At 43.4% G+C, this 121,896-nt stretch overlaps 4 protein-coding genes across 10 annotated transcripts; 2 read left to right on the top strand and 2 right to left on the bottom strand.

Moving 5' to 3' along the window:
• The first annotated feature begins 454 nt into the window (after positions 1–454).
• PRG4 (proteoglycan 4) lies at positions 455–18,476 on the top strand. Its single transcript, XM_054515744.1, is given in 13 exon segments — positions 455–551; positions 2,847–2,969; positions 5,004–5,123; positions 8,421–8,522; positions 10,039–12,692; positions 12,695–13,883; positions 13,886–14,125; positions 14,980–15,066; positions 15,483–15,622; positions 16,291–16,447; positions 17,015–17,194; positions 17,316–17,441; positions 18,373–18,476. Coding segments are annotated over 13 exon segments (5,319 nt in total).
• Positions 18,477–18,520: 44 nt separating this feature from the next.
• TPR (translocated promoter region, nuclear basket protein) lies at positions 18,521–51,862 on the bottom strand. Of its 4 annotated transcripts, none has more exons than XM_036387781.2 (51): positions 51,712–51,862; positions 49,704–49,808; positions 49,206–49,279; positions 48,122–48,218; positions 47,792–47,895; positions 47,155–47,319; positions 46,832–46,924; positions 46,633–46,713; positions 45,532–45,619; positions 44,915–45,055; positions 44,040–44,131; positions 43,108–43,305; positions 42,512–42,619; positions 41,776–42,002; positions 40,547–40,710; positions 40,328–40,467; positions 40,089–40,237; positions 39,671–39,833; positions 39,306–39,440; positions 38,433–38,573; positions 38,129–38,297; positions 37,492–37,658; positions 37,127–37,279; positions 36,505–36,621; positions 35,647–35,850; positions 35,371–35,555; positions 35,038–35,185; positions 34,537–34,674; positions 33,798–33,929; positions 33,409–33,539; positions 32,843–33,053; positions 32,543–32,689; positions 31,970–32,168; positions 31,125–31,330; positions 30,573–30,634; positions 29,477–29,685; positions 28,901–29,173; positions 27,963–28,111; positions 27,076–27,159; positions 26,565–26,765; positions 26,097–26,228; positions 25,451–25,541; positions 24,818–25,005; positions 23,843–23,911; positions 23,155–23,264; positions 22,390–22,496; positions 21,613–21,708; positions 21,272–21,428; positions 20,505–20,623; positions 19,571–19,669; positions 18,521–18,729 (listed from the first exon to the last, which is right to left on the bottom strand). In XM_036387781.2, the coding sequence occupies exons 1-51, from the start codon at positions 51,860–51,862 to the stop codon at positions 18,674–18,676; spliced, it is 7,125 nt and encodes a 2,374-aa protein (XP_036243674.1). In that variant the 3' UTR covers positions 18,521–18,673. The 4 variants fall into 4 exon arrangements, with proteins under 4 accessions (XP_036243674.1, XP_036243677.1, XP_036243678.1 ...); XM_036387784.2 differs by having other exon boundaries at positions 23,155–23,249; XM_036387785.2 differs by having other exon boundaries at positions 23,155–23,246.
• Positions 51,863–52,207: 345 nt separating this feature from the next.
• ODR4 (odr-4 GPCR localization factor homolog) lies at positions 52,208–68,632 on the top strand. 4 transcript variants are annotated; one of them, XM_036388108.1, is made up of 14 exons: positions 52,208–52,291; positions 54,304–54,437; positions 54,536–54,670; positions 55,038–55,133; positions 56,047–56,153; positions 56,874–56,910; positions 57,016–57,156; positions 57,712–57,807; positions 58,266–58,331; positions 59,621–59,749; positions 60,430–60,520; positions 61,478–61,663; positions 66,646–66,738; positions 67,394–68,632. In XM_036388108.1, exons 2-14 carry the CDS (start codon positions 54,339–54,341, stop codon positions 67,459–67,461), a joined length of 1,344 nt encoding a protein of 447 aa, XP_036244001.1. In that variant the 5' UTR covers positions 52,208–52,291; positions 54,304–54,338; the 3' UTR covers positions 67,462–68,632. The 4 variants fall into 4 exon arrangements, with proteins under 4 accessions (XP_036244001.1, XP_036244002.1, XP_054371805.1 ...); XM_036388109.2 differs by lacking the exon at positions 52,208–52,291 and adding an exon at positions 52,493–52,513; XM_054515830.1 differs by lacking the exon at positions 52,208–52,291 and adding an exon at positions 52,788–52,806.
• A 4,400-nt stretch (positions 68,633–73,032) lies between these two features.
• On the bottom strand, positions 73,033–77,345 carry PDC (phosducin). The gene is made up of 3 exons (XM_036388043.1): positions 77,270–77,345; positions 75,486–75,646; positions 73,033–73,580 (listed from the first exon to the last, which is right to left on the bottom strand). Exons 1-3 carry the CDS (start codon positions 77,328–77,330, stop codon positions 73,056–73,058), a joined length of 747 nt encoding a protein of 248 aa, XP_036243936.1. The 5' UTR covers positions 77,331–77,345; the 3' UTR covers positions 73,033–73,055.
• Between the last annotated feature and the right edge of the window lie 44,551 nt (positions 77,346–121,896).

Genomic DNA, 121,896 nt, shown 5'->3' with positions numbered 1-121,896 from the left:
CTTTTAGCCTATGTTTCCATTTGACATATTTCAATGTTAGGTTATGGTTCATAAAATTATGTTGCTGAATAACTAATATTCTGTCAGTATTTGGTTTTATTATAGATTTTCATTTATCAGTATTATAACTTTAAACATAGTTGTGCTGAAGTTTGTGTTAGAAGATTACTGTGACTGTAGTCTTCATGTAACAGAATTCTGCAAAAATTTATTTCTATTACTTGTTCATAATGAATTTCTATAGTCTTACTGCAGAATTTAATGGCTAATTGACTAATAATCAAGAGGGAATTTATGGAGAAAATCTAAATTAGTGATTTTTCCTTGAACAATTTTATTATTTATTTTACATTTTTATCAAGTTAGTCTTTATCTATAAAGATATGCACAGCATTAAAAAAATTATGAATTAAGTGAATTGCAGATAGTGATGTGAGATTATTTCTTTTTAGGAATGATGTCGTACCTGAAAGTTATGATCATATGGAACATACTATGCCTATCCCTGGTGGTCCTTTCACTGTCCTTGATTCCAGAGGTGTCTTCTCAAGGTACTGTAACACACAAAGCTGAAGGGAGGGTGTCTAGGAGTGTGTGCCTGACACACATTAAGAATATTTCAAATGCATCTTCATAAAAATACTACTTTCTAGAACTTTATTCAGATAGGAAATATTATTCAGTTTTATCATCACTGAATAGTTTCATAAATAAATTTTAGTGTAGCATGGTCCTCTTTTTTTGAGGAATAACATAAAAATATAAATATAATGCAAAATGTATATTGCAAAATGTATATGAATCTATTACTTTTTCCGTAGACAGTTTACAGAGCCTCCTGCCTTCATACTAATGTATTTAGCCCTAGTGATTTGCAGTTTGATTTAGAAAGAATCTAACATGAGAATATCCACAAAGGTTGGCTAAAAATATTTCAGTAAGCTCAGGGAAAGGAAGGTCTCTACCCTGCTAAGGGCTTTCCCATTAAATGCACCATTGTTACACTACTGAGGCAAATTTGGGGAATTATTTCTCTAATGATACTTCAAGCTCTATGATTGATTCCTTACTAAAGTAACACTGTTACATGAAGCAGAACATAACCCCTAGCAAATCCTGTGCTGTTGCAGTTTTCTAATAGCTCTCAAATTTTCAGGGGGATGACACTAGGTATTACTTGCTGGTAGAAAATGATTTATTACTACTTGATAGCAGAAAGCACAATGTCATGTATCCAAGAAGTTCCTCAGGGCACCCCCCATGCCAGAGGTAACCTTACGTTGACCCCTTGATAAGTGATGCCTTCCCACCAGTTTCAGCAAAAATCAAGACTTTTGCCAACAGCAACCAGGACCATTCAGGCACTTTCCTTACAAGTAACTCCATAACTTACAAGTCATAAACTTAAAAGAAACAAATGAGTGAAGAGGTGCAACTATTGGACTACTACATATTATCCATATAACTATTGCACTTATTTTCTTTCCATAAAGGAAGAAGGGTTTAATATATTTGGCATATACCCATAAAGGAAGATGTCCATTTTGTCTTTTCAACTGCTGTATTAATAGCCCAGTAACTCAGGTCCATTAATGTCTCCAGTTATCCACTTGGTTCCACTTTTCTATTTGTAGCAAAGTGATAACAAGCATTACAAGTACTGTCTGAGAATCACTGTATATGTAACAGATATAATATTTGTTATCCCATGCTCTTCCTTCAGACACACACACATGGAGTGTGTGGTGCTAGAAATTGTCTTTGGTGTTGTGTTGTGTTACATGTTATTTCCATGTTGTTCCTCAATGTTTCAGCTGATTATCTGTTTGGGCTTGCTGATTGTTCAGCTTCTTTGTTTGTATTTAGGGACGCTTCACTTGCGGTCCTGCATGTTTCATGTCCAGAAGAAGCTGTTAGCTGGTTGTGTTTTCAGAGATTTCACAGAGGAAGGGAAGGGTTGCAGGGTGAATATCTGATTTGGCAGCAGAAGGTAGCAAGGCACTGCTGAGCTGGAATGCTCACAGGTTAAAGCAGGACACCTCCTGATGTCTTGTTTTGCCACCTGTTATCTGCACCATTTCTTGTTATCCAGCATTTCCTAGCAGTCTGGCAGTAAAGCCATTATGGGATGAGCTTTTCTGTTAGTCTGCTAGTACATAATCTTCTAATTAACAAAACGTACTTCATAGGAGTTACAGGGCTAGATCCCAACTGTTCTTAACCTGAGAGCTGATACCAAATTCTTCCTTGACATCAGGGAAAAAAATATAGTGTAGGGAGTAGGCAGATTTTGAAACTTCCAATAAAAATGGTTTCAGGGACCTGTATTTATTACGACAGCGCTCTCCAGTTTCCAAGCTTGCCTGATTAGATGGGTTATTAGGAACAGCATTACCAACAGTAAAAATCAGACATCTAGGGGGTCTGTCAGGTATGGGTGTGTAGATGCACACCTATTATCATACAGAAGGTGAATCAAATTGGAAAGTAAATCAGCAAAGCTGATATATTGTCTAAGGGGCTAGTTTGGAAGTCTGTGGTCATACTACAGAACCAATCCTCAAGGATTCCTTAATTTTCAGACAAAAAGGGTTAAGTTAGCTCAGTGGAAGACCCCTCTAACCTGAACACAGGCTGCTGCTGGTCCTCAGGCTGGCTCAGAGCAAACCTCTGCTCCCCACACCTTCAGGAGGGGTCATACCAGGCCCTCAGCTTCTGCAGTACTGAGTGAAGAAACCACATTCTGTAGGGAAAAGAAGAGAGAAACTTTAGTCCTTTTCCATTCAGCATTTCCTTAAGGACCGTTGTGGTTGGGCAATGCTTACACCAGTGTTGTGTGATTTTAGATGTATCGAGCTGTACAGGGAGATGTGGGGCAGGGTATTCTAGAGAGCATGACTGCCAGTGTGATTTTAACTGTCACCACTACATGGAGTGCTGCCCTGACTTCAGGAAAGTCTGCACAGTGGGTAAGTTCCCAAACACAGCCAGTTCCTCTCCTCAAAATTCCCCTCCCATCTCCCTACCACACCAGTGTCTCCTCTGAATGCTTAAATGTCTGTTGGTTTGCTGTGTCCTTGTTCCCTCTCATACATGTATTGTTGTTCCCCTCAAATATTCAGGATAACCTCTTGCAATCCAAAGAAAATTGTGTATTATTGCCAAGCAAAGAATTTTGCTTTTTACAAAAGCAGAACTAGGCAAGATTGGCAAAAACTGTTTGTTTTCTACTCCTTAGTGCATTTGTACTGTATGTGTCTGTCTCTTATACAAAGAAAAAAAAAGTGTTAAAAGCCAATTTAGGGTTTTGCAGAAAGAAATTCTGACATATTCCAACTCAAATTTAAGAAGTATGGATGCTGTGTGGTCTAATCCAAAGCCAGGGTGTCCTTCCATGGACAGAAATTGACTCTGGATCAGAACCATGTCCAGTCTGCTGGAAAAGGTGTTTGGATGAGTATTAATTTATGCTTTATTTATAGGCAAAACTTCACAATGTAAATAAAAACAGATTATTGCTTTACTGAGCATTAAAAGCATTTTCTTAGGAATCGCCAATGTCAGAAACGTCAGCGATTTGGGTAACAGTAGTTTATTATACTACACTGTGGTTCCAGTAGGGTTACAGGAGTAACAAATACTTCTCAGAACCAGCTACACCACTGAGTGTTGTTCAAAATGCAGACTTAGCACTCCCTAAAATTCCAGTTCTGCTGCCCTGACACACACTGGGGACACTTTGCCTTTCAGTCTTCCCCATCCTCATTTTGCTTTGTGGGGGACATCAGCATTTCTCACAGCTGAAGATGCAGAGTGTGGCATTTTAATATGGAGGCTATTTATTCATTGTGGGTCAGATTCAAAAGGTATTCTGGCTTCTGCACAACATTTAACAAAAGTTTAAGGCTAGAGGAAGTCTTCCCTGTTCTACTCTAAATCAGTGAGTCCAGGCAAGCACAGCAGGTGCCATCCTGAAAGGATGCAGGCAGGCATGTCTAAGGACTGTTGTCCAGCTAGTGTGGAATCAACACTGACTAAATGACAGAAATGCCAGACATTATTTATGAATAAAAATTTCCCTAAGATAATAAAAATAACTCTCACCTGTGCATGTGGGATGGATCCATTGCCATCAACGCTGATTCCACAACTGCACTAATCCAAAGATGTTCAGAATTTGCCTATACAGCAATCCTAATTTTTCTTGATACTGATTTAATTGTATAACACGATTTTATGCCTTGTGTGCCACAGAGGCAATGACTTCAATTGAGACCTACATAGAGAAAGTTCTTTTTCTGAAGTCTAATAGCTGTGCACACTCTTTCTAACACAACATGGTCATTATTTGATATGAAATGGCGGTTTGGTCAGTGAAGTTTCAGAAGTTAACCAAACATGAAATATTAAAATCATGTGGTTATTAATCATGTCAAAACATGGTATATAGTCCTTTAGTACTAATAATTTAAGAACTGTACTAAATAATTCCAAACTGGTCTCTTGAGGTAACTTGGATAACCTGTTCACACAATTAGGTTGCAGCGTTTGCCTGGACACACCAGGTACACTCGGTTGTGACCTAATTAAGTGAATTATTTTTCAGAAATGCTTTGGTAGACACATCATTCTTGTTGCAAAGGGATACCCTGGTGAACACTTTCCTGCAAACCCAGCCCAGAATCTCAAGATCACTCCTGAGATCACTGCTCTGTGGCTGGGGAAGCAGAAGCCTCCTACGGTGGGACCTGGCTAAAGTGAACGCGGCAGTCAGGTTTTATCGCGCTGTCAATCCAATGTCACTGCCATGGCGCAGTGCCCTTCTGGTGGCACTGCCTGATCCAAACCCCACATCACAGACAAAGCCTGGATCAGACCAGGATAAGCGCCTGATTTTACGGAGCTGCTCTTGGCACAGCTCGAGCCAATGACTTCACTGTAGAGAGGTCCCAGCGTTGCCGGTGAGCTGGCCCAAAGCCTGACTGTGCTCTGTGTCCCTGCAGCCGCCTCCTGCGAGGGACGCTGCTTCGAAGCCTTCGAGAGGGGCAGGGAGTGCGACTGCGACGCCGACTGCGAGCGCTACGGAAAATGCTGCCCAGACTATGCCAAGCACTGTAAAGAGGGTAAGGCATTTCTCCAACTGCTTCTCAAAGACATGTTTAAGCACAGGTGCTTTATCATAAACAAAACTCTGTGGGCTTTGGTGACAACTGAAAAACAGAAAACAGAACAAAACAAACAAAACCAAACAAAAGAAAATAGAACAAAAATAACAAAACCTAATTTCACAAACAAATTGGCCAGCTTCTCAAGCATGAACACTTTACAGAAACATCCAGGTAGATGTCCTGGAAGTCATCACCAAGATGTGAATTCTGAGGTTAAAGTTGTATTTTACATTAGGCTCTTTTGGCACTAGCCATGCTCTGTCAGAGACCTTACTCAGAATACCATGTGTAAAGATAAGGTCTGCACCTCAATAATAGAATTCAGCGAGAGAAGCAAGGGAATCAGAACAGATTTGTTTGGAAAAGATCTTTTGAGACCATTGTATCCAACCATTCCCCCAGCACTTCCAAGGCCACCCCTAAAACATGTCCCCAAAGTGCCACATTCACACAGTTTTTAAATCCCTCCAGGGATGGGGACTCCACCCCTGCCCTGGGCAGCCTGGTAACCTAAACCTCCCCTAGAACTCCTAGGGGTCATTTCCTCTTGTCCTATCCCATGTTCCTGGGAGCAGAGCCCGACCCCCCGGCTGTCCCCTCCTGTCAGGAGCTGTGCAGAGCCACAAGGGCCCCCTGAGCCTCCTTTGCTCCAGGCTGAGCCCCTTTCCCAGCTCCCTCAGCCCCTCCTGGTGCTCCAGCCCCTTCCCCAGCCCCGTTCCCTTCCCTGGACACGCTCCAGCCCCTCAAGGTCTCTCTGGCCACGAGGGCCAGAACTGGACACAGCACTCGAGGTCCCTCAGCAGTGCCAGCACAGGGCACAGCCACTGCCCTGGGCCTGTGCCCACACCAGGGCTGGCACAGCCCAGAGGCCATTGGCCCTTGGTCCATCTGGGCACACCTGGCTCACATGTAGCACCAGCACCCCCAGGGCCTTTTCCACTAGGCAGATGAATAAATGAATTGCAGTAAAATGTTTAGTTCATCTTATAAAAACAAGGTGGAAGGTTCAACCCCCTTAAAATCCCCACCCATCCAAAAGTGGGGAATGGCTACTCTATGCCTTGGGATTGTACTACCTGGAGCTCCAGACCACTTGCTTGAGGCTACCACAGTCACTGGCAGCATACTAGAGATGCACATCCTGCATTCTCCCCATCTCAAATCCAACATGGGAAGAGCAGCCCAACACAGAAACCCATCCTGCAGGGTAGGAGGGAGGAACTGCATGTCACATGTTCACAGTGTAGCAAGAAAAAATTTAAGAAAACACACATTTTACCTTTAGGCTGCAAGTTCAGTCCAGGGCAGAATCAGTCACTTTTGTTCTGTCCTTTTCTGCAGAGCCTGGTGGGGTTTCAGCTGAGCACAAAGGCACAGATCTGGAGGTGCAGTCCCGCCCTCACATAGCTTTAAGGACACCAGCAAATGAACTCTAAAAAACAACAACAGGATATGTTTAATTCCATCATGTCCTTAAACTTTCTGGTACCTACAGACCTAAATTAATTTCTGTCAACACACTTGACAAGTGTGGTTTGGCACGAGGTTGTTGCATCCACAGAGCAGCCCACCTCCAAGGCAGCCAATTCCAAAAGCCTGCAGTGTAACACACAACACAAGTCAAAATTATCATTTGGTTCTCTTCACCCAAGTGGTCCCCAAGTGCTGGGATAGTGGCTTGGCTTTGCCACACAATTGCACAGTAATTTAGGCTGAAATAGAGTCTATATCCAGCAGACAGACTCTATGTCTTTTGACTGAATATCTAGAGAAGTGTCTTGGAAGCATATTGAGGTGAATTTGCTGCTTATGAGGCTGCTTAATGTTTCCCTCTTTCTGCTCAGTTTATCACACCCAAACACTCACAAAACACTGTTAAACCATTTCACTTCTTCAGTTAAAATAGAATGAAGAATTAATCAACTGTTCCTAATCTTGAATAATTTCTTCTGTGTTGTACTAAACTTTGCTATCATTTTTTGTCAAAAAATCCAGCAGAAATCCCCCAAACCACTGTACTCAGTATTTTACTATTTATGTTATGTTTGAATAACTGAGAAACCTGTTAAACCTCCTGGAATAAATCTGCTGTTTTAGCATCCTCTGAACATTTTTTCCTGTACAGTAAAGGCCAGTGTTCGATGCATATCCAGAGCTCACTGTTAACTTCCCCGTTCTCCAGAAGTGCTTTAATCCCTGAATACATGTACACACATAAACAAAATGTTCCCCTCCCCAACAATTGGCTTTCAAAAGAGTCATTCAGCTTCAACTACAATTTCTCTGTCTTCCTCAATAAATGTTTCAGGAAATAGTGCAATACCCAACCTTCCTTACTTTGAGCACTAGCTCACTGTGAAAGTAAATCTTTTGACACCATGGTCATCCCTTGGAGACAAAAATCCATTCCTTTTGTAAAAAGCTGATTACACACACCTCTGGCAGTTACCAGCTCCCTTGGCTGGATCAAAATAATTTGGCCAGTTCCCTGAGCTCCACCACATTTCCTTCACAACTAACAAGTTCCTTCTACAAGGCTATGCCAGTAGCTAATTTCTAATTATACAATTTAGCCAACAATTAATTACAAAACATTATCTGGCTCTTACTGGATACAACTGAATTTCCATTCACTCTTCAGAGCTGAAAAATCTGAACACAACCTCCTATTTCTCCTAAAACTCAGCCTGCTAGAAGTTACCTTAATACCCATGTTGATTTCTTGGTCCACGACTGCTTTGTAGCTCCTGTTTCCTTCAAGGAAACCATTTCTTTTAAAATATCTCTCCAAAACAATCATTTGTGTAGAATTATCACATCTGAAGAGCTGCAAGGATTATCAAAGTAAATTCTTGGCTAATGTGACAGCTCTCCTATCTACACTAGAGTTAGTTATGTATAGTGAAAGTCAAGTAGTAAAGTCATCTGTAGTGAAAAAAAAATAAGGCAAATTTTCAGAACATAGAGCTCAGCTCAGAATTAATTTCTTTTCCCACCTCAAAGTTGCCATTAGCTAATAATGCCTCACCTCAAACTTCTGGGAAAAATATTGCTCCCATCTGTGATGAAACACTTAAGGATCAAAAGGGTATTTTTGCTCTTTTTCACACAAATAATTGTGTAAAGAATCCTATAAATGAAAAGAAACTTAGTGTTGAGGTCCTGAAATGTTGTAATCACTCTTATACAGTTGACACCAAGCACTTATAAAGATAAAATAATCTGTTAATGGGAACAGCTTCTCTCTTTCAGCACACACAGAAAAGCCAACCCCAGAGACTCCTCCAGACAACAAATCAACATCTAAAAGGTCCTCCACAGATGAGGAAGAGTCACCAGAGGAAGCTGTGGAAGGTAGGCAAGTATATGGATGCACCAGGATGGGTGTTACCTGAAGGAAAATTAAAGACCATTTTCCTGCTCTGGAAATAGAAAGCTGATCCTAGACATTACCAGACAGTTAGCAAGCTTGGAAGCACTTGGTTTATAAACTGATTACCTCACCAAGCCCTCAGGACTTTGGAGAGTTCACTCAGCACAGACGGTGCAGAGAGGTGATGTCTCCTGTGTCTCTATTGGATCATCACACACATCCTCCAAACACAGGGTACAGACCATTGTCAGTCTTGGACAGCATCCATGGCTGGAACAGGAAGGGTGGGACAGTGGTGAACTGGCAGCACAGGAAAATGTCCTAGCAGGTTTCTTTAGCTTCAATCAAGCCAGCCTTATGCTGCTTCAGAGAACACATTTATTTATTTATTCTGACTGGAAAATATGCTGCTTTCCTGTGTTCTTTGGTAATGTGCTCCAGAGTTTGAAGTGATAACTCAGGAGACCAGTTTGAACTTGAAGCACAATTGAAAAGACACTAGAAGTCAGTCAATATTTTAATCCTCCCACCCTCTCTTCTTATTTTTTGTTTTAGATTTGGAGTACTTATTTTCTGCTGTTCCAATTTCCTATTACAAAAAAAAAAACCCAAACAAAAAAAAACCCCAAAAAACAAAACAAAACAAAAACCAACTAAAGAACCCCCCCAAAACCCTAAAAACCTTATAGTGGGTTAAATGAAAGAAAATTAAAGAAAATTCAAATAACCATTAATAGGATCTCGGCTGGCTTATGGTATTTCAGATGCACGTGATGGGAGTGAAACCTATTCTGCAATGTTCTGCTCATACTAAACACACAACATTTGTGAATGCAGAACTAATCTGCAAAATCTCAGAGAGAGAATACTTAGGGAGAGATTGAAATGCAGAAACATTTACTCTTCTTCTTGCTGAATAACAATTTGACTGATATCAATGTAACTATAAATACAAGAGAGCCTTAAATCCATACATCACAATGAGGAAAACAACCCAAGGAACAAAGATACAGCAGGAGATGCAGTCAGGGCTCTATGTTCAGGAATGATTTTCATCCTGCTTCCCTACCTCTCTCCACTGATTCCAGGTTGTTGGTGCAGACTAAGTTATAATGTAGGGCAGTGGAATAAATCAAAATAACAGACTGAGAAGGGAAGTGTTCTGTTAGAAGGACTATTTTTCAAAGTGGCTTCCTTTCCATGAAAGCAGCAGGAAACCCCTGGCAGCTCCACCAACAGGCACCAAACTAAACCCTGAACTTGGGGCAGCACCAGGTTGGCCAAAAGGGACCACCTAAAACTGAGCTGAGCTGCTGCAAAGTCCCATGCAGACAAAAGGAACTCCTATTTCACCAGGTCCAGGTTAGTTTGGCTGTTAAAAAAGGACTTGCTATTCCAAAGGAAGCACCTGTAGCTAATGGGTGTAACACAATAATGGGCAATACCTACCTTCATGGTAAGTCCAACGGCTGAATTGAATTTGTATTTGTTCTGTAGATCCTGAAATCCAAGTGACCACTCCTGCCCCAACCACAGAACTTGCAGAGACAACCCCTGAGGCCACAGAGGAACCAGCGACCGAAGCAGAGCCTCCCACTCCGGATACAGCAGAAGATGTGACCCCTGACACCACAGAGGAGCCACCGACTGAAATGGACCCAACCGACCTGCCCCCAACACAAGACCCAACCCCTGATGCCACCGAGGCAGCAGCAACCGACAGTGAAGCTCCCACCAGCCCCACACCTGAGGAGACAACCCCAGAGGAACCAACAACACCAGAGGAGACAACCCCAGAGGAACCAACAACACCAGAGGAGACAACCCCAGAGGAACCAACAACTCCCACACCAGAGGAGACAACCCCAGAGGAACCAACAACTCCCACACCTGAGGAGACAACCCCAGAGGAACCAACAACACCACCACCAGAGGAGACAACCCCAGAGGAACCAACAACACCACCACCAGAGGAGACAACCCCAGAGGAACCAACAACACCAACACCAGAGGAGACAACCCCAGAGGAACCAACAACCCCCACCCCTGAGGAGACAACCCCAGAGGAACCAACAACACCACCACCAGAGGAGACAAGCCCAGAGGAACCAACAACACCACCACCAGAGGAGACAACCCCAGAGGAACCGACAACACCACCACCAGAGGAGACAACCCCAGAGGAACCGACAACACCAACACCAGAGGAGACAACCCCAGAGGAACCGACAACACCACCACCAGAGGAGACAACCCCAGAGGAACCGACAACACCACCACCAGAGGAGACAACCCCAGAGGAACCGACAACACCACCACCAGAGGAGACAACCCCAGAGGAACCAACAACACCAACACCAGAGGAGACAACCCCAGAGGAACCAACAACCCCCACACCCGAGGAGACAACCCCAGAGGAACCAACAACACCAACACCAGAGGAGACAACCCCAGAGGAACCAACAACCCCCACACCTGAGGAGACAACCCCAGAGGAACCAACAACCCCCACACCCGAGGAGACAACCCCAGAGGAACCAACAACACCAACACCAGAGGAGACAACCCCAGAGGAACCAACAACCCCCACACCTGAGGAGACAACCCCAGAGGAACCAACAACACCAACACCAGAGGAGACAACCCCAGAGGAACCAACAACCCCCACACCCGAGGAGACAACCCCAGAGGAACCAACAACACCAACACCTGAGGAGACAACCCCAGAGGAACCGACAACACCAACACCAGAGGAGACAACCCCAGAGGAACCGACAACACCACCACCAGAGGAGACAACCCCAGAGGAACCGACAACACCACCACCAGAGGAGCCGACAACACCAACACCAGAAGAGACAACCCCAGAGGAACCAACAACACCAACCCCAGAGGAACCAACAACACCAACCCCAGAGGAGCCAACAACCCCCACACCTGAGGAGACAACCCCAGAGGAGCCGACAACCCCCGCACCAGAGGAGACAACCCCAGAGGAGCCGACAACCCCCGCACCAGAGGAGACAACCCCAGAGGAGCCGACAACACCAACACCAGAGGAGACAACGCCACCACCAGAGGAGACAACGCCAGAGGAGCCGACAACACCACCACCAGAGGAGACAACCCCAGAGGAGCCGACAACACCAACACCAGAGGAGCCGACAACACCAACACCAGAGGAGCCGACCCCAGAGGAACCAACAACACCACCACCAGAGGAGACAACCCCAGAGGAACCGACAACACCAACACCAGAGGAGACAACCCCAGAGGAGCCGACAACCCCCACACCAGAGGAGACAACCCCAGAGGAGCCGACAACACCAACACCAGAGGAGACAACGCCACCACCAGAGGAGACAACGCCACCACCAGAGGAGACAACGCCAGAGGAACCAACAACACCAACACCAGAGGAGCCGACAACACCACCACCAGAGGAGACAACCCCAGAGGAGCCAACAACACCACCACCCAAGGAGACAACTCCAGCAGAACTGACAACTCCCACGTCAGAGGAGACAACCCCCCCACCAGAAGAGACCACCCCAGAGGAACCAACCACACCAACACCAGATGATACAACCCCCCCACCAGAGGAGCCAACAACACCAACACCAGAGGAGCCCACCACCCCCAAAACAGAGGAGACCACTCCAGAGGAGCCCACAACTCCTAAAGCAGAAGAGACCACCCCAGAGGAGCCCACAACTCCTAAAGCAGAGGAGCCCACAACTCCTAAAGCAGAGGAGCCCACTCCAGAGGAGCCCACAACTCCTAAAGCAGAAGAGACCACCCCAGAGGAGCCCACAACTCCTAAACCAGAAGAGACCACCCCAGAGGAGCCCACAACTCCTAAAGCAGAAGAGACCACCCCAGAGGAGCCCACAACTCCTAAAGCAGAAGAGACCACCCCAGAGGAGCCCACAACTCCTAAACCGGAAGAGACCACCCCAGAGGAGCCCACAACTCCTAAACCAGAAGAGACCACCCCAGAGGAGCCCACAACTCCTAAAGCAGAGGAGCCCACAACTCCTAAAGCAGAAGAGACCACTCCAGAGGAGCCCACGACTCCTAAAGCAGAGGAGCCCACAACTCCTAAAGCAGAAGAGACCACCCCAGAGGAGCCCACAACTCCTAAAGCAGAAGAGAAGAGACCACCCCAGAGGAGCCTACAACTCCTAAAGCAGAAGAGACCACCCCAGAGGAGCCCACAACTCCTAAACCAGAGGAGCCCACAACTCCTAAAGCAGAAGAGACCACCCCAGAGGAGCCCACAACTCCTAAAGCAGAAGAGACCACCCCAGAGGAGCCCACAACTCCTAAAGCAGAAGAGCCAACTCCTAAACCAGAGGAGACAACCCCAGAGGAGCCCACAACTCCTAAACCAGAAGAGACAACCCCAGGGGAGGTGACAACTCCCAAACCAGAGGAGACAACTCCAGAGGGGCCAACAACTCCTAAACCAGAAAAGACAACCCCAGAGGAGCCAACAACCCCCAAAACAGAGGAGACAACCTCAGAGGAGCCAACAATGGCAGACTCTCCTACTACCCCAAAACCTGAAGAAACAACCCCAGAAGAGCCAACCACCAAGGCAGACTCTCCCACCACCCCAAAACCTGAAGAAACAACCCCAGAAGAACCTACAACAAAGGCAGACTCTCCCACCACCCCTGAAGCAGAGGATGCTGATTCCCCAACTACCCCTGCAGCCCCTGAGGCCAGTAAAGCCACAGCTTCTCCGAGTAGTGCTGCACCCACAACAGTTGGGAAGGATTCCCCCACAACTGGGGCAGCGACAATGCTTTCAGATACCACAATGGAGATCAAGGAGACAACAACACCAAAGAAAGACAGAACTACTCTGCTTAAAGACATTTTCACAGCTGCAACTGGGAAAGACACAGTTACTGTAGCTATGGTGACAACAGCTAAACCAGGTGATTCTCCTAAAGGTATGGATGATGTTCCAAATGCAGCTCCTATGGCCAAGGAACCTGTCACTGCAGCAGCTGAATCAGAAACAACTTCTACCGACACCAAGACTGCAACAACAGCAGCCACAGCTCCCTTGCCCAGTCACACTGTGCTGGTAACAACCATCGAGGAAGATTCAACTCCTCAGCCCAGTGAGGCTGTAACACCAAAAGAAAAAGAGACAACTACTGACACTGAGCAGGCTGGGCCAGCAGCAGACAAAGAGAGCCCAGGTGCTGCTTGTGTTATTGTGGAGATGACAACAGCTGGTAAAAAAGAGGAAACAACCATTCAAGAAATGGGCACCACACCTGGAAAAGAAATGGAAGATGTCACTGAAAAGGCCCCTGGTACTGCCAAAGAGAGGTAACTACAGTTACCAAAGAAACCACAACAAGGGATAAAAAGGACACAATAGAAGAAATGTATCTTGTGTCTAATGGGACATCCAAGCCAACAATACATTTCCAGGAGGTCACTGAGGCCTTAGAAGAACCTCATCCAACTGAACCTGAAACTCTGCCAGCAAAAGAAGAGCCCGAGATAAACAAGCCTTTAATACAAGTTGGGGACCTGCCAATGTTCCCTGGAGAAACACCAGGTAAGTGCATTCCAGCAGGTACAAAAGCATCAGCAGCTGTGGAATTAATTAAATCCTCCAGGTACTCTAGAACACGATCTACAATAATTGGTTTCAGTAATTGGTCCTACTGAAAATTGTTTGCTATAAGTTTCTCCTCCTCCTGCTTGCTATTGCAGAAGATGCAACAGACAAAAAGTCAAGGAAAAAGATGACAAATTTCTAAATCCCATGAAAAAATTGCTAGAAGTCAGGCTGCATACCCACCCTCCCTCATGGTACCTAACCTGGTATTTTGTAGCCACCAAGTAAAAATATCATATAAAAGAGACAAGAAGTCTCTTGCCTTGCTTTCTGCCACAGCCTTTTTCATGCCTTCTCTTTATTTTAATCAGACATAGCCTGCAGGTTCTTGAGCAATTTTTGAATCAGATACTGAAAGATGTTTTGGGGGAAAAAACTAGGGGTTTAGGTGCAAAATACTTGAATTTCAGTCTAAAAGAGATTCATCCTTCCTTTATATTTAACTGCATATATATATATATATTTAACTGAAAGGAAGCATAAATGCTTTTTTTTAATAACAAGAGGGAGAGAAGCTGCTAAAGTAGCTTAAAGGAACAATAAAATCCTAAATCACGTAGCACATAAGGTGTTTGTAGGCGTTTGCCTGAATTATAGGTACTTAGGTGGCAACAAGCAAGGACACCCACACCTGGTCACTCGGCACTGCCGGGGCCATAGCACCAGAGCCGACCTTCCTGGGAACACGTCCCCAATGAGGAATTAATCCCTGGCCCACCGGCGGGGCCGAGGGGAAAGCTAAGGCGGTTCTTGTGGAACCTTAAACAAACCCACCTGGCTGTGTTTTGCAGAGAGGAACGACGAGAAGGACCTGTGCAGCGGCAAGCCAGCGGACGGCATGGTGGCCCTGCCCAATGGCACCCTGGCCGTCTTCCGAGGTGAGGCTGCTCCGAACATCCTCCACCTGCCCCGGCGTGGCCCCGCTCCTCCTTCACCGGCCCGGCCCGGCCCGGCTGGCTCGCCGGCCCTCCTCCTTCCCCCGCACAGCGCCAGAGCTCCTTCCTCACCTGCCCCAGCCTTCTTTCTCCGCCTCTCTCACCTTTCCCGAACCTAATCCTTCATCTTCATCTTCACCATCACTTCCTCCTCTTCCTCCTTCACCTGCCCCGTCGCTCTTCGTCCTCTTTCTCCTCCCTCACTCGCCCCGGTGCCACTCACCCCTCACGGAACACTCCCGAGCCGAGTCCGTCCCCTCAGACCCCTCATGGGGCCGGCTCAGCCTCGTCCCCCGGGGGCAGGACGGCGCTGTCCCTCGCTGTCCCCGGCGCCCCTCACGCCTGTCCCCCCCCTCCAGGCCACTATTATTGGCTGCTAAACGGCCGGAGCCCACCGACCACAAACCCCCGCCGGATCACCGACGGCTGGGGCATCCCCTCGCCCATCGACTCCGTCTTCTCCAGGTGCAACTGCGACGGAAAAACCTTCTTCGTCAAGGTGGGAGTGGTCCCGGCCGGCACGATAGGGCGAGGCTGATGAGGAGCAGCTGGGGAGGCTTAGCTGGGGGAAAAGGAGGTTCAGGGGAACCTTCTGGCTCTGCTTAACTCCCAGACAGGAGGGGACAGCCGAGAGAAGTCGGGCTTTACTCCCAGGAATGAGAGAAAAGGGCCTTAGGTTGCACCAGGGGAGGTTCAGATTGAATACTGGCGAAAAAGATTGCCTAAAATTATTTCTAGTATGTTTCCCAACCTGAAAAAAAAAAATGCTAATGAAATACCCATGCCTCATTAAAGCTGTTAGCAGTTACTTCCCCATAAATCACTCAGTCCTGGAATTCAAGCTGCTCGTTATATCTATGAAAATTTAAGAGATTTAGAAAGGAAACCCCTTTATTCAGTAACCCCCCCCCCCCCTTAAAAATTAGCTTTTAAAATACTCTAGCCCTACTCAAAGGTTAAAAGGCTGCAGGAGGTACTTAATGAAGTTGTAGTAGTTTTTTCTCATCTGTCTGGATGTAGGAGTGATTCCAGTCAGATTTACAATGTAGCTATTAAAGTACTAGTAGTGCTTGTTTATGGATTATTCTTCATGTTTGTTTTGCAGTTGAAATAACCAGGAATTAACTTCCTCTAAAGCTCTTTTTTTTTTTTTCCTTAAATGCTCAGGGTCCCCTGTACTGGCGCTTCACTAATGGCGTTATGGATAATGGCTATCCCAAACCTCTCGCAACTGGATTTGCAGGGCTAAGTGGGAGAATAGTAGCAACCCTCCCTGTGGCAAGATACAACACCAGACCAGAATCTGTTTATTTTATCAAAAGAGGTATGTCTTGTATTCCTGAAGTTCAGGGAACATCAAAAGATGCTTGAATTGCCTTGATCAGGCATAAAATACTGTTTCTCTTGACCCAAGACCTATTTCTTTCAAACACAGAAACTCAAATGATGCCAGTGTTCCAGGTGTTCAAAAATAGCCTGAAGCTTAAAAAAATTTATACTAGAACTTGGAGGTCTTTCAGTGCATTTTTAACCAGGTCTGTAAGGGTGAGAATCCAGGAATCCAGCACTGGAGTGGCTGAACATTGCAATAAGTTTTATCTGGTGGTAAAGCTACTTTAGTCTCAAGTTAAGTAGAGAAGGCAAGGCTTTAATCTTGCTAGTTCATAACTATGTGTGGAAATTTCCATCTCCATTTCTGATTTCCTATTTTGAAGTAATTTCCTTATCTTACATGAATGGTGTGTGGGCTGTACAGTCACCACAAGAATGTCATTGATTTCTTGTGTGTGATAGGAATATAATGACATTTTCATACCTAATCAAGTTGAGTGTTTTTGAGGGGGGGGGATTTAAATTTTTTTAAAACTAACAAAACAAACGTGTGTTGTAGATGGGAACATGCAGCAGTATGTGTACAGACAAGAGCCAGCCAAGAAGTGTCAAAGAAGAGCCCAGGTCACCATCAGATACCCAGCCTTTGTCCCCAGAGTTGTCATCCGGCGGCGCTTCCAGCGCGCTGTGCGAATGCCGACCGTCATCCGCACCGTCAGGATCAACCCCCACCCTTCTGGTAAGGGGACATTAAGGCTCTCTTACACAGGTGCTTTCACCTCTGACACAACATTGTGCTTGGGAGGTTTTAATGGCTGTAGGGGACACAGCTCCTCACAGAGGGCTCCTTTTGCTTGCAGGAGTTCTGCGCAAGGAAGTCCAAATGACAACGTACTGGAGAGGGCTGCCCAAGGTTGTCCACTCAACTCTCTCCATACCCAACCAGAACAAGCCCGATGGCTACGACTACTATGCCTTCTCTTACAGTAAGTAAAACTAAAGCACATCACTATAGACCTCAAAAGGGAGTGGGGAAGAAGCTCCTGTTATCACTTGTAGTACTACTTTCAGCACTGCTAAAAAGTCCCGAGAATTAAAATGCTGCCCATAATCAAGAGATGTTTCTATTAAGAATCAGGACAAGGTGCAGCAATGAGATACAGAGGTTCAAAGCAGCCAGTTGGGGAATGCATTGCCAGGGAGTTCAGCCTTGTAAAGGGACAAACCTTTAATGAAGGATTATGTTAATGACAGACTGAAGTCTTTGGATCACAACACAGCAAGTTTTTTAATGGCTTCTAGGGAACTTTGTTTCTGACAAAACACAAAAAGGAGGGAGATAAACCACTTAACTTAGCTCAAAAAAATTATTTACAATCCTAGATTAGGTAGACTCATTCCCCCAGCCAGGATCCCATATAAGCATTCCTCAAGTTTTCAAAAACCTAAATAGCTCTATGAACAAGCCATACCCAAATACGGGCTATTAAAGTCCCTGTCAGTAAGATCCAATTCCTCATCTTGGAGGAATCAGCCTCACAGGCTCATTCACACTCAGGGACCATGGACTTCCCACTTCTGTGGTGAGTGCAGGATTGTTGTGGATGTAGTTAGTTTGATTTCCAAATTCTTAAGACTATTTCTGTGTTCTAGCAACACAAGAACGTTCTTCCCTGCTCCTGGGACAGATTTAATTATTAGCAATGCCATAAAACTTACTACAACCAAGGACACCTGAAAAATAAAGCTGAGGACAGAAATTTATTGTTGGAGCCTCTCAGCTCCCTATATGCACATGGAACAGTAAATCTGTTATCCAGGCCTAAGCGACATTAAAATTCAGGCTTGAATTTGTGAATTTTTCTCATGAATTAAATGTAGTTTCTGGAATTTAATCCTGACCTCTCTTCCTTTCAGATCGGTACTACAGTTTGGATATTGGCAAAAGAATAGCACGGCCTGTTACTGCTCTTACAGGAAAGACTGTAACCAAAGACTGGTACAACTGTCCCAGCAAGTGATGAACAGCAGACGAGTTTAAAACAAGATGCCATTTGGATGTCAATGTTTTTTCTAATTTTATTAATAAAAGACATTGAAATATGTGCACACAACTCTAAGTATTAAAATGCTGCTTCAAGCTCTGGCTTCATTACACTAAGCAATCACAGGCAAACTGGCATTTTGTATACACAGCTGGAAGTCCTTTACATTTCATTTAACTAATGTTTCCTCTGTTCAGGCCTCCTCTGCCTCCCATGGCATGAGTTACACCTGTGCAGGGAAAGAAAACAAGTGCATTAGTATAAACCCTTTTCATCAACCATTGCACAGGTGATACTTCATCATTCCCTAAGGAATTGTCAGGGCAGTGGAGTGGTTCCTTTCTGATACAGTTCAAGTTTCCCCTTTCTCCCCCTCAGCCTGGTGACACATGTACATGTCACCTGTGTCATGCAAAAAGCTGGGGGTGACTTGTGATCCTGAGCCAAACCTATGAGCAGAGGATTCTTACCTCATCTGAAATCACTTAGTCCCTCCTTCTTGTTATTAAAAAAAATGGTGACAGATGGAAGAAAATCTATCCTAGTCCCACCTCCTTATTTTTATCCCCTTAAAATACCAGCTAATCTATATTTCAATGCTAATATTGAGTCCTCTACAATGTTAAAATAATGCAAAACAAAACAAAATCCAAAGGTTTTTTTTAAGTACAGAAGTTGCAAAAATATTTTCTTGCCATGGTTTAACTCCATTACATTGGAAAACCTGTAATACTTCCAATAAAGCTTTTTTCAATGAGTACACATTGATATAACTGGAATCCTTAATGTACCAAATGGAAGCTCCTCTAATGCTAAAACCAGAACTTTCTAAACTGCTGTCCTAACAGACTTGTGGAACCTTCCTTTAAAACTTTGAAGATCTAATGCCCTTTACATTCTCTCTACTGATAAGAGCCAGGTGCTACTGCAGAAGGAAGTTTGCCTGTCTGAAACCCACTCAGCCTAACACACTAAACCCAAACTAGAGCTCAGGGTCATACACCAAACCAGAGGGCAGGGCTGCTGTGTCACTCACTCACTCCCTGGCTGGAGCAGCCAGGAGCACTTACCCCTCTGCCTGTTGAACTGCCGGCCACGCACGCCCGTCCTCAGCGTCGGGGGCTGCAGCCGGACACGGCGCAGGGACTTGGGCTGAGTGCTGCTCGTGTCTGTGGGGAGAGGCAGTGCAGAAAGAAAGGGTGGCTGTGCCTGCCAGCTTCTCATCTTTACATCTTTTGATATGGGTTATGCTTTCTTTACTTTAGAATGATGGAGGTGCCTCCTTATTTCATTGACCTCTAATATAAATAAAAGCTTCAAAACAAATAAGTTGCACTTCTCTTGTTCTCTATACAAGGGGTTAATTGATAACTCAGTAGAGATTAACTTATTGTTGTTTCACTATTTAATTAAAAATATTTTAAAGCTGACATCAAATATGCCAGTGGATAAACCACCAAAGTATCAGTAACATTTGCTCCTTGAAGTGTTATTCTTTTTTGGCCTACTCCAGTTACTGCAGTCCAAGGAAAAATGGTTTACCAAAGAATCTATAAGCATCAAAATATGATCTTGCTCTTACAGAATCTGGGGAGACCTTAGTGACTAAAGGGGCTCCAGGAGAGCTGGAGAGGACTTGGGACAATGGCCTGTAAGGACAGGACAAGAGGGAATGGCTTCCCACTGCCAGAGGGCAGGGTTAGATGGGCTATTGGGAAAGAATTGTTCTCTCTGACAGTGGTAAGGCCCTGGCACAGGGTGCCCAGAGAAGCTGTGGCTGCCCTTGGAAGTGCCCAAGGCCAAGTTGGAACCCAGGTGTCCCTGCCCATGGCAGGGGTGGCACTGCATTGGCTTTAAGATCCCTTCCACCCCAAACTACTCTATGAGTCTGATTCTAAGAGTTTTATCTTATTTTGTATATCCTGGCTACCAGCCACAATACTGGACAAGGGAATTCCCACTCTTAATGAAAAGGTATGAACTATTATTGTGATTATCCTGTACCTGCAGATGAACTTGAAGGAGGATCCTGACTAGTTGAAGGAAGATCTGACTCATCAGATGCTTGAACAGATTCTTCTTCTTGCTGGCTATCGATTTCTAGACCTGCTTCTGAAGTAATGCTAGAAGGGAGGGAGGGGGAGGAGAACCATGTAAGTGTATTTGCATAGTTTCAAAAAGGTCCAGAAAAAAAAAAGACCTGTCTTGGAACACAAAGATCTAATGAAAATCAAAAGTAAAATATAGCATAAAATGATAAAGTGTCCCCTTTTAGATCTTTACTTCACCATACTACAAAATATAGCAATTATTATAAATATTAAAAATTGCACTTGTAAAGCAAATGACAAAATTATTTGTCTTCAAAATTCACTAAGAACTGCTTATTCCAGCCCTGTGCTTCATCTTTTGTACATGCACTGTATAAACTAGGTGAATTAATCATGTATGTGTGCTTTGCACGAGGAGTGACTTTCTGTATTACACAGGAATGCCTTAGTCTTTATTCTACAAATTGATCCTTCAACCCATGCCTTTAATATCAGTATTTGACTATTGCAGAGTGCTCTGCATTCTTAAAAAATAATTTTTTTTGGTGACTTTTATATTAACTTTGTAAACCCCAAGGAGAAGATCAGCAGAAAACCATTGGTTTTGGATGAAGACTCAGATTGTCCTGCCTCACAGCACTACAAAACGCTGTCTGAGCTGCCCCTGGGTGACCATGAACATGTCAGCAGTGCTAGTGAATCAAACCAGTGGTGCTTTACCCCTCAGACTCTGCCTCTGCGAAGACCTCGTCGGCATCATCGCCGGCGCCGGGCTCGGTGGTGGTGGACAGGCTGCCGGTGGAGGTGGTGACCATGGGCACGGACTGGGACGCGTGCTCCGAGGCGTCGGCCGAGGCACTCTCTGTGAACACCGTCACTGGGGAGCACAGACACCCTCAGGCCCTGCCCACAGAGCCTGTAACAGCGCAGCAGCTCGGGGACAGGCTGCCCAGTGCTGCTGAGGAGCGGCAGCACTGCACCGACCACGGGGAATCATTGCCGGCTTTGCTGTGCAAAAGCACCTGCACCTCTGCAAAATTCCTTGCGCCTCTGCCACTTACCCGGTGCTGCCACTTGTAACGGTGTTGTGGGGACACTACGACCCCCTGATTCCTCCTCGTGGGCAAGGAACAGTGGGGTTTCATACATCCCTAAACCTGCAACACAAAATTCCAGTGACAATCCATCCAAATGAGTGGCTAAAAAAAGGATTAACCAATGTCTTCCCTCTGGCTATTTGATACAATCCAGTCACTTGTATTTAAGCAGATTGTTGTTGTTTTGTTTTGACTTACTGCCAGAGCTGATCATGATTTATTGGAAGGTAAAACCTTCATGAAAATATTACTGCCTGTTTTCTTAACTTTCATCCTTGCATTATGCCATTATTTTGCTATGAGCTTTCTTCAGAGAACAGCCTGTGGTCCATGCCAACAGGGATGCCAGGAAAGGGACTGATTCAGACCAACAACAAACACAACAGCCTGGCCATCTCTGAGCAGATAAGGATATAGCCCAAAGATTTCTTTGCATTTAATGCTTTCCCCTATTGTTTCACTACAGGTAAGCTACAACCAATAGTAAAATTGAAGTTAAAAACCATTCCTTCAATATTTCATTCAATTTCAAAATCCCAACACAACTATAAATGTAGCAGCTTGAAGATAACACCTTCTCAATTTCTGTTATTCTCTCCTGGCTGGCAATTATTTAAGAGTTGCAGGTTTCCACACTTCAACAATTTCCTGAAACACTGTGTGAAGAATTGTGTTTTGTCGAGTGAAAAAGAGAGAATTCAGTCAAAGACCCACAGAAAAGAGAGCCCAGAAGTGCTTTACCTCCTTGTGATGCCAGCTGCCCAAGATCAGAGTGACTGGAGCTGGTTTGTGGCATATCTTCAGGGGGCCCAAATCTGAACCGAGGAACTCCAGCTACCTGGGGGGAACTGGAAAACACAGACTTAAGGAATTCTGCAACTTCCCCAAAGATCGGGGCAGGGGGGAGAACTTTCTGACCAAGAGAACAAATTAAGCATGAGACAAAATGAGCTAATACTGACCATAAAAATCATCTGAGCTACTGCTAAATAAACAGCAATTAGCTCTCAAATTATTAGGAATGCATTCAAAATCAGTACAATACAATAGTCCTGAAGAGAATATTCTTTACTTATCCATTCTATGAACTCTCACACTTTTAAGTGGATTGCTGGACATGTCCAGAATATTCCAAAAACAGAAATGGGAGCAACTTTTCCTATTTTCACTTTCAATATTAATGGGGAGGGACGAAGAACAAGGAGGGAAATTTGATAGAACTTTTTTGTTTGTTTAATCTCTTCATAAATCACCGGTTACAATACATGGGAGAATATTCAATTCCTAATCTGCTGATCAGTTATATGACACACAAGTCAAACAATAATTACTTATCTGCACATGCACATATCTATCCTACCTCTATCCTACTACCTACCATGTTACTTCAATCACAAGTTCATTTAATTTAAATTTATTTTCATTTCACTGAAAAACAGAAAGAAAGAGAATAAAGAATAGAGAAAAAGCCTTTTTTTTTTCCTTTTTCTTTTCAGATCTACTTACTGAATAGCTTCTGCAAATCCATCTGTACGATGTGGAACTACAAGAGTTGGTGTGCTTGGAACTGTCCTGTCCTCATCATCAAAGAAGTGCTGCTGCTGGAAAAAAAGAGACTGATATGAGAGCCTACAATGTATTTCCAGTTTTTACCAGCTGAGTTAAAGGTTGATTTTTCCACATAGTCCAGCAAAACAAAAGCAGATTTAACTCTAACAAAATTCTTGTTTAATTTCAGACATCTAAAGCTGATGCCTTTGGTCTCACAGAAGGTACTTAGTCTCTTTTCTCTCACTGAACCTGCATTTGTTCTGCCAAATACGGCTGAATAAAGGGTTCAAAATTAGCTGATAGAGACAGCATAAATTAGTCTTGTTCCTTTACAATGAGACTGAACTTAGTGTTGTTTTTTCCAGCAACACAGACACTGACTGACTCTAAAAATAAGTAAATAAAATCACCTTAGACAAAACCAATTGAGCCTCTTTTGAAGCCTTTTGTTACCTGGGAGTTTTCTAATCTTTGCCTTCCATTAATACACGAATTAACAGGAGCAGGATATTTTCTGCAAGACTACAGAGACCATCCCCTCCCCGAAATTAGCAGCCAGGTTTCTTTAAAAACCAAAGTAACCCCAAGAGTCAGGAATGTTCCCTCAAAGCAGGGCATTAGTAGTAGACTCTGATACACTCACCATTCCACCTATCCCAGGGGTCAGCTGAAGCCCTCGCCCCACCGACTGTCTTCGAGTCATCTGGATTCTCTTTATGGGAAAGAAATGGGGGAAGTTGTGTGAATGTGGTCCTGGAATTCTAACAACCTACAAGTGTTCAGTCATAGCCAAGGATAGCAGCTAGATGAGTAAGTATGGCAATCATCATGGAATCACAGAATATCCTGAGCTGGAAGGGACCCACAAGGATCATCAAGTCCAATCTCTGCATGAAGGACAGGCCCAAGAAACCCAGGAAGAGCCTGAGAGCATTGTTCAAACACTCTTGGAGCTCTGACAGCCTTGGGACTGTGCCCATTCCCTGGGGAACCTGTTCAGTGCCCCAGCACTCTCTGGGGGACAATGTGTATATTCTGGGCAAGTGACAGTAATCTTCTACTCAAGTCTCTACTGAATATAGAAAACATGCACACATTGTGATCTCAAGCCTCAGCACAAGTTAATGGTAAAGGATCATTTCAGTCAGGGTATTTTTTGAAGAATTCCTGTTGTGATGTTTTAACTTACAAAATCTACATGTCTTCAACAAGCACAATCATGGGTCAGGCACTGACTGTGAAAGGTTTAACTTGGAAAATAAATGGCAGCATTCCTTTGCCCCATCTACATTGGGGCAGCTCATAAAAACCCTTCAAATCTGAGCTACAACCTGGCTAAGAAAAGCTTTTTGAGTGGAAGTATCATCAGCCACTGATTGACATAGCACTAGTATAATATAATAAGAATTCCAAAATAAAAAGCAGTAAGGCACTGGGGATGGATTTGTATGTTTCCTGTCCAGCCATCATCTGCAGGGTGACTAAACCCCTCTGCTCAGCTACCACTTCTATCATGCTGAACAGCTGGCAACATTTTTCCCAATGGATTTTACTGATAAGAAATCATGCAGCAATTTTTTTTCCCCAAGTCTCCTGAGTCACTGGAGCTGGTTTGTACCTGCACTGGGGGCCCCAGCTCCTGGGGAGGGGCGTGGATGGTGAGCCGTGGGGGCAGAGGGTGCGGGGGCCTCCTTGGGGACTGCGGGGGCCGCGGGCCCTGGCGCTCGGACGATGCCGATGACGGCTGCTGCTCCCGCAGGCTCTCGTGGGCAAACGTGGACTCTGCAGCACTCGTGCTCCCTTCTCCTACAACACAAATATACAGGGTTTGGAAAACCCTAGGAACCAAGCTGAATACCTGAAGGCAAATCTTCCAATTCTGCCACTAATTAACTCATTTTTCCCTTGCAAGCCTGGGGATAGCCCAGTGTTGTTATGTAAAATCACTTGAAGAGGACTTGTGCCAGCTACAACTCCAGCACTGAAACAAAGTGTTAATTATTCAGATGCTGATTTAGAGACCGATTAATCCAGTGAGCCATTAAGTTTCCACAGAAACCAGAGCTTGCAGGATTTTCAAAGGAATTTAGAACAAATGCAGAGAAGATAATTTCAAAGGAATCCACACTGCACAAATGGCCTTAAGTATTTCACTGATTTTTTAAGTGCAGATTTTAACACATGGAAAATAGCTTCTATATTTCCCTCCCCCTGCCTACACAGACTGTGAAGAAACATGGAATAACTGTACCACTGTTTTGGGAATCTGCTGCCCTCTGGTTGCTTTCAGCTCCTCCCATGCTCTCTTCAGTCTCTGTTCCAGGATCTGTACCATCAGCACCCTAAAATTCCACATAAACAGAGTGTGACTAAACAAATTATAGGTTGTAAAGAGAATATAAAAGCAGTAGAAAAGTATTCAGGAAGTAAAAAAGTCAAATATATGACAATCTTAAAATATTTTTGTATCTACAGCATTAGGTAAATATATTCAACTGTATGAGATTTCAGAAGTTTTGAGTACCTGTGCATATACAAACCTGATGTAGCCACCATCATTTAGTAACAACAGATAGTGAAATATCCAGCTTTTCAAAAGCCTCACCAGTTTTGCAACTACAGTATTTGCTGCTAGCTCCTGTACATTGTATTTTCATTCAGCCCTCTTAAACATTCCTAGTTGATTTTTCTTGTGAAAACACCAGTTGTAAAAAATTACCATGACCCAGTATCATCCTTCAACTTTTGGGGATGAATTCATACCAGGATTTTCTCTTCTAAGCATTCACATTTGTGAATGAGTATTGGTAAACTTCTTTCAACAAAACAGTGAGTATTACAGCACTGATTTGTTGCAAGAAATTTACCAGGCTACAAAAGAAATGTACAAATCTCACCTCAGCATCATCTGCTTCATATCCATCATTGCCATCAGCACTACCAGTTCCTTCATTGCTGTCATCACCTTCATCTCCCATGCCTGTGTCTTCATCATCATCCTCGTCCTCCTCTTCCTCATCATCATAATCCTGTGATGAGACAATAAAAGAGCCTTAGGGAAATGCAGAGAGGGGAGTGGAATAGGCTGGATGCAGTACACAGATCAACACCCACCCAGACACTCCCTTTCTCCCTCTTCAACAGGACAAGGGTAGGAAAGAAGATGGAAAAGCCTGAGAGTTCAGATAAAGGAAGGTAAAAGAAAAATTCAAGGTGAATTAGCAGGTAGCTTTAAAACACTACAAATTCAGGCAACATAAATACAGACCAATTACTCAGTCAAAAATATTTTGATTAAATTAATAATGTCTGGTAAGCTTTCCATCTGATGAAAGACAAAATCATAAAGGAATTGATATACATACTTCCTGCTCCCCTTCATTTTCTTCATCATCATCATCTTCATCATCACTATCAATTACAATCACATCATCTCTCTTGGACTGGCCATCCTGAGATGAAGAGGTGTTTTGTTGGTCTGACTGAAGGGACCCCAGGTCTATAGGGATAGACTGGGAAGTCTCCTCGCTGTCCTCCATGGCCGCGTACTCCCCCTGTGTCACACCCTGCCAAAGAGCAAAGGCAATCAGCAGCACAAACAAAACTCACTGCACCATCATCAACAGCAAGAGAACCAGACTCTGATGCTCACAGGACAGCTATTGCTGTTCCTTAAAAACTGACCAGAGGAGAGGACAAAAGAGAATGTGACAGGTGACTGTCAGTGACTGAACAGTTCAAGTCTAAACTTTAAAACATTTTAAGTGGTTTCCAATGGGAAACCTGAAGGATTCTATTTGAGATTTCACTTCTAAATATACTGAGAGTTTTTGGGGCAGATGGCTATTTCTGCTGAAGCTCTTTAAATATGCTTACTTCTCCAATGGAATCTTGTGAGTCTTGATTGTATGTTTGTGCCTCCACTTCTCCATCAGTGCTCTCTTCTGCTGTCACTTCCTCCTGGAACAACAAACATTTTTCTCATTTAAAACATATCATTAGCCCTAAACATGCTTGAGAGTTTTGTTTTTTACTTCTTTAATAAAAATTATCTTTTTCCACAAAGATTATGGGCAACATTTTCTCCTGCTTCCTTAGCAATGCTTTTATCAAAAATCTCACTTCCCTGCCCTAGAGAAATACAACTTTCGCCCACTAGACCTCAGCATACCTCCATCTTTTCAGGACCAAAGACAAATCAAAGCTTATCATCCTACCTCCAGCCTCCCAGATCCTTAAGTGGCAATGTTCTTACACAATCCTGCCCTTTTCTCTTATGAACATCCCTCTCGCACAGAGTTAATAAAATATCCTTGGCTTCCTTAACACTGTGAGGTTCTGTCTCATCAATTTTATTTTATCCCTTTTGTTCACAGCACATCTCAAATCCCTCACACCAACATTCACATGCGTCTTCTGTAGGCTTTTCCAGCAACTCTTCCTTGCTTCCCATCTCCTAAATCCCCTGTATTTTTGTCCAGAATTACTGTAGATAAAGACCTTCTGAATGACACTGAAAGAAGTTTGAACTTCTTCCTCCTCAATCCTAGGATACAGCTCTCTCTCCCATCCTACAGGTTAAGATTTACATCATTCAAATTGGTTGAACCTTTGCCTTTTTAGATACCCAAAAATAATTGTTTCCTCCCCAACAGATTAGGAAGTCATTTAAGAATTCACTGATTTGCTCTGAAGTAACACAATTCTTCTTCCCATTCGAATCCTACAAAGATTAAGTAGTAGCACTTTATGTTTGTGCAAACCTCAGGCCCAACTCTCTGCATGATTCTCAGTTTCTTTGAAGTAGGTGCATCCACTGTTTCCTCAGAGATCTGGTCTGAGTTCTCCACAGTGTTGTCCTCCTCCTCCTCTCGGGAGCGTTTAGACAGTGAGGAACTGGGGGTAGCTGAAACTGCAAAGACCGCTCAGTTATTTTCAGAACAACACATGTGTAAACCAGAAATCAAAAGCTTTGGTGTTTTCCTCTGAAGATCACCTCCATGTCTGCACTAAATGACAACAAATCAGAATTGCACTGAACTGTTTCCTAGGCCAGGAAAACATCCACCCCTTGAGTTACAAGTCTTTACCTCTCAGGCCTTTATTCACAACTTAATTGACCCTAAGTATAAGACTCAAAGTACAACCCAAATATTTCTTCCAACATCTTTGCTTTGGACAAGTACACCCAAAATTTTAAAGAGAGTATCAGCTGGAAAAAGAGAACCCCAACAGTTTGCAGAAATGTTTTTTTGGGGAATAAATCTCCTATTTACACTGTGTAGGACAAACAGATGTGCAAGAGTGTATTACAGTGTATAGCTTTACAGTACTTCCTATATTTTCAATCCAAGCTTAAGTAGCTTACTCATGGCTCCTAGAATTAACCTTGCTCATAGTGCCATGGAAACAGAGCCAGCAAGGTGTTTAATGTATTAAACTCCAAAGCTGCTCTGAAAAAGACAAACACAAAGTTTTATTTTCTTTCTACTTTAGGGAATGCAGTGCCAACAGCATTTCAGAGGCACCATTTCTGACAGCTCAAGAAGGAAGCCTAACTTCAGAAGTTCTTAAAATGTACAGTAAACTAAGGGAGGGGGGAAAAGGCTCGAACTGAAGTGAGGCCTGGTTGGCCAAGGGTCCAACTGGAGCTACCTACAAGGAACTATGGAGCAAAGCAGGCCTACAAAATGATACCAACCTGTGCCAAACACGGCTGTGGAGGTGGAGGGCCTCTCTATCTGGGAGCTCTGCACCACCTCCACGATGGCAGGGGCTGGCTCCTGAGCTGCAGGCTCGATCTGAGCGTGGCTTTGCTGGGTGGGCTGCACGAAGGCAGTGGCCTGGGTCTGCTGCTGCACAGTCAGGATGGGCTGGGGCAGGGATGTCTGCACGTTGGGGCTGGTGGAGCGCACGGAGCCGCTGGCACTGCCGAACACCGGGACGTGCTCCACGGGTCCTTCCGACTGCATGGCTGGAAGGCAAAGAGCAGCACAGTCAGGGTCTTCATTCATCCAGCACAGCTCACATTCTCCCTTTCAGGATGCCCTGAACAAGCACATTCAGTGTTCTGCAGATGAATTCACGTTATGTACATCTCCAGCTGAGGAACCATGAATTTTGCTGCAAGTAGAATGGTCATGGGAGTGCAACACTCCAAGAGATGCAGGGACAGTGACACTGTCTGTGGCCCTTCCAAACTGACTGCCACCAACCTTTCAAGGCAAAGGCAGCACTTCTGAGTACTGAGGATCCTTATGCTACACTAAAATCTCACCTTCCTGAGTCTCCACCTGTGTTGTTGGCATAACTGTGGCTGTGGGGGTAGTGGTGGGATTGGTGACTGTGGCAGGAGTCACCATGGGACGGATGCTGGCCCTTGGAGTAGACTTATTCCCAGCCATTGCAGCAGCAGTCACTTTACTGGGAGTTGACACAACAGGAGTTGGTTTAATGTTTGCTGTTGGAGGATCTGAAGTGCTGGCACTGAAAAACAGGAGATTGGTTTCATCATGGTACAGAAAGCAGACTTTAAAAATAACAAACAAGTATATTTTCATAGCCAGAAACACCATTTTTTTTTAAAGCTTTTAAATTTAAAAGCCTGAGAATAGCCTATGGAATTGTCTTCAAAACTTTTTATAGTTGAGAAAGAGAGACACACTATACCATCAATAGCATTTTATCCAGCTTGGAGAACTGACAAGTTTCTTCCAAGGTAATCAAGAGGGAATCCAGTAACAGATCAAAATGTTTGTACTGTTGGCTGTGCTGGAACTTTATTACAGTGAATAACACATCTTACATCAAACTGATTCACTCAATACAGAGTGACATCATCTCTTGGCAGAGACAAGGGGCAGCCAAATTTTAAGAGACATTTTTTAAGTCTTGCTGTCTAAAGGATGCATTTCCTAATAGCTGAGAGAGAGTTTGTTATCCCAGCTTAGTAGTACAGCAATATTTCTCATTTCAGAGCTTAGGCAAATGACTGTTTTATCTTTTAGAGTTATCTGTTCAGTCCATTTCTCATTCTTGCACAAGGAAAATCCTTCCCAAAACCAGAAAGGTTAAAGTTAACAATCAAAATTACACAACTTCAAAAACCTTCAAGTCTGAAAACATTTTTTAAAAACCTCCCATGTTTCCCAGATACCATGTTTCTCGGGGCTAATATGCCAGCTTGCAGCTTAAAAGCCCTATTGATTAGATGTAGCTGAGAAAACAGGAGAAACACATTATTTCAGTCAGTATCTTCACAGTTTAAGAAAAAATTATGAAAAGCCAGTAGTTTGCTAAAAAGAAGAGCAACTACACTATGATAAACCCAAGAAGTATCAACCACAGAAACTCTGCAAACCCCTTGAACTCACATTCCTCTTTCACCTGAAGCTGGAGTAGACTTGAGTGAGATTTGCCTCTGCTGTTCTGGGACCTATTAGGTAAAAACCAGAAATATCATGTCAGGTACACGTGAAACAGAGAAAGCAACATGGAAAACACTTCAGCACTTTGCTAACAAGTCTGTGAAAGAAATGCTAGTTGGGTATTGTAATTATGGCAAATTCCCCGAACCAAATCATACCACCCATACCAAGGCTCGAAAACAATTTGGTAACTGCTCAGGTATTTTCTGAAGCTTTGAGACATGAACCCATTATACAGAATGCATGAATAAAATACAAAAATGGAGGGCATAGGACGAACAGCTCCTTGACTGATTCACAGTGAATGGCAGAACTGCCTGCTTGTTAGTGCTGGGAACTCTGATTAGAGCAGGAAATTTAAATGAAATTCTGAACCCTTACTGAGGCCAACCTGTGTATTTCCAAGAGCAGGGCATGGTGGCACCTGAGTCCAGGCTGGGCAGTGGTGGCCTGGCTGCTGTGCCAGGGCTGCCTGGCAGGACTGTGCACATGCTGTACCTTGTTTGTGGACTCTGGGGGCTCATCCCGCTGCTCGTGGTGCCGCTCCTGCTGCTCCCGGAGCTCCCTCTCCAGGCGGCAGATCCGCCCCTCGTACTGGGACTTCAGGGCGCTCATCCGCACCTCCAGCTCCGTCTTCTGCTCCTCCAGGGAGCTGCTCTTCTGCTTCCACTCCTCATTCTCCTTTGTGAGCTGCTCTTTTGTACCTGGTGGAACAGGAAAGGGTCCAGCCTTGCTGAATCTGCACACTGAACACCTGGGTGTTTTACCAGGTCACTGAAGTATTCTGAAATCCTAAAAATGTTAAGCTATAAAAGGAGATCTGGGAGGCAATATGGACATTTTTCTTTTCAATTGCAATTAAATAAAAAGAAACTGAGATAGAAAAATATGTAATAAAAATAGATAAAGAAAAACTTAAAGAAGTAGTCCCAAAAGAACAAGATGTTTTCAGCAAGCTCTTACACCATCATTCCTCTCAGTGACATTTAAAAACAGAGGAGACAATGTGTTTTGCAACTCTGCATTTAGGGAAGGGGAGAATAACCAGAGTTATTAGTAGAGCCAATCTGCTCTAATCAATAGAAGGATCAAAAATGTTATGTTGGCTGGCCAAAAGTAAGCAAAATTTTTTCTACGTCCAGTGTGCAGCTACTTATGTACTTTTATCATCCCCTGGAGGAATTAAATTTTAAACTTTAGAACAATCCCTACAGCATTTAGTCTAGAAAACACTTTTCAGTAAAATATGAAGCAGGCCATATTTTTCAAGCATCCTGTCTAAAGGTTTTTCCATAGAAATAATCAAAAATCTCTAAGGACAGAAAAAAAAAGAAATACAATACCAGCTAACTGTGCTATTTTCTGCTTGGCTGCAAGCAAGGTCTTCCTTGTTTTCTCTTCCTTCTCTGTGATCTGTTGCCTGAGCTGTTCTTCCTGTGTAGTCTTCTCTTGCAGATCTTGATGGAAACGGGCCAGTTCTGTCTGTAGCTGCATTATCTGCTCCTGGAGATTTCTAACTTCAGTTTCCTTTTCTGTTATTGTCTAGGGAGAGAGAAAGATCGCAATTGTTGGCCAAAACCAACTACTTTGGCAAACACAGGGCCCAAGTTTCCAGGAGCTGGTATTAGCTGGCCATTGGATTAAGGTTAAAAGGCTTCTCAACAACAGGAGTTCAGTCCTCTCTGAATGCAAGAGATGGAGAACAGCATTCTCTTTTTCACTTATTCCAGGAAATAATGTGAGACACACTAAAATTTACACCAGATTTAAGATTCCTCTTTCCCAAGAAAGTAGAGGCATATTTGGTCACTTCCCATATTTCTGTGACACACATCAAAACACCCTCCCATTCTTCACTGTTACACACTTAGGACTGCAGTGGAGAACAGTACTCTGAAATTACTCACTGTTCTTACCTTTTGTAAACTTTCAACCTGAGTCTCCAAATTCTTTGTCTTCACCTCAGCTTGACTGAGAGTGTCTTTTAGCTCTTGTACTTCCTGGGCAGAAACTTGGTCTTCTTGTGGTTCTGCCAAAGGCAGAGTTGATGATTCAGCAACCATCTGAAAGGCATCAAGGGGTACAAGGCTGAAGGGGACTATCTGATCACAATGTTATTACTTTCACAAGATGCCTTTGTGTCCCAAGTGATTGGTTTAAAAGTCCTGGGCAAAGCCCAGGAACACTAAGGAATGCTCCATTTCAGTTCCACCTACCTTATCATGCTGTGCTTTCAGCTCCTCATACTGAGTTTTGTACCTGCGACCGATTTTCTTGACCTGTGTTATAGTTTTCACTTTTTCCTGTATGTCAGCCACTTTAGCATCTAGTTCTTTCTGCAAAGCGTCCTTTTCTGTTCTTATTTTAGTTACTTCATCCTTCAGGCTCTGAACAAGATTCTGGCTTGTAGTCAAGGATGCATTAGTTCTAAATGACAAGAGATCAGAGGGAGATGCAAATGAGATGCTTGAAAACATATATACATTTCAATATCCTTTATTTATGTAACATCACAGGCCTTATCTGTAGTGGATTATATTTTCTAGGATTTTGCAATACAGAATAGAAATTATTCTACAATACATTACTTTGGAATAATTTCAGCTAATAGCTTGCAAAGCAACTCTCACTTCACCTTACCCGCTTGTTATCAAGCCACAGAAAGAATACCAAAAGTTTCCCAGTTACACGGAGACACTTAAGAAATTACACTTTCAGATACAGCTATAATTAGAATATTTTGCTTTGCACCAAACCTTTTAAAAATTGATCAATACCACACCTGGCAACTTCTGCTTTAAGCCTGCCTGTTTCTTCACTCATCTGCTGGACACGCTTGGCATTTGCCTCCTTCTCAGAGAGCAGCTTTCGATACTCTTCCAGATCGGTGTCCTTCTGCTGGCTCAGTAAGTGCTGGAAGGGGAAGAAAAGAGGGGCATTTTTGTAAAATAATTACACAGTTATAGCCAGAAAATCTCTTTGAATTAGACCCACTGCTTTTGCATTTTGATATGGAATAGCCAGCTTTGAAGCTGCATGAATAACGTTTTATAATTCAAACATATTTCTTAGTTTTTTATCCTTCATAAGAAAATATAGCAGTTTTTTTAGTTGTTTGACTGGTGGGCCTTTTTTCCACATTATGTTCTTCAAAAGGAGGCATTTCTCCACCTGAGTCCGGGCTTTCCAGCGTTTAACATCCTCTTCCAAGAGCTTCTTCTCTGCCTGCAGCATTCCACTCTTCTCACTGAGCTCAGCATTGGACTCTTGCAGGGGCAGGATGTCTGCCTCGAGCTTGCGTACCTGAGAAAGCACAGCAAGGGGTTACAGTCTGCAACTCAGAAGACTGAAGGAATCCCTCAGGAAAAAGTCATGACAGCTTCTGTCCTAACTCTCTGCCAGCTGGAGGAAGAGAAAAGGACAAAGACAACAGCAGAGGATGATCCTACAGAGAAAAAAAAATATTGGTGCAACTTTCCAATCTTAGATGCTCGCTCTGTACTTTGGTACAGGAGAGATTATTAATGTTAAAATCCAATGCATTTGCTACCATTAGAACAAGCAGTATCTCACTTTTAAACTCTTAATAAAGCTGTGGTCTGTTTTATATGCATTCTTGTGCCATTTTTAATGTAATTGCTGATAATATGATTGCTCCTGGTATACCTCTAGCTAAGAATAAACACTGACTTTCAGGTTCATCTAAATGGAACTGAACTTCAAGCTTTGCAATACTGCAGATGGACCAAAGTCTTTTAAAATTGGAAATGTAATGTTTCCTCATTAGTGTATGACTTCAAGGAATAATTATAATGTAAATCACATATTTACTGTAATTAGCAATGGTATATCCCAACATTTAACCCATACACTGAATATCTGAAAGGCTTATGTGAAGCTCAATACTAACTTTTGCTTGTATCTGCTGTAGCTCTTGCTCCAGCCTCTCCTTCTCTTCCCTTAACATCTTGTTGGTTTCTATGAGTATGTTCATGGTCTCAGTTTTCTTCATTAATTCTTCATGCTGTGCAATGGTTTTTGCTGTTACCTGTGGAAAGAGTCAATCATTTGTTTTGCTTGCACATGCACATATACTCCACCTGGATCTGGTATAACACCATCTTGGAAAGCTATCATGTCATTCATTATTTTACATGTACATTCAAGACACTGGGAAGGAGGAGATGGGAGGAAAAAAAGTAAGATAATTAGGGTAAAATAAAGATAATTTATGAGATTTTGGAATTGCCACACTCTCTCACAAGACTTGGAACAAGATACTCCATTTGGTTATAAGCAATCCCAGTTAAAAAAAAACCCCAAATTCTTTCAAAAATTCATTTTTGGGGACAGGCAGCCCCAGAAGAGCCCTGTACTCATTGAAATCACAAGCATTAACCCCAAGCCATACCTGCACCTTCTCCCTCTCAGCGTTGAGGCTGTCCTGCAGCTCCTGGAGCTCCCTCTCCAGGTGCTCCACTCTCTGGCGGTATCGCAGGCTCTCCACCTGCGCCACCTCAAACCTCGTCTCCGCAATCTCCTTCTCCCGACGGATAAACCTGCAGGGAGGAGTTCAACACCACTTCACACCAGGAAAACGTTCTCAACTAGTACAACCACCTCCCATCTGCAATAAAGCACTTGGATTTTTAACATTATCCTTCAAGTATAAAGTAATACAGAATCATTTAAGTTCAAATCTAATTTATAACCCCCAGGAGAAGGAACCAAGAGCTAAGGTTACCGAAGAATTTCTAAGATTTGTTCCTGGGATTTGCCTTCCTCACTGAGAGAAACATTTGCTGCAGTTGGGATGGCTTCTTTCATGGAAGTCACCATCTTATTGCTCATGCTCTCCAGCTGCTCATGTAATAATCGATTTTGTTTCTCCAGATCCTCACAGCGGGATGCAAGTTTTGAAGCTTCATCCTACAACAAAATCATTCACTGAATGTGATTTCTGTGGCTGAACTTCTGTTAACTGAAAAAAACCACACTGAAACAACAAAGCCCATCACACCTTGATCATTCTCTCTCTCTCTTCCCAGGAGGCTTTGGATTCCAAGAGCTCAGACTCTGCTTTCTGAGCAGCCTCCTCCAGCTGCTGCCTCACAGCTGCATTCTTGGCGACTTGCTCTTTGATGGCCTGTAGTGCCTCCACATCAGCAGCATGAAGCATCAACTCCCGCTCATATTTGTTCTGAGCTTCAGAAGCCATCATTGCCTGCACAAAACCAGAATAAATCAACTCTGCTACCCTTAATTTGTGTGCTTGATCTGTACAAAGAGACAAAATCAAGTGACCACAGTGCAAGAAGAAAACCACTGCCCAAAATCTCTGCTATTCTCAAGCACAGGAAACATGGAATGCCCATCTCCTACATTTGGGGCTGGATTAAACAGCCCAAAGTTTTTTTATATCCTTGAAACCAATTAGTGCTGCTGGAATTCTCATCTGCAGAAAAATAAATTCCCTTTAAAAAATGGTTGGTAACAGGACAATCTTACCAGCTGCTGCTAAATATCACACTGCCCCACAGTCATAAAAGATGACAATTATCTATTGGGTTAGAAAAATACTTTCCCCATTGTCTTGTTGGGAGCATTTTCAGCCCCCTCCTCAGGGCATGAAGGCAACAATTCATTAAAATCAGTTAATTACATTCCCAAGCCAATCTTTTTACATAATGAAACAGACCTTAGAAACAGAAATCTATTGCATTCAATAAGCAGCTGCTCCCAAAATAGAAAATGTGCTCTCCCAGCATTTTTCCCACCTCCAGCAGTCCCTGAGTAACAAGTTTAGTTTTGAGTTCAATTGAAAGCTAACAGGAATTCTGCTGACCCTGGCTAAAATAGGCAAACACCACAAACTTACTTGCTCCTGGCAGTCCCTCCTGGCCTGTTGTTCATTATTCAAAGCTGTGCTGGCTCTCTGAAGAGCTTCCTGAACTTCTGACTGCACAGCTGACAGACTCTTCTTCAGCTCTGAAAGCTACAGTGACAAGGGAACAAACAAAACGAAGTAAGAACAAACCCAGGACTAAGTGGCAAAGTATGTGCAGAGTACTGAACACAGTCATTCATAATGGTGATTATTTTATTACTTATAGATTAAAATTAGTATTAAAAGAGACAAATACTTTCTATATTTTGACTTATTAGTATACAGAGGTTTTTCCCAGTAAAAATATAATCTTTTACTTTCAGAGTTGGGCCTGCAGTAATTCTAGTTACAGTAATTTTGTTTCCTTCTGAAACCTCTCACAAAGGCTGTTACTTTATGTTTTCCTGCTCAAAGTTCAGGCAGAGAGTGACAGCTTTAAACACAGAATCATTGCAGTGAAGTGACACTGTCAATATACAGCTCGTGTTTGGAAACCTCTCACAAATTCAGGCAATCTGGGAACACTCTAAAAGATTGGTGTGAAACCCAAGTGAGCTGAGGAAGCTTTGTGAAAGGCCATTCCTTGGGGCTCTCAGGGAGGGTCAGTGCATACCTGCTGCTCCATGTTCTCCACTGCTTTACACTTCTCCTCCTGCAGTTCCTGTTTTTCTTTTTCTGACTCCATCAACTTCTTTTCCAGCTGTGCCTGATATTCTGAAGACTCCTTCAGACGAGCTTCAACTGTTGTACGAACTTCCTCTGTCACCTTCATTAAAATCCATCATGAGATCCATTTTTTATCCAGTTAAATACATTATTCTGATACAAAACTGGAATTTTGTTAACAATTTAAAGCCAGAATAGGTATTCTCATCATCTAATTTAGAACAATAACACTGAAAATGTGGAAAATCACAAACAGCAGTGAATTTTTGCTCAAAAACACAAAGTAAGTAAAAATAAGTAATTACTACTTACTTGTTTTTCCTTATTGAGGGATTCCTCCAGGCTAAGAACCATGGCCCTGTACTGCTCCACATTACTGGAACTAGTCTTGAGCCTTTCTCTTAGGTCATTGACTTGCTCCTCAGCTTGTCTCAGACGACTTACAAGATCATCCACATCTTCATTTGTACTAGGCTGACCTGCAGTATTAGAATACATTCATTAACTCAAGTTTAATTTAGTCTTAAAACCACTGTTCTCTTGAAAACTGAAGTAATTTTTGCATAATAACATGATAAAAACAATTATTTTCACAAAGCTCCCCTAAATTAAACTGTAAGCCCTCACCAAAATAAAAGCTTATAATAAACATTGTTGACTATTTAAAACTATGTAGCCTAATACATTTAAGCTCCTTCAAATAATAAAAAGAATCCTTTAAGAAGTTTTGCACTATTTTTCCCCTTTGTCAAAGACTGCTTGGATGTGAATTTTACATTAACAAATCATGCTGATTATCATCTGTCTGAATATGTGAATGCAGTAACAAAGTGATTTATTATTTACTGTACTGCTGTCCCAATTCCAATTATTATGGACTGTGAATTTTACTATTCTGAGATGGCAATGCTCAGCATAAAGAGAAATTAACTGTAGAGGAAGATTTTACCTTTCCCTGGAGGCCTTTGTGAGGACTGGGATGTGAGCTGGGCCTCAGTGTTGTTCAGCTGCTGTTTCAGCATGGCATTTTCCTTCTGGGCGTTCTTCAGGAGCTCCTTTGTGTTGATGTGACGGTTGGTCTCTGTCTCCAGCTGCCTCTTCAGGTCCAGGATATGAACCTGCAAGCACAGGGCTCTCCAGTTTGCAATTATTCCCAAATGGCACAGAGGCCAAGTGTGGCTCTGCATGTCAGGGATGGAGAAGCACCTGGGGCTTTATTTTCTTCCAAACAAGTGCAGCACATTTACACTCACCTCCTGATTCTTGGTAAGGGAATGTCTTTGCTCCACCTCACTTTCCAGTTTCTTCTTCAGCTGAGATATCTCACGTTCAAGCTTTTCTATCTGATTATTGAGCCTCTGCTTTGTTTCTGTCTCAGATCTCTCAAGTATTCCCTGAAAAAAGAGCACAATGCATTTTGTTTACAACATACCTCAATAATTTTCTTCTGAATTACTGCAGCACTTCATACAAACGTGTCACAACACTTCTCCCACCCCAAGAATAACTAAATAATAGGTAGATACAAAAAATGATGAAAAGTAGTGCTTACAATGTTTGACTTAGCTTTGAAAGGTTTCATTAATGATATTAATACAATAAATATTATTAGAAGAATATCTACTATCCATGCATTCTAATGCCGTGGACTAAAAAAATCTCCACAAGATCTACCAGAGAAACAGAATTCAGTCACGTGATAAAATCTGCATCCTTAAATACATTCTAAGTGTCAATATACATGATAATAAATTATATAAATGTATAAAAGTAAATATAAGGTAACAGCAAAATCAACTACCATGCCAGGCACTGTTAAATTTTGCTATTATTACCATTACAAATTCTTTTCTTTCACTTTGTTTCACATGTTTTGTTTCCATTTGAATCCTTCTCATCAGCTCAGAATTCTCAGGACTTTGCCCAGGTAAATAACAGAGTATCATAATGTAGGATAGGAATCCCAAACTCGCCGAAACAAGTTACTGAAGTATTTTATATTGTGTTGATTTGTAACCACAAAAAAGCCCTATATCAAGACCCAATCCTTTGAATCTTTTATTTTAATGGGTATTTATTGAAAAGCCTGACAGACCCAACCTGGGCATAAGAATAGCACCACATACCTGAATTGTTCTCAAATTGGTGAGCAGCAAGTTCTGTCCTCTTTGTTCAACCAGCAGAGAGTCACGTTGCTGAGTCAGGCGCACATCTGACATCTTCAGGATATCCTTCTCTTTTTTCAAGTTTTCTGCTCTCACCTTTAAGACAACATATTATAAAAACTTTGTTGTCAATCCCTAATCCATCCATTGAATTTAGTATTATTTAAAAATCTGTGTGAATTAAGCCAAGAATAGTAAGAATAGACCTACTGGACATTCTGCTTTCCACACCTTGGAATGCTCTTACATCTCCACTCTTCACTTGAGACATAAGGAAAACTCATGCTGCCCTGGCATACCCCACAGTGCCACACACTGTTACTGACCTCTGCCACTGCCAGTTTTTCATTAGCTCCCCTCAGGTCCTGAGTCATGGTGTTAATGATCTGCTCCTGCTTCTGAGTTGTCGCTGTGAGTTTCTGGGTTCTCTCGTGCAGGGAGGTGATTTCCCGGCGATAGCCTTCCACGTTATCCTGCAGCATCTCGTACCTTCCAGGGAACACAGCAAAGCAAGTCTGCCCCTGTCCAGCTCAACAGGGGCATGCACACTGCTGTGTGCTTCATGGTTTTATACTTCAGCTTGCACAAATGTGCCTCACTCAACCACAGCTTCTGCTTTTGAGCCCACCTGCATTATTTCCTTTATGTTCTTACACAGACTAGACAGGATCAATGTTTAAGTGAACAAACAAAATCAAGCAGCCAGAGAACATGTAAGGCAATGATATTATGTAGCTGAATTACCGTTTGGAGGCAAATTCCAGCTGTGTGGATATCTTTGCATTTTGTGACCTCAGGTCTGTGACCTGCTCCTGAAGCTTTTCATTCTGCTCATTCAGAAGCTTGTCGTTCTCTGCCTTTTCTTTTTTATAGTTCTCAAAAACTTCTTGTAACTGCAGAAAAGAACAGACATAAAAGTAAGGACCAAAAGCAAGTAAAAATAAACAGGGACACCTTTGTGCAGTGTCTACTGAAAAATGTACCTGCTTAAGAGCAGCCTTGGCCTCCACAGTCTCCACAGACTCACTCATGGACACTGGAGCAGGAGTTGCCATGGACTGAGGTAAATTTGGGCGCTTTGGAGTAGATGTAAGACAGATCTCCTCTGGTAACATACCTGAAGCTACAGGAAGGTAAAGGGAGTTTTAAAGCAACTCTTCTGCTTGCCACAGCAGATCACACAGCCCCTGCAGCCTGGGTACCTTGCAGAGGAATGATGGCCCCCGTGGTCTGGGTGAGCAGGATGCGGAACATGTCCCGCTGGCGGATGATGGACTCCACGAGCTGCAGCTGGTGCTGCCGCGACTCCCGCAGCTGCTGCAGCTCACTGAGGGCCTCATCCAGCTGGCTCTGCAGCTCAGAGATCCTGAAACAACAACAACAGCCCTCAACATCACACACAGGCATGCCCAGGTGTTCTGGGCCCCTTCCTTCTGCAAGGATGGTGAGGGGCTGGAGAGTGTCCAGGGAAGGGAATGGAGATGGAGAAGGGTCTGGAGCACCAGGAACAGCTGAGGGAGCTGGGAAAGGGGCTCAGCCTGGAGAAAAGGAGGCTCAGGGAGGACCTTGTGGCTCTGCACAACTCCCTGATAGAAGGGAGCAGCTGCGGGGATGAGGCTCTGCACCCAGGGAACAGGGATAGGACAAGAGGAAACGCCCTCAAGCTGTGCCAGGGGAGGTTCCAGTTGGATATCAAGAAGAATTTTTTCACAGAAGGGGTTGTTAAGCAGTGGCAGGGGCTGCCCAGGGAGGTGTTGAAGTCCCCATCCATGGAGGTGCCCAAGGAAGGCCTGGACGTGGCACTCAGTGCTCTGGGCAGGTGACATCTGGGGCATAGCTTGGACTCGATCCTGGACATCTTTCCCAAACTTAATGATTCTGTGAACCTATGACAAAATCCTGCAAAGCTCCAGAAGACAGGCCTTTGGGCTGCCATTTGCAGATGAAAAAGAAAGCAGGCCTATTTCCTGAACAGCAGAATTCTATCCATGTGAGTAACTTCAAAAATGTCAGTAGCATGAGCAGAGAGTCATGCTAAGAACCTTTCACACAGAATTCTCACTCACCTCAGTTAACCTGTGGCCTTTACAGTAGTGATTTAGATTTGCACACAGGCAGTTTTTTGTTCAGCTAACAGGAATAAAAACTTATCTTTTTGAAAAACAGCTCTGTAGTGTGAAATCAGTCACTAGAAGACTGGCAATTATTTTTACTTCAAGTTTTGATGACAGGACCTATTATAAGATATAAAGCTATAAAGCCATTTTAATAGAAACCTGAAGGTCCTGTAGCTTAATAAGGACTTGCTTTTATGAGTTATTTAGCTGCTGCACACAATTAATAACCATCAGAAGTAAAAAAATGAAAAGTGCTTGAATGAATCCCTGTTACTAATTAGTACAAAGTTAATGAAAAGGAAGAGGTGACCTACTTAGATGATGTTGTTTCTTGCTCCTCTTTTTCTCTTGCCTCCCCCAGCTCCCGAAGAGCCACCAGGAGACGCTGATTCTGCTGCTGAAGCTCTTGGATATTTCTGTAGGAGACCAGGTGTTGAGTGATCACTTCAGAAGAGCTGCTGATGTCAGCAGAGCTCACTGCTTCATCACGGATCACGTGGTTGCCTCTGGCTTCTTCCAGTTCCATTAACAGCACACAGATCTGAAAGAGAACAGTCCTTGTGTAAGGCCTGCACAGACTCTAAAGTTTGCTGTGAAAACCAATATATTGGGAATAAAGGACTTGGAAATTAAGGGGTTTTCCCTAACATGTGCAAACAATTATAATCAATAAATCCTTGTAAGATAATTATATGGCTTATAAGAAAAAATAGCTTGACAAAAGACAACAAATCAAAAGTACATGAACTGTTCAGTTCTGTGAAGAGATCACAGGACAGTCCAATCTAACAAAAAAATTATATACATGAGTTTTCCATGTCAGATGCTTAACAATATTATCCTAAAGCAGCACCACTTCTATCCAGCTAAACTTATTTCAGTTCTGAAAGCCGTCCTGAGGAGATGCTTTAATGTCACTAAGGTACTCAGGACAACCAAAGTCTCCATGACTGTGGCTGAATGCAACTTCCAAGTAAACATCTGAAATGCAGCAGCACATGAATACACAACTGCAAACAGCCCATTTAACCACAGCAATGTTTCCTGTACCTGCTGGGAGAGATCCTTCACTCGCACCTCCAGTCTCTGGCTCTCCCTCTCAAAGAAGGAGGCGTGTTTGTTGGCCTGGTCAGCGCTGTCCTGCAGGCGATGGATCTCCTGCAAGAACACCAATAGGAGTAACCATCACACCTCCACTGGACACATTCCTTTCCAGAGAGATAACAGCATGTGCAGACATGCCTGGGGAACCTTAGAGTTACACAACCAAGGTTAAACTCCAGGTGTTCCGAAATCAAAAGCCACGTTCTTTTGTAATGTACTGGTGTATGCTTTAAAATCATTGGGAAGGGAACACTGAAGTCAAATTTTATGTCAAATAAACGCTAAATTTTGTTTACAGTGAATCTACTCTCCCAGAAAATCAGAGACAAATCACCACTATAAAAAAACTACAAAATATGTTGGTTCTGTAAAATACTTTGTACAGTTCCGGAAATCACAAGGCAGAAAGTCCAACACATATTTTCCCATAATAAAAGTTGACTGAAAGATCCATTTCATCCACTTACAACAGCAATTAGTTTTAAAGATTTTTAAGGTAATTTGTTTTCCAAAATTATAATGCTCTTTTATTTTATACCAACCTTCATAGCTTGTTCAAGCTTTGCAGACAGACTCGCAACAGCTTTTTGGGAACGCTCAAATTCTTCACGCTGACGTTTTAAGATTGGGGCTTTGGCTTCTACTTCCTGCACTATTTCATCCAAATATTTATTGATTCTCCTATTCTCCAGCTTCTCCATATGCAACTGATCCTGAGTTTCTACATAGGCATTGTACAGCTGCAACAAAAAGGTTTTGGTTTGGTTTTGATATGCTTGTACAGATCTGTTTAAAAAGAACCACTGATAATGATACAATTCATACCTTAAAGCACTGCAATTTTATACAACTGAACTAGTTAATTCATAAAAACAAGCTGGACTTATAAAATATGGTTCTAGGACTCATATCATAGAAAAGAAATTTCACATATTAATTTTAAAATGGCAAACTGTAGAGTGCAACTGTCTGCAATAAAAGAAGTCTACATAAAAGGTGTACGTTTAAAGCAAATTTAAGACAACAGAAATATCAAAACCAGTAACACAGCATAAAGGAATTTGATGGCTGGACAAAACAATCAGTAACAAATAATAACAACACAAATTGCATAAACAGAAGTATAAAACCCCCTAGAACCTGTATGACCTATTGTTATGCTAATTGTTTCCAAGTACAGGCCAAAAGCAGAGCCATACAGATTAAACTATTATCTCAGTAAGCAAAAAAAGGCTGCTCCTGCCAAAAATGCATATAGAAAGTAAGTTTATATTAACAAAACCCACCTATTTCTGAATTTGATCTACTAAAGAAAAACTGTAAGGCATGTTGAAAAAAATCCCAGTAACTTAGCAAGTGACATCAGGCATGACCCCAAACCCAAAGAGTGCCCTAAACCTGAACCTTTCTGTTCTCAGTGTCACTGATGGCATCCAAGGGCTTTGCTGCTGCTGGAGAGGTTGTGCTCACTCACCTCAGTTAACTTCATGCCAGGCTTGACCACTTTGGCCACTGCTGCAGCAGTGGGAGACATGGCTGCCAGCTCCTCCTCGGACAGGATGGCTCCTGGAGACACAACCCCACAATTACCATCCAAAAGCTGCAATAATCCCCACCAGAAATACTCTTAAATATCATATCTGACTGGCCTTATTTGAATTGCTGAAAAGCTGTTACTACTAGGACTCCTGAAATGCAAATAATTTCAGAAAATGAGCAGTTGAAATAGCTGGAGCAAAGCTTAACCTCAGGTTTTTAGCACACTGTCAGAGGTCTGGAGCAGCAGAGCACTGGTTTATTTTCATTAAATTAACAAAGGGATAGAGCAAATGTACTCCATGCCTCTGTTCCTTCCTGCTCTCTATCCTTTAGAAACTAGGGGTATGAATCTAACAACAAAAAGAACATAGCTACAACAGTGAATACTGAGCAAAATTTAATGTCAGACAGAAATTTAAGCACAAGAGGTATGTTCACTGCTGCCTTTTTTTTAAAGAGGAAAATAAGACTAGTTTATCATCTCCACTTCCCTCTACAGAAAACCACTAAAAGCAGGCTGATTCAGCCTTGAAGAAAAGTTTCCTCTCTATTTATTTGAAAAGATAACAGATTAACAAAAGAACTTCAAAAATGTATGACAGAAACGCACTTTCTGCTGAGGGGAGCATATTTATACTCATATATAAGCATATGCATATATATGAAATACCTTCTAAACTGAATTATTAGAAATTACCAAAGATGACATTAGATTCATGCAGTTGGTTCTTAAGAGAAATTCAGCACAATATCCTTGAAAGATCACAAAAGCCCAAGAGTTTCTGTATTTCAGGTGCCAGCTGCTCCCACCTTTGCGCTTCGTAGCCGACAGTAAATCATTGGCATTCTCCAGCTCCTTCTCCAGCTTACTGATCTTCTCTCTCAGCTCCTTCTCCATGGTGGCTTTTGACTCCTCCACCTCAGCCAAATGCTCCTGGGCTGCTTTATTAGCTGAAATTCAATCAGACAAGCAGGTTATGTGTTGTGATTGATTTTTATTTTAGAAGTATCAGAATTTAGCTGTGTACCTTAAATTTTACTTTATATGATCTGCAGAAGTTCATGCTGATAAGAAAATTCAGCAGTGTGAGAAAAGCATGAACCACTGCCTATCACCCTTGCTTAGAAATGGGAAAAAAATATCAACTGTCTTTGGCAGTGAAAAGGAACCTAAACTAAAAAGCTAAAGTGAAGACATATCTAGCAAAATTATCAAAATCCATACTAAAATTCCAGGTGTACTTGAAAATAGCTCCCCAACCACGAGTAAATTCAACTAATCAGGCACAGTTTTGTTACAAAGGAACTGGCATTTCCATCACCCCCAAAGCCCAATGAAATTCCTTTCAGGAACACAAAAACCCCATTTTTCAGAGTATCAAGGTACTCCAAGGAGCCCAACTGCTCTCCTCCCTTTGCCAGCTTACCTTCCCCTGCTTCCTTCAGGAGCTTGTGCAGCTCTTCCACTGCTCCTGTCAGCTCATTGCTCTTTGCCTCTGAGTCATCAGCAGCACTCTGAAGAAAGCATTTTAGCTCACCTTTAGTACACAGCAACAGCAGCCCCGTGTTTACAAGAAAGCCTAAACTGACCACAAATTATGAACACAGTTTTCTGCAAAAAATGCTGAAAGAGTCACTCAAGCTGGTCAGTCCTTTCCATGTGAATTGACTCACTGATGCAAACTGCTTTAGAGTAAGAAGCATCAGACACTGATTTGATGTGGCAATTCCCAATACAATCTATGGCCTTTAGCTGTTTACAGCTGCTGCTGACTCTTTCCTTTTTCTGACTAAAGAAAACTGGGAATTTTCAGTACTCTATTTCAAAGAGTCTGAAAAAATAGTATTTTTAGGGACTCCTATTATATAACAGTTTATGTTTCTTTGCTTCCAGCTTGAGATCTCCCAAGTGCAAAGCTGCACAATATTTATTTGGTGTTTGTGCAAGAAAGATCACAAAGCAGAGCTCAGTACCTGTGCACTAAAATGTGCAAACCAAAGAGCAAAAAGTTGTACATTTCAGCTGAGTTAGTCAGTAGGTTACAGGGTATTTTTCACTCTTTGAGCAAACAGAACAAATATTACTTGTTTAGATGGTGTGTCTTTGACACAGTACAGGACATTCAGCTGGGTCCTAACCAAGTCACCAACACTTGCAGTGTTCAGAAATGAACTTCTAACTCAGAAAAATCTCTTGCACAGTCATACTTTCCACATCAACTTTTACCTTCCAACAGATCCTAAGACATAACCACATTTTTACAACATGAAGCCTCAAAATAGTTGGCATAAAATTACTATTTCAACCCCAGTTTTGCTTTTTCTCCAAGATGATCCAAACAATGTAAGAGTCTAAATGCTGACTAAGACAGCAGCAAAGAAAACAATGTTTTGCATGTTTCACAAAGTCCTGCAATGGAAGATAGCCTTTCCACATCCAAATTTTGTGGGGGGAAAACCCTCCAAATTGGCCTGCATTATGTAAGATTTGGACCCTACTAGAGTTATAATGGAATTAACAAACTCACCTTATACAAGTTGGATAATTTCATGTGGGCATTCAGTTCATTGTGGAATCTCTCTTCCATGCTTGTCTGCTGCTCTTTTGCCTGGCAAATGAAAGAGGAGAGGGTAGGGGAGCATTCCACTATTTCTATTTCACTCATTTTATTGTTTGATTTGTAGGACGAACTGCAATGCCATTTAACATATTTCAAGCTGTCTCACCTCCTTTAGTTTATTCAAAAGTTCTTCAACATGCTTCTGGAGGTTTTCATTTGACTGTTTCAAGCTGTTCACCTGCTCCTCCATTCTGGAAACCTATTGAGAGAAGAAATAAAGACACTATGTAAGATTTTTAGCTCCTAGCCCAGTTTATTTTGGAAAATATTTGTCTAATTGTTTTTAACTTAAAAATAAAAACAAACCCAAAAGCTGCTGAAAGAGCATATAAGGTCACTCAAATACAGTCATTAAAGTATTGGCTTTGTTTAACACAGTTAATCAGGTGGTATAATTTCTAAGAAATGACAACTCAGTAATTACATTACCTCCTCCTTTTTGTTCTCCAGACTGCATTTGAGCTCCAGGATTTCATTGCCTTTCTCCCTGGCAGTATGGAGCAGCTCATCTGTTTTAGCTTTCAGCTCAGCATTCAGCCATGTGTTCTGGTTCTGCAGCAGCTCCTTCTCTTGCTCCAGCCTTTTCTCCCGGTACTGAAAAGAGAATTGCACAGTGTGATTGTAGTGGTTCCTGCCATTTGAGTTAGTTTCCCCCAAGTTTAAATTAGTTGAGAACAAGAACAAGATTAGCAGCCTTTTAGAGGAAATATGATATTGAGATTTTTGTCCCTTCCTCCTCTCCTTATGGAGCTTATTCTGCTCACAGAGTAACGGTACAGGTTCACAGCTCATTATTTTTCTCCTTTCCACCTCCCTTCATGGAGCTGAAGTCTTTCCAAGCAGACCTTCCTTCCACTGCCACCAAGAAGGCCTGGACATGCTTGCCCAGCCTGATACCCCCTGTCTTCCAGGAATACAGATCTCACTTCTAGTCACAGCCACCAATTTTATAATGAAAGAATTTGCTATAAATAACAGACACTCACTTGACCTACTTTCCAAAATGGTGATTACATCACACACAAACAATGCAGAACACACACTGTGCTTACAAAGCCCTTCTCACCTTCATGGAAACATCTGATGTTTGAAGCTCGTCCAACTTCAGCTGAAGTTTTGCCTTTTCTGTGTTGGCCTCTGTGAGCTTTTCATTTAAACGTTTAACATCCTCTGGAGGAGGGAAATCAGTGTTAGAAAAACCTGTTGTGTAACAGCTTTAATTACTAAATTGTAAAGAATGACAACAGGCAAGATACTTTGTATGTAATTGCATGTTGGGCACTAAGATACTGCATAAGGCACATTTTTAAATGGAGAAAAACAAGCACCAAAGTGGTGTCTTTGTGCAATGACTGTGTTATTTCCTGGTATTTATGGACTGTGCTCCTGGCTGTACCATTTAAATGTTCAACTTCCTGAGATCGCCTTTCAGTGGTTCGGACCAAGTCTCTCTTCTCAGCTTCCAGTTCTTCCTTCTCTCGAATTAACTGGCTCTGAAAAAGATTGCCCAAGGGCAATTAAGAAATGTGATCAGCTCTCTGGAACTGTTTATAGCCTCTGCTTACACTCAGAACCACACAGCAGTGAGCTAAACCTCAGTGAGCTACCCCAGCCAACTGAACACTGGGATAAGAGGCTTAGAGTGGGCATGGAAATCACAATGGAGCTGTTCAAAACTGCATTTCATTTTAATATTCTTGGAAAGACAGCTGTAATAGTCAAGAATTTCCTGAAACAGCTTTGTTTGGTTAAATAAAAGGGGTAAGAGAGTAAACAAGGAATGACAGTGCAATTTACATGCACCAATAAAAACAACCAACAATGCAATTTACATGCACCAATATAAAAATCAAAACAAAGCCAACAATCTTGGATCATTTACAGACTACATTGTCTCTCAAGGTATCACTACACTTGAGGATGCCCTCAAGGTATCACTACAAAGCACCTCAGTCAGGCCCAGGTAAGCTCCTTTGGGGGAACAATGAGATCCACCTCTCATTGTGGAAAAATCAAACTAATAAACTTGTTTTAGCTTCCTGCTTCAAAATTACTGTTCTGCTGGGTCAGTCAGTTCAAGTGACTCATCCTGCAACCCAGTAACTTTTGGGCATAACACAAGAAAAACTGTGCCAGAGTGTGGGAAAGGATGGGGAAAAACAGAACTGTTGTTTATACCTTTGTCTGAATTTTGGGGGTTTGGGTTAAAATCACTTCACAACAGGTTTCAGCTGGAATGGAACAATCCATCCAAACTGAAACAAAAGCACCTGCTCACCTGTCATTCAGTTTGCTAAAACACCCCCTTTTTAAAAGTTCCTGCAATTTTCCTGCACACACATCCCCATGGACATGTAAACACCTCCCTGAGCTCATCCTGGTGCCGATCCTGATATTCTCCAATGAGAACTGATTGCATTCTGTGCTGCTCCCACCCAGGGAGCCCCAGGGTGTCAGCCCCTGGCCGACCCCAGCAGTACCTGCATGGCCGCGTTCCGGTCCTGGGCAGCCTCGAGCTCCTTGTTCTTCTCATTGAGCACCTTCAGCTGCTCATCTGGGGGGAAGGAACAGCAGTGAGGGATCTCCACTAGGATGTGTCAGAACTCACCCTCCTAATGCAACAGAGCCACAATGTCCCTGACAAACTTTTTTAGTAAAAGAGAGAGAAGAATGCCAGACCCTGCCCTGGATGGACCAGGGGCACTGAGGCAGACTAAGGCACTGCTTAAAAGCAGAAGCAGCTTTAGTGAGGATCCATACACAGCCCCCTGCACTGCTACTACCCAGCAAGGGGCTCTTCTGCCATGAGAACAACAGATTCCATTAATCTTGGAACACACCACCAAAACACATCTCTACAAAAGCAGCTGATGGGAGATTTTCAGCTCCTGTGTAAACCCTGAAGCAGTGCCCACAACCCTGGGCTGGAGGGTGAATGTCCCGGCCAGCACTTAAGGATGTTACACAGTTACACTTACGAAGCTTTTTGAGCTCCTCCCGCAGAGTTTGACATTCCTGGGTCTCATTTACAAGTCTTTCCTGGCTCTGAGCCAGTCGCTTTTCCACTTCAAAGTACTGTTGCTCTGCAAAATAACAAAGTCATCTTAGTTTCACATCATAAACATTTTTTTCTTACTCACCTCTACCAAGGAGCACTCTAAAGAAAACATATAAAAATACTAAGACTGTAACAGAATTTGAAGGAAGGAAAAAAAAAAAAAAACCACAACATTTTTGAAGGCAAAAACCTGAATTTTCACATTGAATGAACACTAGCATGACAAGTGCTGTGCTTCCAGAAACTGTGATATGTTTCAGCCTGCTCTAGTGGAAAGTGTCCCTGCTGATGGCAGCAGTTGGAATGAGATGAGCTTTAGGGTCCCTTCCAACCCAAATCATTCCATGACTCTGTGAAATTGTCCATCAAATAAGAGCCTGATTAATCTGAATAGTTCTTTAACATTTTTGATGTAACCAGAGATGTTGTATCAGCCCAATTATGCAGTGTGGGCTCATCAGCTTAAAACTTCTTTTATTTCTAGAGTATTTCTATACATACAAAATAAAATCCACATATCCCCAGGTATCAAGGGATTTGATGTGGGGAAACTTTTAGTGAAGACTTCTTAAAATTAATTCCTGGGCTCTATTCCCTTAGCAGGGAAAAAAAAAAAGAATTATATGTGAATTTTTGTGATCTAAAACAGTTACTGTGTCATGGAGCTTCAGTGTAAAATACTCAGTAAAAGCATAATTAATCTCACTCTTGGGCAGGATGGGCTTCAAGGAAGCACTGAGGGATGTCTGTTTATCTTCTTCCTCTGATACATTACAATTGCAAACAATGCTGCTGCTCCTGCCACACGTGAGAAGAATGGATCTGGATGAGAGCAACTTGCTAAAATCTGTGGGTTACCTTAATTTACACCACAATTTATTAATGCATTTACCAAGATGTCTACCACAAGAGAGACTGAAAACTGAAAGGTAGAAGTAAAGCTTACATTAGAAGTATGTCACATCCTCTACAGATTAACCCATATTCACAATCTCACACTCTTGTCTCCTGCTCTCTGCTGGTGTTACTGTTCTGTTATCAACTCATCTCTAAATCAATATAAAAAAGCATTGATTCCATCAGGGCCACTTTATGGAACAAAATTGAACAGGAAAGTATAAACCTAGGGCTGTTTGAGAGCTGTATGAACAAAGCTGCATTTCTCCTCCACAACGAGGACCAAAGTAGACTGAAGCACAGAACTGTTTGGGTTGGAAGAGACACCTAAGATCAGAGTCCAACCATGGCCCAGCACTGCCAAGGACACCACTGACCCATGTCCCCAGATGTTACATCCACATGGCTTTAAAATCCCTCCAGGGGTGGGGATTCCACACTTGTCCCGGGCAGCTGTGCCAGGGATGGACAGCCCTTTCAGTAAAGGACTTTTTCCCAGTATTGAACCTGAACCTTTCCTGGTGCAACTGGAGGCTGTTCCCTTTCCTCCTGTCCCTGTTCCTGGGAGCAGAGCCTGATCCCCCCGGCTGTCCCCTCCTGTCAGGAGCTGTGCAGAGCCAGAAGGCCCCTCCTGAGCCTCCTTTTCTCCAGGCTGAGCCCCTTTCCCAGCTCCCTCAGACACTCCTCCTCAGACCTGTGCGTATCAATGGTAGTTAAAAACCAGGGGAAAAGCTGTTCTTTAAGACCAACTCAAACGCAGTTTTAACCCTGAACGCCCCTTAGCATGAAAAAAAAACCAAAAAACAACCAGCAGCAAGAGGAGAAAAAAAAAAAAATATATATATATACTCCAGGAGACAAAACGAGACAAACACCGCTCAGGTCCCACTGCAGGCCCGTTCCAAGCCCCCTCCTGGCCTCACAGCCCCCAGGGTACCCCCGCAAGCCTGTGGAAGACAGAACCGCGTTCCGCGCAGTGCCCGCGCTGCCTCCCCGAGCACAGGGACCGTGGGCCCGCCGCCCGCGCTCACCGCTGTCCACCTTGAAGCGCTCATGGCGGGCCCGCAGCCCGTCGATCTCGCCCTGCTGGTCGCCCAGGAAGCGCTCCAGCTTGCCCTGCACGGCGCGGGGCAGCTTCGCGAGCTCGGCCCGCTCCAGGAGCTGCTGCAGCACGGCCGCCATGGCTCCGGCACAGCACCGCCCGCCGCCCGCAGCGCTTCCGCTTCCGCCACGGCAGCGCCATCATGGGAGTGGCGGCAGCGCCGCGGCAGTGCCACAGACGGGACAGGAGACCGCACGGCCTCGTCGCCATGACGGATAGAGGAGCTTCATCCCTGATAAATGACAGGAGCTGTCTGTGCTTCTGAGATGCCCCATGTGCCCGAGAGCTGCCGGGGAAGGGCGGCCGCTTCCGCCACTCCCAACATGGCGGAGCAGGGGGCTGTGCGCCCCCTCGCGCGCCCTTTTCCCGCGCTCCGCTCGGCATTGCAGTGCGTCATCTCCCTGCGCCGCGGCACTTAGCGATGACGTAATCGGCCACATCGGTGCTCGGCTGAGACCGGGGCGGCTGCAGAAGCTGGGGATGTGCAGGAGCTGAACCCCCCTATGCAGGTACTGATCCAGGGGATGGGCAGGTGCTGAACCCACCTATGCAGGTACTGATCCAGGGGATGGGCCGGTGCTGAACCCCCCTATGCAGGTACTGATCCATGGGGATGTGCAGGTGCTGAGCCCCCCTATGCAGGTGCTGATCCAGGGGATGGGCAGGTGCTGAGCCCCCCTATGCAGGTGCTGATCCATGGGGATGTGCAGGTGCTGAACCCCCCTATGCAGGTACTGATCCATGGGGATGGGCAGGTGCTGAACCCCCCTATGCAGGTACTGATCCATGGGGATGTGCAGGTGCTGAGCCCCCCTATGCAGGTGCTGATCCAGGGGATGGGCAGGTGCTGAACCCCCCTACGCAGGTGCTGATCCATGGGGATGTGCAGGTACTGATCCCTGGGGATGTGCAGGTGCTGAGCCCCCCTATGCAGGTGCTGATCCATGGGATGGGCAGGTGCTGAACCCCCCTATCCAGGTACTGATCCATGGGGATGGGCAGGTGCTGAACCCCCCCTATGCAGGTACTGATCCATGGGGATGTGCAGGTGCTGAGCCCCCCTATGCAGGTACTGATCCATGGGGATGGGCAGGTGCTGAACCCCCCTATGCAGGTACTGATCCATGGGGATGTGCAGGTGCTGAGCCCCCCTATGCAGGGGCTGATCCCTGGGGATGTGCAGGGGCTGATCCATGGGGAATGTGGAGGTATTGATCCCTGGGGATGTGCAGGGGCTGACCCCCCCCCCCCCCCCCCCCCCCCCCAATGCAGGTGTTGATCCCTGGGGATGTGCAGGTGCTGAGCCCCCCTATGCAGGTGCTGATCCAGGGGATGGGCAGGTGCTGAACCCCCCTATGCAGGTACTGATCCATGGGGATGTGCAGGTGCTGAGCCCCCCTATGCAGGTGCTGAGCCCCCCTATGCAGGTGCTGATCCATGGGGATGTGCAGGTGCTGATCCCTGGGTATGTGCAGGTGCTGATCCCGGCTATGGGGGCATGAGTTGAGGTGTGTGAGTACCTTCCCTGTGGAGGTTCAGGATGCTCTTTGCTTTCTCACCCTGTGCTCTCGGGCTTCAGCTTTTTAATGCTTAATTCTTTGGGAGAGCTCTCCAGGCTTCAAGGGGTTTTCAGACCCTCCCTGCAGGGAAGGAAGGGGATTCTGTTTCAGCCCCTGTGTCCTGTGTCCTGGAGGGGATGCAGAACTCCCTGTGTCCTGGGTTCTGGGGTGGATGAAAAACGCCCTGTGTCCTGGGTTGTTGCAGCCTTCTGCAAAGGCTGCTCATTGGAACATCCACAGATGGTGTGCTCTGAGTGTTTGGGAATTGGAATGGAAGTGCTGTAGTGTATGTTCAAGGACATGTGTGGAATTCAGCAAGTCACTGTGGGAATGGAACAGTGCATCCTTTAGAAGTATCATGCAGCAAGATACTTTTTCTTGAAGGCATTTCAAAATTCAAATCCTGGGTTCAGTTTTGGGCCCCTCATGACAAGAAAGATGTGGAGGGGCTCGAGCATTCCAGGGAAGGGAATGGAGATGGGAAGGGTCTGGAGCACTAGGAGGGGCTGAGGGAGCTGGGAAAGGGGCTCAGCCTGCAGAAAAGGAGGCTCAGGGGGCCCTTGTGGCTCTGCACAGCTCCTGACAGGAGGGGACAGCCGGGGGGTCGGGCTCTGCTCCCAGGAACAGGGACAGGAGGAGAGGGAACGGCCTCAGGCTGGGCCAGGGCAGGCTCAGGGTGGACTTTGGGAAAGTTTCTGTACTGAAGGGGCTGTCCATCCCTGGCACAGCTGCTCAGGGCAGGCATGGAATCCCCACCCCTGGAGGGATTTTAAAGCCATGTGGATGTAACATCTGGGGACATGGGTCAGTGGTGGCCTTGGGGGAATGAATGGTTGGACTCGATGACTTTGCAGGGTTTTTTCAATCAAACAGTTGTAAAGGATCTTTGTGTGAGACTTGTTCTCCTGTACCCATTGCAGTGTATGTACCCTCTTTCACTTAGTGCCTTGTGTGTTTTGTAGGTTGGAACTACAACAGCTCACTTAAACCTGGAGCCATGGGTAGAACGTACCTTGTCGAGGAAGGTATTGGGCAGTACCTGACAGAGCTCAGCACAAAGGTGAAGCCATATGTCACTGGCCTGTTGATAGGGCAGGTAAGTGTGGGATTGTCCTTCCATTCATTCCTGTGAACTGGGGAAACCCCTGTTCAGCAGTCTCAAGGTGTGTTTGCTTCTGTTGATGTTCTGGCAAGTGCTCCCCCCAACGGGACTATGTCATCAGGGCTGTGCGAACCCCTCCCAAGGAGCAGCAGCAGCAGGAGGAGAGCCTGGGCCCTCCCAAACTGGCATCCCTGGATGAGGAGTGGATCACCACACACGCCAGTCAGGTGAGAACTCACCCTGGGAGGTGGCAAAGGGGTGGGAGGAACAGGAGGGAAATAAGATGGACACAAAGGATCTCAGCACTTGTGTGATGTCAAAGTGACAGAGCCTTCCTAACCATGCTGGGCACAGGTGTTTTAAACCAGAAATACCCTTGATGTTTTCAGGTTTTTTGATGAAAGGACATTTGATATTACTGAAGGGAAAACACTTACAGGATGTGTTCCTGCATGGAGAGGGTCCTGTAAATGAAAACCGGTCTCCCTTAACTCATGTCTGCTCTTGGTGTCTCACCAGTGGTTTTTGATATCTCGAGATACGTGCTTTCTAGATTGCCCATCATGTTAATAAATGTTCAATTTCATTTTCAAGGTGTCCAGAATGCTCCCTGGAGGGTTGCTGGTTCTTGGTGTGTTTATGATTGCAACTCCAGAGCTGGCTAAAGATGGTCAAAATGCTCTGCGCAAGGTAAGCGGAGTTCCTGCTGGGAGGACAGCAACATCCTTGGCTCTGTGTGTGAGGAATTTCCTCTCATTGGCCTGACTAAAATACACCAGTTTTGTTGCTTTATGTCACAAGTGTTGTGCTTTGATGTGTGGGTTTGAGACTGGAACCTCAGAAATCCCTGTCCTGTGGGACACTATTTTTAACCTCCTGTTTGTAACTGCAATAGCAAATCTGAATTTCTGTTTACTGGGTTTGTCTGTATTTAGTGGATGTGGACATTCTGGCTTAGGGAAAACATCCTCAAGGTTTATATTAAGCTAAATGCATTTTTGTTACAGTATTGGGGCATCTACTGCCATATTTGGTTTCTGTTCTGAAAATGTATGTTCATTTTGTCATTTTTCTAACATAATCATGGTCAGTGATTTAAGCACGAGCGGGTTTGGCAGCCTGAGATCCAAGAGTCAGTTTTGGCAGTTCAGTGTAATTGCATCTAAGTTATGTAATGAAACTGGTAGCTGGCTAAAAAAGGTGAGCTGTGTCCAGGTGACCAGTGATTGCTGAATTAAAAATTGGGGGGGATTTGTTTTTTATAATTAGTGGCTATTTTGCACAGCTTTTCTGACCCAGCTGATAGGCAGAAAACTGTAATATATCTGTAAGGACGAAAGCATACAGGTTGGGCATGTGAATGTATGTTGCTTGATTTGGTTTATAAGGGAGCTAAATTAAAATTTAACAAGTCCCTTTCACTTTGGGGCATAGTGCCTCTGAATCCCTGTTGAATTTTCTTTTATTGTGACATTTTGGTGACATGTAAGCTGTGTTTCCTGCTCATACATTATTTTTGTATTGCTTGGACTTAAAATTTTAGCACAAGACTATTTTCCAGGAATTATAGTGCATATTTTTGCAATTTATTTTTGGTCTTTAGCTGATCTTTTCAGTGGAAAAGTCCTTGAGTAAAAGAAGGCTCTGGAAACCTACTGAAGAGGAGGTCTCAGACAGAGCAGCACTTCAAATCTGTTCTGCTACAAAAAAGTATCCTTTATGAGCAAGGTTTATTGACTGAGGCTGCTGTCCCAACCTCTTTTATCCAGTTACTGCTGAATAAATAAGAATTAGGGAGGAGGAGGCTGTTTAAGTTCAGCTAGACATGTATAAGTTGAAATAATGAAGTTTTCTGATTGGCCATGGTTAAGACTATTGACCCTCTTGTCCTTGCAAAATTTCCATCATTTCTTATGTGGTCTGTCTGTGTGACAGCATCAAATGACACCTTTCCCAGTCAGTCTTGACTTGCAGAAACTGAAAAAAAAAATCTTGAATTACTGTTTGGCTTTTTGAATTGCTGTTACCAGTGGTGCTTGCATGGAATTGGGGCAGCAGCAATCCTGTGGGATCAATGCTAGAGCTGCAGCAGAATGCAGGAGCTGTTGGTAATGACATAATACAAGGAGAGAAAGCAAGGATTTTTCTCTGAGGGGAGAGAGAGATGAGGACAAATTAAAAATTGATGCCTTGGTGCTTTTCCTGTCAATACATATTGATCTTAATTTGTTTGTAAGAGATGGCATCACTGTGGTAGTTGGGGATGATGGGCAAATGTTTTCCCATTTTTTTACACTGATGAAAGGTGAGAACTTGCTCCAGAGCATAAGTTAGCTTGACAAGGAAATTTAGTAGAGGACTAAGTTAGTTGTGGATTGTTCTTAGTTGTTCCCTTGCTTTTCACTGGGTCTTTTTCTTTAAGTAGCACAGAGTAGTTTGCCGGACCTATGATGTGCAGGACCCCAAGGTAAGCTCATCCAGCTTTTAATGCATGGCAAGTAATGCTAAACCCCAAAAAAGCCTCAATACAGTGCTTTGGGGAGATGCTTTATGGCTTTTCTTCTGCTCTCAGAGTTCAGCTAAACCAGCAGACTGGAAGTACCAGAGTGCTCTGACTGCCTCCTGGGTGGCTTTGGGCTGCACAGTAAATGTGAACATCCACATTCCACTTCTTGCTACTTCCCCCAACCATGACCTGGAGAAGAATACCAAGGTAACTCACTGCCTGCAGTGGTTCCTACATACCAGTAACCACACTCATTTCTCTGCTGAGAATTAAATAAGAAAGAGTTGAACAGTGCAGGACTGGACTAGTCAGTGGAGAATGTTTAGCAATTATTCCTCTTTTAAATGTAACTCTTCTGCTGTGCTCAATGAGAAGTTTCCTGTGTTCAAAATGATGTAATAATTGTCATGAGTATCCCAGGTAACGTCTCTGGTGCCTCACCTGGTGAAAGGTTACACCCAATTTGTTCAAGACTATGGGGTGCTTTTGCCATGAGTTGGCTTTCAATGGGCTGCAGCCCTCTCTGCAACCCCCAAATCCCTGGGGTGGCACTTCACTATTTTGCAATGCTTGTTTCTTAATTTGTTCTGAATGTGATCCATTTAAGATTTGCCTTTGGGAAAACACAGGTTTTTCACTTTAAAACTCTTGTCAAATTATTAAAACACATACTTCTATAAGTTTCAGCATGGAACTGTCCAGCCCTTCAGTGAAATTCTTTCTCTTTCTTGTGGTTATTTTGTGTTTTCATTTGTTTTAAAGAATGGGTTAAACCGATGGTCAAAGCAGATAGAAGACAGTGTTTTTCTGATCAATGGCCAAGTTAAAGATGAGGATACAGAACTGCTGGAAGGGCAGGTGAGTACCAAACAAGGAGGAATTGAGCTCTAAGAGATGCATGGTTGGATCCTCTGTGTGACAAAGCATTGAATGAGACATCTCCTGTGCAGTGTTTGTTGGTCTGATTGGCTGTTCCAGGTAACCAACACACAGAGCTGCCATTCCTGCAGCTTGCCTCTCCCTCCTGGGCAGTGTGAATGCAGTAATTATGTGTGAAATGACTGAAATGTTTCTGTTAAAGAGTGAGGTGTGAATGTGGGTGATGACATTTCAAAGACCTACTTCAGTCACCTCGTTGATTGATTCATTCATCTCTCCTTTTAGTTTTGTAGTTCTATTCTCTTGGTTGGTTTCTAAGTGCTATTTTTCCCTCTCAAAGTCTATAAACTAGGGAACACTCTATGCCACGGTGAGGAGACTGCTTCAGGCACTTTTTTTTTCCTGTTTCATGACACAAAGAATTTTTTTCCCCTCAGAAAAAGTTCAGAGGAAATACTCAGCCCAGCACTCAGATTTCTGATGTCAAGGTTCTGACACAGCTGGTAAGTTTTTAGTGGTTTGCAAAGTATAAGCTTGCCTTTCAATTATAAAATAGAGCAAAAAATAGAATAACAAGGTTCTGAATTATTGTCTAGAAATCTTGCTCACTTATTCCTAAAACTTTCCCCCCACCCCCGGATATTGAATATGAAACTGATTGTTAACAGATTTTGTGCCTTTAGAAATTCTTGTGGTGAGATAACCATGTTGTCCATGAATTGCATAGCTGAAAGACTGGAAAACAGGCTCTGGAAAAGAAGTGCTGTGACTAATTCCTTTGGTAGTAGGATACCTGTAGGTACCTGTGTACATTGATTTGAAGTGACTTTGTATCTGAAGTTCAGAGTCACCCCCACACTTCAGTCAGTGCACAGCTTGCCCTGGCTAGCTTGGACATTCATTTGGATGCTTTTGTCAGAAGCTCAGCTGCCAGCTCTGGATTAAGGCGTAGATCCCGTGAGTTGAATCATCATCTGGAGCTGCTGGATCTATGTCAGGAGCTTCCTCCCTACCTGAGTTGTGAAGAAATGTGAATTGAGTGCCCCAGTTTAGGTCCTGAAGTCCAGATGTGTCCAGGCCTTGTTTCATAGCCTTCTGTATTTTGTCAGGTGGTTCCTGGATTCTCAAAGTTATGTTCTGCAAAACTAGAAGTGTTTCCAATGCCATTTTAAAGTCTCCATGAGTATCTCAGCTTCTTTTGTTGTTAGTGTCTATTGTATTGAGGTTAATTGCTGCAGGGACAGGAAAACTCTCTTTGGCAGAAGTGGTTTGTGCAGTTGGTGAGGAAGTTGTGCACCCCAGTGTTTCCAGGTGTTGTCCTGGAGTGCTTCATGCTCACACTCGTTGTTGTGGTAATTAGGGAGAGCATTTCTAGGCAACAGTTTGATGCAGCTCTCAGTGTGACCACGTGTATAATTTGGTACTGACTGATGGGATGACTCCCAGCACACCCTGGGTTACACTGATTATAGCAAACATGAAAACGTCATTGTTTTAAAAAAGCCTGTAAAAGACTTAACAGTTGCAATGCTGTTATTTGCCACAAGCCTGGAAAGTTTTAAGATCTCCTAGACACAAGTGTTTGAAACACCTGGAGAGATAAACAGATTTTCCATAATAGAAAAGAGAAGAAGAACCAAATGCATAACTAAAAATAAAATAAAAATAAAATTAGTTCTACATGATGAGGGAAACAGCTTGTGTGTGAGCACCTGCTGTTGGTTTGCTGATTCTGGTTTTAGAGACTGTGCTGCAAAGGCCTGGGATAAAGGTGGATGTGTTTGTCCCTCAGTGCCAGGGTGCCAGCCCCAGGTCCACGGCGACAGTGCAGGTGTGCAGTGGCTCCATCAACCTGCGGGGAGCTGTGAAATGCAGAGCCTACATCCACAGCAACAAGCCCAAGGTTAAAGAGGCCATTCAGGTACTGAGCAGGGTCTTGGTCCATCAGGGACCATTCTCCTGGAACACGTGGGACTTGGCATACTGGTTTTCCTTTGCCAGAATGGTCTAAACTGGGGTCAAAGTTATTTTAGAAACCATCCGTGTGGGGTTAGTTGGTTTTTCTCTTCTAGAGGAATATGTGTGCTGTGGGTAAGGCTGGGCTCTGGGGAGTCTTTGGATAAATTATCAAAGGGATTAGGCTTGAAGAATTCTCTGTAAGAAAGGTTGAAAACTATATTTTTATATTTTTGTATTTGTAGAGGTAAAATTCAGATTTACTTGCTCAGTAATTTATTTTTTCCCCTCACTGAGTCATTGCCTCGTGATTATTTTTGTTTGGTTTTACTGGTAAATATCTAGAAGTTGTCAGTTCTTATCCTAGCAATCCTAAAACTTTCCTCAGCTTTTCATTTTTGTTTTGTGGTTTTCCTTCTTGATACCAAGTCTTTTAATGTTAGCTTTTCTTTATTAATCAATTCTTATTTATTAGTTTGAAAATTCACACTAGTTTTTATTTTCTGGGAAAAAAAACTATTCTTTCATCATGGGTTTAATGTATGGGGTTTCTTTGGTTATTTCTTCCTGGTTAAAAGCTTTGCAAATAGTTTTGATTTTGCAAATGGATTTGATATTCCTGATGATTTCACTGTGTCCTTGCAGGCTTTGAAAAGAGACATAATAAACACATTGAGTGATCGGTGTGAAATACTGTTTGAAGATCTGATTTTAAATGAAGGACCTCAGAAAAAAAGTAAGAAAAAAACCCAAACCAACAAACAAACAAAAAACCCAAAGCCACTAGCTTGTATTTGCAGTGAATTTTGGTGGTTGTAGAAAATTCTGTTACAGTGAAGTTCCAGTATGGTTAGAGCAGAATAAAAAGGAAAAGGTATAATTGCTGCTTGTCAGCCTTGACTTTTTCTTAAATCTGGAAATTTTTTGTCGAGTTTATGTCCTTTGGCATCACAGTTCCTGTGACCACAAAATGCAATCCCAGCTTCTTCCTCACCGATCAGAAATTTTGTGATTTTTCAAACTTCTGTAGTTGAAACTTTTGCCTCTGAAGTTCCAACTGTACCTTGCACACTTTAAATTTTTATTTCTATTTTTAAATCTATGTATGGTGTTCCTATTAAAATTGATGTGTGTTAAAACTTGATAGAGGCCAGATCTTTGGGCTCATGCTGGGACTCTTAAATTTCTTTGAGTCAGTGCAGTGGTGTTGTTGTCTTAAACCAAAAAGGAGTTAATTGACAAATCAATGGGAGTGTCTTGGGCAGAAGGAGCCTTTTCCATCGCACGTAGTTCTGAGTCCCCTCTCTAGGTGGCAGCCGAGCTTTGTGGCTCTGAGTGTGACACCTCTGCAGTCCTGAGTGCTGCTGAAATCCGGCTCCTCGGGGAGCTCTTACCTGCAGCCTCTCCCAGAGCCCTCCTGCAAGTCATTCTGAACAGGAGAAAAGCTCTGCTTGGCGTTTTATGGTCTGTTTGGAGCTGCCCTGGCTATTTCTGGAGAGACTAATAATGTAAGGACATAAATCCATAGAATAGCAGCCCACTAAGCCAGGCATGTCTGAAAGCAGGGTTTTACACAGAGACCTTGAGCTCTTCTTTTGCAATGACTTTATCTTATGCTCAGAGATTATGGAGGGATCTTATCATAACTGTCAAGGCTTTTATTGGGATGGTATTTCTCCCTCTTTCCTTTTAGATTTTGGGAGGGAATATCATGTCTTGCCTCAGAGACTGTTTGTCCCAGTGGCTGGATCCAGTGTGATGCTCAGTGATTATAAGTTTGGTGATGAGGCTGCTGGAGAAATCCAGGAACGTTTTGTGGAGATGTTGGATCAGCCTGTGCAAGCTGAAGATATGCACATAGCTGAGGACATTAGCACAGGTAAATATCTGGGAGCCAGGGCAGGCTGGCTCAGGGGCTAGGAAATGCTGATTAATGGCATAGGCCAGTTTATCCAGATATGAATAAAGTCAAATTACTTCCTATGCAGCTCTACGGACTTATAGCAATTCATTTCAGCTTTAATATATTGTGGAAAATGATCCTAACAGTTTGTGTTTTTTGGAACAGACTTTGTCCTCTCAAATATTTTGGTTTTTCAGTGCAGCCATGACTGCAGCCCATGAGCTGCTGTAGAAACATGAAGAAATGGTTAACCAAGGTTTGTATGTGCCATTGTGCCCATGAATTACAGGGAATCCTTTATTGATAAATAAACTCTTAAAAAACACGCTGCAAAGCTTTATTTTTTACATGAATATATATATTTACACTTCCAGTAGTTAATCTTTTTAGGGGTAAGTAGTTTTGAGACAAGTTAGAATAAGTTGAGTGATTTAGTCAAATCTATTGCTTTTTCACTACAGAATTAAAAACACTTTAAAAATTCTTCTAGCAAAACATTAATGTAGTCTAATGTATCTTTCAAGAAGTTTTCGTGCTAAACCTGATTTTTTAAAAAAAGCCAAATACCTTCCTTTATTCAGAGTGTTTTAATTTATGTACCAAATGCAGTGCCCAAACCTGAAGATTTGTGGTTCACCCAGAATGAAAACAAAGTTGAGAGTGCTTTTCATTTTCTGCTGAATATCTTACAAATTTGTGGTCTGATTATGAGACTGCTATATTTCGTTTAATACAGATATTTTGACATAATCCAGTTACTGGATTCATCTTTCTGAATATTTCTGGTCTATATAATTTCCTTTAGGGTTTTCTCCCTTGCAATGTTGATTTCAATGTAGATTTCAAATATGACATTGAAATGCACCTAAGAACATTTCCTGTGGTCTTATGGAAGACATTTTGCTCCCCTTTCCCCCCCCCCAACATGCATATGAGCTGCAGGTTCCAGTTTTACAATTTAAATAAACAAAAAGTCCAACACTAATTCTCACATTAAAACTATGAACACTTTTTGATGTTGGTATTTAGGGACAAAAACGTAGGGGCAATGTAACCATGACTTGCTGTGCAAGGTAAACTGTGAGTACTGATATTCACCTTGACTTGCATGCTAACTTGAAGGGGGTTTTGAGTTTCCTAATTTCAGAGTTAACCATAAATTCTTGTCTTTCTAAATGAATCAGCTCCCCCAGGCTTTAACTAGACCTGTTAGCTGTTAACTGACTCATCCTTTTGAAGAGTAAGAGGTGTACAGGAACCTCAAGGAAAACAGGAAAGACAATAAAAATCTCTCTGGCATTATTAGAGTAACTTTAATACTCTTAAAACTAATTACTACTGAGCTTTAAGGAATCAGTATAGCTTAGAGAAGCAAATGAGTATTGTTGTAGCAGTGGAGAGAGGTGTGGGAGGAGAGAGGTGATGATTCAGTTCAGCTTTATTGCTTATGTAAGGCTGTGTGAGCTGCAGGTAGGAAGGAAACACCTTTCTACTCACAGCAGGGCATCCCAAAGATTAATGCCAACAATAGGTGTGAAGTGATGGCACAAAAGATGCTTGGGTGTTCTTGTAGTCTTCTGCTTGTAGAGTTAACTGGGGGGGATTTATATTCCTTTTCTTTGAAAGAAAAGCAAATTAAAGTAGGTGTGTATTTTCTTTAAGAAGAAAACCCCAAAGCCACAAATTGAAATAAGTGCATAGAAGAGGAGAGGAAAAAACGTGCCAGGGGATTTTGGGAAAGCTTGGCCTTGTCCTGGTGACCACCATAAGGTTTGTCCATGGAATGGGCTCTGTTAATTGCAGTGGTATCAATAATGCTGACAGCACAGCACTCTTCATTCTGATAATTAAAGTTGAGGCATCTATCACTTGTAGTTTATTAAAATCACAAGTTATTTATACACTTTTATCATACCAGGAAGGTCATTTTAGAAAGAGTCCTGTTAAATGCATACAAAGTGTTCTGCATTCTAAAAAAATCCCCCATTAATTATGGGATTTGATTTTTATTGTTGCTTTGGTATGAAATGTCCGAGCATTGCTGTGAACATGTTTTTTTGTTGTAATGAGAGTTTGTGGTTTTTCTTGTGCAAAGGCTTTTCCAGTGCATCATTTTGGCTTGGGAAGCATGTGCTGTTTCTCTAAGCTTAGCTCTAACTTTGTTAATAATGGCCACTACTCAGTAATTGGTTTGTAGGGAACTTTGTCATCAGCCTTTCTGTTTGTGTCACAGTTCCTGTGGTCTGAGGCACCCTCCTCAAATTAACTGGAAATGCTGTTCATACTGAGGTTCTGGGGAAAGTTTACTGATAAAAAGAATTCTCTAAAATTCAAGAACACGAGCAGGCTTTTGAAATTATCTGGGGTTTTTTTTCTCTTTAAAATATGCACTTTAGAAGAAGAGGATCTAATCAGTATAGGCAAAATATTTATTTTTTAAGCAACTTTTACTCAAAATGTGAATTTTTGAGGTCAGTTTTATGTGTTTACTGAACCTGGGGCTCTCCTGCTGTCTCCTGCAGTTTGTCTCTTGACTCCATGTACAGATCTCCAGTAGGGACACCACTGGGTCATGCTTTAAAATTGCTGTGTGGAAAATAGAAAGTAAACCCCCAGCTATTTATAAGTGAAAGACTTAAATAGCCCTAACACTGTAATTTCAAGGTATTCAGGGCTCTAATACAGGCAACTGAAAGCTCTACATTTCTGATTGGCTTTACTAAATCCCTGCTCCTCCTTGGTGCAGGGGGTGGGCTGTTAAATACCCTGAGTGGATAGACAGAAATAAGATTTCAGCAGTGATAATCACTTCCCTGTCTTGGTTAGGAAACTGAAGAATTAAGGATTCATCTAATTGGTACTAGAAGACATCTGCTATGAAAACTGTTTTGTGTGATTTTGCTGCTCTACATGCAAACCTTCCAGAATGTGATGGTATAAAGGCCTGTGGTAGCTAAATACCTCAAGGGTGGTTCTTTTTTCTTTTTCCCTTTGTCTTCTTTTTTTTTTCCAGGCAAGGAATGTGGAGCTGCCTTGATGTGCAGCTTCCAAAGGTCCCCTCAGCACAGGGAGGCACAAAAAAACCATATATTAGAGGGCACAGACCATCCTACCTGCTCATCAAATATACAGCAGAAAGGAACCTGCTGGAGCTAGACTCCAGAGGTGGCCCAAAAAATGCAGTCAGATTGTCCCAAAGTGGGATGTTTCACAGAATTCAAACCTCTGGACAGAAGTTCTCTTACTGTGCTAGTTAAAGATACCTACTGAAAACCTATATTGCAACAATTAATAACTCCTCTACTCTAGCTGTAGATTTCTGCTCATTTTAGGCAGCTGAGGGAGTGTTTTTCTTGGCACAAAGAAAATAATGATCTAGCCACACCCTTATTTAGGGATATTTAATAATTTCTCTTCAAAAAACACACTTTGCACTGAAATATTGTTATCTTGATACATGGATGTGCTGCTTGCAGAGAGCTCTCCAAGCAATGTCTGTATACCTGTGTATCTCACTGTCCTGTTGAGTTCCATATCAGGCAGTGATTTCTCTGCTGCTGTACATCCTGTACCAATGCAGTGGGTTTAGGGATAAAAACCCTAAAGACAGGTTTTAAAAGCTACTTTGGGTGTTTTTGTGTAACAAGTATTGTGCAAGCTTGATTTAAGGATATTTTGAAGACAATTATCCACATGAGTCAACAGAAACAACCTTTCTGATCATCTAGATTATCCATTTCCACCATAGGTAATGACAGAGAAAGTACTTTGTTTGCATATGAATCACACAGAGGATGTGCCTTATTACTCAAGCATGTAATTTATGATTTATTGCTGATGGTCAACCCCTCTGTGGAAATGGAGATCTGTTTTATTCAGATCCGTGTCCCATGGCCTTCCAAACCCTGATATCTGGTTCTGCTGGGGGTTCCCTTGTCTCCAGAACAGTCTGTTAGGCTCCTTCTCTTATCTGAGCCTGCTTGTCTCATTCTTCCCAGACACATCCAGCTCCCACTGCCATGACAAACACTTTGTCTTTCTGTTTGCTTGTGCAGAAGGTGCCTGTGGTTGTAGATTCTGAACTGTAATCCAAATTTTTTGGCAAGTTTTAGCAAACTCCTGAAAATGGGAATGCCTAAAAATGATGGCCCACGACCATCCCGCAGCCTTGTCACTGTGGGCTGTATGGTGTGTTCCATGCTGGCTCAAACAAGTTGGGCTGAAGGACTGGAGATTAATCCCCTTCTTTCTCTCCTGCCCCTCTAACAAGCTGGATATAGCCAAGGGATTAGGGAGATCTTTGCAAAGGAAATAGATACAGGCTTGAGTCCCATCCGCCTGGAAATAGACTCAAGCTCTCTCACATCCTGGCTGGGCAGACGAAGGATTTAGTAATTCTTCCAAAGAGGAATGAGTCCTCCATGCCTGCTGTGAAAGGGAATTTTTAGGGGATCTTCAAAAAGAAATTTCTGTGGCTGGAAAAAATGAAAAAAATGCATCTCTGGCTGTTGGGTAGGGAAGTGCTGCTGGGCTCATCCTCTCTGGTGTGGGATTTGCATGTACCCTGAACTGGGGACAGATGGCTCTGGAGGGGAGCTTTGCTCTTGGAAGGTGCTCAATGGTACATTTTGGTGGTTCCCTCTCACGTAGTCAAATTCTCCCCAGGCTATGCAAAGAGGGTTGGGAATTTTACTCTGGAAGCAGGGTGGGGAAAATGAGTTTTGGAAGAGGAGCTCCTCCTGAAATGTATTTTGTCTCTTTAATTTTACCCTTCCAGCCATACAGCATAGTTTAGCACTGTGCTATTGCTGTTGTACCACTTCTACTGCAATAAACTGGTTTTTTTTTCTACCATAAATACACTTTATAAAGTTGATGTGAAGTTCTTGGCCTTTTGTGTTAATTCACTGTAAAAGACAACTGTTAATTTTCCCCTTCTTCCCTTGATTTCCATGCAGTTGATATTTGCCCAGTGACTGACAGCCCGAGTGACACACCACAGGCACAGCTGACAAAAGCAACATTGCTGTTGAAGCTTCAACAAAATATGGGTATGTTCCTTCTAGATTTTTGCTATGGCACTCCAGAAGCTGCAGTGGCTCCTTTCAGGACTGTTAGCTCCCACAGCATCCTAATTGTCAGCTCAGGAATTCAGGGAACACCAGCCACAGAACTTGCCATTGCAACTTCTCCATGGTGCTGCCTCATCCAGCTCTCAGAGATTTGTCTGCACTTAGTAGAGCTCTCTTTGCTGTGGGGCTGCTTGTATTGAAATAGTTACACTTTACTCAACAAAGCAGTTACTTCTGGATTCTATTAATTGTTAGAAATAGAATATAGTAACTGGAAGATTAAATAGGAGCAGTAAATATGTAAATATGTGTTTGCTTTGAATGTAAAAATGTTTTCCCTTTCATCATCACTGAGGGTTTTCTGTGTGTCTCCTCAGTTGCATCAGTAATGAGCATGCTAATAAAAGTAGTTGTTGGGGTCACTCTTTTTGGGGTAGCTCTTTTTGTTTCTCCTTGTGCTCATTCCCCGACCCACCCTCCCCTCCCTGCCTGCTGCTGCCTGTGCTGCCCTTCCCTCACTGCCTGTGGATTTAGGGCTGGTTGTGGTGTCCTTCCCTCACTGCCTGTGTTCTCTCTGGATTTAGGGCTGGTTGTTCTGCCCTTCCCTCACTGCCTGTGTTCTCTCTGCATTTAGGGTTGGTCGTGGCAGCCGCTGTCGCAGTCCTGGCGTCGATTTTCTCCTTCAACTACTTCAGTGATTGATCTCCAGTGATTAAACTCCAGCCACCACAGCTCCTGGGAAATGTTGGCCATTCAGAAGATGGAAATAACTGGGGTTGATATATTAGTAATTAAGAATTGTTGTATTAATCTCCCCAGGTAGATGTGCAATGTAAACTGTAATACTGTAAAATGTAATTCAGTTACCTTGTTCCATCATACACTTCCTAAATTAAATAGAATTATGCACTTAGAAAATCAAGTAGAGGGTGAATCAGGTTTACAAGAAACTAACCCTGTCTCTCTGTGTAAATAAATGATAATATTATTTTCTGGAGAGGCCCCTTAAACAAATACAGAACCTTAATTTTCTTCCTCCTGGCTCCTTTAATGTAAAATGCTACTCCTGGTGTTTCTCAGGGTATTGGTAAAACCTGTATAATGACCTGGTATGATAATTCCTGCTTTAAGGGTTCCTGTGCTAAGAGAAATCTTATTTTATTACAGTTAATTGGGGGAAAATTAGTTTTAGTAAAGCCAGCATTTCACCATAGTCATTGTTTTAGATAATACTGGCTAGCTAGCATAAAATGTATACAAATAGTTTCTAAAAGTTTCAAGACTAGACCAAGGCAGCCTGTAAATAGCTTGGTTCAAGACTGGAGATCTCAGAAACCAATGAAATGCATGGCATTGCTGAGCTGTGTGTATGCTGCTGCCTTTGACTCAGTGCCTCCTGATGAGGGTTTCTCTGCCCAGCTCCAATACAATCATTGCTATCTTGGAATTTTAACTATTTCAGCAACAGTTACACCTAGGCAGGCCTTGTGGGTTATCATGTAGGTACAGGCAAATTATCAAAATTACTGCTAATCAGGATTTTTAGATTATAAACAGAGAGCTTTCTATGATGAGAGATTCTCCTGGGGATGTTGGCCAGTTACATGTTTACTTGACATGAGGAAGGTGGACAGAGGGAATGAACTCTAGTAAGGCTAATAAAGACAATTTGTATATGAAATGTGATGTTTCCTTGGACCTGAGCTGCAACAGAAAAGAATTAACAGCATTTTAATCCCAATGCAAATTTCCTTTTTTGTTTGAAAGCAATGGAACACAAAGAAAAAAAATAAACCCTTTGGTTCTAAAGCATAATCAAGTATGTACTGGGATACCTTTAATAAAGGCAACTCTGAGAAAGGTGTGTTGACTACTGCTGCCTCACTTGTGTATTCTGTTTTTGCATGTTTGGAAAAAAGAGCTTTTTGAAAGACAGCGTTGACCTTCTGTGCTCAGCATTGCTCAAGTGGGCCCTCCTGGAGGAGGGTGGTGAGTCCTGTAATGGAGGCACTGGGTTCAGCTGTTGTGGGTTCTATAATTGCTTTTTATTCTGTGCCAGTCAGTGGAATCAACAGGCAGGAATCAGGAGGTGGGATGACATCCAGGGGAGGCTGAGGGTTATCCAGAAAATGGAGTAATTTTGTAATGTGATGGTTGGTTTAAAAATTGCTCTGCTACAGTCCCTGTTAGAAGGAGGAACAGGGCTGAAACTAGAAGAAAGGCACTGTCTTTTGTCTCTTTTCTTTTTTTCTTTAAGGAGAACAGGGTGTGCTTTTGAAGGTAAAATACAAAATGATTGATTATTCTTTAGTTGCCTGTAACACAAAATGCAGCCATAAAAGTGAAGTACAGCATCTCTGACACCAGAGAAGATAATTGTCCTGAAACACTCTTTCTGTAGTTGTTCTTGTTTAGTACTTGTGGTGTCAAAAATAGAGCTTGTTGGCATGTATTATTCCAGGGATCCCCTTGCAAAGAACTCTTCCTCTTTTTTCTTCCTCTCTTAACATTTGCTAAGCTTATTCAGTGCTTAGTAAATGATCCTTTTCTTTGTGGTCATGGTCAAATTAATCCTTCAGTTTAGGACTAACTCAGTAGCAGGGATCACATTTTCCAGCTTGGGCTTGGAGGAAGGCAAAGAAAGTTGCTCTGGTGGAGATTCCAGGTATAATATAAGAGACAGTTAAAGTACCATCTGTGCAATAATAAATTAATCAACCCTGTCAAAGAAGAAATGAGTAATTTGACTTGTACCTACAGATTGAGCCTTCCAGTCATCCTGCCATGAGGAAATTGTGGATGTAGAAGAAAGCAGGTTCTCACTTGTCTAAGAATTACAGGACTAACCAAGAGGGGATTTTATTGTCCCATCCTTTTATGTACCATTTTGCACTGTTGATAGTGTAAGATAATGAGGGTTTAGGATAAATTAAAATGTGTGTGTAAGAGGAAAGGAAAACACCCTTTTAAAAATCTGTTTCCTGACTACTGCATAACTCTAGCTCAGGTTTCATTGTAGGTTTTTCCTACCTGTATAATACTCCAAAGCTTTCAGTCTGAGAAGACTCCACTGTGACTGATACTGAGCTTTGTTAACTTATGTCCATGATTGCAGATACATAATTTATTTTAGTATGTAAGAGTTCAGAGGAATGATTTGGACTTCCACATCTGAAAATCAGGCTCTTCTAAGTATAGTTCTAAAATTTATAGTACAAAATAGTTTTCCAGAATCATTTATTTTCTGTGCCATGGGGTTTTAAAATGTGGTTTAAAAAGCCTCAGTGGTCTTGGTCACTTGGTCTTGGAGGTTTATAATTCCTCACATCTGAGGGCAGCATTTGGTGTGGTAAGTTGTGACAGGTTGTGATGGTTTGACCCCAGCTGGCAACTGAGGACCACACAGAGCTTGTTCACTTCCCTGGGGCAAGGGGCAGGAAGGTGGAACAAAGATAAAACTCTTGGGTTGCAATAAGAACAGTTTAATAATTGAAATAAAGTACAATATAATAATAGTAGTAGTAGTAGTAATAATAATAATAATGAAAAATGGAGATAACAAAAAGAGAGAGGGGAGTACAGTGCAGACAGATGAGTGATCCCAGTGCAGTGAGTGATCCCTCACCCCCACCCAGTGATGCCCAGCCCATCCCTCAGCAGCCTTCAGCCCCTCCTGGCCACTGCCCAGTGCCCACCCTGGGCATGGCATCCCCTGGTGTGGGATATCCCCTGCCCAGGGGGATCAGCTCTCCTGGCCATGCTCCATCCCAGCTCCTGCTGCAGCTCCTCACTGCCACAGCTGGGACACTGCAGAGTCCTTGGCTTGGGGTAGGCTCTGCTCAGCACCACCTGAAGCATCAGTGTCTTATCAAAATGGTTCTGTACTGAATCCAAAGCACAGCCCTGTCCAGGCTGCTAGGAGGGAAAATAACTGTCCCAGTTATTATTATAATATTTTATTATCCTGACAGCAGGACACTGGCATTGACCAGAGGCTTTGCTCCCAGCCTGAGCAGCAGTGACACCAGAGATAATTTCTTCCCTCCTCTGCTCCATCAGAAGATTTGGGGACTTGGGGTCTCTGTGACTTTGAGTCAAAATGAAGAGTAACCACAGCCCAGGACAGCAGGCAGGCTGTCCCCATGTGGTTGTTGAAGCATTTACTGTTTGCTACTCAAAAACTTTCATACAGTAATAAATGTTTAAGTCAAACCTTGCTTTTTGCTTTTAAGGTTGGGTTTTTTTCCTGCAGAAACTGACAACTGCTGTGATCAGAGTATTATTTGCAACTTCATTAGTCATGAGCTTCTGTTGAGGCTTGGTGCCACGTTTGTGTTTGCTCTTTGGTTTTTGTTTTTTAAATTACAGGTAGAAGCAAATCCTGCTTAAGCACGTTTAATCTGTCTCTTAAATTGGAGTGTCAACTTATACAGTAGCTGTAGGTGGAGCTTCTGTGGTGTTTTTGTTGGGGTTTTGTGCTTTCAGCCTTGTTCTTAGAAAAATGAAGCTTATGTGATGAGGCTGCTGATGTACACCCTCATAGCTTTTGAACCAAGTTGGATAAAAGGGAAAGTTCTCACGGAAGTTAAGCTCCCACAGCTTACATGGAGATTTTTTTGGTGTGTAGAGGATAGAAATTTTTCATGTATCTTCTTCAAAACATGTCATTAAATGCAAGAGAAATATTGTTCTGCTGCTCAGGTAACTGGTCACTTTTGTGATGGACAAAGAGAATTCAGTATTTTCTACCTAAACTCCTGTAAGATCATTGGATTTTCATGCTTTTGGGTGTATCTGCAAATGGCAGATCTGCGAATATTCTGAAGAGACAAATGAAATGTTAGGATGAAAGTGGCTTTACCTGAGGGGTCAACTTCATGCTTCAGTTAGGGGAGAGAGGACTGCTCCAAGGGAAAAGCTTTATTCCCCGTGGAGTTCTCGGGACTTGGGACAAGCTCCCACTCAGCAATTTACAGCATGGAAACCATGACATTTTGGGAACTTGCTGTTTGAATTCTTGGTGTAATAAAGTCATGAATTGTTTTACAAGTTAGAGAAGATTGTAGGAGAGATAATAATGATCTTCATTTGCACTGCTTAGTGTACATGATGTGAGGTTTCTGGAGCTCTGTTAAAATAGTCATCCATGAGAAAACAATTTTAGAAGTAGCAAGTCAGTAGCATTTTGATAGAACAAAAGAAAAATAAACAAACAAAAAAGAAATAGTCTTTAACATTTTGATAATCTCAAATATTATAAACTAATCTGTGCTGTTAAGATCTTTAGTAAGATAAAAGTACTTCCATCCCCAGTCAAATCCAGCCTTTAGCTTTGCCAGTGTGCAGAAGTCTCTGAAGTGTTTCTAATATTTTGTTGTTTTGTATCAGAGAATATCTATAGTAAATTTATCCCATATCTTCCTCTCAATCAGATTATTAAATTGTAGTTCTCAGCAGCTTCCCTTTAACAAAACTTAAAACTTTGAGTTTAGTAAATATCTGGTGATACTTATTAATATTTCACATGTTTTTAAGGGTAAGGTTATGTACTACCAATATATTCCACACTTCCAATGGCAGGTTTTGAGAGCTGATAAGCTTTATTCAGAGTTATTACATGAGCATAACATACTTTTCCAGAAACTCACAGGCATTTTAGATGCTGCTGCTCAGCATAGGGAGCACTGATGAACTGAAATCAGCTGATGCTGTGTCTGTGTCAGCTGTTTGGGTGAAAAACTTACAGGAGCACTGAGCTAACTTCTCCCTTTGCATCAGTATTGAGTATTAAATGTGGAATGAAATAATGACCTAGATACTCAGGCCATTCAGGAGTGCAAGGGCTTTGGCCTATTTGTCTGCCCTTAAAATTGCTTGTTCCTGCCAAAGTTGGTAGAAGTGAATCAGGAGCCAGGACTTGCTGTAACTCCAGAGCATGGAGATGGATTTTTGTGTGCACAGAGGGATGGACCACTCCTGTCCCCACTGAGATGAAGGACTTGTGCTTTGTGGAGACGGGCATGGGTCCTCAATTTTTAGTTCATTTTTCCTATATTTCTTAAATATCACTGCTGTTCTCCCTATTACTTGTGGCTGGCATAGATGTATGTGCAGGACTGCCAGCTGTATGTGCTGTAAGCAGAATTTGCATGCTAACAGTTAAACAGCTTTCATATCTTTATTTGTTACAAGTAAATCAGCAAAGACAGCCTTCTCTAAGTGGGATGGGCGTTACTGACATTGATTTACAGCTGACTGAAGAGGAAAGGGAGGCAGTGAGGACTCTGGCTCTAATATTATTCAACATCTGGCTCATCCGTGCCATTTCCCACCGCCGGAAGCTCCCTCTCAGGTAGCAGCCCATACTCATTTAGGAAAGCTTCCACATCCACAGCAAAAAACTCCTCACCGAACTGTTCAGAAACACTAATGAAATTGCTCAGGAGCTCCCCGGCCTTGTAGACCAGCAGGGAGGGGAGCACCTCGCTGGAGAAGCGATCCCCGGCGCCCGTGCTGGAGGCCTTGATCTTGCAGAACTTGACGGTGGGGTACTCGGCCGCCAGGCAGGCCAGGCTGCTGTTGAGGGCCTCGCAGCCCTTGACGCCGTCCTCGTAAATGTGCACGATGACTGTGGTGGTTTTGTGCTCCTTCTCCACGGCCTCCAGGAACTGTTCCCCGTTCTGCAGCTCGCACACAAAGCCGAACTTGGGCCCGAAGCTGAGGCGCTGGTGCATGTCCTGCATGCAGCGCTTGCGGTACTGCTGCAGGCAGCTCTCGTCCTCCTGCGCCGCGTGGATCAGCTCGTACTCCTGCATGCTCATCTGGGGAGATCCAGAGAGGGACGTGAGGGACTGGGGGCTCCTTGGAGCTGGGATGGGGATGGACAGACAGCCCCTGCTCTGTCTGGAGAGCACCCAAAGCTGAGCTAGAAGAGCCATCACTCCCTGCAGCAGCTCCATGTTGTCATTATATTGCAAGAGTTCTATTATGATTACATTGCAAGGGTTCCATATTGCTAGAGTTTCGTACTGCCTTGATGTTTCTTGTAGGCAGCTCCTCTAGGCACCAGCTCTTCCTTGTCCTTGCAGTAGCCAACTGACTCCAGTTCCCCTCAACCAACCAATCTACTCCTTTATAAAACTCTTCTTATTGGCTACAGCTGCAGCCTGTTCATATCAGGCCTGCTCCTAATCTTTAGTAATTGGTTCAGCTGCAGCTCTTTAGGGGATAAGATTATATTATATTATAAGATTAGATTATATATCTATACCACCTTCATTTACCCATACTGTATCCCCCTACAGCTCCAGGAGGTCTTGTTGAGAGACAGGTAAAGATCCTGCCTCAATGCTTGCCTGTCAGCATGATGGTACTGAAGGCAGTGGCAAAAATCTGGCAAAAATTTATGGATTCAGTTTTTAATTGAAATCAAAATTGATTAAAATTTCCAGCAAGAGTTGGTGGAAGTTTTGCCAGTAGTGAGGCAGGCTTAATTCCTATGTTATTGGGTGTGACAGTGTTCACAGGGGTCTGAGGATGAGGGAAGAGACGAGGATCTGACTCCATGTTTCAGAAGGCTTGATTTGTTATTTTATGATATATATTATATTAAAACTATACTAAAAGAATAGAAGAAAGGATTTCATCAGAAGACTAGCTAAGAATAGAAAAAGAAAGAATGATAACAAAAGCTTGTGTCTTGGACAGAGAGTCTGAGCCAGCTGACTGTGATTGGCCATTAATTAGAAACAAGCACATGAGACCAATCCCAGATGCACCTCTTGCATTCCACAGCAGCAGATAACCATTGGTTACATTTTGTTCCTGAGGCCTCTCAGTTTCTCAGGAGAAAAAATCCCAAGGAAAGGATTTTTCAGAAAATATCACGGCTACAATTGGGGGTTTGGTTCCCCTCTGTTTCAGAATCAGTAAATGGTCATGAGTGATGTTCAGGCTCAGAGCTCTATCCTGACTTAAAGGTTTTTAAACCTGCTAAAATTTTCCATTGCATTAACCAAGGATAGAGCATTGCGGCAGGGAAGGGAGGAGCAAAGGTCAAGCTGTGGTGTGATAGATGTGAAATAACTGAGTTATTTCTCAGTTATTAACTGAGTTATGTGAAGTAACTGAAGTTACCCTTAGCTTGAGAGAGGACTGGGTAAAGAGAATCACAAAGCCACTAATTAAGGTTGGAAAAGCCCTCTAAGATTAAGTCCATCCATTAACCCAGGACTGCCAAATCCACCTCTAACCAGTGACTCTGAGCACCACATTCCTGCTTTTTTTGGATTCTTTCAGGAATGGTGATGCCATCAATGCCTGGGCAGTCCCTTCCAATGTTTGACCACCCTTATGGGGAAGAAATTTTCCTGATGTCCAATCTAAGCCTCCCCTGGAACAACTTGTTACCATTTCCTCTCCCCCTGTCCCTGTTCCTGGGAGCAGAGCCCGATCCCCCCAGCTGTCCCCTCCTGTCAGGAGCTGTGCAGAGCCAGAAGGTCCCCCCTGAGCCTCCTTTGCTCCAGGCTGAGCCCCTTTCCCAGCTCCCTCAGCCCCTCCTGCTGCTCCAGCCCCCTCCCCAGCTCCATTGTTTTGCACATGTGTCCTGTCTGCATTGTGAGAGCTCTACTAAGTTACATGGAAATTGAGTGGAAAATTCAAGATTTCTACCTCGTAACAGGCATGTTTTATATAGAGCCAAAGTTAATTCCTTGTGCTTATCTTACCTTACGGCAGAATCTCTCTCGGGTGTCTTTGTCATCTCTGCTGAAAGATCTGTGTGGTGAAGACATTTGTCTAAGTATTTCTTTCTTACTCAGGGGTAAGGAGTCTCCATCTTCACTCTCTAATTTGAACTTCCTCCAGTCATTGATCACACCTTTGGGCCCTAAGAGAGATGAAGTTGGGTGAGAAAGTGGCTGCAATGAGAGGTTTCCTGAGAAGTTTGTGTTCTGTGCTGGTTTGTCCTTCTGTGCCTCACTTTATCTGTCCCTACTCCTTCCAAAGCACTCTCCAGGAGTGCTGAGAACCAGAGCTTTTGGATCAATGTGTCCCAAAAAGAAAGAAAGTGGGTTTTTCTCACCTGAATCACTTTGGTGATCTGGTTCCCATCAGGATACTTAAGAAGGATTTTGGTGAACTACATGAGCAGTTAACACGGATGAGGATGTTGAAACATAATAAAACTGCCATGCTGGCCAAAGGCAGTGTTTTGTAGACAAACATTTGATTTCTTGATAAACAGGTTATTTAAATATTAATTTAAATATTTAACAAAATTTAAATATTAAATGTGCATAAGGTCTTGGAGTGAAACTAAGAATGCAGGACGTTTGAGATTATTTTTAAAAACTCCAAACCATACCTGTTGCAATGGAAGAGTAACCCATAAGCAAATGATAATTCTGATTGTAATGCAGATATTGGTCTTTGGAGCTGCTTGATTAAACTGCTTAAGTTTTGAAAATGTGAATAAAAAAAATTTCAAAATTCCAGTTCTTTATCAAAATGAAAATATTTAATCTGCATCTTAGATTATAAAGCAAAACCAAAAAATATTTCAGTGTTTTCAGAGGTGAAGTTTCTTATGGAAAATTTTGAAAAGGCTGGGTAAGCAGCTCTCATTTTCAGATGGAAGATGTGATGAAAGTGATATGTGGTGTGTATATGTATATATATATACATATCTATAGAATGGTTTGGGTTGGAAGGGACCTTAAAGCTCATCCCATTCCACCCTGGCCATGGGCAGGGACACCTTCCAGTAGCTCTGTTGCTCAGAGCCCCATCCAACCTGTGCATATATCATAATCTTGGCCACCAGCAGCAAGGCGGGTTGGGAAATAATCCTGGAGTTATTACAAGAGCTGCATTCATTATAGCTCCAAGGAAAAGAAGCCCTTGGAGCAGAGGGAGGCAATGATTGGCATCTTGTTACCTGGCAGCAGGGTGGAGGAGCTGTAGAGCTGAACACAATGTCACTACTTGTAAAAATCCTAGTGATTGAGCACTGGATTAAAAAGAATGATGGTTTTGAGTGAGGTCTCTTTTCAAAGCTTCTAAATGCTGTGCTGTGTTTGCCACAAGGGGCATTTTTAGCACCGAGTGTTCCCTCTGTACGAAGGAAAAATCATTTTGCCTTTCTAGTGAAACATTATCACCTAGTTCAAATGTGGGGTTTTTTGCTCTTTTGCAAAAAGAGAGCAGAGTGAAGCAATAAACCAACAGGAGCCATGCTGGGCCATGGCTCTTGGTGGCTTTGTCAAGTGTCCCGAGTTTGCCCTTTGCTTCAGGTTTGAAGAGGAGCAGCACAATTTTGTAAATTACAATTTTTGTAATTTGGTGTTACCTGCCCTCCATGGGGGCTGTCACTTGCCCCAGAACACCTTCTCATTGCCTCTGGAATCTGGGTTTTTGTGCAAGAGGTTTGGCCACTGGAATTCTGGGCTTCTCCAGTGAACACTGACAGTTGAACTTATTTTTGGGAAAAAACCCCAGTTAGTTTCCTTGCCTGTGTGTGTTGCCTGTCCTTCAAAGTCTTCTTCCAAGCTGGTGTTGGCATTTTCTTCCATTTCAGTGGCTGGAGTAGGAGATGCTGCAAGTCCCAAAGGGAGAACAGTTAATAACAGGATAGCACAGGGATAAGCTTGCAGCAGGTACAGCACAGTGTGTAATTTCCTGTAGCTGGTGAGTATCAGTGAAGATCAAAATACACATGGTAATTAGGGAGCTTGTCATTGACCCACAGAAAGCAATTGGGATACATGTCAGTCTCCTTAAAACTGTGTCTGGCCAGATTCTCAGTTGAGGGTTCCTTCATTACATTGTTCCTTCCCAGTCACTGGGGAATATCAGGGACATGGTCACGGGAAACAGTGGGTGTAAAACTTCCTGCAATGGAAACGTATACTGAGTATTTTCTTACTTTATTTTTTTTTTAATCCCTCTTGGAATTGGACCCTATTAATTTTCTGAGCGCTGTAAGCATTTATTTTTAAGGGTTGCCCAAATTGCTCATTTCACATACAGAAAATGGAGCCAAATATTTGAACCTGTTGGGCAAGAGACGTCTGAACATCCTGGAGATGGTTGGGCCATATTTATTGCAAAACAGCAAACTGATGGTAGTTATAAATCAAAATCACTTTCTTGTTCCACCCTTTCCATAAACCAGGCAACCCAAAGAGCCAGATGACATTCTCAGGGCACTGTGATTCACCAGCACCCTTTTTGTCTCCAACAGTGGAGTTTTTGGTAGAGAACCACATTTATTTTGAGTGTTCCCACCAAGGACATGATCCCAGATCAGTGGTGCCAGAGCACTACAGAGCAGCAAGAAGCCTAAAGACAGGTGATTTGAGTGTTCCCATTAAGTCTAGATTAGCTTCAGCTGTTCAGGTGCTAAGTTAAGCTCTGTTTGACTTCACAGTAGCAAAGATGTTCTTATGCCATGACTGCCTTATTTAAAAGCTGCTGGAGTGTTAGACTGGAATGATAAATAGTGATGTATCTGCCTTCGTTTTTCCATAGCACCATCAAAGGATAATGTGGAATAACAGCTGAGCAGGACACAAGGTATCTGATTCTTGTATGTACTGGGACTAAAGCTGATTAACAAAGGTGCAAATAAGTTGTTCTATGCATGTACTCATGACAATTAATCAAAACTTGTGGGAAATGTTATTACAAGTAAGTTTGGAAGAAAAGCTGGGTAACTAATTAAGGTTCATTAGTATAGATTCTCTAGGTTGCTCTATAGATAGGCTGTTGTCACTGTAGATCCAGATTACCAGATCACTTGCTGTTCCCTCAGTTCTGAAATAGAAATCTGAACTAATCCCTTCTCACTAGGCAAAACTAAGAATCTTTGCCATGTCAGGGATGAACAGATATAAATGCTGGGTCAAACCCTTAAGTCATTCCCTTGGCTTACACGGACATGTACAATAAGTTCTTCTGGCTGCTGCTGTGGATTTTCTTTGTTCTGGGGGGAACAAGAGGATTTGATTCTCTGTGTGCTTTGCTGTTTCAGAGCTTTGAGCTGAAAAGCACAGGATATGAAATTCAAGGAACTCAGTTGCATGCTCAAACCAGAAAACTTGTCTGTGCTTTTCATGAAACATCTCTCTTCCCAGAGGTGGGAAGGGATTGCTTAACAAATGAAAGGTCTCTGTAAAATTTATGTTACTGATCTATTGTGCCCCATAAATCTGTGAAGATTACATGAATCATAACAGCATAAAGGCTGTGTTTCACCATTCTTCTGCAGTGTGGTACGAGGCAACAACTGTGCACAGGCTGGGAGTGGGAGCTCCTAAAGCTCAATCCTGTCCCTGTGTCTGAGTGGGGCTGGAAGCCAGGCATGCAAACCCTTCCCTTTCAGCTCAGTGGGCCAGTAAATCCTTGTCATTCTGATCTCAGCCCCGGGAGAATGGCTGAGCCAGGTGTTTCCCAAGCAGGCAGCTGAGGACAAGGCACATGGGCAGGGAGGGTACATGGGAGGGTGCTCCAGCACCTCTCCTCAAGGAAAGCGCGGCGGAAACTCTTGCCTGTCGTGTGTGGGCAAAGTCAGGCAATCAGTCAGGCAAAAAGTGGGCAGGGAACTCTCCCACATCCTCATCAAGGCTTGAGGTGGAGCTGTTGTGGCTGGCTGGGAGTTTTTTTGAGGAGGTGTGTTCTTTCATGTGCCAGGCAAGCGGCATTTTCCAAAGTTAAAAATGAGCTTCCCAATAAATGGGGGAGTATGGGTGCTGCCAGCTGTGGAGGTTGTTGTTATGCAAGGGCTCTGTGAGGAAATGTCCGTGTGTAAGGCTGAGTCAGCACAGCAGAGAGTGTCACAGAGGAGGTCAGGATGGCCCATCACGAGTGTCTCAGATGAAAAGGTGCCACCTGCTTGCCTCTACAGGTGTGCTGGGACCTGGTGTGCCCGGCATGGGGATGGCTGGAGCCCTCCTCTGCATCACATGGCAGCTCTTGCAAGAGCAGCAGCCCCATGGAGAGGCTCGTGTGGCTGCAAGTGCATCATCCGTTGTTGACTGATAGTGTTGTCTTTTAGCAATTCCTTTAAGGTCACCTGAATAAGGTCACCAGCCTGAGTTGGCCTGAGAGCATTGTTAGGCCCAGCACTCAGAGGCAGGGATTCACTGCATGGGGATGATTTGATTCAGCAGGAATGGCCTTGTGTCCTGGAGAATGACCATCCCAACCTCCTCTTACAGATTCCTTACTGCTTTACAGCTGATTATTTTCTTTTTTAAAAATCACGTAACTGTGCAGTCTCTCAATCCCAATACATAACTGGCTCAGGGTAGGAGCACAGAGTCCCCTGAGAAGGTGTTGCTTCACACAGCAGGAGGATGTGCAGTGATGGTGACACGATGATGATGTCTCCTGGTTCTAAGGAAGCATCCACAGACCTTCCTGCCCATCAGCTGCCATTGGTACTGATCCCAAGCATTTCCTTTGTACCATTCTGACATTCCAGATGAACAGCAGTCTCTGGGGAGGGGGAAATTGCTTATTTAGGAAGTATTTTGTATTTTCATTGGCTTTTCTCATTGGTTTTGATGACTGAAAGTGGGTCAAAGTTCAAATGGGTGTAAACAAATTATCAGGTCTGTGGGTCATTAATACACTAGGCCCTATTTTGTCATGTGTATGGTGGCTTTTCATATGCATTTTAAGAGACTGATCATTCTGTAAGTTCTTTACTTTCCTGTCTTTCTGTCAGATATTCTGAGTGAAGAAATGGAGAAGGTTTTTGTGTCCAAAAAGCTTCTTCAGGAGGAAAAAACCAAAACACAAAGTATAGGCCTGATGCTGCCATTTAATCTCTGTGAGCTCTGGATGTGTTGTAGATCAGAAGCAGAATCCCTGTTACTGCTGCTCATTCCCCTGGTGTCATTAAACTGGATGGCCAGCCTCACTACAGGGTAGAAATAATCATTTAATGAAGTGGTTCCTTTTTATCCAATGTGGAAGAAGGTTTACTGCTTAGTAACAAAGCACAGAATCATGGAATGGTTTGGGATGGAAGGGACACCTTCCCTTATCCCAGGTTCCTCCAATCTGGCCTTGAACACTTCCAGGGACAGGGCATAATGTTATGCCTTTGGCCTTCACAGAGATGTCCCTGTTTACCCAAAATTACAATTTTACTGTTTTCTCCTGGTCTTATCTTCTGAGGTAGAAAGCACTATAGCTGTGCCCTTGTAATGAAGCCTTATTTAATCCTTGTAAAAGGATTGCAGCTGTAAATACAAAAATAGTGTCTTGTAATTGTGAATTATAGTTACAGAAGAGAAGGAAAATAAAAGAAAAAATATGCCTAAACAAACTGTAAAAGGCAAGATGCATTCTGCAAATGACAAAGCCAATAAATAAAACTTGCTTTCCAATATAAGAGTCTTTCCTGCTAGTCCAGTAAGTAAACATGAGTAATATTTTTCTTAAAATATGAACACGTTCTAGGCACAACTTTGCTGCTTTCTGTCTGTGCAAATCCTGCTGCAAATGCAAATGCTGTTTGTGTCAGGGTTTAGGTAAGAAGATCAGCAGCAGGCTGCAGGTCCCCAGTGGTCAGTGGGATATTGCTGGGAAGCATGACATTCTGGGGACCCTTGAGGGGGACAGTGAGAACTGAGGGGTGTTTGGCAGTGAGATGTGGTTGCACATCTCTGTGTCGAGCTCCCTGTGGGCGGGCGCTCAGCTGGGATGGGCTCCAAGTGTTCCCTTGGCTCTTGGGAAGAGTGTTTGACCTGGAGCAGCACTTCCCTCTCCCAAGGGTAATTTGGATCTTGCTTCTCTGCCCCTTTTCCCTGGTTCCCAGTTGCAAATTTCCCTCCCTGACTGCTCCTGTCCTCTCTCCTGCGTGCCTGGCACATGGGCAGCTTCTGAAGCAAGCAAGACAAGAGAACGAGCAGCCATGGATTTAAATGTTCAGGTTCCTGAAATTTGGGGGAATTGGGTAAAATAACATGGAATTGGAGAAGGCATCATTCCCCCTGCCTGGGCAGTGAAATTGACTGAGTCCCTCCCCTTGGGAGGGCCAGCATCCCCCTGTGCCTGCAGCAGGGACAGGTTTCCAAGAACCCTTGGTCATGGACATGCTGAGGATCACAGGAGGCATTAGCAGCATTATATAACCAAGATCAATACCAAAGCTGGGGTTCCAGCCCTTGCTCAAGGCCCTGCAGCACCTTCCATGGTCAGTAAGTGTGGAGCACCAGCAGCTCCCCTTGCATCACAGGCAGTCAGATCTCTTACACGAGAGTGGCTAAAGACAGGCTTAAGAGCCAGCCTGCTTTGACTAATTGTGTCATCCCAAGGTGCAAGGACAGGCTGATGGTGTGGCGAAATGGAAACATCCTGGGCTCACCTCAAGGAGAAAATGTGGTGCATCATGGAGTGATAAGGTCACCGTGGCTGGGAAAAACATAATTTCAAAACACCAGGGCTTGATTTGCTAGAGAGGAGGTCACATGATGGGAATAAAACATAAAGCAGGCTGGGCTGATGCAGGGAGCACGTCACTGGGGCTGATGAGAGGGTTATGGGATTGGATTATTGCCTCTATCCGCTTTAGCAGAGTTATTCTGCTCTTTATTTGTGAGGTCGAAACATTTTAAATAGATGAGTCCAATGTTTCATTTATCCTTAAGGCTCTGCCAATTAGGAAATTCTGTCTGTGACTACCCCTGTCTTCGATGTTGTGTTGGGCTGCAAGATCATGGGATTAATAAATATCCCTTTCTCTTCCTCTTTATTTTAGTCTTTCGAAATTTGGCCTATAATTATGCACCAGGAATTATTCATCTTTTCTGGATTGCAGTTATTTCTGGATATCACTCCAAAACAGGAAATTAGCTCAATGCCTTCACAGCAATCAGTGACAGGACAGGAGGGAATGGCTTCAAACTGCCACAGCGTAGCTTTAGATGGGATATTGGGGAGAAATCCTTCCCTGTGAGGGTGGGCAGGCCCTGGCACAGGGTGCCCAGAGAAGCTGTGGCTGCCCCTGGTTCCCTGGAAGTGTCTAAGGCCAGGCTGGACAGGGCTTGGAGCAAATTGGGCTCATGGAAGGTGTCCCTGCCCATGGCAGAGGATGGCACTGGATGGGCTTTAAGTTCCCTTCCATCCCAAGGCATTCCATGATTCTGTGGTTCTATGATTCACTTCTACCAGAGCACCACAGTTTTGTCTGGAAAGGCAGAATGCAGGTATTTTAAAACAGGACTTGTTTTATTTTTTGAGGAAAAATTACAGTTGCTATTATTATGGCAGTAGTGTTAGTATTGCCAGTAGTTGCTATGTCAAATTTCATTTAGCATTATTCATTTCATTTAGCAAAATTTGTATTTGGAAAAGCTTAATTTAATATATGAAGTGGTAAATATCTTTTGAAACTTGGGATTCAAATTTTGGGGCATGTTACATTTGTTGGATCAGCTCCATCATTGTTACTATTGTGATGAATTAATCCTTTTTTAAAAATTAATTTGCCAGGAGACCTATTATTGATTTATCTTCTTTCTAAACAAACTTGGCTGTATCAAGCAGAGTGGAAGAGGAGGGTGGCTAGATACTGAGAAAATGTCTATTTGGAGCAAGAGGGAACAGCCAACATTTTCAAATGCAGATTATTTAAGGGCACGAACCTCAATCCATGTTTAACCTCAATGCCTGCCCCTATTTGTCAGATGGATTGGACAGTTCACCACAGTGCTCTGGGAGTCTGAGCAGAGTTTTCAGTTGATATTTAAGTGTGTGTTTCTTTCTGAATTCCATGGTCATGTTTGCTAAAGTTGGCACATCCTTCAGAGCCTTGGTTGGAGTATATTGCTGTATTTAGCAAAGTCATGATGGATGGCAGAAGCGCAGGAGAGAGATTGTGCATAAGCTGAACAGATGTTTGCAATGTGTATAATCCCTGAATTTTGTCAAAAATCTCTTGTGTCAGGGCTGTAACTCTGGCAGTGACTGGAGACAGGTGCTTGGAGAAGTTGATGGTTGGTGTTTTATGGAAAAGGGAAGGAACTTGGGTTTGTTGGGAGATTAATTAAAGGTCTAGAAGTAGTTACACTGAGGATTTTTGACCAACTCTTACTGCCCCTTTCCACCAAAAACTGAAAGAAGCCTGTGAGGCAGGGCTGAGAGGAGTCAACACTGGTGAAGCTGGAAGAGCATCCACTGTCTCTTTTGGGATGGGTTTGACCAAGAATGCCTTTTAAAGCTCTGGACATGAAAAAAAATGCCCCCAGTAAACAGTTAAGAATATATTTTTGGAATTACAACATTTATTTCTTGTGAAGTTTTATTTTAGCCTTTTTTTTTTCCTCCTTAGCTGGTAGATGTTCTTTTCAAATGTGTATTTGTATATATAAATCAGTAGGAATATTTACTTTTACTTTTTTCATATCTACACTTTGTTACAATCATTTGGAAAATACAAACTTGACTTAGCCAACAGGCTTCCTCTAAAGCAGGGTCTAAACAGTCATTATCTCAAACTTGAAAGCTAAGCAATTTTAAAAAATAAATTCTTCTCAACAGCTTTCATATTGATGTGTTTTTTATTCCTGGCTTTTTCTAGGCATTAACATCCATCCTCTGAGACATGTGAGGATCTAGTTAGCTGCTTTTCCATCATTAAAAATTTAGATTATCTTGTAATTCTGACCCTCTCTCACTGAATTAGTGCCTTTCTCTGCAGCTGGGCCTCCTCTTTCCAAAGACAGTCCCTGTGTGAAAGGAAAAGAGTGATCCATCTCCTGCTTTGGGCACTGGGCAAATACCCTTGACCAGGGATATTTATTGACTTAGTGGCAGTTGAATGAGATTTACACATCTTGTGGTGTTGGTTTGGGTGTGAGTCCCAGCAGAGCAAGACCTTGCTGTGGCAGGGAAAGGGCCGGGTGACCTTGGGTGCTCAGGCAGTGGGGGAGTCCCCATTCCTGCAGGGATTCAACACTGGCTGCCCCTGGATGTGGCACCTGGGGACACGTTTTGGCCTTGGCAATGCTGGGTAAAAGGTTGGATTTAATGATCTTGGAGATCTTTCCCAACCTAAATTCTGTGATTCAGCTTGTGCTCTCAAGAATTTCTTGTGTTTTCCAACCTGCTTCCTTGGAACTCTTCCTGTAGGACTGGCAGAGCTGAGCAGTAGTGCTGGCTTGTGACAGCCAGGTGCTTCCTCTTCCTCCATTCCCTTTTTTATTCTTCTGCTAAAACACCCTGAGTGCATCTCTACATCTTAGAAGATCTGACAGGGTAATTTCCTCATTTCTCTTACATGGGGGAGATCCAGAGGTAAAAGTGGTCTGTCTGTATTTGTCAAAGGCAGTGGAGATGCTGTCAGGAGGATGCTGACAGTCTGGAGTTGGGTTCAGTATATCCAAAAGAGAAGAAAATATTCCTCTATTGAACTGTGAAGCTGTGGTCAGCTGGATGTTGTTTTGGTTTGGTTTTTTTTTTTTTTTTTTAATTTTACTTGACCATTTGCCAAAAAATGGAGTTATCATGAAATTGATTAAATGATGGTTGCCCAGCTCCTGCTCCTGCTCAGCTGCCTGTTGGCTTCCAATACCAGAACTAACATTGTCTCCACTGAATAATCCTGACATCCCTGTGGCAACTATGATGGCATGAAGTCAGTGATAATAGGAATGTATTCCTCTGATTACCTTTGTTAATCAGAAGATGGAAGCCAAAGCAGACAGGATTGTGGGGCCACTGAAAGCCCTGGAGTGTTTACATCAGGTCTGTAACTCCCCTGTATCTGAGAATCACATCCTGGCTGGGGTTGGAAGGGACCTGGGGATCATCCAGTCCAGCCCTCTGTTAGAGCAGATGGATCTTATCCAGGTAGGTTTGAATATCTCCAGAGGAGGAGACTGCACAGCCTCACTGTTTCAGCGCTCAGTCACCCTCACAGAAAAGTTTATCCCTTTCCTGCAGAGAGCTTTCATACCATTCATGTCATTCCAGAGGCTTCATGTTTTCCTTTTGCACCCTGTAATTGACTTGTGATTATAAATGGTGAGCTTTCATCAGCTTATTTGTAAATATCTTTACATGTGGCTTGTAAAGCTGCACAAAATTAGAATTACTATGCTTCCTTTTCAAACCTAAGAGAGGCAAGCTGAGGTTGCAGTTATGCAGCAGCTGAGGCACGTACGTGCATTTCTCTGAGCATGTAAATAAATGTCATGATTTGAAGCACAGGCTGATGGCTTAAAACACATGTGTTCCCTCTCCAGCTCCAAGACACAGCTGAGATAAACAGCAGAGCAAATCCTTTCCCAGGGACTTGCCTTTATTTATGTAGAAACTGGAGGACAAATGCTGGGCCAGTTTCTCTGCGCACGCTTTGTTGGTTCTAACACTTCCTCACAGGGACTGCCATGGCTCTATGCAAAAATTAATTCCAAATGTTTTAGCCTGCTCAGGCTACAGTTGTATCACCTCCTGAGAAACCACCTGACAGTATTCTTTGAGTGCAAGAACATCAGCAGCAAGGCCTAGTGTAACAAGCAGGAGGAGAGACTATGAGCTTGTTGCAGAGGAAAAGAAGGAAAATAAAGGGAACAGAATGATCTGGTTGGAAAAGACCCTGCTGTAAACCCCTCTGATTCATTTCATCCACTTCATGTGTGCACAGCAGCACCCCAATGCCAATTTACCCCTCCCAGGGATGGGACTTGGAGCTGAGCCCAGGGGCAGCATTCTGATTGCCCAGCTACTGCTTTGCTCCTGCCAACCCAAGGAATGACAATATCACTGATACTGCAGCTCTAGGAGAGGGAAAAGGGCCCCAGTTCCTTGTGTTCCTGTGACAGCCTTGAGGGTGAATGGGAAATGTGCTCAGCATAGGTGCCTGAGCACAATATTCCCGATTTAGTTACCTTCTGCAGCAGCCCCAGCTCTGCTGCCCCCGGGGCTGACGTGATGAGATAAGCCAGGTCCTGACCCCCTCTGTTGGCAGCAGGTGGCCATGGGATCAGCAGGAGTCAGGCCAAGAGACACTGGAGATGTTCTCATGGTGGGTTTTCTCCTCTCTGCATGTTTGTTCCTGGAGCAGGGTGTGGTGTTTGGTTAAGCCCAAGCCTGACTCCAGCTGTGAAGGCTGTGACAGATGTGGGAAGTGGATGGAGGTGCAGCGCTAGCAGTGTGCTGTGCTTGGGAAAGGAGAGCAATTCCATGAGCATTAGAAGTAAAGAAATCTGATTTTTTTTTTCTAGGATTCATTTTCTAATGATTTTGGCACCTAAAAGATTTTTTGCTGTGGCTTCAACACTAAATGGGGCTCTATTTGTGGATTCTCCAGTGCTAAAGAATAAGAAGTGAATGCAAGTGAGAGAATTCCCTCTCCCTTTGGGAGAATCAGACTCAGATAGAAACCCAGAGAGTACAATACATCAGAGAAAAACCATGTTTTTTCAGACTGCCATGATGTCAGAGATTTGGATTTACTTGCTAAATGACTGTTGCAGCATTAGCTGTCCCAGTGGAACAGCTCAACTGTGAATCAGTTTGAGAGAGCCTCATTTATTGATGTGTTCCAACAAGGTCTCTTAAAAAAAATCAAATCACAATTTATTTAACTATTTAACAGCACCCAGATTAGGCTATATGGCAGCAAATCTATATTAATCCCTTTACTTTAAACAGTGTAGGAGAGTCTTGGGGTGATGCATCAGTATTCATACTGAACAGAAGGACATAATCAAATTTTAAAGTCCTAAAATGATTGTTACTCTGCTTTAAATAAACAGACACTTTCTAAAATTAATTAAGTAATGGAATCATAGAATGGCTTGTGTTGGAAGGAATGTTGAAGGTTATCTTGGCCCCCTAGCATGGGCAGGGACACCTTCCGCTGGTCCCCTAAGGCAGATGTGGATGAACACATTCTGCTGTGAGGTTTGCCATGGGCTGTGGGTAACTGACATTGCTGAGACAATGTGGTTCAGTGGCCTGAAACCCTTTTTGAACAAGCTACAGAATTTGACTCATCTTAGAGGGTGCTGGCATGGATGATGGGGACCAAAATTCACTCTCCTTGGCAGAGATGGTCCCTGGAAGCAAAGGGCTGGAGGTGGCTGTGGTGTGGGAGCTGAGGAAGCCCCATGGGTCTGAAGGCACTATGCTTAGATTTCACACCATCCATGTCTGCCTTGTTTCCTCCTCTGGCAGAGCCTGACTTCTCCTAACCCCTCCAGAGCACTTACTTCATCCTGTTTGGCTTAAGGCTTAGCCTAGCTACTTTTAGCTAGGCCATATTTCCAAATGTGCCTCTTGTCTGTGACCAAATGTGGAGTGTCACAATAAATAAACCAGGGCACATCCAGTGTGGAAGGGGGCAAAGGTGAGCAGCTGGCAGGTGCTGCTGCCTGGGATCTGAGGACAGAATTGAGGCCTCCCCAAGGCTGGCTGTATGTGACACTGAGTGTGCACAGGACCCACCTCTGAACTGGTGCCCAACAGCGACCATGGGCCTGGGGTTAACTTAGAGTTGCCAGGGAAGGTGGTTCATCATTGTGTGCTTGCAGAGAGGGGAGGCCCAAGGATTTATACCATAACTTCCTTTAAAACACCCTCCATTTGCTTTAAGGCCTTGCTTATGGGATTGCTGTGCTGCCACTGCTTTAAGCCTGGACAGTGTCCCTACTCCTAGGAGGAATGGGAATGAATGGCTATCCTTGGCTTCTGCTGGAGGTAGCTGTTTTCATGGGATCCCAGCAGTTCAGAGGACAGGAATCAGCACCCTGGTTGTTTTATTTGGTACTTTGTGCCAGAATGCAAATCCTTTATTATAACATGTTTTCATCTCAAATTACTGTAAAGTCTTTAATTCCATTTAAAGCAACTCTGTAAAGTATTGCACAAATGGAATAATTCAAGAATGTTTTAATTATGTCACATCCTGCATGATTTATACTGCTAAAATGGCAAGGATATGCAAATAGAAACAAATGTCATTTCCAGATGACGTTTGAATGCATTCCTTTAATGTTTTCAAAACAAAGAGATTGCTTTTGTGGAAGATCAGCTCAGTCTGCAGGAATCACTGCTCCTGCCATACCTTCCTCTGACAGAATGCAGCAAGAAAAACTATATGCTCACTGCAATTTCCTGATTTTTTCTTATTTGTCTGATCTCTGGCTGATAGATGGGAAGGGGTTCTGGGTCATCAAAAAGGAGTTCCTTGGCAGGCAAATATATGGAGCTATTTGTCAGGCTCATCATTTTTTCTCTGCATGTTGTTGCCTTCGTTTTCCATGTGTGTCCGTAACAAAAATGCTAATACAAAATTGAAATGTTTCACTTTAGCGTAAAAAAAATTATTATTACATGAGGTGACATGAATTCACCAAGCCTTTCACCTGAAGTTGGAAGGGGTGGGGTTATTTTGTTTTTGTCAGGAAGTGCAAATCCCATAATTTTGGCCAACTCTGCTCATACCTGGTGTCGGGGCAGACCTCATTTCTCACTTTCACTTTGTTTTCTTCTACTCACAGCCCTTTGATATCCTCATTCCAGTAAGCAGCAAAATAGGAATTTCTATGGACTGGGATGCTCTACAGTAAGCAGCAAAATAGGAATTTCTCTGGACTGGGATGCTCTACAGTAAGCAGCAAAATAGGAATTTCTCTGGACTGTGGAGATGCTCTACAGCTTTGTCTGGAATTCTGTAGGCACTGAGCATTAAAGAAAGGAGCTGTGGGATGCATTCTGCCCAACACAATAATACGTTGGTTCATAGCATTTAAATCCAGGAGACAATTCTCTGTATTTGGACTGAGGCTGAAGACTGTGCTCCTTCAAGCAGCTCAGAATGAAGGGTGTAATTCAGTCTCACTGTGGCTGGCCATGTGCCCTAGAGTGAGCCTCTTATGGAATTTAAGATGGGATAGTGCTGAAAGCTGGTTACCAGAGCCTTCAGCTGAGTTCCCCATGTCCTTTGGCCACCTTACACACACCAAATCTTGGGGGCAAGCTGATTTTCTTTCCTCTCCTTGCTCACCAATGCCTAAGTGGGCAGTACAGTCTCTGGAGGGTTTTCTGTCCAGAGGTGCATTATGGGGTTAATCTGGTGTCATATCAGACAGACATGTGAAAGAACACAATGGGTCTAAAAGATAGGATGGGAAGCTAAGGGTGATGTGGATTTTTCCTAAGTTCCTGCAGTTGTACATTTACGATTATTCTGAAGTTGCAGAGCTGGTGCTAAGTGAGAGTCACAACCTCCCAGAGGTGCAGGTAGTTACCCCACTGAGCTGCCTAATCCTGGAATCCAGTGCAATATTTATGGAGAATTATTTCTCCACTGATTGCATTGGTCAGGCTCTGGTTTTTGCTTTGGGGGGCTGGAAAGGGGCAGGAAATGCCCTTTGGTGCTGTGATTCACCCAGGAAAAACCTTTGCAGTGGAGCTGAGGGTATGACCATGAGTACTTTGAAGGTATGAAATACTTGTAGGGTTTTTGAACTTTGTAAATGAGGAATATGGGGATCCTGTGGTGGCTTTGAGACCCACTGTTGCTCGAGAGAAATTCCCCTTATCACTGGAAACCAGCAGTTGAACATCCTGGTGTATAGTAATCATCTTTAACTCTGTTATTTGCTCTCAAGCTGTATTATTTTGGTTATTATCTGTCATGCCCTAATGCATTTCCCCATCTTTTAACTGTGCTGCGATTATAATTGCTAGGATTAGACTTTTATATTTATTAAAAAGATAAGCTTAAAATCCCACTCTGAAACAGGATGAAGCACTTCCATGTAATTCTAGCAATCTGGTACAAATCAGCTGCAGAAGTATTGGTTAGGTTGAAATTATTCCCTCCTGTCAAAAAGATGCCAAATACTTGCAGGAAATGTGTAAAGTCATTGATTGTGCAGATGATACTGCTTGTGTAAGGGGGTGGAAGCAATAATCCAAGGTGTAATTTTGCCCCAAGGTTTCTTGACCTCTCAGACCTGTCCTATTAAAAACATGCTCATCTTCTGGGTATCTCAGCTGTCCAAAGCAATCTCTCAGGGCCAAAAAATGGGGGTTTTCTCCATCTTTTTATGTAATGCATTATTTATACCTTCAGTTACATACCTGTCACCTGCCTAAAACTAGTTCTGTCACAGCAACTACAGAGGGAATTGTCTTGTCTAAGGTACATTTGGGTTATTATTGTTTCACACCAATATCTGTGCTCACCAAAACATTCTTTTGCAAGAAAGCGATTCTTGCAAAACCAAGCTGAGATTAGATACCTGGATAAAAAGGATTCATTCTAAAGTTGGCATTTAGAGTTCCTTAGAAGCTCCTAAATAGGCCCAGACATGAACATTTTCAGGAGATTCTCCCAGAGATTTGAGTCCTTCATTCACCCTTCCCCAGAGCACACGACTCCATCCCAGCAGAGGATGAAGGAGTGGTATCTTTATATTCTCTTGCAGATCCTTATATACAGGTTAGTATTCAAAGGTAGGTTACAAAAGAGTAGAAATCCCATTTTTGAATCAAATCAATGCCAAAATCAAATAAAGAGAGACAGCATTCCACGCAAGGAATATAAAAGCCTTGTTAAATTAGATACAGGTGTTACTTCCAATAGTCTGGGCACACACTGTCAGCAGGTCCAGGATCTCATTTCTAATATATTTCTATTTCTCCCAGATGACCCCAGCTGGAGTGAAGCACCACTCACTGCCCATGCATTCATTTAAAGCACAAATAATGATAGCTCTGGCAGCTCCTTGTCCTCAGCTTAATGAAAGCAGCCTGCCAAACTCACAGCTGGGAACCTGGCAGCACTTGTTCTGCCACCAGCCCCATTTCACCCAAGCTGCCAAATGCGAGGCTCTTCTGAGAGACCCCATCACCTACATTTCTTCATTAGAACGTTTCATACACCACTAATACATCTTCAAAACACTATATTTTTTCCCCTAGTGAAATCAAACTTGAGAGGCAAGGTTTAATCACAGAAATCATGGTACCTGAGAGGCTCAGTCACTCAGCTCCGCTGTTCCCAGGTGCTGACCAATGTCCTTGGAGTTTCCAGGAGAGGAGCTGGATTACAACTGACCACAGTGAGACCTGACCCCAGATTTACATCCCTCTGCAATGATGACCCTTGCAGAAATAGCTTTGGACAGGTAATAGGATTATCAGGAGGGAATTAGAAAATTCTCTTCATTAGTTTGAGCCAATGAAGCTGCAGACTGGAGAGAGGTTTAAAGGATTTGGTGCATAAATATAATTGGGCAGGGAGAAAAACAACTGTGCTCCGAGAGCCATCACAGATGGCACCTTGCTATTGCAGAGTCAGGTGTATTAAAAATGCTGGAAATGTACTGATGGGTTATAGGAATGGTGTAAGAACCCATTACTGGGTGCAGGAAAGCTGCTCTTACAATCATAATGGCCTTTTCATTTTCTCTGAGACTCCAGTTTATAAAAAGGATAAAAGTATTTACAGAAATTGTGCTAATATTTAAATAAACCACCCAGTCATACCCAGTTACTCATTAAGCACTGACAGGGCACAAATGAAAAAAGGGTGAGAGAGAATTTTGTTCTATGGAAGACTACAAATGTCTCATGTGGCATTAAGCAACATTAAATTCTAAGCAGTTTTAAATTGAAGGTTTGCATTGAAATACCCATGTCCATGGCTGTGACATGTAGTTGGATGCTCTGCAATTAAGAATATGACAGAATCCCAGAATGGTTTGAGTTGGAAGGGACCTTACAGCCCATCCAGTGCCACCCCCTGCCATGGGCAGGGACACCTTCCACTAGCCCAGCTTGCTCCAAGCCCCAACCTTGGACACTTCCAGGGACTGGGGACAGCCACAGCTTCTCTGAGCACCCTGTGCCAGGGCCTGCCCACCCTCACAGGGAACAATTTCTTCCTAACATGAAATCTCTCATCTTTTAGTTTAAAAACGTTCCCCATGTCCTATCACTCCCTGTCTAACCAAAATCAGCAAACTTGAACCAGTTAAAAAACTTATACAGACAATGTCCTTCACAGGTGCAATCTTGAGGGTTATTGCTCCATTTGAATATTGAGCAAGAGTAGCAGGGTACCCAGAGCTTTTGGAATTGTGTCTGGCTGGTGGCTTAGGTTATCCAAGCTTCTCTGCTGATAACACTGAAAGCTCTCCAGAGGTCTGAGTACTTGTTTAAGACCAGCCTTCATTAAGCCTCATCTTCCTGATGTCAGAAAGGCTGGGACAAGGAAAGCCCCTCCTTCTCCCAGTGAGGGAGGATCAGCTTAGGGGATATTTTCACAATTGGGTGTTATCAGGGTTGTTACCAGCCTCTGTCCTTGGAGTTTCTCAAACCCAGCTGGTGATTCCTGGGCAGCATGGTCAAGCTGGCCCTGCTAGGACTGGAGCCCCAGCTTGGAAAAAAACCCCCACAGTTCCAAGAAAGCTAAAATGGCAAAAGATTATTTTAAAATGAGACATTCCAGTTCAGTGACGTTTTCCCCCCAACTTCCAGCATTTATGTAGAATTTTATGTACAGGTGTTCTTTGCTTGTTTGCCTGGTTTTGTTCCCTGTTTGGCCTAGTGGAAGGTGTCCCTGTCCAAGGCAGGGAGTTGGAACAAGATGAGCTTTAAGGTCCCTTCCAACCCAATCCACTCTGAGACTTCAGTGTCTCTCTTTGCTTAGAGTTATTTCCTACCTGACATGCATGGGCTGCCAGAGATTCCAGGTTCTTCATTCCTTTCACTTCCTTATGGACTATCTAAATGTCTTTTATGAGATAGTTAATTTTTAATGGAAGATCCCATTAAATTGAGAAGCTCACTTAGCACACTTCCAAAGGGCAAACCAAGAAATTTCATTCCCTGTGAAAACACATAAAACATATAAAATCACAGAGCTGTGTAGGCAGAATTCAATTCAGGACTGAAGCAGCTGATGGAGCTTTTCCAGGGCCCCACAGGAAGACACAGACAGGGGAGAGGGGCCAGACAGGGAATTCCTAAGTATAAACTTTTCAACTTCCAGTTCTTTGAAGATTCAAGTAGGGATTCCGTTGGAAACTGCTTTTTATTTGAGCAGGCTATTGAATATAATGGTTTCTAAATGTTGAACCTTTTTCTTTTTTCTGTTTTGTCCATTTTTGCAACTTCAGACTGTGAGATGTTCTCTTGTTTTGGTGCAAGGCCTGGATATGATTTAACTCCACCACCCTCTAGGTTCTCCCTGCTGCAAGTCACAGAAACATTAAAAAAACATTAAAAACTTTCAGTGTGCCTGTGGAGGAAACCTTTTAAACTAGCGTCTTAAAAAAGCTTTGTCAGACCTAAAAATGACATTTTGAAACAATTTAGTCTTCTCCAGCTGGTAAACTTTATCAAATTTTTAGGATTTTCCTGTTTTTCTCTTTTTTAAAAAATTATTATATATTTTTCTTTCTTGCTTGCTTCTGATGAGATATCTCTTCTACAGCTTTAGGTTTAAAACCCTTAATGCCCTTAATGTTTTTAATTTAGATTACATTTTCAGTGCTAGTGACTGCACTGTACATGCCGCAATTTCAGACAAAATATCTGCCCAAAAAATTGATTGCTGGTGTTATTTTGTGATAGTTTTATATTTAATGATGAAGAATTTGCACTTGCAGGAATGTCTACAAAATTACAGTTGTTCATCACTGGCTCAAAAAGCCCCTTTGTTGCAAAAAGATGGATTAAATCTTGACACAGAAACTGATCCTAAACCAATTAGGAAAACTCCATTTGTCTGCATGCTTGTCATTAAGTTAAGGAAGATTAAAATGCAGAGCAGGAAGAGGTGCAATGTGTTTCCCATACCCAATTTGTCACGGAGCTGCAGCATCCTGCCCTGTTGCAGGTCTGAAGCAAAACAAGGCTTAAAATTGTGGCCAATTTAGTTGCTTTTCCACTGAAGAGGTCAGAGCAGCTCCTGCTGTCAGGGAGAGACTGACACCTTCCCACTGCCCTGCTGTATTTTTGCAGTTTGTGCCATAATTGGTGTGTTGGTTTTGCTCCTGCTGTGGCCCAGTGTCACCGTGATATTTTCTGAAAAATCCCTTGGCCAGGATTTTTCTCCTGGGAAGCTGAGAGGCCTCAGAAAAGAATGAAAACAATAATTATCTGATTGCTTTGGAATGTGGTCTGGAGATCATTTACCAACAGGTGCATCTTTGATTGGTTCCATGTGAATTGTTTTTAATTAATGGCCAATCACCATCAGCTGCGTCGGACTGAGGAGCCAGTCCTGAGCTTTCATTATCATTCTTGTTTAGCCTTCTGATGTATTCTTTCTCTTTCTTTAGTATAGTTTTAGTATAGCATTCTTTTAATATAATATAATATAATAAAAATATAGGATAAAATAATAAATCAGCCTTCTGAGAACATGGAGTCAAATTCTCATCTCTCACCTTGTCCTGGGGACCTCACAACACCACAGCCCTGTCTCCATCACCCGGGACGATGGCTCTGCTCCTGCTGGCAGTGACCTCCTGCCTTTGAAGAGGGATGAGGAGAAGCCATATTCCCAACTGGCCATCCTCTGGCATGGGACTTCTGCTCCTTCATCCTGGCTGCCCAGCCTGTGTGCCCCAAGTGATGCCTTGGCAAGGCTGGGCTCAAATGTTGGTGTGCAGCAGAGACGTCTGAGGTGAGCCAGATCAGGAGCCAGAGGGGCTCAGGCACTGGAAGGCTCCTTTAGGGAGTCATTCCCTTGGTTTTAGGAGTGCTCTGTACCTTGAGCTGCGTGTTTGCCACCAAAATCTGTTCCAGCAAGGGTCAAGGCAAAACTGCTGGAAGCGTTTTGGGGAGGGGTGTGACTGCTTCTGGAGCCCATCTTTGCATCCAGAGGAGCGATCCCTATCCATATCCTTCAGTATAATGACTTTGTCTTCCAGACAGGTTCACCAAGATTTTTTTCCTTTTTTTTCCTCGAACATTTGGCCTTTTTTCAGTCTTTTCTTTTGCACCATTCCGTGTTGCCCATAGAGGTCGGTGTTTGCCTGGGAAAGCAGAGGTGTGTGCTGGAGCTCCACCGTCTCTGTCCTCTTTGCTTCAGAGGTGCTTCCCCCCCTTCCCTGCGATAAAAACTTTACATTAATTTCTTCTGAGTTTCTAAAGACGTCCCTGAGCAGGAAGGTGCTGGTGTGTATATTGGAACAGCATTAGGCTTTGTTACCTTTAACAGATTTTAGAAGATCAAACATGGTATTTAAAAAAACTCCCAAGAACTTGACATTTTGTAAAATATTTGCATATCTTAAAGAGGAATAGAGGATAATTCAGAGTGATAACCGTGTCTGTAGTTATCATCTTACATATATTTTATGCAGTCATTTGCTGGCTGAGCACATGAAATGTTTTCAGTGATGTGCTTGTGGAATGAAGTGCTCCCTCTTTATCCTGACACCCACCCCCTGTGATTTGTCAGGGGTAGGAACAGCATGAGAGCAATTACACCAACTGTCTGCCAGAGATTATGGAAGATATTTGGGGAAATAAAGTCTGTGGAGTGGTTTTGAGTGAGGGAAGTAAAAGAGCTGTCACTCAACAACCAGGTTGTGTTTTCTAAGGAATTGTCTCCTCAAATATTCTTTACACAAACCCCAGGTAATGCTCCTAAACACATTTAAATATGTTATTTTAAATTAATTTCTGTGTGCTTTCACACAGAAAGTGAGGTGAGAATTAATAGTATTTTAATTAGTAGTTCTGTGTGTTCCTGTAATTAAATTGGCCTAATCCCTCTTTGACGACTGACCATTATTCTACAAAAATCAAACCAGTTGATTTAATTGAATAGTTCTTGGGACTCCATTCATTGGGAAGTTTCTATGGAGGGTAGGTTATCAATGAAATGATTATGGAAAGTGTGGTGTATCCACTGCTTTTGGAAATGTATTTGTGGAAATGTTCAGCTAGAAGCAGTTATGCATCATTTGTAATACTCATTTTCCCTCCTTAAAGGTGTTGTCTCCTCCTAAAGCATCTTGGCAGTGGCTGAGGGATTTTAAGTGTTGAAATCCTGTTTACACCCAGGTGTGCTCCCCCTAACTTTTTATTAAATTAACTTCCCAATCCTACTTTTTAAAATTAAAAAAAAAAATTTAAAATAAGTGCATAGGGCAGCATGATGTATGGCTTTCTCAATTTACATCTAGGCAAATGAAGATCACTCTCTTTCAGATTTTCTTTGGAATCTGAAGATGGAGGGGAGCACTGTTACCTAAGGCACTGAAATATTCTCCTTACATCTCAGTTTCTGCTGGCTTGGTGTGTTTAGGCAGCAAATTCATTCACCAGAACAATGGGTGAAGGGTGAGGCTGGGAGCTGTTAGATGATGCAGTTTCTAAACTGATTTGTTGCCACGTAATGGGGCTTTTGTGCCTCTTTCACTACTGCTGATAGCCTCTGCTTACTAACATTAATGGCAGCTTGGAGTGAGATGAAGCAATTCTCCCTTTGTCTTCTCCTAGGGGTTTGCCATGTATGTGTTTCCACAGCAGTGATGTATGACCTTCATTTTGCCACTCCTCAATATGATCATAGCATTCTTCATGTTGGAAGAGACCTTAAAACTCATCCAGTGCCACCCCTGCCATGGGCAGTGACACCTTCCACTAGCCCAGGTTGCACCAAGCCCATCCAACCTGGCCCTGGACATTTCCAGGGATCAGGGACAGCCACAGCTTCTCTGTCCCAGGGCCTCCCCACCTTCATATTGAAGAATTTCCTCCTAAAATCTAGCCTAAATTTCTCCTTTCATTCTAAATCCATTACTCCTTATCCTGTCACTACAGACCATAGTAAAAACCTCTCTGCACCTTTCTTTTAACACCCCTTTTGGCACTGAAAGGCTGTAGTAAGATCTCTCCAGAGCATTTTCCTCTCCAGGTTGAACAGCCCCAACTCTCTCAGTTGTTCTTTATGGTGGAGGAATTTGAGCCCTCTGACAATTTTTGTGGTCCCTCTGGATCAGCTGTAACAGATCCATGTCCTCCTGTGCTGGGCCCCAGGGCTGGGGCAGCTCTGCAGGTGGAGTCTCACCTGAGTGGGACAGAGGGGCAGAATCCCCCCTTTCCTGCTGCCCACACTCTGGGAATGCAGTCTGGGACACCATTGTCTTTCTGTGTGCCAGCACTCATGGCCAGGGATGTCCCATTTGCCACCCTACCAGTGTCCCCAAATCCTGGGCATTGCTGAACTTCACAGTCTCAATTTGGCATCATGCAGACAGTGTCACCAGGATGTGTCAGCAATGTGGCACCTCGCTGCCATGGGTGAGGTGTGAAGGATGCATTGCAGAAATCTGTTGTGAATGTGTGTAACAAAATGAAAGGATTTTCATAGAGAAAGGCATCAGGTTCCAAACTGAACAGAGTAAACTGGCCCATCAGTCACCCCATTATTCAAAATCTTTGATAGTCAAGTGGGGACAGCTTTCATGTGTTTGTTCTCCTTCCCAGGATTAACCAGAGCTCCACACATGGTTCAGTGAAGGTCCTAAAAGCAAATGGGAAGTTTTCCCCTAACAGGGTCCAGGTAATCTCCTGCAGACATTAATTTGTCACACAGAGCTCTGTCAGGATGACAGGTAGCTGCACCCTGCAGTAGGTGGATGCCTGCATCCAGGATGTCACTGTTCCTGGTACAAAGAGTTTGGAGCTGAGCCTGCTGTTTCCTAGAGCCAGGCCACCCAACCCCCCTGCTTTGGATGATGATTCCAAGGATCAGAGTACACATGGGGGATGTGATGGAGAGCCACTCTGTGTGTGTTAAGTCACCTCTGCGCAGTCGTGGAATCAGAGAATATCCTGAGTGGGAAGGGACATACAGGGATCATGGAGTTCAACCCCTGGCCATGAATAGACACCCCAACAGTCCCACCCTGTGCATCCCTGAGAGCATTCAAATGCTCCTGGAGCTCTGGCAGGCTCTGTCACTGAGAGCCCAGCAGGGCCTTTTGGATCTCTCTCCTATTTGTCTGTTTTGAAGCAAACCCAAACAAACCATTTCTTAACAGCAGAGGAGTGCAGGCCTTGCTGTTCTCCTTAAGCTCCTTCTCAGATTTCTCTCCAATGTCCAGCTGCTCCTCCAAAGTTTATTTAAAGTTGAAAGCCATGGGCAGCAGTGGAGTTCTAACTACTTGTGCTAATATGGGTTTTGTGCAGTTTATCAAGGGCATCTTTTCAGCAGCTCTTTGGGGAATCCACCACGGGAATGTCAGGCTGCTTGTGCTGGTTCTCTGTGTGCAAGGTCTGGTGGGAGGTCTGTGGTTACAACACAGGGAGAAAATTATTATAAAACCAGGGGATGGACAAAAAAAAAAAAAAAGAGCAGGACTTCCTGGGGCAGACACACAGGGGAGAGGGATAGTTATTCATAGGTCCTGATATAACACTGCACGTCACAAAGTGATGCAGGGCCAAGCCTGATGAATTTGGAGCAAAATGGGGAAATAAGGCAGCAGTACACGCAGGTATTTAATCAGCACATAATCACAGAGAGGGCTTTGGAAGGAGCCCTCTGTTGGTCATCAGGTCCAGTCCCTTGCGTCATGGAAGAGTTTAACAATGCCACGAGGCCCAGGGTCATTATGGACAGCAAAGAGGCTTCTTGGCAGCTCCTGCACTGTCCAGCTCTTATTGAAAAAAAAAAAAAAGGACTGCAGTGTAGCGTTGTTGAACTCTGGGAAGTGACAGTAAAAAATGGGATAGCTTGGGCTCCATGGTTACTGCTCCCAGGAACTTCCAGCCCAGTGTTTTCAGTAGAGAAGTAAACTTGTAATTTTGTCTTCTGAGCTGGAGTAATGGCACACGTTCCCTCGGAGCTAAAGTTCAGGGCTTTTTCTGTCTGAGTTTTTGCTAAAGAATCTGGGGCTCAGATACATGTGCTGGTTTATGTTGTCCTACACATAGAAACAACATAAATCTTATGTGTGTGGGTGTGTCATCTGTATATGTTTTGTGTTCCACACACATTTAGACCTTCTTGAGTTGCTTCTGCTTCCTTGGAGGAAATGAAAAATTACAGAAGCTTAATTAACTGAAAATTACTTTTCCAATCAAGAGTTGCCTTTTGAGTGCAGGGAGTTATCCAAACAGACTGTGTCTTATCCATGTGTGATCCTAAATAAAGTTTGTAAGGAATTTTTGAGATTTTAGGTCTTTTGAGAACTCTTTGCTTTGGGTGTTTGAGATTCGAATTTATTTTTCATGCATGTGATTTAGTAAAAATCTCAGCGGGATGATGTGCTAACTCTGCTTTTTAAGGGACAAGGACAGAGTCTGAGGTTTTATGTTACAAACTTCATCTTGAAATGTTTCCTACATTTATGTTCTGTGGTCCCTTCTTGTAGCTTTTACCCTTCACAAGGCTCTTGAATCTTTCTTTACCAGTCCTTTTTGTAGATATTCCTATTTCATAGTCTTTAGCTTTCTTTCAAGTATTTGCCTTTCCTCAGGTACCACTACAATAATGGGCTAATTGCTTCCTTTGGCTTGCTGGCATGTCAGATTCCCAAACTCAAAAATATAGGAATGGGCTATAAATAGACCCTTGGCCTTTTCTGCTGTCCTTGGGCATTTCTGTTGCCTCATCTGCCTTTTCAAAGAGTTGCTTTGTGGAACTGCTAGTCACTACCTGAGGGGGAGGATTCCTACCTTGTCTTGGCACAGTCTTAATTGCACCGTGCACAACAGCTCTATAATCTGGCAGAAAGAGATTGTTTTCTCTATTTCCTGGAGCTTTTACTTTCTCTGTTACTTAAACTAATGCATTTCTTAAATCATACTTGTGTTGGCTCCCATTCTTGCCTGATTTATGTGTTAACATGTCTGTGCTGAAGGCTCTTTCCTTTTTCCATAAGCCTCCAAGAGTTTGGATCTTTTCTTTGCAGCCTAATCAAAACTGTGCCTCAAAATCTTGCAGTTCTAAAAACTTCTGTAAAAGAACTCATAAGCAGTTACTTTATTTTCACTGGCTGTGGATATCTGTGGCAGTTAGATTTTAGATGTGAGAATTAATGTTTGTGAACATCTCTCACAAGTTTTATTTCCTGAGCAGTGGGAATGCTGGAGTGGCATGTTCCTCTGCTCAGAAATGTGCAGCTGCAGAATATATCAAAATATGGTTATTTAGATGAATGTTTAAAGGCTGGCTCTGAGAAAAGAGGATGATCTGAAGGTAATTTCTGAACAAAGAATCTTTTGCAGATTATTATAAATGGACCTGTCAATATCTAACAGAGGCCCTTTTAACTCAGCTCATGAAGAGGTTGTGGAAATGCACATAGGAATCAGTCTTGGCACTATTTCTTCCTTTACCAACTGCATCATAAAGCATCCAGGGAAATGCTCACAACTATTGCTTGGTCCTTATCATTTTGTCAGTAATGATTGCCTGGCTAATCACTGTGAGTATTTAAACCTCAAGTTCTTTTCCACATAAGATGATCACTATCCAGCAGAATGTAAAGGTCTGCAGGGCTTTAGTTTTCATATGTAGTTATATTTTTTTCTTATCTTTCTATGGATCTGGTATTTCCAGGTTGGATGAGCTCACCAGATCTTTTGGCCAAAGAGTTTAATATAAAGATGGAAAGGCAGAAGGACATCCATGGTCAAGAGTCTCATTTAGCTTGGAGTAGAACCCTCCAGTGTGATGGCGTTGTCTCTTCTGGCAATCTTTCATCTGACACCAACTCATTCAGGAATACTTGGAGCCCTGCCCACCTTGAGATTTAGATATTAACAGGAGTGGCCTTTTGAAGCTCCTGGGCTGTGTGTGATCCCTGCAGCTGTCCCATGTTGTTTATAAGTCAGGAGACTGAAGCCTATGACATGAGCAATAGGAATTTGCTTGTAAACCAGCATCTGGTCAGGACGTACCAGAGGCTATAGGATGTGTATGTGTAATATTGTGGCTGAGTGCCCACTGAAACCCCCTGGTCTCACCACCTAACCCCCTCAGCCTCCTCTGAGAAATCCCAGGCCATGGAATGCAGGGGGGGAGTCAAAACTTCACCGTCATCAGCTGTCGGTCCAGAGAGGAATGTGCTCGATGCATCGCATCACCATCTCTCATTGTCAGCACTGATTCATGGAGTGCAGCTGAACTCCAGGGTGTCCTGAATAAAATAAATCCATCCAGGGAAGTTTCACCAGGACATGCACGTGAATCTTTGTGCGTGAAGAAGAAGCTGAGTATGAGGGTGGGCAGGCCCTGGCATGGGGCACCCAGAGAAGCTGTGACTGTCCCTTGATCCCTGGAAGTGTCCAAGGCTGGGCTGGATGGGTCTTGGAGAAACCTGGGATAGTGGAAGGTGTCCCTGCCCATGGAAGGGACAATATCAGAAACAATATCAGCTCTGTGGTGCCTTCCATGTAAAACATTGTACAGCTGTGCTGGGTGTTCCCAGTGGAGAAATCCATGGAAGTGTGTGTGGGGTTAATGTCACACCTTTCCTCTATTGCCCTTGTAACAGGAGCAAGAGGAAAGAGTCAATTGAGATTTCAGCTGTTTTCATAGTTAAGGTCAAAGGAATTCTGAAGAGCCTGCACAGCAGTGTCAGCAGCACCTCGGACTGGGTGTGCCGGGCCAGCAAATGATTTACTGGAGGAACTGCAGAGAGAGAGAGAAAACTGTCTGTAAATGTTTTATGTTATGGGTTTTATGGCACAGAGTTCATTTTTATCTCAAGACAAATATCTGAAGTGAATTGTTCTGCAGAGATGTACCCCCTTAGAAGTAGTGGGACTTCTAAGTAGCAATGAGAGGCAGGTGATGAGGAAACTGTGTGGATGAGGGATGTGATGTCTTAAGGTGAAATGAATGTATCTTGCTCTTTCCAGGTGTAATAATCACAGTTTTACAACTAATTGAAAATAGACTAAACACTTTAAAAAGACATTATCTTCTTCCTCCTTTCCCTCCTTGGCAACAGGTGGAGAGTGATCCTGCAAGAAGCACTTGCTGCTCACACGCTTTCAGCAGCTCCTGGAGTTATGGATAACTGGCTTAAATTCCAGCAGGATGCTGTAATTTATGTTCCATGCCTGAGTAGACACATCTGGCCTGGGCTTAGGGGACTACAAAGATGGCTTAAAGCTTCCTTAACATCATAGCCTCTCTCCAAGTTAAATATATCCCACAGCTGTTACTGAAGGTTTTGGTTGTTATCTTCTATATTTCTTCTGCCTTTAGGGTTTGTTGTGTAGTTTCATAAACTGAAATAGGTGAAGCAGGAGTTGTTGGAAGGAGACATTTTCTCATTTTTGCTGACTTTCCCCTAATCTCTCACTGGTAAGGCTTGAGAATCTTTTCCAAAGTGGTAGATAAGGCTCTATCTAGTAATGGAAAAACCTCATTCCCATGTTCCAGTGGTTTAAGTGCTGACCCTTCCAGACATGTATTTTGGCTTCTCTCTGCTGCAGCAAGAAAAAAAGGAGATGAAGGGGGTAGGACTGGCTGTCTCCTTCTGCTTTGGGGTTCTTTGTATATACATTTGGATATTTCAGTGGGTTGCTCCAATATAAATATTTAAAGAAAAACAGCAGAAATCCCCAACTGAAGTGGAGAGCAGCTCCAGAGCCACTTCAGAGAACATCTGTGTCAGGACAGCTCTTTACTGTGAAGGTGGAGGGTAGAGCATGTTACCCATAGATGGGAGATGATTGCTAGGCAGAATCACAGCCCACCCTGGCACTCCCAGCCTGGTCTCCAGACAGCAGGAAATCAGGCTTTGTGTCAGACTGTGGGGGCTGGGAGGAGAGCCACCAAGCCTCCCTCCTTCCTCCCCACTCCTCAAAATGCCAGAGTGGTTTTCCCACTGTCCTGAGCCCCCTCAGCTGTGCACATGTGTGGGGAGTCCCTTGGAGTACAGCACAGGGTGGGAACAGAGCCCATGCAGGGCAGGAGCATCAGGGACTCAGCAGCAGCATCTCCCCAGGATTAAAAGTGTCTGGATTATTGCAAACCCTGTGGGGAAGGGCTGCTTTCCAAAGCTGCTTCCCAAATTAAAATTAGAAACAGTCCTGTAATCCCTGTACACAAACACTAGAGCAGATATTGCCAATGATCAATAAAGGGCAGTCACATAACTTGATGTATTTTAAATGGTCTGGGAGGTCTTTTCCAACCATAAGGACTCTGTGATTTAACACTTACAGCCAAAGAAACTTTCTGCTTTCCTAGCTCAAGAGGCCTCAGCACAGGGTTTTAGGGAACCAGTGCAAGGAAAAATGGATATTTCTGGTTGTGTTTTTCTTCTCGTTGACCTGCTATGACTTTAGTCTCAGAAATAAAAGAAACGCTTGTGCTCTGAAAACATCTTTTGTTTTTGTTTTCTTTTTGAAGAAAAAGTACTTTATTCTTGGAGGTTACCTGAGTGTAGATAAAATTATATTCAGAAAATTTACTGCAGCCATCCCAGGTATGGAGCTGTCTGGCATGCTAGATGGATTCTTGAAGACATGTTATGTACATAAAATTTTTTAAAACAAGCAGATTTAATTCTCTTCCCTCTCCCCTTTCTATTAGGCCAATTGTGAACTTCTGAATCAGAAAAAAACACCTTTTATCCTGCTGGAACGCCCTGCTCTGATCTGTTGTGTTGATTTGGCACAGCCTGGTTTTTGGTAGTGGGAGCGGGCGCAGGAGTAGCTTCTATGAGAAGCTTCTAGAAGCTTCCACTATGGCCCCAGAGCCAATCTCTGACGGCTCTGGAGATGGACATGGCCCAATTAGAGAGGTTGATGACATATTTAAGAAGAAAATCAAAACAGCAGGCGCACAGTTTTTTCCCAGGGCTGGGAAAACACTGCTGTTGGGGCCATCCCTGGCATGGCCTGTGGCAGTGCACCACAGGCCAATGCCATCTCAGGGCAGCCACACGAGCCCTGCCTGCTTGAAAATTCTCACTTAAAAAACCCAAAATGTTTCCTCTTAGTGATATTCCCCACCTGACCTCTTTTCCAGGCTTGGAAGGAAAGGATTCAGCGTTTTCAATGCCTGCTGGGGCTGGCAACGACTACAGAGCCTGTTATTCACTGGGTTTAATGTTCAACATCACCCTGAAGAGCAAAACACGTTGCCCAACACCTCGGAAGAGATCCCTGCGGTGAGGAGATGACTCCATCAGCTGAGCTCTCTTCCTTTGTCCATTTATTTTCTGACTGGATTCATCATTCTGGTGTCAAAGCCCCCCTTCAGTCATGGGGCCCTGGAACCTGGGATGTGTCACAGACATTTGCTGGTGCAGATGCTGCTTTGGGTTTCTCCTCCTCGCTCACTACCCTGCTCCTCCTCCAGCGTGTCCTTCAGCATGGGGTGAGTGCACGTAGCCCCTTCACAGTGAAAAAAAAATGAATCACGACCTATTGTAGTTTGTGTTTTACTCATTTTGTTATTTTTCCAGGTTACTGATTCATTCAACTTTCTGAGCAAATTTCCATGGTAAGATCTAAGGTGTCAAAATATCTCCCAGAATGCTTGATTATCTTGGCTGCTGTAATTTCCTTTTTGAGATGTTTTGACTGGAAACAATGATGATGGTGGACTCAAAGCTAATGACTCACTTTCAGAGAATGGGGACTTATTTGAATTCTTGGAATTAGCAGGGGAATATGCAAAGTACCTCTCTTCATTTTCACAATGGTTCAGTGTGAGCAAGCCAGGTGGTGACCACGGATAAGTTTTAAGAGGATGACTTTGAACTCATTCATTTGAGAGGAGCAGTGTATCCAGGGACAGAAGAGGTAGAAGTGTGGCCTTTACTTTGGTAGTGATTAATGAAATGGATTAAGTTAATGAGATCATTAGTGTTTATGCATGGACCACGCAGCCCAGCTTGTTTGTCCTACTGTGGCACAGCAGGTAATTTGTTCACTGCTCAGCAACAGTTCTAGTAAATGTTTGGCTGTTGCTTATTCTGCTTTATAAATCACCTGGCAAGAGATGTGATTACAAAGAAATATTTCTAAATATGTGGTAGCAGAAGGGTAACTAAGGTAGAGGCAGGGAGAAATATCTCGTGAAATGTGAATGCAACCACTTTTAATACTTTCATGATCAGCTAACTGCCTCAAGAGGTGCTTCACACTCCTTAATCACACAGGTTTGTCTTTGCTTTCTGGTTGTCTCTTGTGGCTCAGTACCTTTCTGGCTTTTCAATGTAAAGCTCAGTGACAGATTGAGGTCCCTTAGGACTCCTGTGTCCAAGTTTTGTCTTGGCGTTAAGCAAAGCTCAGTGAGCTACCCCTTACTAAAACTGAATTTATCCATAAAACTTAGGTTATTTATTTCTTTTGATTTTGGACAGCACAGCTGTGACCAGGAGGGTCACAGACATAATGCAGGTTCTTTTGCAGCACCGTGTTCCTCACCCAAAACCTGACCTCAGTCACTCCTTCAGGAACGACACCAGCAAAAGAAAATATAAACTCAGTGTTCTGGGTTCCCTTTTGTGCAGAACACTGCCTGTTCTGTATTGATGCGTTTTAGGCATTTTGAGTGTAACCTCTTTGAAAAAATTGATGCTAAGTTGACAGACTTCTCCCAAAAAAATAATTAACTGCCCAAACAGATAATTAACTGCCCAAACTTACCTTTGACTACCTTTCATCAAAGACAATACCTCTGAAACCAAACAAAATGAGAATTCTTCATTTCTGATGGGATGCCTCTGCCTACTGAGAAAACACAGGTTTAGCAATGACCCTCTTTCAGTTTCCATTTTTCTGTTCTGAGGCTGGAAAATCCCCAAATGACGTGACCTGTCACTTTGCCTTGGTGTTGGTACGTGGGTGATGTGTAAATGTCCTGCTGCCCCTTTCTGCCTGCAGAGGCATCTCCAGGCATCTCCTGCAGGTAGCAAGCTCTGCATGGGCTCTCCAGATCTTATTGTCCCCCTGACATTTTACCCAAGGTGTGTAATCCAGTGGGCAGCATTTCTGCATTGAGTGGGCCATGCCTGGAAATGCCTGCGCTGGTGGAGTGGGTCCTACTCTCATGAGAAACCTGGATTTAATCACAGTTTTCCACAGTGTGTCTCAAATTCCTTACAACAGAATGGGGGTTGAATAGTCTGGAATGTCAGCCAAAAGGCTGGTTGCTATTATGACAATAACATGAAGTTAAATTTGTTTCTCCCAATAATTTCAGTCTGCATCAGATTTTGTGTGTTGAGATTCTCTGATCTCTGCTCAACTTTGCAGAAGGGATCTTGTAAAAGAGGCTTCTTTCTGGTTGTCAGATTTGTTCCCAGCTCTTCAGCCAGTATAACAAATTTATCTTTAATTGTTAAAATCCCAACACAGCTTTGGTAACTGGTGAATTTTCTAGGTGTCTGCATGTTTGAACGTTTGTCTTTTGTTTGCACGACACCCACAGAAAGGAAAATTCCTATTCTGACTAACCGATTGCTGCTGACAAGAAATAATCCAATATTCTAGGAATAATCCAATATTCTAGGAACTTGCATGAATTTACTTGATTTTGAACAATCCTTTTAATTTTAATCCTTGTTTAAAGCAGAACACACTCTGCCAAACTGTGCTCTGGTGAGGGCTTTATTTTTCCTTTCCCTTACCCTGTGATTGAATTGTTCCATAATTGCAGCTATTTAAATCTGAAACTCAAATTAGAAGGGCTTGAAAGAGGGAATGCAGGAGAAGACATGAATACAGCATGTGAGGAATTCAATGTTCCTCTCTGTGAGTTGGAAGGGTTTATACTGTGATCTCTCCCCTGAAATGTAGCAAGTCCCATTTTAGCATGAGACCCAATAACTCCTTTTCTTTTTTTCCTTCAGAGAGGAAAATTGCAAAGGGCATTTATGCTACTCTGGCAGCAGACTTGCTGCCCCAAATATTTTAATGTTTATCTTGCTATAGATATTTAATATAGTGGTCACAATTTTTTTTCAGGTGTTAAGAGAGCCACTGTCCTGTGTTTGCTGCTCTTTGGAGTGGGTATTTATTTATTTTCTAGGTATTTGTGGCAGATCCCTCTTGGAAAGCAGCAAATCTGAAATGTCCAAAAGGTCTGATGACCTGTAGATACCAATTCTCCTGAGCAAGAACCTCCTCCCATCATACTCCAGATATAGTTAATCCTGTCTCAGTTTCCTGGCAGCATAACTTAAAATGGACCTGGCTGCTCTGTATTCCCTCAGTCCTTGCTCCAGGACTTTCTTCCGTCCTTACAGCCACTGTAAAGACCTCCCAGCCCAGAAGCAGCTGCTGCTGAGGCCACCTCAAGCATCTTTACTTTGCCTGTGGACACCGTGGAGACAACAACATCCCACTTGTTTTGATAATTTCCCATTTGTTTGGATAATCTCCTGATAAAATTCCAGAGGAAGATTATTCATGTGCTCCCTGGGACATGCGGAAATTGGTTTTGAAGGAAGTCTGGAGAGCAAGGAGATGATTTTCCTCTCAAGACCCTACCCCAGGGCTGTCCCTGGGGGCAGACAGCAGCAGTTCCACAGCAGCTCCTTGGGTTCATGCCACTTGTCCTTCCTTTGGAAAACAGAGAGAATCCAATTTTGATTCACCTGCTGCTGATCCAGTTGTGGAACATTTTTAATATTAGGTTTTTGTCCTTTTTTTAAATGAGGTTCTTCCATCCTTGTAATGTGTCTGTGTAGCAATAACATCTCGGGCATTTACCAAGTGGAACTTTCAAATTAGCTTCTTTGGTAGCACAGTTCTTGCCTTCTTCATTGAGACAGATGGAATTTTGTTGGAAATGCACACTTGAAGGTCATCAATGGAGGAAATTAGGAATCAACTTCCTTTAGCAATAATTGCTCTAAAATTGTCTGAGGACTCTTGACATGATTCATTATGACCTTTCTTAGCACAATCTGCTGCAAGAAGCTTTTAATTTCATTGTTTTACTCAGAAAGAGAAGAGAATGGTATTTAACTGTGCTAATTGAAAATCTTTCCTCTTGAATCAAGCATCTGGCAAGTTTTCCCTGGTGGGATCCCACTGGGCTGAGTACGTGTGAATTCACACTCTGAGAATGCACCACGCACTCGGGGTGGACTGTGCTCATCACTCAGCAGAAACTGATATTACCCCTTCATTTTCATCTTGTCTGCTGCACTTGGTTGCTTAAGTATTTTGGATGGACTCACACTGACCTTACTCATCAGAGGAGGTTAACCCTGACCAAGTGCTGGGGTCATGCTGGTTCTGCTCAGGGATGAGAAAAATTCATTTTTCACAAGGGAAGAGGGAGCATTGTGATCAAAATTACAGATTTCTTCTTTACAGATTATTCAGTTTGCCACATGTTCAGAGCAAAGCCCATTTTTCTCTGTTCAGATAATTAAAAAGCAAGTTCATTGGGAAATTCAGTTCCTGATCTCAGGCCAAGTTTGTTGTGGAGTAATGAGATACAAATTGCCTGTTCAATTTATGGCAACCCTTTCCCTACGTTCAGCTTAAAAACAGATTTAAAATTATGCTTTTCTAGCCATGATTCTTAATAAACCAACAGCTGTTCCCTGTGCTCTGTGAAATTCTCAGAGAATTTATCTTCTTCATGTCTTGTTTCCAGGAAGGGAAGTCTGAACACAAAACAATCCAAAGCTGCCTTGGAAGGATGCTGTGAAAGGAGAAAATATGGAAAAATACTTTGTGTCTATGAGATTTGACTCTGAGCTTTTGTGCCTCAAACATGACAGCAGTATAATTGCTGACTACATATATTCTTTTTTTAATACCTTATTGGGTGTTCATTTTGTGTTAAAATGAACTTTAAATTTCTTTATTTGTTTAAAATGAAAATAATCACATTATTTACTTAGTTTATTTAGTTTATATTTATTTTATGTTGCTTATTTTTGGGGTAGGATCTCTCATACAAAGTTATGATTTTGGAATATCAGCTTTAACTCCCTTTCAAAGGATTTTTTCCCAAAGTGAGAAGTTTTATATTTGATGACTTTCTCTTTTAATTTGTGCAGAGTTACGTTCTTGGTGTGCATTCCCAGCTACTGTTGGCAGCTGGAAACAGGTTCTTCTTTTTTAACAATATATTGCTATATTTAATCCAAATTGGCAGGAAATCTCTTGAAAATGAAAAGTAAACTAAAGCCATTACTGAGAAAGGCTGTCGTTTTTAGAAGAATTCCAAGAGAAACAATAAACTGAACATGCCATTGTATAATTGCCACACAGAAAAGAAAATGAAAAGAAGAAAGTCTTCAGGAGCTGGAAGAAATTTAGACTCTTTAAGAAAAAGTACCTGTGTGAGCACCTTAATTCCCCACTAATAAAACAACTCTGGTTAGCTTAGAAGTTTGGAGATGGTTGAAAGAGCTAAATGTAGAAAGAAGAATCAAAAGCTGCAGTGATAAATCTTGAACAGTGGTGTTCTTGTGCTAACTCAACATCTAAAAATTATAATGTTAATAAAGAATTTGACTGCACAAATTCCAGGGATTTTAATTACAAATCTGTTTTTTATTGGCTCCTTGCCTGTGAACAGGAGGGGTTTGGAGCAGAGGAATTTTGTGTGCTGAATAGAATTCTGGAGCTGTTTATTCTTCAGAGGTAATATTGCCCCAAAGGTTTTTTGTGGCTATTTTTAGGTGCTTGCAGTTCATTCTGGGAGACAGACACTGCATTACAAAAGAAGTATTAATAGAGATATTCTTTAATTTCTTAGTTCGTGTGTGGTTTAAGCTGACACCAATTATAACAATTTTATGAGGTTTTTTTTTTCCTCATCAAACAGAAGTAATTGTTCAGGGGAAGATTAAATCTTGGGCAGGTCCTTTTGCAAAGGAGAAGTTGCTTCCAGGAGTTTCCCCTGAAGAACTTTTGAGTTCCATTGGGGTGAACTGCTGCTTTGGAAATGCAGCACTGAAGTGCATGGAATTAAGTCAGTAAGTCCAGGGCAGAATTGCTGCTTTCAGGTGGATGTTTAGAGGCTAAATATAATGTAAGACCTTCCACAGGACAAATTTCTTTCAATGGACTTTTACAGTTTGTACCTAGTTGTCTTAATTCCTCTGTTTTGTCACTATTGGACTTGTGCCTCTGTTCCTGGTTCTCCACCTTTATAAAACAGGAATAAAATATTTGCTCATGAGAAACTTGGAATTTTCAGTTGTAAAAGGTGTTTGGGTGCACCTTTTTTTTCCCCAAACTTTCTTTTCCATATATTCATTAAAGTTTCTGTTTCACTTCAAAAAAGAGAAAATCTGAACAAGCAAACAACACTTGAAGGTAACTCAGAGTTACATTTGGCTTCTTATAAAAACCTCCACTGAAGCTGCTTCCTGATTTCATCAGCTGAAAAGCCAGATTGAATTTTTCTGTGTATTTCCTCCTAACTTCCTGCAGGAGCCACTCCTGCTGAGCCTGGTGCCTTTCTCCTTCCTGTGAATTTCTCTGGGTCCACTCCCCCTCATCTGGGGATGTTCCCTTTGCATCTAAAGCCTGGAGATTTATCATTTGGGACAGATGTTGGCTTGGGAGCATCTTTGGCCATAAACACCCAACCAAAAGGCCTCCTTTCCTCTCTGCTCTCCCCCAAACCACACCACAATTCTCACGATTTTATTTAATGGCAGCATTTTGCTCAGTTTGGGGAATTATGGAGACAATTGCAGAGCTGATCAGATGTTCCTTTCTAATGAGTTATTCCATTCTCAGAATTCATTTCTCATATTCATTCATTTTCTCAGTCTTTTATGCCAGCTCTTATGTATCACCTTAAGTCACCTCTCCCACACCCACTGATGGGTCTGAGAGCTCATTGCATTTCACCAAATCCAAATTTTTGACTGGCTATTAATTACAGCCCAATTTGCAATCAGTACACAAATAAAGGCACAAGATATTTCACAGTAAAATAAGGACCTTAAAGAAGCTGTCACTCCTATGGGGTAATTTATCCCTCCAGAAAGGCTGCAGTATGGGGAGAATCTCTGGGCACTGCCATGGTGCTAATTAGCAATTTGAGCTCTGACCTGAGGGTGGAAACATCCAGGCTTTGTTCTCTCAGGCTTTTCAGTTGTGTGTGTTGTATTTCAGATGCAGGATGTGACTGAGCCTTTATAAATAAAAGGTCATAAAAATGCAGCAGGGGCGCTTCCTTGTGCCCAATCTCTTGCAAATTTTTGCATGTGAAAATTTTCATCTTCCATCTAATCAAAAGCTGCACAATGCTTTATGTCATAAACATTTTTGGATGCCATAAACATTTTTGGACTTTTCCTGTGTTCTGTAGGTTTGAATGTCAAATCTGTGTCTTGAGGATGACTCTAGATTTTGAGTCATTCCTGCTTTTATTGTGGCTCTGCCTGTGCTGGGGGAGAAGGATCAAAGAAAAGCTGGGTGAGTGGGCCTTTGGTTACATGGACAATTACAGTCCTTACATTTACAATTTCTACAGAAAGTATAAATTCTTGCTTCACAGAATGATTAAGTATTGAAACATTTTGGAACAGCTCCTACAGCTAACTTGAAAGAGTCTGCCAGGAGAATACCTGGAAGCCAGCTGGTATTAGGAGTAATAACCCTGTGGGGAAGCTATTTTGGCCATAAATACTAAGAACTCTGTGGGGTTTTTTTGTTTCCAAGACTCACACATTTTAGTGAAAGGACTGCTTTTGATAAGTTACTTTTCTGCTGGGAAATTTTAAACACATCTCAGTTATTTAGATGTGCAGATTTACGAATTTTTGTTGGACCTTCAAATTTGTAGGAAGATTTTGGCTGAAGGATAGCAGAGGTGTCAGAGGCTGTAGGAAGTGTTCTCTTCAGTGGCCTAAATAAGTGATAAACAGCAGCAACCTAAAGCTGGGCTTCCTGTGTTCCAGCACCCCATATTTATTGAATCCCAATTAATATCTCTTTGATCTTCTGTGCTCCTTCAAGAATGCCACTGACAACAGCTGCTCAGGGGACGGGAAAGTTGTAAAAATTTTTCCTTCAGCTGTGTTTTCCATGTCTGGGGACTGAATTTGGTGGTGGTTTTTTTTTTTTTAATTCCCTGAAAAGCTCTTTTTTAAGCTTTAAAGGAAAAAGAAATGCTGGAAAATTCCAAAGCTTTTTATTTTGTGACTTTTGTGCATTGTCAAAAAGAGGCTGGTGAAGCCTCCAGTGTGAGGAAAGGTTTCCTCATCAAACTTTTAACACTTAATTACAGTGATTTTCTGCCAGAGGCACTGAGGAGCCCAGAAAACACTGAACCTGGGTCAGAAATGGTGAGCTGTGCCTGGGAGCCCTTCTCCTCCCTGGGTGTCCTCTCCCAAAGTAAAAGGGTCTGATTGATGCCAGGGACTGAAAAAAGCCTCCCAACATTCAGTGAAAAGGGATTCTGAACAAGGTGAGGTGGGAAATGACCCTTGTAGGGCTGGTCACAAGGACCAGTGTGGGGACAGAGGGGGAAAATCTCTGCAGGAGTTGGGGAATGTCTGGAAAACTTCAGCACAGACAGACCTTGTCATTTCTGTCCCCATAGGAGCTCAGGATTGTGAGGCTGAGCTCCACCATGATCCCAGCAAAGCTCAGATGTTGCAGGAAGTGAGGTGGGGTCTTATCCCCATTCCTGTTCTCTGCTCCAAGGCCAGTTCTCATTTGGTGTATGGATAATAAAAAACAGCCTGAGGTAACACTTCACTTCTACCTCCTCTGAGGCAGAGCTTCACTCAGTGTGTTGGACCAAAGATTTGAATGGGGAAGCCCTTTCTAGGCTCTCTGGCTGGAGGGGAATACTGTGTCTTGCCTTTTTGCCTTAACTTGCTGCAGAAAGAAAAGTGAAGTGAAAAAGAAAAAAGTGAAAATGTGAAAGATGAAAAGTGAAGATGACAGTGATGAATATTTTGCACAGTGGTTAAAGCCTTAAAGAGAATTATCTCCAAAGAGCCAGTTGCATTTTTCAAATTGAAATTTTGAATGTTTTAGCAAAATACTGGTGCCATTTTCACCCCTTAAAATTAATTTTTATTAATTTTTCAATTTTAAATTTAAAGTTTTTCATAGTAAACTTTTTTATTCCAGCTAGCTGGGAGGGCCATGGCTGTGGCCTGCAACCTGTGTGTTTCCAGCTGTGGCTGTGCAGTACTGAAATACCAAGGGAAGGTGTTTTCCTTTTGAAGAGGTGCTAGAAAATTCTCTCTTTGTGTAGCTTTATTCAGTCACTCCATCACCAGGGTTTCATTTGGCTGTGTTGTGAGGGGTTCTGTAGCATGGCTGGGTTGTAGAAGACATCCTAGGAGATTTGGATAGTTTCTCCTCCTATGGTTGCCTGATGGGAGGAAGGAGGAAATCCACAGCCTCAGGGAAGGTTTTGTGAGGTGCAGAAATGCAGTGTACAGAGCTCAGTGAGTGTTTTGGCATCCCTGTGGGTGCACATCCCATGCAGGGCTGGGGAGAACCCGCTGACCTGCTCTGAGGGGAGCTGTAAACACCAGCTTCGGTGTGTTTACAGAGAGGTGGGCTGGATTTCCAGGGTGGTGCTGGGCCAGACTGGGTTTTTCCTTTCCCAAATTAGAGGCTGAGCATGTGGCTGGGAACTCAGCAGAGGCAGGGAGAGGCTCCCAGGCGCTGCACAGGCAGCACCTGGGGAGCAGGACAGGCTCTCCCCAGCCCTGCTCCTCACAAATCCTGCCCTGAGAGGAACACCCCTCACCCCGAGCTCATGGTCTGGTTTTGGCACCTGCTGTGGGGGAGCTGGCTGTGCCCTGGCACTCAGTGAGCTTTGGAAAGAGACAAAGAGACTTTCCCTCCTCACACAGTGCTGCCCTGGCGAGGGGATCCTCTGCAGGGCTTGCTGAGAGGTCTGCAAGCAATGCACCCTGCTTGGGATTCAAAAGAAGGGCAATTCTCTGTGAGGAGGAAAGAGAAAGGTGTGAAATGGTGACACAATAGATTGGTGTTGCCACGGCTGTATGTGACTGAGTGCGTGTATGAAATGCCTCTGTTGGTGACATGATCCAGCCACGGCCATTCCCTAGAGCTGCTTTGCAAGCCAGAGTGGTCTGTGTCACCATTGTTTCTTCTGTGGCTGGAGAGAGTAAATCAACAGGAAATAGGATCATTCTGCTGCTTTTTCAAAGGTTTTTTTTTCTGAAGTGTGGCAAGCTGCTCAGCGAGGAAGTTTACTCTCTACTCACGCTAGCTCTCGCTCTGGACTTTCTTCATTTGTGCAAGAGATTGTTTTGCCTCATCCAGAGTGATTCATGATTGGCATTCTGGTGTTTGACAGTCAGAGTGTTGGGAGGCTCTAAGCCAAAGGCTCCCTGCCTTGCAAGAGAATAGGTCCCAGATTCTGCAGAGACACTTTGGAGCAAGGAGGGAAAGCAGGGAAAGCTCCAAACAAAAATTATTTGTGTGTGCTTTCCTGTTTATTTGGGAGCATGAACATTGATGCAGGGAGGAGTCAGCTGGAGTCTGAGGCAGTTACCTTCTACACAGGCCTGTGAGACACGTGGATCTTCTTTCATCCACATTTCCTGCCCAGGTGGACTTCCAGCTCCTACCTGGAGCTGGTCCTGGAAATCTGTTCCATAGGCACAAGGAGGAGCAAATGCAGGATTAGGTCTCATAGCAACAAGTCCCCTCTTTTGCTACAGATTCTAGAATCATCTAGAAATGGGGATTTCTGAAGCTTCTGGTCTGTTCCAAGACTGGTTTTCCTGGTTTCATGGATGTGTGTTGAGGCTGCCCTGGGGGAAGATACGAAACAGTCCAAGAGCTGCTGTGTCCTCAGTGAGAGAAAGGCAGGAGATGAGGTGGAGATGATGGTTTCTGAAGTGTGGGCAAGAAGGAAGAAGAGGGGGCAGGTGGAACATGACAAACAGAATTGGGTAGTGTCTGTGGAAAAATACACCTTTCCAGTTTCTCTCCAAAGCCTTATGGGGCTGGTGCAGTCAGAGGCATTTTTCCCCTAAAAAGTTGTCTACACTACTTCTCTTCTGTATTCACTATATAAAAAAGATCCACCTTCACCTGATTTCTAGGAAACTGGCTTGAAGTTTCTGTCTCCTCTGATCAGTTTGTGCTACTTGGCAGAGTGGGGATGGCCCTACAGAGAAGTTAACAAAAAATAAAGTAGAAAACTTCCCATTGCATTGCCAGCTTTTCCAGGTCTCTAGACTGGTTAATGCATGGCAGCTGCTGCTTTGTCTGCTTGCCTTGGTCCTGCTGTGTCCTGCAGGCAACCTGAGGTCAAAACCATCTGGGTGGGATGAGGTAAACCATCCCAGGAATTAATTCAGTCTGAGCCTTGAGTGCCAGGAGGAACGGGCTGTTTGGAAAATACACTTTCTCTACTAAGAATGAGAAAGTGTGGTTTTTCCTTCCCCACCTGGTATTCTGTAATGTGGGCTATTCCTGCCTGGGGCAGAGCTGCAGATGACAGAGCGTTTTCCCAGCTGTCCCCTCAGAGTCCAGCCTGTGGTTTGAGGGAACAGCCACTGCCCCATGTGGAGAAACCCACGGGCACCCGGCCCAGGGCAGCACGGCACGTCCATCTGTCCTGCCCATTCCCACCTTCCCAAAGTGAGGTGTGGCCACAGGGATCCCAGGGAAGGTGCCTTCCTGGGGGGTGATGGTGTGCTGGGCACAGGGGGGGCACCAGTGCTGTCAGTGGGGCACAGCAGTCACAATGCAGGCTTTGTTTCTCCTGCTGAATGTTTCTCCTGCTGTTTCTCGTGAATTGCCCTCACCCTGTGCCTACCTGGGCTGGCATTAAACCATCTCAAACCCAAAAATAACCACTGAGATGTTTCTTTTTCCCCTTCTCTTCTGCCTCTGTCTCATTTTCATTGCTAAAAGCATCTCCTCTACGTGTGATTCGTATCTGCTGTACAAATGACTGCATGGTAATCATTGCCAAATTTCTGCACATAAAAGAGGAAGAAATGGGATAGATTTAAATGGCAAACTTCATCCAGAACATGATCTGAAACCAAAATTTCTTTCCTGATGGCCTTATTTGCATTTTCCCAGGTCTCTTGTTGCTGGAGCACCTGGGTAGGATGATGTTTGTTCACTGAACATGGGAAACGCTGAACCCTGTCAGGGGATGGGTATTTCTGAACAGGATTTCCTGGTTGGTTCAGGTTGCCCAGGAAGAACTGTGTAGGCTCAGGGAAGGACTAGAAATGGGCCAAAATAGGGCAATGCATAAAACATCTTTGATATATGGAAGTGAAGAAACTGATACACAAACCTGTTCCACCCCTCTGCCATCCCTTTCCAGAAAAGAGCCTTTTATGACTAAAATGTGGTGACAGATGCCTTTTCCCCTGTCCTATTATTTCAGATGAGTTCAGAAACACCAAAGCCCAGCTCAGACATCTATTTATATCCTCCAAAGTCTGTCCTTGTGCTGCACATCCAAAAGGCTGCATCCTCCTGCCCTGAATGGTCCAGGAGGTGTAAAAAAACCAGGAAGCCACAAGAAACACAAAGGTAAATGTAGGAAACTTAGTTAAAAGTGTGATTGGCCTCACACTCTTCTGCAAAGCTGCCTTGCTTCATTTTTCACATTGCTCTATTTGGGTTTTTGTTTTTTTGTTTGTTTTCGTTTTTGTTTTTTTGGGTTTTTTTTTCCTATGAAATTGCCCTTCGTCTGGGCATGGGAAGAGCTTCCAGTGTCTGTTCCAGTGCAGCTCAGCACATTTCTCTTGTCTCAGTGACTTTGGTCCTGGATTGCTGGAGGCTGGACTCTCATCCATCCAGGAGCAGGAGGAGTCTCAGGGGTGAAGAGGGCCATGGGAAGGAGGGTGTTTGGACAAACTCCTCAGGAAAAGGGGAGCAGGCACCCAGTGTAATGGGGGAATAGGAATTCATAGGGAAAGCGGTTTGGCACTGGTGACCATGGGCTCTCCTCACATGGAGGTGTCAAAGCTTCCCTGGAAAGGCTCTCAGCAGCCTGACCCAGCTGTGGGGTGCTCAGAAACATCCCAGTGGGGCCCACCAGGGCCTCCTCCTCATTTAGGATGTCCCACCAGCCATGATGTTTCCATGGATGTGCCTTTGTGCCTCAGTAGTCGAGGAGAACGACCCTGATCATGGCTTTGGGTGTTTCCTCCAGGGAAATCCACTGCACACATGGGATTTACTGAGGTTCCTGGCAGAGCTGCAGCTCTCCATTTACACCATCTATCAAGAGGAGTTTTTGGAGTACCTGTTCCAGCAGGATGCTGAGGATGGCAGCTGCCAGCCTGGGACATGAGCAGGTGAGGGATAAGGAAGACACACTCCTGCAGTGCTTCAAAGGCAGTTTGGTTTTTATTGATTATGAACCTGCTGCCTTGAACTTTTATGAGCCCATTAGAAGCAGAGGATGAGTTCAGGCTTTGAAGGCAAGTCATCTGGTAAGAATGCCTATGAGACTAAGGCACAGTAAATAATCCTACAGCAAAGCATATTATTAATTTATAATTAATTTTTTCTGCTCCTGTTGCTCTTTTTTTAAACATTTCTTAAATGGAAACATTTTGTCTCCTGGGAGTTTTGTCTCAGCTGGAGTTCTTTGCTATTTTATGATTTAGGCATATCAGCATTGGTGATTTCTAATAGACCAAATAAAAATTAAAAGTATGTTTGTGGGTGCAGCTGATACTTTCAGGAAAAGAAAAGTTTTATAGGTGCTGTGATAATGCAGATGGGTATTTAAGTTAATAAACCCCAGATACTGAGATGGATGGAAATACCTTTAAAAGGTGAATTAAAGAACTAATAAATGTGTTCATGGGGAATGTGGGGTGGCCTCAGCTGGGGCTCCCTCACCCCTGCCCATGGCCCTAGGCCACCATTTAGGCTCGGCCACGAAGCTCCAGGCCCAGTTTGAGTTTGAGGGTTGCAAATTGATTGAGACCCAAAGATTCCTGCGTTTCTGGGAAATGGCTGGAGGGAAAGAAGGGTTATGAAGCCCAGTTGTGGCACTGTCAAACCCCTTCCCTGGCACTGCTGACTGATTTCCCACACTGCTCCCAAAGTGGCTCCTGGGCAGATTCCTGGGGGTTGGCTGGTGGATAAGGCCCTTTGTGTTTGGGGTGCTCAGGATGTGGTGGCCGGGGCATCCTAACAAGCTCTGCCTCACTTAAAGTGGAGAGGAAGTTGGAAGGAATGAGCAACGTCTGGAGAACTTTGATCACCAAAGAAAAATGGAAAAACAGATGAGTTTATGCACAGCTTTTAAAGTTCTTTGAACCAAGAATGTTTTCAATGGATATGCGAGATCCTGAGTCCTGTAACTCAGTTCTGTTTCTCTACACTATATTTTATAAATTTTACTCTGTAGTTTTAAGTTGTATTTTATGGGGGACAGGCTTCTGGATCCTGGAGGAAAAAAGCACATCCTCTAGCTGGGAAAGGTCTCTGGGAGGGATTAAGGGAATGGTCTCTGGGAGGGATTAAATGCATGAGCTGTTCCTTCCTGGCCACAGGCAACAGAGAGAGAAGCTGTAGGTTTAATTTCCAATAGGAAACTCCAATGCCTGTCTCTGATGGAAGAAAGCATGGGTCTGAGGGTGTGGTATCTCTGAGGTTTTTATGAATAGGTTGGACCAGCATCTGTCAAATTATTTGGGTCAAATTGATCATGGCTTGGGGTCGTGGGAGGGAGCACGTCGGGACTCCTTGGAGCTGGGCGTCACTGAGGGAACAAGCACCATTCCCTTTCCTTGGGCGAATTCCTCACTTCCAACCAGGACAGCTCTTGCTGGCTCCTTGCTCTCTTCCATGCATAAAAATTTGGCAGATTCCATCCATCTTGGGTATTTTATTTCATCTGTTCTTGCCCCTCATCAGAAACCCTTTTATTAGCAACCACAGACCCTACAATAGGACGTTTCCCTATGATTATGGCTGCAATAGCATAAACTCCCTGGCTTCTAAATGCAATTTTTTTTAAATTTGAAAGTGCATAATGAGTCTTTTTGAACACTTGAACCAAATCATGGGAATTCATGGGTATGGAGTTCATGGAAAACTCATGCTCCACAACTCCCTGACAGGAGGGTGTAGCCAAATGGGAGTTGGGATCTCCCAGGGAAAAAGGGGCAGGATAAGAGGAAAGGGCCTCAAAATGTGCCAGGTGACAGTCAGGCTGGACATCAGGAGGACATTTCTGCATGGAAGGGGTGGCCTTCAGGCCTTGGAAAGGCATGCCCAGGGAGGTGTTGGAGTCCCCACCCCTGGAGGTGTCTCAGGAAGACCTGGATGTGGCACTCAGGGCTCTGGGCTGGGGACATGGTGGGGATCGGGCACAGCTTGGATTCAATGCCTGGAGGGCTTTTCTAACCTTAATGATTTTATGATTCTGTGACTCTCTCACTCTAGGCAAGCCCTAAGGATCTTTGTGAGAACTTCAGAGCCCCCAGCCTGGGGGCCCCATCTGCATTGAGGGAATTAGCAAATACCTGGATGCTCAGGTGAGCTTTGTAGATCTGAACACCCTCAGCTTAGCACAAAGCTGTTCTCTTAAGGGGGAAATGTACCTAGGAGAAAGTTGTATCTCTTTGGTTTGGGGAAGGCAGAGCAGGAGTGGTTTGGGTAAGGCAGAACAGGAATGTTGTACGTGCAGTGCTGCCTGTGCAGGAACCCAGCAGCTCTGGGCTGGTGGAGGAAGCATCTGGGGCTGGCCAGTTCCACCCTACAGCTCACCCATGATGTGTTGGGTTGGTTGTGTTGTCAAGGGAGGTGATAAAATAGGGGTTCTCCCCTGGATTCCTCTGGCTGAGGGTGCTTCGGTCATGGAGTCACGTGTGAGCATCTGTGGGCAAAATGAGTAGGAGAAACTTCCTCTAAAGCTGGCAGCATCCAGCCCGCAGCAGAGAGGCTGGGCTCTCTAAAACTCGTCCTAGAAAACCCATTTTTAAGTCTGCATGCATTCTTTTAAGGGGAAAATAACTAAAAATTAAAGGCAGCTGAGGAAAGCCAGAAACAAAAGTGTGTCTCTTGGAGCGTGAGTCTGTGGAAAATAAAGGGAAAGGGAGAAAGAAATAAATTACTTTGAAGAGGTACAGATGGAAGCATTGACAAGTGTGCTTTGGTTTCAGCAGGGCTGTAATTTGGGCAAAGAACAGAGCTGGGAAAGTTGGACTAACCCTGAAGTTTGGAAGAGCAGCACCTTCCTGTGACTGCTTATTCTTATTGTCAAAGTGGACCCAAGACAAGCTGACTTTCCTCAGCTGACTTCCCTCCCAAACAGTGCTGGAACTGAATTTTTCTGACCATGGATAATTTCTCTTTTTTGGCTCTTTGTATGATACTTTAATTTCCTTTCTTTCCCTGGAGAGGGAAGCAGTGAAAGGCTATGAAATACAATACAGCTCTCAGCTGAGCTGATGATCCCAACATGATTGTAATGATTCAAGCACTAGCAATTAATTTTATACAATTAACCCATTTAGTTAATTATTCAGAGCAAAATTAGAACATGACTTTGCTGTCTGTTCAGTGACACAATTTCCCAGTTACCAGCCAAAGCTTTGTACGTGCTCAGATGTGAATTCTCAGTCTTGGCCACCTGGCAGATTGGAGCTGGCACTGGCTGAGCACCTGAGTCAGCAGCACTTTGGGGGCTGATGTGCTAAATACAGACAAAACTGAGTGCAGTGGGTTTGATCTCATGTGGAGCTGTGTGTTTGCCCCAGCTGCACCCAGGGAGGGGCAGGAGCTGCCAGTGCTCTCCCTGTGATTCCCAGAGTGATCCATCCTGGATCCCATACACAGCTCTGCCTTTCTGGTGTTGCGGCCTGGGCTCAGCTCTCAGCTGCTGCTTCCTGGTGACACAGATGTCTTCACATCCTAAAATCCTGCTGGACAGCTCAGGTGGGAAGGGATAGGTGTAAGCCATGCAAGAAGAGCTTTAATCCTGGTTTTCTGCGTGTGGCACTGCAGTTCATCCCCTCACTGCTGGGAATCAGCCTTTAACAGGGAAAAACCACCCTCCTTTTGTGTCAGCGTGCAGGACAGGCTCAGTGTGCTCGACAGGCCCCACTCTCCTCAGCAGCATTTCCTACCACAAACATGAAACTTGGCAGTGGGTCCCAAAGGAACTGAAAGAAGGAACTCTGTCATTTCTCACTGGAAACTTGCTTTCATCTCCTGGGAGGCCTCCTCTAAAGCAGGCAGTGGCTA

This window comes from Molothrus ater, chromosome 9 (genome assembly GCF_012460135.2).
Source record: "Molothrus ater isolate BHLD 08-10-18 breed brown headed cowbird chromosome 9, BPBGC_Mater_1.1, whole genome shotgun sequence".
Classification (NCBI taxonomy): Eukaryota; Metazoa; Chordata; class Aves; order Passeriformes; family Icteridae; genus Molothrus; species Molothrus ater.
Note: the sequence above shows the minus strand (reverse complement) of the source record. Positions and strands in the feature narration are given on the sequence as shown.

Coding starts and splice junctions, on each gene's coding strand:
- TPR (XM_036387781.2), bottom strand. CDS start 51,862: ATGGCGGCCGTGCTGCAGCAGCTCCTGGAGCGGGCCGAGCTCGCGAAG. Junction 35,556..35,646: donor AGAGAGAGAGAATGATCAAG/GTGTGATGGGCT, acceptor ATTTTGTTGTAG/GATGAAGCTTCAAAACTTGC. Junction 18,730..19,570: donor GCAGTTCAACAGGCAGAGGG/GTAAGTGCTCCT, acceptor TTCCCTGCACAG/GTGTAACTCATGCCATGGGA.
- ODR4 (XM_036388108.1), top strand. CDS start 54,339: ATGGGTAGAACGTACCTTGTCGAGGAAGGTATTGGGCAGTACCTGACA. Junction 58,332..59,620: donor TCAAGGTTCTGACACAGCTG/GTAAGTTTTTAG, acceptor TTTGTCCCTCAG/TGCCAGGGTGCCAGCCCCAG. Junction 61,664..66,645: donor AGCTGAGGACATTAGCACAG/GTAAATATCTGG, acceptor ATTTCCATGCAG/TTGATATTTGCCCAGTGACT.
- PDC (XM_036388043.1), bottom strand. CDS start 77,330: ATGGAAGAAAATGCCAACACCAGCTTGGAAGAAGACTTTGAAGGACAG. Junction 75,647..77,269: donor AGGACAGGCAACACACACAG/GCAAGGAAACTA, acceptor CATCTCTCTTAG/GGCCCAAAGGTGTGATCAAT. Junction 73,581..75,485: donor GAGAGAGATTCTGCCGTAAG/GTAAGATAAGCA, acceptor GGATCTCCCCAG/ATGAGCATGCAGGAGTACGA.